Source organism: Lissotriton helveticus, chromosome 5_1, assembly GCF_964261635.1.
Source record: "Lissotriton helveticus chromosome 5_1, aLisHel1.1, whole genome shotgun sequence".
NCBI classification, from domain to species: Eukaryota; Metazoa; Chordata; class Amphibia; order Caudata; family Salamandridae; genus Lissotriton; species Lissotriton helveticus.
The window spans coordinates 96,756,522-96,900,700 of record NC_136065.1 but is presented as its reverse complement, the minus strand read 5'-3'; the positions used below and the strand labels follow the sequence as shown (position 1 = coordinate 96,900,700).

Sequence of the window (144,179 nt, the reverse complement as noted above, 5' to 3'; positions counted from 1 at the left end):
CAAACAGAACCTGTTTTACTGTGGCACAGGATTTGGACCACAACAAAAAACACTTTTAATCGGGATATTATTTAACGATAGTCTTAAGCTAGCGCTTTGCTCTACCATATAATGGTTAAAATATGTGAGAAATTTAATGAATGATCTTGGGCATCCTGAATATCATGATGACCCCAGCACCATGATTACTGTCTCTAGAAAAGATCTTAAAGGAAACTGTATGGCGCTTTAGGACACAATTAGATTTCCCACAGAAATAGTGAAGCCAACGGAATTGGCAAATTAAATGATATTAACCACCTATAGTATCCAGCCGTATCTTAAGAATACTCAACGCAGAAACAACATATTCTTACTGAGCCGATTTAGATTTGGGTTCCTCCACAGATTAACAAGTTTCCCTATTACGAATGACTGGTCCAGAGACATGTGTAGGTGTCCATGTGACGATGTTTCTCAACAATCAACACTACACGTTCTTTTATTCTATAAATTGTATCATGTACAAAGAAAAAGGTGGATCTTACAAATCCTAAAGTTACTCGGCCTCAGACAATGTTGACGCGCATTTTTATCATTGCAATTTCTAGAGAACGAACATTTTACAAGGTCACTATCTGCATTTTTAAAATTGGTTGTCAAATGTAGGAAAACTATTTCATTATGATTTTTTTATAATGTGAAATTTCATCTTATTTACTAATATTAGGTAGCCACAGGGCGGTGTTTTAATTAAAAAAAATTGTATTTTTAAATGATGTTCTTAAAGCTCTCCTGATGTGTGATATCATTTGCTTTTATGATTATCCTGAAAGTAATCAAAGAAAGCTTTATTGAATTGAATTGAATTGAATTGAATTGAATTGATATCTCTACCTGAGTCGTCCTATGTGAACTAGCACAAGGGAAGGGCAGAGCTTTACTCTGCAGAATTCAGTGGAGTTGCCAAAAAACTCAGCCACATTCCGCTGAGTTCTGCACCAAGTATCGCTTGGCCACCCCTAGAGTAGACAGAGGCTTGCTGTTTTACTGGTTTACTCTTAGCCAGGACTATGAAATGTAAATTCTGGACCGAACCATCTGCATCAACCTTGAGGCGACGGTTCGCAAGAGTTCTCTATTAGGCCGAACTTGAAATGAAAAGTGGAGCGAATGAAAATGTGGCCTGTTGGAATCGCTGAGACACCTGGCGGCTGAACTGTGTCCTCTGATTACATCATAAACAGCGAGTAAGGTATAGAGATACCTTACTCTCTTTATGCTTAGCTCCAGTTCTTCAGTACAAGACATTTTCAGCAAAGGGCAGGTTTAGCTTTATCTATCTATAGCCCGGCAGGTTTGGAGCAGATATCTTTGTTTTGAATGAGAAGGGAAAAAAAATCATAATATGTAGCATGTGTGCTGGAAGCAAAGCATATATCTTACACTTATGGCCCTTCTTATGTAGGCTTCACATGAGTTTGTACCGGGGGTATACCTCTAGTGTTTTAGACTGAAAAGACTCCACTTTACACAATGGTGTTAGGGTGCATGCTATGGCTAACATCCATAGGGGAGATTTACAAGCCCCTTGCGCCACCGGTGCGTCACTTTTTGAGTCGTACTGGTGGCGCATTTAACTGCTCCATATTTACAAGGAGAGGAAAAGCCACCCTGCGTGACTTTTCTTGTCCTTGTAAATATGGCCCCTTTGCATGCAGCACTTTGCTTGAAAGGGGTGTTCCATGGGCATTGCTGTGGGTGTTCCCACGCAACACCCATGTAACCGGACACATTTACAGATTCATGAGGAATCGTAAATCTGGAAATGCGTGTGAATGCTGTGCATCCGCAGAGAAGGCGTAGGGAGGCACAAAGAGGAGACATTTATTTATTTCTCCTTGTTTTCTTTTCCTCTTTCACATGAAAAAGGAAATCATCTCTAATGATTGTTTTTGAAACAATGACGTTTTCCAACTTTTATGTGTGTTAATGCAGCACACATAGAAGTTGAAAAACGGCATTTTCCAGATTGTTTTTGTGCAGCAAGGGAACCCTTTCTGGACAAAAACAATCTCCCCACAACGCAGGCATCCTTGCACCATGGTGCAAGTGTGCCTGCGCCGGCGCATGGCAGCAGTTTGTGCGCCAGCGCAGGGGGAAGCACAGCGATGCGACATATTGTGGTAAATGTGTCGCATCCCTGTGCTTTAAAAGTGACTCAACGCGGCGCAGCCAAATGGCTTGCGGAACGCACTGAGTCCCTTTCTTGTAAATCTGCCCCCTCGTTTACTACAAGTGCAGCCGATGGCATCATAGGCAGGTAAATCTATGGTGCTGTGCTGCTTTCTACCATTTTAAAATGCAACAGTTATTTCTCACACTGCACAACGTTGTGCGAACTATAGTAATTTTGGGCACATGTATGCAATTGGGTGAGCTAACAATTCGAGACAGAATTGGTATAGACTCTGCCAGTTTCATTGAAATGATCGCACAATCCGTGGTTAAATATCGCACTTAACACTTCAGGACGGTCTTCTACATTAGTTATGTTACTAGTTTTCCCATGCGAGCGGCACTGCAATTAACACACACCGAACACCCTTTGGTGCACGTTCCACAAAGTCCAGCTCAGAGCATGATATGATGTTTTTCTTCATGTTGATGTCAACTTCCAGCAAAGAAGACTGCTAATTCATACAAAATGGCCGGATATTCCCCTCTTGATACCCCCCCACCCTTCCCTCACCTAAACTACAATCGAATCGATCCGGTACCTGGCTGGCTCAGCCACGCTACTCCTGGAACATGGCAAGGCGACGGGTGCAGCCAGCTGAGACCTCAGCTCTGCTTTCTCTCTGTCTCGTTGTCGGGCCGCTCGGTCTTTCTCCCAGTGACTTTCTTCGGATGTTGTAAAGAGCTCTGATGCCTTCGGGCAATGTCAACGCTTTAAAAATTGCAAAAATAAACCTGCCTTCCTCAGCATCCTTGCTCCACTTCCCTGCTGTCCCTCGACTGGTGTGACTGTGCATCGGACAGCTCTCTCTCCTCCGCCTCTGTTCTCAGAACTGACGTCTGTTCTCAATTTCTGCTGCCAGGGCTTTTGCTCGCCTCTGGGATTAGCCTTTCATGTAGGTTTATGGGCATTTCCAGATAGTCCGGCTTTGACATCTATGGCCAGTAAACAACACGAAGCCACGGTTATAGACTGAGGTGAGTCGCATATGTGCTCACGATGACCATTATATTCTTCCTTGAATGGCGCCTTCACCTGAACGAAAACAGCAGAAGGCAACCAGACCCATATCATATGTTTGAGTGGATCACACCTGTAAACTCCGCTTTGCTGAAGTTGCTGGAATTTTTGCCGAACTCTGGGTTCCAAGCAGAGTGCGGAGTGGCAAAACTCTAACCCTGGGCGTAGTTCGCGGAGCCGCACTCCGCGGAGCTACGCGAAGACGCACTTGCACTCCGCGACCTACGCGTAGCTCCGCGGACATGCGTAGTTGCTTGCTAGACCCGTTCGCGCGCCGTTTTTCGTCTTCGGGAGCGCGGTGCGCGTGTTCGGGGCGCTGCCTGCATGCTCGAGATAGCTAGCGCGCTAAGTTACCCAAGAGGTTTGTCCCGCCCGCTTGCGTTCCCTTATTTCCTGTTCCGGGTCACAAGTAACGTGTTCGCGTTGTGTAAGACATGTTCGGGAACTCATCTTCTCGTTCGCACTACAAAAGTGCGTGATCGCGTCAAATATCGCGCGAACCTACCCAGGCGGTCGCGACGGGCCAAGGTAAGCCATTGCCGCGCACGCGATAATGTTATTCAGCGCGCGAGAACTACGCTACGCACCGGATCGCGGAGTAATCGACAGCTTCGCGTTCTCCGTAGAACGCGGAGTTGCCGAAACTCCGCAAGCTCCGCGAACGGAGCGTAGTTCTTCGCCCAGGGTTACAAAACTCAGTGAACTCAGATGGCGCAGCGGAGTTTACCACCAGCCCTACATACCCAAAACTACTTATGTGAATGGATATCTCCAACAGACTCAGCCTAAGTGAACAGATACCACTACCGATTCACTCTCTATGGGCGGATGCCTCACCACAACACAGCCCCTGTGAACAGATACCGCCACCTGATGCAACCTCGATGACCAGAAACTGCTACCAGACACAGTAAACTGATACTTCTCCATAACTCCTTGTTTGTGACCAGATATCACTACCCAACTCAGGCTCTGTGAACAGATACCTTTCCCCAACTCTGCCTATTTGAACAGATGCCTCTACTGACTCCGCCTGGGTGAACAGACATCTCTACCCGACTCTGGCTCTTTGAACCGATACCTGTACCCGACTCATCATATGTGAATAGATATCTCTACCCGACTCAGTGAATTGATACTCAACTCCCAACTCAGCCTCTGTGAAAAATGATCTCTACCTCAGTCAGCCTTTGTGAACAGATCCATGTACCCGACCCATCCTCTGTGAAGGATATCTTTACCGACCTCATCTTGAGAGAATAGATATCACTACCCAACCCAGGTGCAATGAGCAGATATCTCCACCAGACTACGGCTCCATGAACACATACCTGCACCCAACTTATCCTGTGTGAACAAATATCACTGCCAACTCTGTTTCTGTGATATCTTCTACCCGACTCATCCTGAATAAACAGATAAGTGAAACTGACTCATCCTGCCCGCACAGATATCACTTCCCAACTCTGACTCTCTGAACACATACCCCTATGTGACTCAGATGTTATGTTATGTTATGTTAATCTATACTACTATTATAAAGTAAGAACTGGGAACCTTTGAGGCGGGTAAACTCGGGAACCACAGCGCCAATCCGAACACCCAATACATTATTGGAATTGGCAGTGTCTGCAGAGTGACATAGGCTATATACCCCCAAAAAAATATACGTTGTTTAAATAATATACCTTACAAAAAAAAAGTAGTCCCTTGGAAGTAGCGCCGGCCGTGTGCGCGAACGTGCTGACATCATCAGGAGCTCGAGGAGGATACTACCATTGCTGTTGTTTTGTGTTTCCTCTGGGCGCTGGGCGCTGCTTGCTGACCCCCATCGGCGCTTTACAATGGATGTACTCTCTGACTTGGATCCCCTAACTGGATGGAAAGTTTTACGGTAGGCGTCCACTGTCATATTCGTGTTTCTGTTTACGCGCAACCCCCTTAAAAACGGCGTTTAAGTTCCTGCTCGGACGTGAAACTGAGCGTTTGGTGCCACGGCAAACAGCTCGCCAAATACATCGCCGATGGAAGGAATGCGGGGGTTACATAGCTGCCAAGGTTTCAGATAGCCATGTGTGACATTTTTAAAATGTCAGTGAAATTATGAGTGACATTCTAACGACTATGAGTGACACTTTTCTGAGAGCACAAATCATGCAATGAAGACTAGAGAAACTTTTAAATTCAGAAATTACAGCCATTTGAGCAACAAGAAACTGCAAGAACTTCTTGAAATTGCTTCGGAGCTCCAGAAATGGAAGGACACTAACCTTAGTTGTAACGGACCCCTCTCCCCCCCCCCCCGGCCCCCAATCCCCCCCAAGTGCCGAGAGAACTCAGCGAGAGCCAGCCTGGCTGGTAAAACTGACACGCACTGACCCCCAATCTGTGTAGATAAAAGTTAGTCGGGGCGCCCATGATAAGGATGAGGAGACAGAGCAGCCCTGCGGCCGGGCCTACAGATTTACTGTGATTAAATCAGATCTGCACTTGCAGATAAACCAGGCTTACTCAGAAGGGTGGATAAGACAGAGCTGCTCTGCCTGCAGATTTTAAACAATATTGATTGTATGTGACTGAAATAATTTATTCAGAGATGATCTACTGTGCGTGCTGCGGCGGCAAGCAAGTTCTGTTCCGGACAGGGACTCTGAGGAATGACGCTAACCTACCCCCCCACCCCCCCACACCTCCCCCGCACCGGGCCCCAGTGCAGACGCAGAGAGAACCCTGCCCAGCCTGGTAAAACTGTCACGTACTGAGTCAGGAAGGATGACAGAGCAGCCCTGCCTGCGGATGCTAACTCTGAACATGAGAAGGGACAGGGAGGGGGCCTCTGAGGAATCACGCTACCCCCTCCCCCGCCCTCCAAGTGTCCACGTGGGATATCTGATGAGCTCCATTTCCACCCCCAGATCTTTTATTTAATTTTAGTTCCACAGATGCGAACCACAGGAGGGGCAGGCTGGTTATAGTCACCCCAGGGCCAACCTGGAGGAACGCATGTAAATTAGGGCAGAATGTTCTTTAAGGGCAGCCACACCCTGACCCACAAATAATCACTTACGCCCGCACACACTTTACACCCAGTGCCCAGAGCAGAGAGAGCCCTGCCTGGTAAAACTGTCACGCAGTGACCCGGCCTTTAATATAATACCTTACTACTGCCCTAGAATCAATGATGTGAGTCAGACAGAGCAGCCCTGCGGCCCGCCTGCATTTACTGTGATAAATCACAGTGATCAGACTGCAGATAAACCAGGAGGCTCGCTGACTCAGGAAGGATTATGAGACAGATCAGCCCTGCAGATGCTATTGTGTGTTAAATCATTTTTTTCAGATGACTCATCGTAGTATAATAAAATACTTACTAGACGAGTTCAGATACTCGGGGACCTGCCGCACAGCGCTGCAGCACTGTGACTGCACTGCTGCATGATGCACTCTGCAGCCGCACTTGCAGTCTTCATCTTCTTCTCCCCCCAGACACTGCAGGCTGCTGACTCACTCGTCCCCCGCTTGGCCGCAGTAATTTGCTCTACCCATGATCACCGATGCCTCTTGCACGGCGGGCGGCCATGACGAGAGTCACTCACTGTCCTGTGTCGGCGGTGAGTGAAATGAATTCAATTTTTCACTGGGTCCGGTCGGTCAGTCGCTCTTACACTCGGCGAGGAGGATTCGACTGATTCAGATTGAATCCCCCGCCGTTCTGCCTCACTTCCACTTCCTCAGACGTGAGGGCACTGGGGGTCACATCCGGATTTAATAAACCCGGGCGCCCTGGTAGGCCATAATGACTGACAACCAGTAGCATCGTGGACTGAGAGGGCAGGACCCGCCTCCCTCCCACCCCTGTCGGTAATTGGCAGCAGTGTGAGTCAAAGGAAAGCGGCGACAGCCAGGCGCACGCACAGGTTGGGAAGATTTGTTACTTTATTGCGCTCTCCAGAGCTGAGTGCAGAAGGATCTTTAACTATTTATTTAACGCAGCCCATCAAGCAAGCTGCTGGCAGCATGTCTCTCTGAGCACTAGAGCCGGTGCACAGGTGCCGCTGGTGGCGCGCGCTGGCCAGTGGCAAACTGCGTGACAATGCATTTCAGTGCGGTGATGCGGATCACCGCACTGAAATGCGTGAGTGTCACACCTGTTGCGTGATACTTGGCAGGACTGGGGTTATTATTTACGTCTTCCATGACAGCCCACGGGCTGCAGTCAGGGCTCGGAGCATGATGTTCTGTTGCTCCCTTGAAAACATGTTTGCAAGAAAGAGCAACTTTCCAACCTTCCGAACAGAGGAACTGCTAACACAGAGCAGCCCCGCTGCCTTTGTTACAAGGTGGAAAGTTATAGTTTGTCTCTGAAGTAGCGGTGACCTCGCGCGTCCGTAAATGGCGCTCTGTTGGTTGTGTCAGTACCGTATCATGGCAGGTGTGAGTAGATTACCATTTCTGTTTGTTTCCTGGCTTTCTTATAGTTGTGGTTTTGCATGTCCTAATGTAAAACGGGAACGGGAACTACAACCCCCATAATACAACTTTTAACAAAATTACCGAAATACTCACGTGCGCCAGGTGAAAACATGGGCTCCGTCTGCGTAATAATTTACAGTTTGTGGTATTTTTCATTGTTTGGGACAGTTATGCTGTGCACATTGCTTTCTGTCGATATTTCAAAGGCTGCCATCCAGAGGCGCAACTAGAGCCAAATTTCGGGGTGGGGGGGGCTAAAAAAGAATGCGGGGAGGAAAAGTAACGCGGCGTTCAGCGGGAGGAGCGCGGAAGAGAGCGGCCCCCGAGGAAGACGCGAGGTAAACGACGCCCCTCGTGTAAAAAGGCTATTTTGACCGAGCTACACAAACCCGACAGCAGAGACCATAAATAACTGAGTACACATATTCGAGGGCAGTTTGTCGTGTGTGGTGCACGTTTATTAATACTCCAAGTCGCCGTCTGCTGCAGGCCAGAGTGGAGGATGCAGCCTCATTGGGGATTGAATGCAATGACGTTTAGAGTTGTGCTGTGCGACCCAGGCGCTGATTACTCTTGAGATTGTGTGTTGTCCTGACAGCAGAGACCATAAATAACTGAGTACACATATTCGAGGGCAGTTTGTTGTGTGTGGTGCACGTTTATTAATACTCCAAGTCGCCGTCTGCTGCAGGCCAGAGTGGAGGATGCAGCCTCATTGGGGATTGGTAACTCCTAACGTGGTGTCAGAGAGAGTGAGCAACCAATATTTGGCCTTCCGTTCGTGCCTTCTATGAGCTGACAAGCACAAAGTAGGATGACGCGAGGTTAGGGAGTTCCTGCTACCTGGAAGCCTCATTGCCCCCGGACAACGTCGGGACGGGCTGCTAGTATTCAAAATAAATTTATACAGACTTCAAAAAACATTATAATTTAATACATATTATAGAAAATATAAAGGAACAGTTACGCTCAAGACAGAATGTTGGCATAGAAAAAAACAAAGATATCATAAACCAAACCAAAGAATTTCCAGAAGACAAGCATTTTCCTTTGAGCAAGTCTAGTCACAGAGATTGGTTACAGGCATAAACATTCACAAGTATATAATGGACCAAAATAAATGAGAACGTTATGGTACAGTGTATTCAATACATAAATTGCCAAAGGTTCAGAAAGTGTATACAGAGTATAGAATCATATACACTAAGCATATTCCACAATACAGTATTGGCAATTTCAGACGTGAAGACCATTTCTAACAGTACAATCTCAATAATTCAGATGTAAACACCAAATGTAGCATGCTATAGAGTAGTATATAGACAAAAAATATTTATTTTTGAATCAGCTAGTTATAATAGAGTGGCATTCTTCCATGGAGTTAAGCCCAAGGTTGATGCTATCACAACGAAGCATCCAGCGACATTCGCTTTTGTTTAGAATGTTAGAGATACTACCACCTCGTGCCGAAACTTGTACTGCTTCAATGACCTGCCACCGCATGTCAGCGGGCCGTGATGAAATTCTCGATAATGTGCCACCAAGGGTGCGTTTTCTGTCTGGCAACGAATTCTGCTTTTATGTTGTCCAAGCCGTGTTTTAACGCTCAAGCAAATTCAAGTCCTGATGATGACCGTACATTAATATAGCGGTCGAAACGCCGTCAATGCTTTTTGAGGCCATAATTTGTTTGAAGGGCACACTATTTCTGTTTGTGCTGTTTCTTTCTACATGTAATGTTTTTTGTTAAGCCACTGGTTTGGTTTATGATATCTTTGTTTTTTTGTATGCCAACATTCTGTCTTGAGCGTAACTGTTCCTTTATATTTTCTATAATATGTAATAAATTATAATGTTTTTTTAAATCTGTATAAATTTATTTTGAATATATGACTTTATAGGCTTCTCTCTTTCCCTTTTCCCCTTTCTCTTTTTACTTCCTAAATTTTAACCGAAGTGTTAGCAGGCAGCACCGCATAGCTACACAGCAGGCATCCAGTGCCATGACACACATTCACCATTGCACTCCCAATCATGACACAGCCGAGTTGCACACTACTTCAAACAGACCTCAAGGTCATCTCACTTAATGTAAAGGGTCTCAACCATCCAGTCAAAAGGAAGAAAATACTAGACTACCTAGCCAAAACAAAGGGAGACATTATACTATTGCAAGAGACAAAACTATCCTCAGAAGAAGCAGACAAACTTAGGGATAGATGGATAGGCAAAGTTGCCTGCTCACCAGCTGTAGGGAAAAAAAGAGGAGTCATCACTCTGGTCAGCAGCAAATCCAATATAACCATAGAAACTGTACAACAGGATGAGGAGGGCAGACTACTGATCACACAAATAAAAAGGGGAGAGGAGACAATACTAGTAGCAAACATCTATGCACCCAACACAGACGACACACCATTCTGGGAAAGGGTAACCAAAGACCTGGAAACCAGCGCATCACATGGCATGATGGTAGCAGCGGGAGATTTCAATATGGCAATTGACCAAACACTAGACAGGCAAGCCAAAAACAAGACACGAACGCCGACCTCGCACAAGACGCTATTGTGTAATAAACTAGACCTGGCAGAACCGTGGCGACTGCAACACCCCAACACTAGAGACCACACCTTCTACTCGCACCCACACAACTCCTATAGCAGAATCGACTACATCCTCATATCAGCATCCCACACTCACCTAACTGAACACCTAGACATCGCAGCCAGAACTATATCAGACCACGCCTGCATCAGCCTACACTTAGCAGGAAGACACAATGAACACCTTACACGAAGATGGCGTCTCAACCCCACAACCCTAGCAAAGCAGGAAGACAAAGTCAGGATTCAGAAAGCCATCACAGAATACATCGCAGAAAATGAGATACCAGACACAGACCTGACCATGCTGTGGGAAGCTCTCAAAGCAACCATAAGAGGGGTACTAATAGAAATAAAGGGGAGAAGGGATAAAGAGACAAAAGCGCAGCTAGCTCAGCACAACACATGAGAGACACCACCAACCAAAACGCACTAACGGAACTCACAAAAAAGAAATACGAATTCAATAGAATCTTCAGCGAACGCGCGGGCCTCTGGATAAATAAATACAAAGAGATCAATCTCTGCGAAGCAAACAGGGCTGGTAAATCACTAGCATCATACCTCAAGTGCAAACAAAGACGGCACAACATCACATCGATCACAGACACCACAAGCAAATCACACACTCCTCACGAAGACATTGTATGGACCTTCAGAGAATTCTATGTTGAGCTATACAAAAAAGATGAGGGACTAGATACTGAACGAGCAAAAGCCTACCTAGATAACCTGAAACTACCAAAAATCACAGAAGAGGAAGCAAAGGCGTTAGACCAAGATTTCAAGCCGCTAGAGATCAGGGCAGCCATCAAGTCAAATATAACAAAGCCCCAGGACCAGATGGTTACACAGCAACATTCTATAAATCATCCCAAGAGCAACTAATACCCATTCTAACAAAAACATTCAACTTCTGCGGGGGAACTGGGGAAGTGACCACCACAATGGCACAGGAAAACATTATAGTCATTCCAAAGGAGCATAAAGACCCACAATGGCCAAAGAACTAACGCCTAATATCACCCATTAACATAGACTGCAAACTTTACGCCAAAATATTAGCCACTAGGCTCAGTAGCTTGCTACCACAGCTGATAGGTAATACACAAGTAGGGTACATGAAAGGGCGGATGTCCAGGAACAACACTAGACTCCTCTGCCAAGTCATAGAACACTGCTCACAAACACAAAAGCCAGCTGTCACAATCGCGCTTGATGCAGAAAAAGCCTTCAACAGGGTGTCTTGGCACTTCTTAAAAGAATGTCAATGCAAGCATTCAACCTAGGAGAGACGTTTGCCAGGAGAGTCATGGCCATGTACAAAAGCCCGAAGGCACAGATTGCCATTAACAGCACAACCTCAGTCCCATTTGACCTCCAAAGAGGGACTAGGCAGGGTTGCCCCTTATCCCCACTGTTGTTCCTACTTGTTCTAGAACCCCTGATCAAAGATATTCTCACCAACGAGAGCATAGGAGGCATTTCCATCACCAAAACCACTGCCAAACTAGCGGCCTACGCAGATGACTTACTGATAATAACAGAAGACCCTACAGTATCCATACTCGCACTCATGACCACCATTGACACCTACGCCTCCCACTCCGGATACAAACTAAACCGAGACAAGTCAGAGTGCATCCCATGAACATATACACGACCAGAGATGTACTAGGGAACTCGGGGCTAGTGTGGTAAACACAATGGATCAAATACCTAGGAATCAACTTTGGGAGAGACCTAAAGATCAACCTAGACCTAAACGAAAAGAAGACACTGACAAAGATAAGAGACATGCTGGAAAACTGGTCACCCAAATTTATCACCTGGTGGGGAAGAATAGAAACAGTTAAAATGATGGCTACACCTATAGCTAACTATCTGGCTTGCATGCTCCCCCTAGCATTGACTGACGACTTCCACAAGAAGATAGACAGGCAATAAACAAATTAATCTGGAGAGACAAAAAACCCAGAATAGCCCTACCAAAACTTAGACTGAGGAAAGAACTAGGAGGCCTAAACTTAGAAGATCTAAAGACATTTCAGACAGCCTGCATAGCCAGACAAGGGTTGCACTGGGCTACCCAAAACCAGAAATATACACCACAATGGCTAGCCCTAGAAAAAGCTATCCTATACAACTCAGACTCCCTAACCCTCCTCACATCCTACAAACTGACACAGAAAGGTAACCCGATATTCAAGGCAACTAGATCGGCCCTTCTTAAGCTAGATCAGAAACTAGAAGTAAGCATAAAAAAAACCTCAAAGTGGATAGCACTATGGAATAACCCGAAAATAAGATACAGAGGGAGAACTCTAGAAATAAAAACATGGAGAGCTCTCGGCATCTCACATCCAGCACACCTAGAAGAAGTTGTCAACCCCTTCACTTTCAACACCTTAAAGAGGAGGTTTGAACTCCCAGAAGCGGAACTATACAACTTCCTGACCATTAAAACAGCGATCACAAAGGCGAACCTCAGCAGCCTAACCCCATCAATTTTCAAATTCATAGAAAACCTAAACAAAACAGGGCACCACATATCACATATATATAAACTCCTACGCCCATCGGACTCAAAACTCAACGACAAAAACAAAAAGTACTGGGAAACCCAGATAGGCCGAACCCTCACAGAACAAGAACAAATGACCATGTGGACCTCCCCCACGCATAATATAATTTCACCAGTACTCGCACAAAGCAAATTCTGGTTACTGCACCAAGCACACTGGACCCCAACAAAGCTGGCGAAACTTAACCTCAGAGAAAACAGCCAGTGCTGGAACTGCAACAAGGCAACAGGGGACCTTGCCCTTCTAATCTTCCAGTGTAGCAAGGTCAAGAAATTCTGGGACAAAGTTGTCGACTTCACCAATCAAACACTAGGCTGCAACCTTAAGAGGGAGTTCCACACGCTAACAAAGAGCCCTCCTTAACACCGAGATCACCACACAACAAGACAGGAACCTTCTAGACTTTCTCCTAACTAGTGCCATAAAGGTTATACTGTCCAAATGGAAGAACACCGCCAAAGCGACATTTAAGGGGTGGATAAACTGGGTAATATTCCTGAGAGGGGCAGACAACACAGCACTGAGAAACACTCCATGGAGGAAACCAACCAGACAGATGTGGGCATCACTAGACAAAGCGCTAGACCCTTTCAAACCACATAAGGCAACGTATACGGCAGGGAGGTACCAGGCAGGATGTAGCACGCCGATCACCAACAAACTGCCAACACCTATATGTTACATGTTTTATGTTATATGTCTATGAACAAGCATAGCGTCACCAGAGCCATTCCATGGGTATGTTTACAATGATAACCAGCACAACGGACTTGAACCAGACACCCAAGGATGAAGAACTACGCACAGATCACCCACGTAAAATAAGCTACGCAATTTACCAGCGCAGTGCTCTATGTGCAAGTGAAGCGATATATGTTCATACTTCTGTGTACACTGTGTCCATGTAAAAATCAATACACATGTTATGTTTCAGGGAGGGGAGGGAAGCAGGGGCTCTGCTGAGAGAGTCCCGCCCTCCGGATGCATCGTCTGTATTTATGGATCACATTAACATTAGAGTGTTATCTGATCTTCATGCATAGTGCTCTTTTTCCGCATGGAAACAAGGCTATCATGTACATTATGCATCATCTGCATTGCTGATAGAAATGCAGGCTTTCTGTTTGATTACAAGACACTGTGCTTGCTGCGCCCCCATATGTGCTGATGACACTCATGCCTGCTGGTGAGCCAGCAGGACCTGTGTTCATTCTGAATATTAATGTTCCATAACTATCTGATTGGTGTTATCATTTGACATGTATGTACATCACACATGGGCTCTCCACAGCCCAGTTCCTGCACGACCCGCATTAGTTCTGGACGTTACTGGGTTTGTTTGGCTCTAATGCCGCGTGTTCGAGGCGCTCTATAAACACTGAAGTCACCCTGGCAGTAGGCCAGAATATTCTGTTGGGTTCCAATGTATCACGCAGCCCTCCCGCACCAACGAATGATGCCTGCACGACCTGCATGTAGTCTGTACGCTAATGTTAGATTGCTGCCGGTTCTAATGTAGCACTCGCCCTTCGGCCTCCACAACTGATGCCACGTCGCCTCCACGACCTTCACCTCTTCTTTACATTAATGGTAGAGTTCTGTTCTTTCTAATGTAGCACTCGCCCCTCGGCCTCCACAACTGATGCCACGTCGCCTCCACGACCTTCACCTCTTCTTTACATTAATGGTAGAGTTCTGTTCCTTCTAATGTAGCACTCGCCCCTCGGCCTCCACAACGGATGCCACGTCGCCTCCACGACCTTCACCTATTCTTTACATTAATGGTAGAGTTCTGTTCCTTCTAATGCAGCACTCGCCCTCGGCCTCCACAACTGGTGCCACGTCGCCTCCACGACCTTCACCTATTCTTTACATTAATGGTAGAGTTCTGTTCCTTCTAATGCAGCACTCGCCCCTCGGCCTCCACAACTGGTGCCACGTCGCCTCCACGACCTCCACCTATTCTTTACATTAATGGTAGAGTTCTGTTCCTTCTAATGCAGCACTCGCCCCTCGGCCTCCACAACTGGTGCCACGTCGCCTCCACGACCTTCACCTATTCTTTACATTAATGGTAGAGTTCTGTTCCTTCTAATGTGGCACTCGCCCTTCGGCCTCCACAACTGATGCCGCGTCGCCCCCACGACCTTCACCTTTTCTTTACATTAATGGTAGAGTTCTGTTCCTTCTAATGCCGCTGCTGCCACCGTACTGGCGACACTGCACGAACTGCATATATTCTGGCCATTCATTGTACATTTTTATTTGCCTTTCTAGATCTAATGTAGCTTGCTCTCCTCGCTCTATAAACACTGACGTCACGGCCCCTGCATTGTAAAGGGCGCCGTGCCTGCACACCTGCAGTATGCAGTTAAAACAAAATAAAAATGGAATTATTCCTAAACAGTGCTAATGAGTCTTTCTGTGGATGAGTGTTTTACCTACCTTATGCACATGTCACTTTATGCCAGGATAGAAATACTTTGATGTTTTGTAAAGTTATTGTTTTATTATGTGGTAGAAATTATAATGAAATGGAATATAGAGTTAGAGAATAATAGTACTTTAATGTAGTATCCTGAAACTTATTTTGTAGTGTTGAATTATGTATTTGTCAACTCCAAGAGAACAAGTTAAGCTCTTCAACTATTGGAAATATAGGGGCAGATGTATCAAGATTCCATTTTGCGATTCCTAAATAGCGATTTTTAAGGAATCGCTATTTAGAAATCGCAAAATGGAATGTATGAAAAAAAAATCGCTATTTTTTTGTGATTCCTTAATCTTCCTTATTTGCGAATTCGCATTTTGCGAATTCGCAAATAAGGAATAAATCCCCATGCATTCCTATGGGCCAGGAGGCCCATAGGAATGATTGTGAAGTAATTCTCAAATTGCGAATTCACAATTGGCTAATCGCAATTTGAGAATTATTTCAAGGGTGCAGGGGTGTCTGAAAGACACCCTGCTGCACCCCTGAAATGTACATGTGTGTGCATATGGCGCACATACATGCCCCATGGGCATGTGTGTGCGTCACATGCCACCTTAAAAAATGCAAAATTGTGCATTTGTTAAGGACTTCGCAAATTACCATCAACTACAAGTTGGTGGTAATTTTCGATTCCTTAACCAAAATTCACGAAAGAAAAATGCTACATAGATAGCATTTAAGGAATCGCAAAATCTTTGTGATTTCTTAATTTGCGAATTTTTGATACATACAAAAACATGCAAAAAGACCATTTGCGATTTTCGGCCTTTGCGAGTCGCAAAACGCTTGATACATCTACCCCAGTTACTTGATGACTGCGACTTTGCACGTTTGGTCTCTCCCACATGTTATTTTTTGCACTACGCACTTTAATATGGTGTACTAATTTCTGTTGAATTTTTAAATGATTGTTGTAGTACTGTTTTTAAATATTTATATAACGGTGTTCTCCCTTTTAAGTACTAGAGTCATTATGAGAGTCGGCACGTGGAGTAATTCCCTATAAATTGTTGAGCAAGTGGAGCGTAATGTATTTGTGCCTGTGATGTTTATCTTGTAAATGTATATTGATAATTTTTTATTTCTGTGATTTCTTTTAAACTGTTCAGCTTATATGGTTGTATAAAACAAACCGAGTGAAGCTTTTTGAACTGAACTGAGTGTTTTACCTAATGTTAGCCGAGTACTTGATGTTAGATAGTTGGACGGCTGAATGGATGACTCGTGAAGTGAGTACTTCGAAGGTTGAATGTGTGCGCTAGGGACTGGGGAATGGTCGTGAGATCAGATAGACGGATGGATATTGAGAGATATGGATGAATCAACAGGTCTGTGTATGAATGTGTACGTGTTTACATACATGAGTGGTGCGCATGTCCAGAATGTGTGGTGGGTGCAGCATCCAAATGATGAGTCAATGAGTGGATAGATTCATCACTGAGTATATGGCTGGATGGATAAATGCAGGTGTGCCGCGTCCCTGTCCGAATGAATGAATGAATGGATGACTCGTGAAGTGAGTACTTCGAAGGTTGAGTGTGTGCGCAAGGGACTGGGGAATGGTCGTGAGATTAGATAGACGGATGGATATTGAGAGATATGGATGAATCAACAGGTCTGTGTATGAATGTGTACGCGTTTACATACATGAGTGGTGCGCATGTCCAGAATGTGTGGTGGGTCGCGGCATCCAAATGAGGAGTCAATGCGTGGATAGATTCATCACTGAGTATATGGCTGGATGGATAAATGCAGGTGTGCGTCCCTGTCTGAATGAATGAATGAATGGATGACTCGTGAAGTGAGTACTTCGAAGGTTGAATGTGTGCGCAAGGGACTGGGGAATGGTCGTGAGATCAGATAGACGGATGGATATTGAGAGATATGGATGAATCAACAGGTTTGTGTATGAATGTGTACGTGTTTACATACATGAGTGGTGCGCATGTCCAGAATGTGTGGTGGGCTGCAGCATCCAAATGAGGAGTCAATGAGTGGATAGATTCATCACTGAGTATATGGCTGGATGGATAAATGCAGGTGTGCCGCGTCCCTGTCTGAATGAATGGATGGATGGATGGCTCGTGAAGTGAGTACTTCGGAGGTTGAGTGTGTGCGCAAGGGACTGGGGAATGGTCGTGAGATTAGATGGACGGATGGATATTGAGAGAAATGGATGAATCAACAGGTTTGTGTATGAATGTGTACGTGTTTACATACATGAGTGGTGCGCATGTCCAGAATGTGTGGTGGGTTGCAGCATCCAAGTGAGGAGTCAATGAGTGGATAGATTCATCACTGAGTGTATGGCTGGATGGATAAATGCAGGTGTGCCGCGTCCCTGTCTGAATGAATGAATGACTCGTGAAGTAAGTACTTCGAAGGTTGAATGTGCGCACGGGACTGGGGAATGGTCTTGAGATTGGATAGACGGATGGATATTGAGAGATATGGATGAATCAACAGGTTTGTGTATGAATGTGTACGTGTTTACATACATGAGTGGTGCGCAGGTCCAGAATGTGTGGTGGGTTGCGGCATCCAAATGAAGAGTCAATGAGTGGATAGATTCATCACTGAGTATGTGGGTGGATGGATAAAGGCAGGTGTGCCGCGTCCCTGTCTGAATGAATGAATGGATGGAGGCGCATGAGCGAGTAATTAGTAGAGGGATGAGTGCATTGATGTCTGAGATGAACGATTGAGAGACAGAAGGGGAGACAGAAATCACCATCTCTTCAAGCACATGGTTTTGTTGTTTAACACTAGGGTTGAAGCATCCACAGTGACACTGCACAAATGTAACACAAGGTTACAACTACATTTTATCTGTATTGGTTGAAAAGAATAGCGCCTTTGCGATAACATTTTTAATATTGTTACAACGTCAAGCGTCCACTTCTTATGCTTATGGGTGTGCCAGTTTTTGAGGAAAGGGACTTGGCGAGCCTGCTGACCAAAGCTGTCACTTAATTTTGTTTTAAAACATAATTATTGAACGTATATCTGAACACCGAATTTAACCGCCCTAGAAACATGCACTGATGACATCATATAGAAACAGAACCGGTGCACGTAAAGCAAGGAGTAATTCTGGTCATTAAAGCAGCACGAACTACTGAAACCTCAATATTGACCGGTGTTTTTGATGGTTTCATATTTGTGGAAAATGACTGAATATCACTGGAAGAGCTAAGTTAACAAATGGACTGGTATATGACACTGCCATCTGAGTTGTGCTCCACAGCTTCCGTCAGTATTCATCTACCTACCTTAGTGAGCTGTGGTGGGGTTCTGTTAATGCTTCCTTCATTGGGATTGGATTCTCATTTAACTAATGTCAGCTGCTATGTTAATTTTGTCAACATCTCTGTCACATTACTCCCAATAATGTCACCAAGCATTCGAATTAGCTTTCACTTTTGTGAATTCTGAAATCTTGAGAGCGCTGTACACTAAAGCACACTGTGCCATTCTCACGCAGAGACACATGAGTTAGGGGGCGCAGTGTCTCATCATTAGGTGCCCTGCAGGTATCAGGGATCAACATGTGAAGCGCTACAACGCCTCACCATGGTTCGTAAGCACTACTTAATGACTTTTCAAAATACACTAATATGGCGGAACCAATTGGCATGGCCAATGCTTGTTCTTACATGGTGTAAATCCATTCAGTAGTTGCTGAGAAAATCAAAATAGAAAAGTTTCGATATCTATGGCCGTGGTAGATCTGTGCACTCTGCCGATCACAAGCTGCATTCTAATTGGCTGTCAACACTTCAAACCAGGAAGTGTTGGCAGCCATCTTGTGCCCCGATAGAACCGAGGCACAAGAAAAGAGAAAAAGAAGCGCGCAAAACAAGAAAAGGGAGCAGGGTAGAAACACCCTGACCCCCAAGGCCCATAGCTGCCAAGGTTTCAGATTGCTTATGTGTGACATTTTCATAATTTCAGTGTAATTATGAGTGACATTCAACGCCTATGAGTGACACTTTCTCACAAGCAATATCAAGCAATGAAAACAAAGGTGAGGGAAACATAAATGTCAGAAATGAGACCCATTTGAGCAACGAGAAATACTAAGAATATCTTAAAACTACGCAAAGCGCCAGAAACGGAAGGGCACTAACCTAGAGCCAGGTTTACTTTGGCTCAAGACCATGACGCGCTAAAAGTAAAAGTAAATTAAATAAGGATTTGAGAAGGTACTATTAGCACTTACTAGTCTGTAGTGAGCAGCACCTGACTGGACAGACAATAAACCAATTAATCACTGCAGTGAGTGTTTAATTCTTATGACAAGCATAGGTGGCAAGTTTTCAGACTGCTTATGTGTGACATTCTTGTGCTTTCAGTGTGTGTATAAGTGACTTTCTACTGCCAAACGAGTGATTCTTCCTTGCAAGTAAATTAAAGCAGTAACTAGTATTTGTGCTTGTCTGTGAAGTTTTGATTAATATGCAAGATAAAAACCCAGCTTCAGTAGTTAACCAGTGAAACCAGTCAAGGCCATGCAAATGGAAAACCTTGCAGTACGAGAAACTCCTCAACGTGTCCCAGATGGCAAATTCATGAACATATAACGAAGGCAATCATGTGTTCCAACATTTGCTGCAACTGAATTAGCCTTCTCGTAAAATGCCCCTAGGTTACATAATTTAATCACCAGAAAGACCCAGAAGTTTGTCACACATTAAAGAAAACTAAAGGGTCCGTTCTGCCGACAACAAAATTGTCCACCCAAACTACCAGCTGAGATGCGCCACCGCGGATTTCAACTGGTAATATCAATCAATACAGTGGAGTATCAGCTGAGCCCAGTCCGCCGGGGCGCCACCACCTACAGACTGAGGCTCAGGCTCACGCTGTAAATCATTATTATATGTAAATATAAAACAATAATCACACAGACCTGAGAGAGGCAGGCTGGCCGGTACAGAGTCCTGCAAAACTTCACAGACAAGCACAAAAATACTAGTTACTGCTTTAATTTACTTGCAAGGAAGAATCACTCATAGCTGCCAAGATTTCAGATTGCTTATGTGTGACATTTTCATAATTTCAGTGTAATTATGAGTGACATTCAACGCCTATGAGTGACACACACCCTCTAAAATACAAAATACCATTTTCAAAACAATGGATACACCAATACCAGTTACAACATACCCATTCACTAATTCCAAGATCTACACATACATTCACTCATTCACCAAAAGTCCTAAACAGTCACTCAGAAATGCACTCACTCATCATATGTACTCATACACCTATACATACACTTACACACCGCCTCTCATCTATAGAGTTACTCACACCCATAGTCACACATGCAAAGAAACTATCAAACATCCATTTACTTGCATATACAGTTATACACACAACACTGCACTTACTTCCACAGAAACTAACACATACTTACTCTCTTAAACAATCACTCATAGAAACACATACTCATTCATACAGGTACACTTCCAATCTCTCACTCTCACGTATACTCACTTACATACACCAATACTCACATATACTAGTTTAAAACATATGTAGTTACTCATAGGCACTACTGAGACAGTCATTCACTCACCAACACACCCATACACACACTCATCCACCCATACAGTTTCTTCAACACATACAAACAGTGACTCACTCATTCATGCATCTATGCACAAAGTAATACCCCCAACGAACCACACGGACACTCAGACACTCATACTGATACTCAAAAAACTAACGAATAACCCATATAGACACTCATGTAGCTACTAACCACCCTATGCTGCCACTTAGACACAAAATGAGAGACTGATACAGATATTTACACGTTTAAAGATTACTCACTAACCCATGTATTCACTAAGATACACTTAGTCAGTTATACAACGAATTTTACACCAACAAAATCATCCATTTAGACACTGATATACCCACTTATTTTTCCATCGACCTCGACATATACATATCTAAAACATATTTAAATTTCACAAAAACACACATTCACTGGATGATGTCATCAGTGATGTCATCGGTGATGTCATTTGATATGTCATCAGTGATGTCATGAGTGATGTCACTGACCATGTCATGAGTGATGTAATATGTGACGTCATCCGCAGTGCATTGCGGGGGCGCGAGTTATAGTTAGCTGAACTAACTATAACGGGCAATTTCCATGGTTTTGTATGGATGTATGACATTACAACGCATGCTTTTACATCGCATGCTTTTACAATGCGGTTTTTACAACGCATACCATTACAACGCATAGTGCTTTTAGGCGCTAGATAGTGAATTGTTTAATTTACTATTCCAACTCCAGTCCCCGTGGATAGTAGGGAAGGTGTTGGATAGTACATTAAACCCATTCCCTATCCTAGAGCGCCCCCCAGCGCAATGCGTTGTAATAGTTTGCGTTGTAAAAGTTGCGTTGTAAAGGCACTGCGTGGTAAAAGTTGTGTTGTAAAGGTTGTTTACCGTTTTGTACGAGTGAAATGTCGAACTAACTATAACTTCCCCTAAAACCTGTGGTTGTTTCAGTGAATATATATATATACCATTACTTTCTGTACCTCACAAGTTTAGCTCAAGAAAAAGGGGAAAGTCTGCGTTAAACAATATCTGCATGTCAATCCACGGATATGCTAAGTCAACTGGCCATAGAGTAATTAGCAGAAAGAAATAATGGAAGAAGGAGAGAAACAGAGAGGAAGGTCATAACGGAAGGGAAAACATCAAAAACACAGGACAGAAAGTACAATGTCCTAATGAGTAACGCTCGGTGATTAGAGCCTTGAATTTATAACATGAAGAAAATCGTCTTCGTGTTCATATCAATCTGCTCAGGCAAAACCTCTCATTAAGGCCAAAACGCAACTCCTTCAATGTCCTATTATGAGAGATATGTACACCGTAGTATCAAATCAAATATATATGGTGACAATCAAAATAAGTGCCAGCATCAAAGATGGCGAATTCGAGCAACCGCAATACAAGACAGTACCCAAAATATACACAGAGATACTGCCACAGGCCTATGTGACCCCACCCAGCAAAGGATAGTATATTGACAATCCATTAAGATAATGGCATATGCACATAGTAATCAACGCAATATAAAACAATTCTCACCTGAGATGTTAGATAGGAAGGTACGTCTCCTTATGTAAATCCTGCAATCATTGAATGGCCCAACAGTATCCTAATGTGAAGACGTATGATCACATTAGTCATATATGCATAAAAGGTAAAAAACAAAATCAAAGAGGCAGCGCACATATAGTTCCACAACAAGCTACAAGTCTCATCCAAAAGTTTAAGCAAAAAAACACACACCACCAACGGGTAGATGTTAAAACCGCGATACACCAACTCTTAGGTATCTGAGTAATGGCGCTCACTCACACTATCTGAGTTGATCACATGACACTCACTCACTCCCCCTATCTGAGTTAATCACTTTGCACTCACTCACACTTTCTGAGTTGATCACATGGCACTCACTCACACTATCTGAGTTGATCACATGGCACTCACTCACCCTATCTGAGTTGATCACATGGCACTCACTCACACTATCAGAGTTGATCACATGGCACTCACTCACACTATCAATGAGTTGATCACATGGCACTCACTCACACTTTCAATCAGTTGATCACGTTGCACTCACTCACACTATCTGAGTTGATCACATGGCACTCACTCACACTATCTGAGTTGATCACATGGCACTCACTCACACTATCAATGAGTTGATCACATGGCACTCACTTACACTAACTCAAAAATTCTGCATTCATGAATAAAGTGTAAGCAGTCCCCAAACTGTATATAGAAGGATAACACATTTTTAAATTGGAGTCTAGCATTTCAGCATAGGGCCAGGGGTGACCAATGGCTCAACCATAGAGTAAATGTTATAACAAGAAAAGAGCCCATCCCCATTGAGCCGATTATGTTTAACAACATTGGCTGACAAGTGTTGGATTCGGTGCATACGTAAAAAAAAAACGAATCCGGCGAAGCATTCCACGCCCATGGTTGGCCAAAGGGTGAATGTGACCGAGACCGGGCACATGGAACAGACTTGAATAACCTGCTATGAAAGGAGGAAAGTTCCTAAGCATGCATACGGTATTGATGTCACCGTCCCCGAAAGACGCCACGCTTATTGCCTTGCAGAGGAACGGGTGTCAAAGCCATATCTAATCACAAGTGTGAAAACATCAAAACCACAACCAATGTCTGCAAATGCAGAGAAACCAGGAGAATAACGGGCCTTATGAAGGTGAGGAGGCTGGCTCTGGGTCACCCCCCGCCCCCCCGTGAGCACCTGCCCTTCTTTATCCCCATTTGAAGCACTGAAACTACTCATTGACAGATATAGTGACTCCTCTTTACAGTAAATGTACTCATGCAGGATGATTCCTTGTGTGTGCACCTGACACATTTCACAAAGTTGCCTTTTCATACTTCCCCTTAGTGTGATGCGGATACAAATACTGTGATTTCACATTTCCTCCTGAGGTCTGGGACTGTACACAGGGCCTGAGGGGCTCTGTCTGGAGGTTTGGCTTCAGCTGTGCAGATGTTTACAGCTGCATTTATTTTACCTTCATCCTGGGAATCTGTACAAAGTTTAATGACGTCACTGACATCATGGGATGTGGCTTATGGTGGCAAGACACATTTTTGCCCCCCCCTTCATATGTTCATATTTTAAGTCACTCTGGTGTCACCACCCTTAGCTTGTGGTGCTCTCTCAGACCAGCCAATAGCCTCTTTTACCCACTTCTGAAACCATATAGGGGGCGGAGGGAGGGAGAGAGAGAGCGAGCAAGAGAGAGCGCTTAAAGTTTCTGCAGCCCCTCAGCTGTGCACCCCCCTTAGGGGTGGATACACCCGCTCGTTATACCCCCCCTCCCAAATACTGCTTACCAGTAAAACCATGGTAAGGTGTTTTCCTGCCCACCGCCCAACTCCCTTTAGCATAAAAACACAGACGTGCAGCTTGTTCCTGTAATGCCCACACCGTACCCTATCACTCACCAGCTTTGAAAACAATACCTGCAAATCCAGCAAGCATTTGCAATGCAATCGGTCTCGCCTTTCGGACCTTATACGTATTTAGCTACGCAGCACATTAGCCTGGGTGCTCATACATCTACTGTTCTTGAACATGGAGGGAAAGTAAGCACCAAACTGCTCGACACGCCAGGTATGGGAACACATGGAGAGAAATATTGCTTTTTAGCGGGCAATGGTATAGTCCAAAGCTCTGATTTTAATATAAAAGCAGGGCCTTCAGAGGTTAAATCACTGAAAAAAATACAATATTTCAAAAAAATATTGTCTACGTTTGCTCCTGGAAGACAATTTCTATGGACTGGAATTTAGAGAATGCTAAAATCCCTACATCCACCTCACCTGCCTGGCTTGAGACCTGGCATATGTCCTCCTCAGTCCCGGAACTGTCAAAGCCATCCTACCCTCTTCTGATCTCCCCCGACATACAGGCTATTAGCCCGCCTGTCCTCACTCATTTCCCTGCCCCTCTTTCCAAGCTCTCAGAATCATTCAAAATTAGCAATGACCAACCCCCCCCCCCCTCCTGAATCTTAATTGTTCCACCTTAGACCTCTAGGGATCCCCTCGTGGACTCACCCCTCTACCTGATCCCCCTACACATCCATTAACCCTTACCCTACCTTTACGTCTAGTGGCGCGACTCAATCTAGCTCATCAGTTGCTCCTTCTTACTGCCGAACTTCAGGTCCTGAAGGTCTGGACAGTCGTGCATCTCTCCTCGATTAACTCCGTCCTAAATTTGCCCATAAGCCCCCCTAGCGTGGTATCCGGTCCTCTCCAATATCCTCTCCTCTGCACATTTAACACCTCATCCCTTCCTAACACAGACTCCTGGCCTAGAAGGACGAAGTCTGATCTTGCATATAAAGACATCAAGGGCCTCCTCTCCTTTTACTCCCTTAATCTGGCCACTGACAAGACTCCTCCCGGTCGAATTCAAGCCATTTACCCTAATCCGAACAGAGTACCCCTGCTCAACGTCAGAGTTGTAAATAACGGCAACCTCAAAAGAGTGAACATCACGCAATCGCCTCTCCCCCACTCACAGGGACAACTCAAATGCACACTTCTCAACGGCAGATCATCCAGTGAACACGCCTCAGATCTCTTCGACCTTATTCAATACCAGGAGATAGACATCATCATCCTTACCGAAACTTGGTTGAATTCCGCCTCCTCTCCTATCATAGACCTCCTAGTTCCTCCTTCCCATGACATAATTCGTCTCAACAGAGCGTTAAAGCAGGGCGGTGGCCTAGCTTGTATTGATCGGCGTACTCTCTTGGTCTCTCACTCTGAGACTTCTGCACCCTCCTCCAGTGAATACCTCTGTCTCAATATTTAAAGTAATCACATCCGGATATGCAAATTACACACTTTCTATCACCCCCGGGGGACAATTTCTCCTTCATCAAACAATTACTCGAAATCATTTCCGGTAATATCGATTCCGCAGTTCCCCAAATTTCCCTTGATGATTTCAACCTTCATTGGTCTAACCCCAATGACCAAGCTGCTACATGCCTTAAATCCTTCTTAGATGATCACGAGCTGACTCAATACTGCGAGACAGGCCAACACATAATAAAGGAGAAATCCCGGATCTCATCATCTCCAAAGGAAACACCATATCTCTGGTTAACATCTCCCCTTGCGACTGGTTTGACCATCACATCATCTTCTTTTACATTAACAGGGAGGTGTCTGCGAGGAAGCCTCAATTGAAGAAGCTAAAGGTATGGAAACCGGACCTTAGACATATCAATACAGCTGAGCTAGCAACCCAATGTAAACTTGCCCTTTCCACCCAAGATGTCAAGCCTGAGGTTCACTTACTCACGGACTTTTACAACTCTACTATTTCAAGTATCATGGACTCAGTTGCACCGATCGAACAAAAAAATGCATCAACAAAAATCTCGAAACCATGGTTTAACGACAACTTAAACTCCGAACGAAGTAACCTATGGGCAACTGAACGATCCTGGAAATCCAACCCTTCCTCGAACTACTAAAAGTCCTCCGAATAGTAGGGAGCTCCTATAACAAACAAATCAAGAGCGCCAAGGCTGACTACCTCAGATCTCAACTTAACCAAGCTTCTAATCGTCCCAGGATACTTTTTGAAATTGTTAAACAACAATCGTGTGTCTCCCCTACTCGGTCTGACCCAGGTCACAGCCCCACCCTCTTGTGACACTTTGGCCACTTTTTTCTCTGAGAAATCCAGACTCATCAATATTGAAATGGAATCTAAAAAGGCCTCTCTACCAACCTATTGCCATGCACCCCTCTCATCCCCCACTGAACAACCCGATCCAGTTAGTCTGAGCACCAAAAACAATGCCTCATGGGACACTTTCACCCCTTTTAGCGAAAGTGACATCAACAAAATTCTTCAGAATATCAACCCATCCAATCACTTCAATGACCCGCTACCCCAATCCATCTTCAAAGAAATCAAGGAAGTCCCCCTCCCCCCGTTGGACAAAGATTGTTAAAGCCTCATTGTCTCAAGGTATGATCCCGGACTGCCTAAAAGCAGCTCAGGTTTCCCCTATATTAAAAAAACCTAATGCTGATAGTTCAGACCTTAACAACTTCCGCCCTATCTCCAACATCACTACTCTGGCCAAACTCCTTGAAAAATTTGTCCAATCTCAACTTTGTGCTCACATTGAAAAATTCCTAGCGGACACAGCACTGAATTGGCTCTTATTCATGTTTTTTATGACATTCTAAAAATGCTCGACCACAACGAATCCTGCCTCCTGATCCTCCTTGACCTCTCCTCTGCATTCGACACTGTAAATCACAACAATCTACTATCAGTTCTGGAAAAAGGATGGGCTTCTCTGGTCTGCTGCTGCAATGGTTCTCCTCCTTCCTCCACCACAGATCCCAAAGAATAAAGGCGAACCACTCCCTATCCCAGCCCTCGCCTGTATCCATGCGAGTCCCAGAAGGGTCCGTCTTATCCCCCATACTTTTCAACCTATTCTTGGAACCACTTGCAAATGCACTAAACTCAATGAACATTCTCTTCCATATGTACGCAGATGACACGCAACTTTACATGCAAATCTCCTCACCTGACAATCTCACATCACTCAACACTACCCTCATGAACACCCAAAACTGGCTAACGGGAGAACCACCTCTTACTCAACACTTCCAAACCCGTGTTCTTGCTCATTTCTCCTCTGAATCATGCCCCCAAGGTAGACCTCAGGTTGAACCATCTCACTGCTTTCAACTCCCTCCGTCATCATTGATTCTGCCAAATCGCTTGGAATCACCCTGGACAAACACTTAAATTTGAAGAACCACATTAGTAAGGCTTGAAAGGGAGCGAATCACCAGTTGAGACCACTCAGGAATCTCAAACCTTTCCTCCCACAAGCTGACTTCAAGCAGGTTGTTCAAGCGCTGGTTCTGCCGAGGCTAGATTATGGCAGTGCTACACTATGTGGCCTCCCGAAATATATCTTGGCCCCTCTTAAAGCGGTTTTGAATGCAGCAGCCAGACTGACCACGGGTACTAAAAGATCGGCGCACATCTCCCCAGTCCTAAAATATCTAAACTGGCTGCCTTTTAAAGCAAGAATACAGCTAAAGATCACTTGCTTGACTCACAAAGCTCTCCATCTCAAAACCCCCAAGTACCTATGCCAAAAGCTGGAATTATCTGGAGGTGGTAGACCCTCAAGAAGCGCTAACACCTTCCTTCTGAAACTTCAGATATTTCGAAAAAAAGAGAACTTGTCAAAGGGCTTTTTCCGGCTTATCTCCACGGATCTGGAACTCTCTTCCCCCTGAAATTCGCAGTCTCACCTTCAAAATTCAAGTAAAAAGATTCCTTATGAGCAAGTTCTTACCTTAATGGGCCTCTGATCTTTTGCTGGAAGTTACTGGACTTACTCCCTCATTCATTGTACTTACTGTGATGATGCGTTTGCACCCTTTGTAATTGTTCCCTGTGTTATGTATTTGACGCATGCCTAACCTTGACCAACCGTAATTGTGAAGCACTCTTATATCCCTCGGGATCATGTTTGCGCTATATAAAACGTTATAAATAAAAATAAAGTGATTCTGCTACTTTACTGACGTCTGCTGGTTGTTTTCTATCAAAAAGTCAAATAAAAGCAGTTGAACTAAAAAAAAGCCCCTAGGCGGAAGCAGACAAGTCCTAGAGCTGATCTCCAGAGCCCACAAAGTACATACACATATAAGTATATACTAAAGTATATACAAGAGGTCTGGAATGCTCGACCTTAAAGAGGATACAGAAAATATGTGCATGGAGTTGTCCACCCAGTCCCAGGAAAGATAAAATGAATGAGGGTTGCCCACACTACATATAGGTCGCAGTGGTGCTTGCCTTCAGCAGGCAGGCCAGCCATCAAGTCAATGGATTTGGCCATCAGAGCTAGCTGGGGCTTTGCTGGTGTACATCCAACACTTCCCCTGAAGTCAAATAGAGCAGGAGAACTGCATTTTTGGAAGGCCAGGAGCTCTGCCGCTCCTGCTCTGTCAAACTTTAAATGACGCCAACAGCGCAGGTCACATGCCCTGCAGATTAAATCTAAGGGAAGATAGCATAGACCAAGCACGGGCAAAGTCAATAGGTTTCGCCTATGTGAGATCTTGTGGCACTGTTAAAGTTTTTTTAGACATGTGGCTCAGCAGTGCAGGCTGCTATCCAGCAAGACTTCACATAAAGAAAAATAGTGCTGTGACATGGCTCTACTTTCGAGCCATGCTGCACAGCTGAGACCGCAACCTGTCGACCTTGGAACAGGGGAACTGGGTTGGTGTCCCGGTAGAATGGAGTGAATCAGAGTAGAGTTCAATGGGGCAGAGTGTAGTGACACCGAGTAGATTGTTTTAGAGTGGAGTGGTGCACGGTAGAGTACAGTGGTGGAGAGTAGAGTAGCACAAAGTGCACAGTAGATTAGAGTGGCATAGAGTGCACTTGCATAGAGTAGAGTGGTACAGAGTAGAGTGCATTGGTGCAGTGGCATAGCGTACAGTGTTGCAGGGTAGAGTGGTTTAGAGTGAAGTGGTGCGCAGTGGAGGGGTGTAGAGTGCAGAGGTGCATAGTGGAGTTGTGTTTGTAGAGTTCATTGGCGTGGTGTAGAGTGGAGTGATGCAGAGTATAGTACAGTATTGAGTGGCATGGAGTGGTGAGTGGCAGAGCGTAGAGTGGTGTAGAGTGGAGTGATGCAGAGTATAGTGCAGTATTGAGTGGCATGGAGTGGTGAGTGGCAGAGAGTGGAGTGGTGTAGAGTGGAGTATAGTGGAGTGGGTTAGAGTGAAGTATGCATGGTGTGTTGTGTGTGATGGTAGTACACTACCACATCTTCAATTTAAATGACAATTACATTTGCACAGACATAGTTTGGTCTTAATTATACAGCGAACAATAATGTATGGAAATGTGCTCACCTAGTGTATTGATTTGCTTTGACCGTAATAAAATATTTGTTCCCATCACACATCGGAATAACAAAAAATGAGCTTCAAATATGCTTTTCTAATTCTAATATATGCTGATCTACACAGTTCATATAAAGGCATTTACATTTTGTTGTGTTCTAGAAAAAAATGCCATTGTACAGCCTTCCTCAAGCACTTGGCCAATATCCAGCAGGATTGTCACAAAAACTGTCACTTAGAAGTCAGAGAAAGAAAAATAACACCAAGCTCCCTTGGAAGACAGAGCCTGACATGTGACCTCTGTATTTGAATGCACATCAAATATGACAAGATGAGAACAAGATTTAAAGGTCTCCTTACAGAAAGCAAGCACTGGTGGACGAAAACAGTAAATAGGTTTTGGAGGTGGGATGGAACGAACTCAAGCTGGACAGCCTAAAACAAATCAAGCCAGCAAATAGAGAACACGCAAATGTGAGTGACAAACCACAAATGAACTGGTAAGAAAAGGGTGGAATGCCTTCCCAGGAAAGCTTTCCACATGTCCCCAAGATGTCGTTAGCAAACCAAACAGCTGCGCGTCTGGTGGTCTTCGGACTAAAAAGGAGTACTAATACAGGAGTTTGACAGTCACATGTCACTCACATAAGGCAACCAAGCACTTTGTCATGCTGAAATCACTGTCCAATCACCCTGTACTGTTGGTTTGACCTGGAGCTTTCCACAACGAATACCATCCCATCGACGCACTTGCACACATGGTGCAGAAAAAGAGGTCTGATTTTTCCAGGTTTTTTAAAACACTACTTATTTCATTGATCCTGTCACTCAAAAAGTCCTCAAGAACCTCTTGGCTGTGACCAGTATGATCTCAGGTACAGCCTGTGCCTCCCCTGTTTCAAGGATACCAACAGCTACATTCTTAGGGCTGGCTCAGGGGTCACTGGACTAGAGGGGATCCAGGAGCTATACCTAGGAAGTAGGCTCAATCCCCATCACCAGACCCATGGATTCATTATTTTTTTATTGACATTATTCCTTAAGGGTAAAGTGGACTACTTATGACCATGTAACAGTATTTAATACAGATATTAAAATACTGTTCTAATATGTTTATTTACCGATCGATCGACACTACATCACATACAGAGTCCCACACTCCACACAAGTTAATGGGGAGATTGAAGGTAAGACTTTTCAACACTTTAACACTTTTATCCTGGTTACTAGTAGTTACATATTTGGTGGAACTAGATACTTAGAGGGTATATTACTGTTTCAGATCTCCGATTGGGTTTTTAGAATTTTGTTCAAATCTACTGAATTTTAGCAAACACACCAACGATGCTTATGCAGAACTATGTGAGCTATACCTTCTGGACGGCTAGCATTTGTTTAAGAAGATCACATCTGAACTTGAGACACCTTATGTGCCTGAAGCTGGGGGACTACAACATAGTAAATGCACTATGATACCTAGTGATGATTTTCTCACATCTGTTGACTAACATTACACGACAAGGCTTTTTTTACCTGGCATCATTGTATCTTTATTACCACTTAGAAAGGACAATGCCTAATAAGAAATGGTCAAAGCAGCCATGTTCAAGTACACTCGGTGCCTTGAGGGTCACTGACCCTGGTGATGGGTTCTTAAACACTCCAGAGGCTCCTCCTAAAATAAGAATGTGATTATCTTCAGGTCTATAGCCCTGAGGGTCACTGGCCCTGGTGATGGGTTCTTAAACACTCCAGAGGCTCCTCCTGAAATAAGAATGTGATTATCTTCAGGTCTATAGCCCTGAGGGTCACTGGCCCTGGTGATGGGTTCTTAAACACTCTAGAGGCTCCTCCTGAAATCAGAATGTGATTATCTTCAGGTCTATAGCCCTGAGGGTCACTGACCCTGGTGATGGGTTCTTAAACACTCTAGAGGCTCCTCCTGAAATAAGAAGTGATTATCTTCAGGTCTATAGCCCTGAGGGTCACTGACCCTGGTGATGGTTTCTTAAACACTCTAGAGGCTCCTCCTGAAATATGTGATTATCTTCCGGTCTATAGCCCTTAGGGTCACTGACCCTGGTGATGGGTTCTTAAACACTCACTGACCCTGGTGATGGGTTCTTAAACGCTCACTGACCCTGGTGATGGGTTCTTCAACTCTCACTGACCCTGGTGATGGGTTCTTAAACGCTCACTGACCCTGGTGATGGGTTCTTAAACGCTCACTGACCCTGGTGATGGGTTCTTAAACACTCACTGACCCTGGTGATGGGTTCTTAAACACTCCAGAGGCTCCTCCTGAAATAAGAATGTGATTATCTTCAGGTCTATAGCCCTGACTAAGTCTGCTGTCAGAGTATCAGCAACAGGCGAAACACGTGTTGGCATCATTGAAAGCTAGGGTGAATTGGAGTAATAGACACCCAATAAAGAACTGTCGAAACCACAACCTCAACTCTGGACTTGTGTGTGTCCAGAGAACTCTAAACTGTTGTGCTAGTTTTGGCACTCAGTGGCCACAAAGAACATTTCTGAAAATGTGGACACTGGCACTGCTCATGGCGTCCAAGAAACTATTTTCTAAGAATGATTTTTACTTTTGTATCTCTCAGCAATCTGCATTTTGCTTTCTCAGAAATGCACAGTATTCAGCAACAAAGTTTAAAGTAAAAATCACAGGACTTGCCTGTGCAGTAGTGCGAACAATGGTCGTGTTTGCACAGTGTGGCCACCCGATGGTGGAGACCTCCCAGAGCCAGGGGGGTGATGGAATTAATCAGTACTAGGAATCCCATAGGCTTTCCTGAACCTCTCCAGTGAGGCTGAGTCCCCTGCTGGTTGAAGGGGTACCTTGAGGGAAGCAGTAGAAAGTTAGACCATTTATGGGTAGAGCAGAGCCAGTAGTCTGGCTAGGCCCTAAGACCCAAATACGAGTTGAGCCCCCCAAAAACAAGTACCACAGGAGTGGAGAGATGTGGTGCAGCATCCAGAGCTGCGGACTAGAGAGCGATCCCAGTTAGAGTCTTGGCGTCGCCACATGTTGGGATTCCGGGCAAATCACTTAATCTCTCCAGGAGACAAATTGGGCTATATAAACCTGTTTACAAGGGCACTAGTTATGTTACACAAGAGCACCTTCACTTTTTTTTTTTTTGGCATGCGGAGATTAAGTGATTTACACAGGTTCATGGAATGTTGAGACGACGTGGGTTCTTGAACCTCCTTCCCCAGCATCAAAGTTGGAATCTCTGGACATTAAGCCGCATCCTCTCCATTAGCTTCTGCAGAGCGACAACGAATGAATGAAAACGAAAGTATGTGAATGAAGTAGGAGGTCGAGGTTTGTGTGTACAGTCTGAAGGTCAACCATATCACGCCTTAAAGGTGCAGCTGATAAATAATTTCAAGACTACGGACACAGAGCATGCAGAATTACTGTCCCTGCTCAACAGTCAAAAGAGGCCAAGCACCAGAATTAAATGAAATTCTAAAAGTTTTAGGGGGGTATCTCAGGAAAAACCAAAGGAAATGATGGACGGAGCGTTGACAATACAAGCACTCACCCGAGTCATCTGATTTGGGTTTAATCCATCACCGTTCTTTAGCCCACTCTGCCACCCCAGTTCAGACATGGCCATATGCAAATCAGTCTGATCCTGTGTCTCATGGGAACAGTCCAGCCCGAACTGCAAGGACATGCCTTCCCTGGACCGGAAACAAGCTACCGAGGACCGGTTTCTGGCATTTCAGCCATCTTCAGCCCGGCTTGCTTGAATCCAGTGGCAAAGTGAACAAGGGGCTCACGTCTGAGCATACCCTGCCAACTTATGGCGAACAAAGAAAAACCAAAGGAAATGATGGACGGAGCGTTGACAATACAAGCATTCACCCCAAATCATCTGATCTGGGTTTAATCCATCACCGTTCTTTAGCCCACTCTGCCACCCCAGTTCAGACATGGCCATATGCAAATCAGTTTGACCATGTGCCTCATGGGAACAGTCCAGCCCGAACTGCCAGACCATGACTTCACTGGACCGGAAACAAGCTACCGAGGACCGGTTTCTGGCATTTCAGCCGTCTTCAGCCCGGCTTGCTTGAATCCAGTGGCAGGGTGAACAAGGGACTCACGTCTGAGCATACCCTGCCAACTTATGGCGAACAAAGAAAAACCAAAGGAAATGATGGACGGAGCATTGACAATACAAGCACTCACACCCAGTCAACTGATCTGGGTTTAAGCCATCACCGTTCTTTAGCCCACTCTGCCACCCCAGTTCAGACATGGCCATATGCAAATCAGTCTGACCCTGTGCCTCATGGGGACCGTCCAGCCCGAACTGCCGAACGGGCTGAAGACGGCTGAAATGCCAGAAACCGGTCCTCGGTAGCTTGTTTCCGGTCCAGGGAAGGCATGGCCTGGCAGTTCGGGCTGGACTGTTCCCATGAGGCACACGGTCAGACTGATTTGCATATTGCCATGTCTGAACTGTGTTGGTAGAGTGGGCTAAAGAACGGTGATGGATTAAACCCAGATCAGTTGACTGGGGGTGAGTGCTTGTATTGTCAACGCTCCGTCCATCATTTCCTTTGGTTTTTCTTTGTTCGCCATAGGTTGGCAGGGTATGCTCAGACGTGAGTCCCTTGCTCACTTTGCCACTGGATTCAAGCAAGCTGGGCTGAAGACGGCTGAAATGCCAGAAACCGGTCCTCGGTAGCTTGTTTCCGGTCCAGGGAAGGCATGGCTTGGCAGTTCGGACTGGACTGTTCCCATGAGGCACAGGGTCAGACTAATTTGCATATGGCCATGTCTGAACTGGGGTGGCAGAGTGGGCTAAAGAACGGTGATGGATTAAACCCAGATCAGCTGACTGGGGGTGAGTGCTTGTATTGTCAACGCTCCGTCCATCATTTCCTTTGGTTTTTCTTTGTTCGCCATAAGTTGGCAGGGTATGCTCAGACGTGAGTCCCTTGCTCACTTTGCCACTGGATTCAAGCAAGCCGGGCTGAAGATGGCTGAGATGCCAGAAACTGGTCCTCGGTAGCTTGTTTCCGGTCCAGGGAAGGCATGGCTTGGCAGTTCGGGCTGGACTGTTGCCATGAGGCACAGGGTCAGACTGATTTGCATATGGCCATGTCTGAACTGGGGTGGCATAGTGGGCTAAAGAACGGTGATGGATTAAACCCAGATCAGTTGACTGGGGCGAGTGCTTGTATTGTCAACGCTCCGTCCATCATTTCCTTTGGGTATCTCAGGAAGTCTTAGAAACTTTCTGACAGATTGCAACACGCGCCTTGTGACTTCCTATTGGGATACTTCGCGGTACTACAGACCCCCCCACAACCCCCATTACGAGACATAACCTTACCCATTTACCCAGCTCCAGCAGATCAGCGGGTTGATACCTGGCTCCTCCAACAGAGTTCCGAGCTTGACAATGAAGGCAGGCACAGCAGCTGTCTGCGGGGTGCCGCCGACCTCTGGGTAGACCCCATGGGCTCGGTGTAAGGGCCGGACGCGGGGCTCCTCCCCAGCACTTGTACAGCGTCCTACGCTCACTCCAGTAGGACAGGCCGGTGATGACAATATTAACACTTGTTGCCGAGACGCACCCAGATCTGCGCTCCACACTGCGGCTGCGTGCGCAGACACCGTAGATGGGATCGGAAGACTGCACGGGACACGACCAGCTTTGAATAGTCTTGCGTGTCCTTTGGTGCCCACGAGTAATAGCAAAATAAACGAGGAGGAAATCTAGACTTGGTTGGGGATCTCTGCTAGATGAGCAACTGTACGCTCTCGGGCCAATCAATCGATCGGTGAAAGGTGAATTACACGAATACCCAGATATATAATGTAAAGATTTTCCTGAACACTTTATTAATGCCCCATAACGTTTTTGCCAGTTATTAACCACTTCAGTTGTAATATTAATACCCCGCTGGCTGCCCACGCATCTCCCCAACCCTGTGTCCCTGGTCAACGGCACTTCAACCTCCCATTTCTGCAAGACCGACCTATTGCATTGCAAATGGCAATGCATGCGGGCTACGAGGCTCGAGGGGTGGCGGCGAGAAGGCATCGGACTGCGGGAGGGGGAGGGGGGAGTGGTGAGAAGGCATGGGCTGGGGGAAGCAGGGCAAGAAAGTAGTCTGTGCTGTGAAGGGGCCAGTAGCCATGGAAGGGTACAAAAAACTGACATGGCTTTCATGGGGAGTGACGAACAAGCTTAAAACCAATCGGAAGGCAGCATTTGTAGCCTAAGCCAATGAAGAAGATGGGCTGGAGAGTGGGCGGAGCTTTCACGAAGCTTCCATACTATAGTGTATACTGCATTTTTCGCAAAGCGATGGCACCGCATTCGCGCTGCAAATCTATGCGAGAGCTAAAAACAATATACATTTCTCAAAAGGGACGCATGCGCTCCATCTGAGCAATATAACACGGCATCTTCTTCATTAATATTTACACGTGATGACACGTTTATCCACAAGCTTGTACAAAAACAGCTCTCACTGCTCTATTCCGTTTGGTCTTGCTTTGTCCTTAGCGCTGTGTTCCACATCATCCCATCACACCCTTTTCAGAACAGACTCAGTCCGTACGATGCATGTGCAGCCCCAAAGCTCTTCAGCCTCACCAAGTCCACTTTCATCTTCTTCAGCAAAGGAAGGCCCATTAGTGGCTCAGATCATTTTCTGCTAGATTTATTATGAGTACATCTAGACATCCTCTGCTAATTAATAGTTCCGCCATTAACAGCGGCCGCTGCCCCCACCTCATCCTACTCTTACACCATGAATATATCCCAAGTCTACCACTTGACAGTCCCAAGGAGCGGCCATATGGATGGCAATGAGTGAACTTTGCAGCCACCTGAACCAAGTAATGCCCCACAACCCACACATCACTATTCCTTCTCCCAATGGCCTTGCATACAACGGAGTTGATCTTCAAGCAGCTGCTTTTCGTCCAGGCCGCGACATCTGTCATTCCTTTTTGGAAGCAGAGTCTGGTGTCGTCGGGGTTCTTGGTGAGAGAGAGGATGAGCGGGGTAAAGTCGGCGTAGGATACTATGTTGAGCCTGTGTGTCTGACGACGGTGGCGAAGAGGGCCATGTAGATGTTGAAAAGCGGTGTGCTGAGTGATGATCCTTGGACTCTGCAGTTGATCTCTGTAGGCCCGGAGAGGAACAGGGGGAGTCTGACCCTCTGGGTTCTGCTGGAGAGCAAGGAGCAGATCCAGGAGAGGACGCTTCCTCATATCCCAGCGTCGTGCAGTCTGGCAGCGAGGGTGTGATGAGAGACGGTGTCGAAGGCTGCAGGGAGGTCTAGTAGGATGAGTGCTGCGGTGTGTCCCTGGTCCTAACCTCGTATGTACCTCTCGCAACACCTGGATCGTCATCTCTCAATCCTCTTTATGTCCTCAGTCTGAAGACCTTGCTGCCTCAGATGCAGCATCAGTCTGAAAACAGCACATGCCAAAGCCTTGTGTTCAATCCCAAGTAAACCAATGATTTTCTCAATATTCCCAAAAGATTGGCCGCAGTCACTGTCTCACCGACAGTAGGGTAAACAACCTCATCTCCTAAACACACCTGGAAATTGTAAAATTTGTCAAAAGTCCACCTGCCACTGTGACAAGCCCCGTCTTCAACACAACCCATCTCCTGATCACTCTATGATCAGTTTTGGAACGCTCAGCCTTATTTTCAAAAACATATCTTCCATCCCCACCTCTTGTCGTTTTACACCTGGTCTCTTCCTTGAGCCCAACAATGCAGACACCATAAAAACATCAGGTAAAGACCAAAAGATTTTAACTTCAAAATTGTTATAACAGCAAAACCCCAATACCCAAATTAAACTCGTCAACAAGTGAAATGACAAGTTTACACGCCTCACCAGTTCCTAAGCCCCCGGGTCATATCCCTAAAATAACTTCACATGGATGACAAACCTCCCTGGTTCCCAGCAATGGTAACAGCTAATAAGCTCCTGTCAATCAAAGAAAATCAAAAATGCATGATGTCCTCGTTACTCAGTTCCAGACTTTATTACCCCCTTTTTTCCTACCTCAACCATATTTAAACTCCCACCAAGCCTTTCAGTAGGATCATCTAGTAGTTACTGATACAGAATGTTCGGCAAGATCCAGCATTCTCATGGCCCCAGTGACCAGATGTCCTGTTGCAACTTGGTTGTCATCTCTTCCGTTTCTAGGGCGAAACTTCGAAACCTCTTCCACCGCGAACAAGAAGAAGTATCAGCAACGTCATTGCTCATTCCAGGAATATGATTTGCTCTAAAAGCAATATTGAAATACAGACAACCCTACAACTCTTCCACAAGAGCCGCGAAACGCTCAAGTCCTTGCCTTCTGTTAAACAACTCAACCCCTGATATGTTATCCACGTTGAACGTTACTCTTACGTTCATCAGTTTCACACAACACACGACCAAAGCAACCACCAGTGAAAAAGTCTTTGTTCTGCACACCGCCATCCACCCCAGAACAAGCCACAACCAAGGGCCTCTTGCTCAGACAAAATCTGCACATGTCAATTTGTCTCGTCCTCTGCAAAATCATGCTTACTCTGTTTAAATTCTCAATGACATGCTAGCATACATGCAGATATGACTGAGGAGCAACTGCCATTCACCCTCTATGGTGCAGTAAATCCACCCCTGACATGGCAAAGCCCAACCTTGTAAAAACATTCTGCAAGCCCTGACCACTCTGCATGGAAAATTAAGAGGCACCAACAAGCATTTAACCTTATGGAGCGCCAACTTCCGCTCTTTGCAGACCACTTCTACCAATAAAACAATCTCTTGCACTTTGTCTCCTGGCAATCTCGCCTGCATCTTCTTTGTGACAATTCTGAAAAAAATCAATACAGTACTCAGGCCCTCTGTCTTTCTGGGGCTAAGGGCACCCCAAAAACCTCTGCCAAGTCCTGAAAAATGCCCAACACTTCTCGGTAATTAAATGAACCTCCTTCTCAACAAACAAGAAATCATCAATGAAAATTAGCCGATGACCAGTTCTTCTTGACAAACCACATTATAAGGTGCTGAAAAATTCAAAAAGAGGACAAGAATTTGCGCAACCCCTGGACAAAACTCAGTCTACATATATTGTCCCTTCAAATGACATCCCCAGCAAAGACATCTCCACTATAGGAACTGGCATTATGTAAAATACCGACTTAAGGTAATATTTTTACCTGTTTTGCCCCAAACTACTAGTATCAACTGATGCATCACACTGCTCTGTTGCATCTTCCTGAGTCTTGCATCCATTCACTTAAGCCCCCTCCGGCAACGATAAATGGTGAATTAAACAATATTCCCCTGGGGTTTTCTTTGGAACTACCCCCTAAAGAGACAGCATCAAATCTGGCAATGACCACTTAAACCTGGACCTGCAATCCTTTCTTCTTCCACTTCTTTCCTTGGTTTCTCCTTCATCATTGACTAAAGCTGACCAGCACTGTTGTCGCGGGCCTTGATATCTCAATGTAAAACCACCACTGAAACCCCCTTTGAGTGCGACGGCCACTTCCCTCTCTGGATAACATGACAGTCAAGCCATCATTTAAGGCTCAGACTGCTGCCCCCGGCCAGGGACCACTCCTACTGTTCCCCCACAGTCAACAGTCCAAACATTGTGTAAGCGGGTGTCTCCACACACAGCCACAACATTCATACCAACAGCGGCAAAACTGGTGGAAGCACATTCCACAGTTAAATCCGTAACATGCCACTTTTGGGACCCCGGCTGTGCTCTTCCATAACTTCCCACCCTCCACAAACGTGACAAGCCAGCAAGGGCTGGTATTGAATCGGCATACCACTTGATGTAAGTGCCGCTGGCACCGGTCGTGGTAAAGATGTACAACACCCATCGGCAGCTTTTGTGATGGACTGATCACCTGTTTAGGTGAGGTACTTCATGTCAGGATTCTAATACAGTGGTAGAGCTGCCAGGGCTGGTTTTACAGAGGTCTCTGCAAGTTGAAATTGAGGGGATTGGCCGAGTTATGTGCAGATCCCTAGTTCATAAGGGCAAGAGTGTTACGGGTCAGTTGTGAAGGAAGTTGAGGGATGTGTGTACCTAATATTTTAAAATGATAAGATGCTAGGACAGGGATGCCCCCCCGATAGTCACTGATGGTTTTTTGACTCACTGTCAGCCTCTCGTGCATTGACATGACATAGATCGTTAAGGTCCGAGTGGGGAGGGGGCACCCAAAGTTCAACCCTCCTGGAGAAAACTATCACCATCCTCTCACTCTGCGGCAAGAGACTCGCCCTGGTGGCAGCATCTCTGCTTGTGCCCCTTGTTAAATTTTCATTACTGCAGTAGGGTGGGGGTGGAGTAGAGTTCATACACCAGCCTCAGCTTTGCTGATGTGTCCTTGGGGGGTGTGGAGGGGACAGCTACCCTCATCTGGGGCATTTTAACTGGGCTGCCATGATCCTCAGGCCGGGGCACCTTGGCGCTAGATTACACACCTGTTCTTCCTTAGGGTCTCGCTGGGCAGGTCAGAAGCATGGTGTCCTCTTAATGCAGATCCCAATGGCCCGGGTCACTTCAGTCCATCACAGGCGGTGGGAGCCGGACACCCCTCAGACGAGCAGCTCCTTCATCTGAGCAGACACTCGTCTTGTAGACTGACTGCTGGCAGTCTCTCTGTTTCCCACCACCCACCTTCTTTCTCTATCCCATTCTTTCTCCACTCTCTACCTCCTCCTCCTGTCTCTCTTACACTCCTCGATCTCTCGCTTTCTCTCTCCACGTCCTTCCTATCTCCCCCTTTCTTTCTCTCCACATCAGTGTATCTCACTCCCTTCTCTCTCTCTTTCTTCCTCTCCTTTCACTTCTACCACTTTCTCTCTTCTCTCTTATTCCCCTCCAATAAAACCACTCTCTCGCTCCCTCTCTACCCATCACTTCTGCCACTCTCTCTCTCGCCCCTCACCTGGACTGGAGACATACGTCTAGGCACCAACGGGGATAAGTACTCAAGGTAGGGCAGAGTCAGACTGGCTGCCCCCAGGAGCTCTGTGCGAGCGCGTGCACTATTGGAGTGGCGCCCCCTGACGAGTCCAGTGAGAACATCCTCTAGTGAACTAGAATTAAGGTACAGTGTGAACTGAGACCTTGTAAGAAGGGACCACCAAAGACACTGGCACCATTACAACTCCATAACTGGCACAGCCCATTCCAGAAGGAAAGGGGGGTTAACTACAGACCCAGAGAGAGCGGTGAGAGCCTGAGGACCAAGTCCTATTCATCCTTCTGTCCTATTGTATAACTGTCCCATTGCATACCTGTCCTCATTCACAACTGTCCTACAGCACATTCAATGCGCCAGCACAATACTGTTATATGCCTGGATGAGGCCCATGTAGCGAAGCTGCTCGTTTCTTACATTGTCCTATTTTTCACAAACATTTCTGCCGTGACCTTCTGCACAGATTTACGTGCACAGCAATGTTGGATTAGTTTCTCTGAAACTGCTTTGTTTACACATCTAGCTTCAAACAACATTAACACAATGCCTCGAACTTCATGTACAAGGCCCTTCTACGCACTATGTACAAATTTTGTTCTATCTTCATCCACTGGGGGACAGGACTGTCTACATGAGCGTTCCTATGGAGCACCCCCCAACCTCCAGAGTATCACTAGGTGCATCTGTCTGTCCCCTCTATTTTTGGTGTACAGTCGTTGTCGAGTTGTGTGTTTGTGATTAAAGCACCTTTCATTTTTCGAGTAAAAGCACTGGATGGACAATCATTTAACTGTATTCTGCTTTAGAGAGTTCTTGATTTCTAACCCCGCACCTTCTCCTTGAGTAAGCCTCGGACAGCTCGACTTCACTACTCTGAGAGTAAAGGGGTGAGGGGTTCACTTGGTGCTCAGTCTTGGACCCCACAGTAAGGTGAAGCCCCAAGACACCAATGGTAACAGGCCCTCTTTGTTATAGTTTGATTCCAGTTACCCCAGATTGACACAGAGCTCCTGAAAAAAGTTCAATAATTGAAAGTATTGTAAATTGATCTGTTTAGTATGTTTTTGCAAAATGTTTCGCTGGTAATATGAATTTATCACCAGTAAAACGCTTTTTAATCTGATAACCTTAATATTTGTGCTGAAGTAAATTAAAACTACAATCCCAGAATTCATAATGATCTTAAATGAATGTCTAGGGCTTGGAGGTCCATTTCTCAGTGACGTCAGCTGCAGCCATTGGTAACAGCATGAAGGTTTATATAAATGATACAATAAGTGCAATCATTAGATAGTCAGAGAAGCCCCTGCCAGGAGTCTAACCTGTGACGTCTAGATCATGGGTCCGCAGATGTGCCTCAACCTACTGAGCTACCTCATAAAAGGACGTCATGACACTAACGCTGAAAGAGAACATACTCAGCCCAGGTCTTACTCAAGAGACAAGAATTACATCCAATCTCCATGAAGCAAAGACGAGGATATAAAGAAGCAGAAACCCCGAAAAGGATGAAGAGGTGACGGGTATTACACATCATTCCTGCCGTCCAGGAAGCAGCATTTAAAACTCATAACAAAATAATTTTGCTTTGCTTGACCTGGTGTCAAAATCTCACTCTAAGTGACCCCTCCAACCTCTGACATTTTGTATCAACAGCACTTTGCATTATGGGACTTGTAGTTTGATGCTTTCTATTAAGTACCTTGTTATCTCAGTCCCAGCATGCATGTGAGGTTGGCTTGAAAGGCAGATATGCTTCCGAGGGTCACACATGTAGCTGCTCTTCTTTAAGTTTCATGACAAAAATAGATTCTACTTTTAACCCAGGATGGCCTGTATATACACAATAACATCTGGAAAAAATGTTGCAGACAAGTCAATTCTACCTAATATGTTTGCACGACCTGGAATGTTTGTGGAGTCATGAAAGCCCCGCAGGACGCTATTGTGTTGTATTTGTGCTGGAATATAACATTATTACACATTGTTCACAGAATCTGCATATGTTTGCCACATGCACATTTCATAAATTACAATAGTGGCTTGTGCAGCAGGGCAGATGTTTCACAAGAAAACAACTTATACATGATGGTCTGTAATTGTGATGGAATCTTTGCAGTTTAGGAACTGCAATATTTAATAAAATAGTTATGTATTGTTATATAGCTTCACTGGCCTCGTCATTCTCACGTTACAAAAACACTGTCCTCAGAAAGAAGTTTTAAACCCTGGCGAAGAAATATCAGCTTAATTCACAGGTGATGGATCACAAAAGCATTAACATTTAAGGTAAAAAGGAGAGACAAATAGATACCCATTTAGTAGGTAATTTGTCCAAAGGGAAACTAGAACACCTGGATTAATTGCGGCTTCACAGCGTAACCAAATTTTGTGATCCTAGAAAAATATTTGATTTTACCGATGGTTCATTTTCTTCCTTATCCCATATAAAAGCGCCTTCAAAACGGAGTTTAGAATACCAGCGATACAAAAAACTATTGCGTTTGAATTAATGGATCTAAAAGAATCTGGGCAGAGCCGGCTTTAGAGTTAGAGGCGCCAGGTGTGACAATATTTCTTTGCGCCCCTCCGCCCATGACACCATTTCCAAATATTCCCTCACTCCCACCTTCCAACAGTGGCACTCATCTCTACACAGCTCCTCTCTCACACGCATGTATTTTGTTTTATAGCGCTACTCATGCTAACTCTAGGGTGTCAGAGCACTTTACACCAAACATACATTAACAAAGGCAATGACTCTTACAGGTGTAAATCAGTCTATAGGAAATTTTACACAAACCAATGAGTATTACTGTTCTGTGATCTGCATATACATGTTCTTTGCAGCCGGCATATTAACCCTCTGCGCTACTTAATGATGAGTTGAAACTGTGACCAGACCAAACTTCGATCTCTCTCCAGCAGAAACATTAATCACCTGCGCTATCTTGACATTTTTATTGTTGCCTGAAACCTGCTGGACACACAAGGAAGCAGCAGGTGCTTTTAAAACCCAAAGTTATTTCTGCACACATCACCGCTCCCAGGTTAGCGTAGGTGCGGCTGCACCGGTCGCACTGTCCTAAAGCCGCCCTGAATTTGGGTTACACACAGGGTTCACGTCACAACTGTCTTGCCTCTGAGGTCACTAATATTAGCACTGTTGTTAGGAGGGGCAGGATTGGTTTCTAGGGTCATGTTTAAAAACAATCACTTTCAATAAGTACTTCTCAGCGCAGCGCTATAATGTGCAGATTAATGTCAAAGCTCCACGTGTGAAAGAAATACACTTTATTGTATTTTACAGAGACTTTATCATATGTTACATGATGTCTGGTGCATGATTCACACAGCAAACATTTCCTGCCCTTGTTTTAAAATTGTACAAGGAAAAGAGATATGTAGCAGTCAGTTTCACATGAGGCTTCTGGGCGTCATGGCAACATGTGGGAGGATTGTTGTGAAGAAGATTCTTTGGAATGTTGGTGTTTGAAGATTCTTTGAACTGTAGATGACAGTTGGGGGGGGGGTGTCACTCTCACTCCAGTCTCAGCTCCGCTCCTCCCCTGTAGGAGGGAGGGAGGGAAGGATGAGGGGCTGAAGCTCCCTGCAGCTCTCACACCAGCCTCAGCTCCGCTCCTCCCCTGTAGGGGGTGGGAGGGAAGGATGAGGGTCTGAAGCTCCCTGCAGCTCTCACACCAGCCTCAGCTCCGCTCCTCCCCTGTAGGGGGTGGGAGGGAAGGATGAGGGTCTGAAGCTCCCTGCAGCTCTCACAGCAGCCTCAGCTCCGCTCCTCTCCAGAGACAGAAGTACGGGAAGAGCCTCTGTGTGAAGTGTTCCTGCGGGAAGGAGTAGAGAAGCTCCATGGAGACAGCATTGTACAGGGACAGCCGCCCCCCCTCGTAGTCCAGATACACCCCCAGCTTCAGGGGCTTCTCACAAGGGGACAGAGGGGTCGGAGGGGAGGTGAGAGCCTTGTACTGACCCCCACACCCCTGCACAGCCCAGACTCCCCCCTCAGGTGACCATGTGAAGCCTCTCTTCCTGTCCACAGACTCTGCTGCGACCCCCACATGCCACTGCACCCCCTCCTGCAGCAGCTGCACCTCCCAGTAATGTCTGCCGGAGGTGAACCCCTCGCTCCCCAGTACACAAGGACTAAAGTGGGTGAATCTCTTGGGGGTGTCCGGCAGGGGCTGTGCTTTGACCGTCCATCTCACTCGTCTCCCCCTCTTAGACAGGAGGAGCGCAGGATGAGCCGTGTCAGGATCCAGAGTCACCATCACTGCAGAGAAGAGATTCACAATTAGAGATTTAATGACACAAAGAAAGGCCGTAATTACTGTTTCTGTTTTACATATGATTAATTTACACCACACCTGGAAGGTGCACGCAGCGCTAGAGAGCGCGGCACTAGACTGCTCACTACACTAAAGCATGCAGCACTAGACTGCTCACTACACTACAGCGTGCAGCACTAGACTGCTCACTACACTAAAGCGCTCAGAGCTAGATTGCTCACTACACTACAGCGTGCAGCACTAGATTGCTCACTACACTAAAGCGCGCAGCACTAGACTGGTCACTTCACTAAATCGCGGGGCACTAGACTGCTGACTACACTAAAGCGCACAGCACTAGACTGCTCACTACACTAAAGCACGCAGCACTAGACTGCTCACTACACTAAAGCACGCAGCACTAGACTGCTCACTACACTAAAGCGCGCAGCGCTAGACCGCTCACCACAATAAGGCACGCAGCACTAGACTGCTCACTACACTAAAGTGAGTGGCCCTACACTGCTCAATACACTAAAGCGTGCAGCACTACACTGCTCACTACACTAAATCACACATTCATCTAGAGCACACACTACACTGAACATCACACTGCACTACATAGACAAGGCATTCTACTACACACTCCACTGCACCTCGCAGCACATACTACACCCCACTACCACACAGTAACAGATGCAAGAAGAGTACTGTACTAGTCAGTACTCTATATTACATGGTGCCGAGTGAGAGAGCTACTAGGAGGTATAGAGTACTAGTCAGTACACTGCATTAGATCGCACTTAGTAACAGAGGTACTAAAAGTGTACTGCACAAGGCAGTACACTGCACTGGATGGTACAGAGTGGCAGAGCTACTCCAAGGCATACTGTACTAGTCAGTACTCTATATTACATGGTACAGAGGAAGAGAGCTACTAGAAGGAATACAGTACTAGTCATAACACTATTAGATGGTGCGAGTGAGAGAGCCACTAGGAGGTATAGAGTACTAGTCAGTACACTGGATTAGATGGCCAAGAATGAAATACACACTCCAAGGTCTACAGTACTACCCATTACACTGCCTTCGATGGTAGTATATAATATATGGTACAGAGTGGGAGGGCTACTAGAAGGTATACAGTACTAGTCAGTACAGTACATTTGAGGGTACAAAGTGACAGATCTACTCGACGGTGTACTGTACTAGTCAGCACACTGCATTAGATGGTATTGAGTGACAGAGCTACTGAAAGGTAAACTGTACTAGCCAGTACACGAGATTAGTTGGTACAGAGCAACAGAGCTACTCCAAGGTACACAGTGCTAGTCAGCACACTGGATTAGTTGTGACAGAGCTATTCCAAGACATACTGTACTAGTCAGTGATATATAATATATGGTACAGAGTAGGAGAGCTACTAGAAGGGATACAGTACTAGTCAGTACAGTGCATTAGATGGCAAAGAGTCACAGAGCTACTCCAAAGGTATGGTGCAGAGTAGTAGAGCTACTAGAAGGTATACAATACTAGTCAGTGCACTGTATTAGATGGTAATGAGTGACACGAGTGATATGAAGATGCACCGCAATCCCAGGAACGGATCGGGGAGGCTCTGCTCCTGTGAGCCTCCGGCCCTTGCTACGGTCTGGGTGCATTGCTAGAGCTCAGAGCTTGTACCAGCCTGCGCTGGCATCCCCACAAGAGGAAGTTACCTGTGCGGTCCCAGTGGTCCCTTGGCAAAGAGGTCTCAGCAGAAAGTCTCCAGCAGCAAGACACTGGCGGGGGCAGCAGTGGCGGTAGTGTGGCCCTGCGTGGGACATTTACCACGCTCAGGCTCGCTCCGCTCAGCATCAGCCCCTTTGCAGCTGGGATATTCAGGATAATTCGAGAAGTGTGGCTGGTGAACCGGTGAGGACACAGGGGCAACAAGAAGTAAGTGAAACTGGAAGCAACTAGAGCTGGGGATTATACTTAAGAACCCAGGAGGCAGGTGGTTGAAGGCAGTGGGATAACAAAGGCCAAAGCAGCCTGTGGCGCAGGGGGAACCTGGGCTGCAGGGGGCCCCTCAGCACAGTACTCAGGACTGAGAGCTCCGGATTAAATGCGGAATGTGTCCCTTCCATGTAACTTGCAGGGAGGCACCCTCAACTTTCGTTACGCCACTGGTTGCAGGTATGGCCAGTGCTGCGGTAATCTCCAAGAGGCGCGAGAGCGGCTGGCACAAGGCCGGTGCCGCATGCTCCTTCAGATGTCGGCACCTGTAGGTGACTGTCCAACACGCCAGTGGCCCAGTGAAAAAAAAACCTCCCACTAAGAGCCTTGATGGGCAAAGACTTGTGTCTGACTTTGCGTGTTGAAGTAACCATCTTGTGGTTACGTGGGGTGCGCAGTGTAATCTTTAAGTCCCTGAGAGCGCATAAAGTGGAAAACCCGCGAAGGTAATCACAACATGACGGCTATTATATTTACTGCGTCAATTTAGATTCTCAGCATAGCGAGGTTGATAGGCCCACTATGAGCTCACTATGAGCTCAGGAAGAACAGGCCAATAACTACTCGGCGTAGACAAAAGTGTTCCAATCGGTTGATATTAAAAAAAAATTAAACCCACGCAAGCAGAGGCTACAACAAAACAAGTAGGGGGGTACCTTTTATGGTTCACTTTTGTGAAACCGAATAAAGTTTATTTGATTGATTGATTGATTGATTGAACAAGAAGGGGATTACCTTCAATTATAGCAGAGGTTCAAACTACCAGCAAAATAGTACAGGGGGAAATGGAGACGAAATTTCAGTGACTGCTTTACTTACATATCATCACGAGGCAAGTGGATTACAAGCCTGCTACGTACATTTTAACCTGATTTTTCCGAAATAACACCCAAAACTCTGAAGATATCTTTCAAATCTGTTCCCTCCGCAGAAATGAAAACTAAAAAACTTGCCTTCCAGTGGGAGGACTGGGCGAAAAGGAGCTTCTGAGCCATGGAGAGAAGGCAAAGTCAGGTGTTGAGCTCATTGAAGTCATAATGACCCAGGGATTTTGCAGTCTGAGCTGGATAAAGTTCCCGAGGGACCGGTTCTTAATTCCACTGGCCACTGGCGGATAAATGTGTAATAGAGCCAAACACTGTCCCGACAAAGGGCAAGGTTAGGCAAGTGATAGTTGAGGTGCACCAACCATTTAATTCCAACGATAACAGCTTTAAGCCTCAACTTTCAGGCTTGGACGGCAAGGATCCTGTCCAGGGAACAAAACAGTAAATTACCAATGGTATTTCTCTAATAGGGCTGTTGAATTCCATGTGAGTTCTGGAGGAAGACTCAATTGGATGAGACCTTTCCTCTCACAGGTGGAGCCACAGGCAAAGCCTGTGTTGATACAGGAAGAAGGAATACCTCTGCTGCACCCCCTTATCACTGTCTCCAGACATCTCTGTACAGGCTGAAGTACTGGACCGCCACTCCTCTTGTCGGGGAGGAAACGACAACAATACATGGGATATTTTGCTTAGTTCATTTCAAACTGTCATCGAAGCCTTAACATACCAGTCTAGTAAGTCAGACATCTAGGTGGACTTATTGAATACAATGGCTCTCTACATTCCAGAGGGCACAAATTGACACACATTAAGCTGCAGTTAAAGACCACTTCAAGAACAGTGGACATTACCAAGCCAACCAATTCCGACAATTGTGCTCCAAATAATAAAGTTCCTTGCCAAAAAAACAACACAATTAGTAAATGTTACAGTGGAGCAGAGTGAAGTGATTTCGGAACAGCGGCGTCGTGGAGCCACCGAAAGGTCATTAACTAGTAGGTGCCACAGGAGAACGGAAAGCTGTGGTGTCCCGCTGCTTTGTCCACCTCACAAAACTAGTATAGATCTGGGAGAACCAGTAACCCATATTACCCATACTTTATTACGGTGCAACCCACTTTAAGACATCACACAACCGACTAAAAGACAGCGTAAGAGGCTTAGGAAAGCACATTACAAAAAGTCACATTTTGGGAAAGAGTGGATCGCATGCTAGTCAGTCTGGTCAAGTCTACCCAATTTTAAAAACAAGCATTGGAATAGCCAATAGGTCTCGCCTTTGGGACCTTATAAGTGTTTAGCAAGAGCTATTGCCATTTCTGTTAGCTTATATATAATTAGGATTATATTATGTATAATTGAACACCTGTATTAAAAAAGAAATAACAAAAAATGCTTTAACTCATGTCTAGACGAACCTTGTGGGATGTTTCCAGATTATGTGCACTTGTGTCAGTGCTGTGGGACCTTGAAAGCAAATGGCAGTGATGATATACGCAAGCTTTAAGTCCCTTGCATGTGAATAACAAACCAGCTCCCATTAGGAGAATATACCATGCGCTATCGAGAAACAGATAAGGGCCTTGTGGGACATCATGTCACTGCTGTTATATTATTTATATGAAATACTAATAGAGATATCAAAATAACAAGCATTTGCAATGCAATAGGTCTCGTATTTGCGAGATTTTGAGAGCTACTGGCATTCTAAATGACAATGCCTTCAATTTATGTGTTTTGACAACCTGCAAGCAATGCATAAAACACGCCCTTTCTACTTGTAGTCCTTGTTGACTTAACCCCTTCCACGCTGATGACGAGCTGGGCTCGTCATGAGGTAGCCTCCTGCTACGCTGATGACGAGCCCAGCTCATCACGTAAAATGCGGTTTCGCAAAACTCCGCGTACGAGCGGAATTCCGCCCGCACGCATGCGGTTAATAGCACCAAGAGATTTTGTTTTGGTATTGTTTTTTAATGCTATACGAATGGTCATTTAACAATAATTGCATTAATAAGGGTTATAATTATTAATATGAAGGAGGCTCTTCCTGTACTGAGACTAATGGAAGCTTGCCTGCTACGGTTTGTGCTGTATCCTGGTGTGTGAGAGAAACAAGCAGTGCTGCTGTCAGTGCTGGAATATTCGACGTGAGGGAAGCTTGCACCGCTGCTGCCTGTGTTGTAACTGTTCTCTATGCAGGGGATGGTGTTGGGGAGGGGGGAGTGTGTGTGTGTGTGTGTGTGTGCGCACCCGCCCTGCTGCTGCCTGTGCTGCACCTGTTATGCAAGGGATGCTTGCACTGATGCTGCCTGTGCTATATCTGTGCATGTGTGTGTGTGTGTGTGTGTGTGAGTGTGAGAGAGAAGAAACAAGTAGAACTTCTGTCTGAGCTTTACATGTTTTATGTGTGAGGGAAGCTTGCACTGCTCCTCCCTGTGCTGTACCTGTTCCATGTGAGGGAAGCTTGCACTGCTGCTGCCTGTGCTGTACCTGCTCCGTGTGTGAGGGAAGCTTGTACTGCTCCTCCCTGTGCTGTACCTGTTCTGTGTGTGAGGGAAGCTTGCACTGCTGATGCCTGTGCTGTACCTGCTCTGTGTGTGAGGGAAGCTTGCACTGCTGCTGCCTGTGCTGTACGTGTTCTATGTGTGATGGAAGCTTGCACTGCTGCTGCCTGAGCTGTACCTGCTCCATGTGAGAGAGAAGCATGCACTGCTGCGGCCTGTGCTGTGCCTGCTCCGTGTGTGAGGGAAGCTTGCACTGCTGCTGTCTGTGCTGTACCTGCTCTGTGTGTGAGGGAAGCTTGCACTGCTGCTGCCTGTGCTGTGCCTGCTCTGTGTGTGAGGGAAGCTTGCACTGCTGCCACCTGTGATGTACCTGTTCTGTGTGTGAGGGAAGCTTGCACTGCTGCCGCCTGTGCTGTACCTGCTCTGTGTGTGAGGGAAGCTTGCACTGCTGCCGCCTGTGCTGTACCTGCTCTGTGTGTGAGGGAAGCTTGCACTGCTGCTGCCTGTGCTGTCCCTGCTCCGTGTGTGAGGGAAGCTTGCACTGCTGCTGCCTGTGCTGTACCTGCTCTGTGTGTGAGGGAAGCTTGCACTGCTCCTCCCTGTGCTGTACCTGCTCCGTGTGTGAGGGAAGCTTGCACTGCTGCTGCCTGTGCTGTACCTGCTCCGTGTGTGAGGGAAGCTTGCACTGCTCCTCCCTGTACTGTACCTGCTCCGTGTGTGAGGGAAGCTTGCACTGCTGCTGCCTGTGCTGTACCTGTCCTTTGCGTGAGGGAAGCTTGCATTGCTGCTGCCTGTGCTGTACCTGCTCTATGTTTGAGGGAAGCTTGCACTGCTGCTGTCTGTGCTGTATCTGCTCTGTGTGTGAGGGAAGCTTGCACTGCTGCTGCCTGTGCTGTACCTGTTCTATGTGTGAGGGAAGCTTGCACTGCTGCTGCCTGTGCTGTACCTGTTCTATGTGTGAGGGAAGCTTGCACTGCTGTTCCCTGTGCTGTACCTGTTCTATGTGTGAGGGAAGCTTGCACTGCTGTTCCCTGTGCTGTACCTGCTCCGTATGTGAGGGAAACTTGCACTGCTGTTGCCTATGCTGTACCTGCTCTGTGTGTGAGGGAAGCTTGCACTGCTGCCGCTTGTGCTGTACCTGTTCTATGTGTGAGGGAAGCTTGCATTGCTGCCGCCTGTGCTGTACCTGCTCTATGTTTGAGGGAAGCTTGCACTGCTGCTGTCTGTGCTGTATCTGCTCTGTGTGTGAGGGAAGCTTGCACTGCTGTTGCCTGTGCTGTACCTGTTCTATGTGTGAGGGAAGCTTGCACTGCTGCTGCCTGTGCTGTACCTGTTCTATGTGTGAGGGAAGCCTGCACTGCTGCTGCCTGTGCTGTACCTGTTCTATGTGTGAGGGAAGCTTGCACTGCTGTTCCCTGTGCTGTACCTGTTCTATGGGTGAGGGAAGCTTGCACTGCTGCCGCCTGTGCTGTACCTGTTCTGTGAGGGAAGCTTGCATTGCTGTTGCCTGTGCTGTACCTGCTCCGTGTGTGAGGGAAGCTTGCACTGTTGCTGCCTGTGCTGTACCTGCTCTGTGTGTGAGGGAAACTTGCACTGCTGCTGCCTGTGCTGTACCTACTCTGTGTGTGAGGGAAGCTTGCACTGCTGCCGCCTGTGCTGTACCTGTTCTATGTGTGAGGGAAGCTTGCATTGCTGCCGCCTGTGCTGTACCTGCTCTATGTTTGAGGGAAGCTTGCACTGCTCCTCCCTGTGCTGTACCTGCTCTGTGTGTGAGGGAAGCTTGCACTGCTGTTGCCTGTGCTGTACCTGTTCTATGTGTGAGGGAAGCTTGCACTGCTGCTGCCTGTGCTGTACCTGTTCTATGTGTGAGGGAAGCTTGCACTGCTGTTCCCTGTGCTGTACCTGTTCTTTGTGTGAGGGAAGCTTGCACTGCTGCCGCCTGTGCTGTACCTGTTCTGTGAGGGAAGCTTGCATTGCTGTTGCCTGTGCTGTACCTGCTCCGTGTATGAGGGAAGCTTGCACTGTTGCTGCCTGTGCTGTACCTGCTCTGTGTGTGAGGGAAGCTTGCACTGCTTCTCCCTGTGGGGACACAAGAGGTGCGGGGAGGGAGTGCTTGTTGTGGGGGGGTGGGGGCGTGGGGGAGGGGTCCGGTGAGTTGATTGAAGGAATGATGAATTTGCGACACCATGCAAATTACGTTAGCTATTCCGGCTCCTCTGACTGTCATTGTGTGTCCTGCTGATGTAGTGATTGTGCGGACGGCAGAATATTTGCATTGGTTAAGGCTGGGTATAGCTGAACGCTATGTTCTGGGTCAGTTTCGAATGAATTTATTGATCTTCCTTCTTTTATGAATTACGAGAAAATGGCAGGATCTGGGAGTCTGCATCGATTGGGGTAGATTAAAATTGCATTATGCTCCCTTTCACCTTTCGTCGTGAATTCTTAAATTATTGAATAAATAGCACGCAATGTGTATCTGTCTCACTCAAAAAATGATTCCTTCAAATCCACATAATTCTAAGGCCTTAAATTAAAGTTGTCTGTGTTAGAGCAGTTTCAAGTGACTCACAAACTTTAAATCTGCCTCCAGTGACAGAGTTTGAGAATGCTTAACAAAGAATTAAAGAAAAAGATGGACTACTCATACCCACATTCAGCTCGAGACATGCCTCCGCGCGCATCAGTTAATGTATCGCTATTAGACATTGGCCGCAGCATGGCTTTTGTCCTTCTTGCCTTTCTGGATTTTAGGAACTATGCTTTGTCTTCTTATTGGGACTTGCACTGCGGAGCTTATCGTTGCTATTTTGTATGCGGTGCTGTACCTTACACCTTGTGGTAGCACGAACTGTTTAAAAATTCGAGGGTGACAGTGACTGCTTAGGAACGTGCATATCAACAGATTAATAAAGTTTATTTAAATAAAGAAGCACATTGAACATTTTAAGACGAATAGATTTGATTTATTTTTTTATTTACTTTATGCGTTTTTATATAGCGCGGACTTTATCCGAAGGTGTCAAAGCGCTTCACAATGGGAACAGTAGCGTTACATGAGGAGAAAATTACAAGTGGACGTGTTACAAAAGCAAACGTTACATTGCATGAGGCAAAGATGACAATTGTGCATGTGCCAAAAGCAAACAAAATACAAGAGGTAGCAAGCGATACGTTACAAGAGGAAAAAGTGACATGTGTGCAATTACAAGTAGAGGTAAAAAAAAAGGCAGATAACAAGACCAGGGAGACATGGACGAGAAGGAAGACACTGGAGAAGAGACGGAGCAAGAAAAGTCAAGGCAGGAGCTGTACGAGGTTGTTCTAAAAAAACAAATCTTCTGGTCGTGACGTGCGATCATTGGAGGGGGTGCAAGGGATGAGGGAACACGGCCTGGGGGAAGCTGGCTGGGGAAGGGGAGGAGAAATGCAAGGAAGTTAGGGGAGAGGAAGCCGAGAAGCCGCAGAGCGCACGCTGGGCGAAGCCCTTTGATGTGCTGTGCGGCAAATGGAGGGAGGCTGATGCGCGTTCATGTTTGAACACGTGGTTCACATGAACTGCATGAAAACGCCAGCAAAAAGCTGGTGGTTTCATGAGCATTTTGAGCACTTGAATTCTCGTTCCTCAATGCGCTTGCGCGCATTTAAGGTCACGAGACCTAAAAAAGAATGCTGTTTGGGCATTTCAATTCACGATGGGTAAACCCGCACTACATGCCGTGCTGTCACTGAATTAGTAAATGTCTTTAGGGATCCATCCCAAACTGAATTTGTTTTAGCATCGACCACAAAGGGGTTCATTTTTGCACAAATATTTCGATCAATAATGATCGAATAAAAACAAAGCTGCTCTTGTTATGTAGCTGTATATTCATTCATTCATCTTACAGGGAACATTCAATACAAGCATTGGAAATGCAATAGGTCTCGCGTTTGTTTGAGGTAGAGCTATTGGCATTGTAAATGGCAATGTGCTTCACCTGTGTAAAACACATTTTATGTGTGTGTATGCATGTGTTGTGTAGTGGAATTATGTGGGTTGGATTGTAATTTTTAGTTGCGGAATTATGTTGAGTGGATTAGTGTAGTGGAATTATGTGGCATGGCGTGCAGTGGAATTATGCGGATAGTAATTATGTGGTATTGAGTGCAGTGGAACTATGTGGAGTGAGATTGTGTGTTATGAGTGTAATTATGTGGAATGGTATTTTGTGTTGAATGATGGGATATTTAGTTTTATTTTAATATCTTTTCTTTCAAACACAAATACAGTGATGAACAGTAAAATCTGTACCTCAACAGAAAATGTTCCCTTCAGTGTTGTTAAACATGGGGCAGTAGTATGAAAACACGATCTGTAGCAAGTCTTAGGCTGACTAGAAAATGCCCTGTTTAATCTCTTATTCAAGATCAGTGTTTAAGGCAGCATGGAAAACAATCAAAACAATGTATTGCTGCAGTCAACAATAAAGCCTTATCAAAAAAGTCTGTTTTGCACTCGTCAATAAAAGTCACTCATAACCAATATCTTGACTGATTAAAGATAATGCTTGATGTCTTTGAAACTCCACCAATACACATAATCAGACATTAAAATTAGCGAGAAGGTTGCACTACCACAACATGTAGATGTCCCTGCAATGGTAACTCAATTAAACAGCAATATTCCCATTGTCAGCAAACGTGATTTTAGTGATATCATCAAAAGTGTCACTAGTGATGTAATATCACACTTAAGATCATCTGTGACCATGTGCGAGGCCTTGAGTAGTGCCCTGGGCCCAGGGTCAAAGCTCAGTAGATCTCTCTTTCAAGTGACCGACTCCACGCATTTTCTTGTGCAAGAGATCCGGGTAACAAGTCTCCTGATGGGTGCTGTACATGATTCGGAAGGTTGCTCCCTGAGAGAGGACTAGACTTTGATGTATGGTAGGGATACACGCAAAACGACGACCAGCTCCGGGAATCGGCCAAGACAACGACTAGTAGCAGCTGATCAGGGCTCGAGTCGGGGTACCACGCGGGTGGACGGACCCCCCCACTTATTATACAGGGTGGGCGCCGTCCCCCCTGTAAACAGCTGGACTTCACCTTTTTGGTCTCTCTGGGACGAGATCGGAGCCACCTTTCGTGACGCCACTTCCTGTCATGACGTCACTTCCGGTGACAGCGTCCCCCCACTTTATTTTTAGGATTGTGCCCTGCAGCTGATCAAACCATGCAGAGAACGATTGCCAGCTTTTCCTGTGTAAATCTATGTCGTTTATCATGGCTAGCCAAACTAGTACCAAATGTATGTGTGAGTAGATCTTAATTAAATGATGGGAGGAGCACACCCACGTTGGGAGGAGTCCTGTATTTATTCAGACCCTACAGTTATCAGCAGGGTTTACTAGTAGTCAGAACTGATCTCCTTCCTTTTCCTACCCGTTTCCTCTACTGCTCTCCTATCTCTCATTCTCCCTCCCTCCAGAAACCAATGGACAGCCAAGTGTATGCATCTTGTGTGAAATCACCTATACTTCGAAGGAGCAGGAAGGCTGGAGTACACCTTCGTTTGACTAAGCCACTTCCTGAAGAATGAAGAATTGTGGACAGAGGCATGATCAGAGTTACACACCCACACAAAGAGATGGGTTGCATGTCAATTTCCTGCATTATGTACTGCATGAACAAAGGAACCAAGTTCCTTGAAAGAGTAGTCTGTGTTTTTTTTTGTCCTTTCACCATGTTCGTGTTCTTAATTATCACAGCTGGAGAGTGCCACATCACTGTTTCCCTTGACATGATGCTGAATTAGCATGGAGGACCATGAGCCGTGTCACTATTCACCATGCCTTGGAGTCAGTTTAGTCATATGCATCCCCTAATGTGATGTCATTAAGGTCAAAGGATGTGTGATGTCACTTCCGCTACACCTGCCATTTTGGTCTGTTGATGTCTATGATTCAGCCATAGCCGAATCTGTGAACAGCAACAGGTCAGTAAGAGCTTGCATAACTTGCAAAAGGTGCCACTGCCTGGTAGTCAAATTGTTGCAATCAAAGCTATTGATCAACAGAATGGACAGCAGGCATTCAAACCTTTACCCCTTTTGAACAAGTCTTTCATTATGATCCCTAAACCAACATTCGCAGGCACTCAGGGGTGACGTATGTGGTCAAATGAATCAGTCTATCTTGGCAACTAATAAAGCTGTGGAAATTGCTGCATAGTGTCTTCTGCACTTAAGGGAGTACCACGTCATCTGTCCATTCAGAACAACCATCTTGTCAAGAAGCTCCCGACTTTGATGCTAAAGTGTCCCAGAAACGGAGACCATAAACAAGCAGCTGTGCATCACCTACAGCGACTCTTTGTCTTGACCTCGGTCTGGTACATAGACGTAATAACTGTTTAATACCTTTCGCCGTGACACAAACAAAAAGAAAATCACATATATAAATATTGCCTGAAGTCCACAGCACTACCGCTGCATATGCCAATCAGTCACAATTAGAGAATCCTAATCAAGTTAATGGACATCTCGTATCTTGGTCGCTGTGTCTGCGGGGTATGTGGAACGCGTATATTGTATTCAACTTGAAAATGCCTCCCTGACCACGCCCACACAGGGAACGGGGGCAGCAATAATGGAGCCAGCAACGGGAGGGGCTGCATAGCAGATCCGCTACGGCCACAGGAGAGGGCAAGGTATGCTAATGGCAGAAGGGATGAACAACATAAGAGGAGCTACGGGCAGTCTCATGGCGGAGCAAAAAGCAGGGGCGGTAATTAGACGAAGGGACACGTAGCACAAGAGGAGGGAGGAAAGGTGCAGAGCGGCATGCACAAAAAGTGGGCGGGCGCACAGTAGTGGTTGTGAAAAGTGACTTTACGATAAACAGTTGCCCTTGTGAAAAGCGCTCTTAAATAAATTCCAAAATAGTCCCAAACTCTGCCAAAGTAGTACAACGTCATTGTATACTTGGTCAAGGTGCTGTGGGACAGCACCGCTACTCTTCGGATGCTCACACACAACACAATCAAGGGTGCAAATGTTTCACCTGGGAGTGCAGGCGGTGTACTCGGTTGCCCAGCAACACGCCGTCAGAGGCTGGAGGTGATCTGGTATGCCGCCTCATGTTTCCAAGCTGCTCTCCGCTTGCTCACGCTGCCTTGTGGCAAATCTATATACACACTTCTCTCTGCTTATAGAAAGAGCAACTAACAGAACAAGCCCGGGAGTGGTGCGTGCGTGCTCGCGAGGTCTTCACTTTTCAAGCACTGCACTTGTACTTGTGTCACGCCGCTGCTCGATCCTGCAAGGTGGATGACGCCACAAGCACGAGTGCAGCTCTTGAAAAGTGAAGACCGATGGCTAAAGACCCTTCTAGGGCAGCGCATGCGCACTGCCTAGGCGAGACCTAAAAAATAACCGCTAACAGAACAGAATCAGTTAACACGCTGGGAGAGGAGCTGGACCGAATGCAAGTGGCAGATACTCTCAGTGATCAAAAAGGACACCAGTCGAATAAATAGTGACATGATAAGCAAATCCTTATTACAATTAGATCCAACCTTACTACTGGAAGTTTCCCCACTACTGGAAAATAAGAGTCTTAAAGCAGCAAAGTTAGAGCAGAAGCAAGAACTAGGAGGAGAGAAAAGGCTTACAAGAGGTGAAGCTGCTTCTCAAAAATAAACCAGGTTTCGACAGCTGTCCTTCAGGTAGAAAAGGATGAAAAATCTTGGGGCAAATGTTCTGCAAACTGGGGTGCATCTCAGAGGTGCTAGAAGGTGATCTGTACTAGTCAGTACACTCTATTAGAAGTCCCAGAGTGACAACGCTACTTCAAATACTTCAAAGGTATACAGTAGTAATCAGTACACCGCAATGGATGCTGCAGGGAAGGAAAGCTACTAGAGGTATACAGTACTAGTCAGTACACTGTGTTAGATGGTACAGAGTAAGAGTTATTAGAAGGTATACAGTACTAGTCAGTACACTGTGTTACATGGTACAGTGAGAGAGTTATTAGAAGGTATACAGTACTAGTCAGTACACTGCATTACATGGTACAGAGTTATTAGAAGGTATACAGTACTAGTCAGTACACTGCGTTAGATGGTACAGAGTGAGAGAGTTATTAGAAGGTATACAGTACTAGTCAGTACACTGCATTCCATGGTACAGAGTTATTAGAAGGTATACAGTACTAGTCAGTACACTGCATTGGATGGCACAGAGTAAGATAGCTACTAGTAGGTATACTGTACTAGTCAGAACACTGCATTAGATGGTGAAGAGTCACAGAGCTACTCGAAAGGCACACAGTAGAAGCCAGTAATCCGCATTAGATGGCAAACTACTCCAAGGTATACAGTACAACTCAGTACACTGCATTAGACGTTACAGAGTGAGAGAGCCACTCCAAGGAGTACAGTACTAGTCAGTACACTGCATTAGATGGTACAGAGCTACAGAGCTACTCCAAGCTATAATGTAATAGCCAGTACAATGCATTAGATTGTACAGCAAACAGAATTGATCCAAGACATACTGTACTAGTTAGTACTCTATATTAGAGGATACAGAGCAAGAGAACTACTCGAAGGTATACAGTACTAGTCAGTACACTGCATTTGATGGTACAAAATGACAGATCTACTCCAATGTATAGAGTGGCAGTCATATACTACACTGCATTGTAGATGGATGCACTATGTCAGTGTAGATATATGTGCTAGGCTAGTGTAGGTGCATGCGCTAGGCCAGCATGGGTGCATGCGCTAGGCCAGCATGGGTGAATGTGCTAGGTCAGTGTAGGTTCATACACTATGTCACTATAGGTGCAGACGTTAGATCAGAGTAGAAGTATGCGCTAGGTCAGTGTAGGTGCATGGGGTAGCTCAGGGTAAGTGCATGAACTACGACAGTGTAGGTATATGAGCTAGGTCAGTGTAGGTGCCACACCATCCCATCCCATTCCAAACCACACCAACCCATCATACCATATTACACCATGATACCAACCCATAGCACACCACACCATCCCATCCAATCATAACGTTCCAAACCATACAATACCATACCATACACACTATCCCATCCCTTCCTATCCCATACCATACGAACATAACATTTCATACCATACCACACAAAACCATACCATACCACATCATTTTCATGAACAGTAACATACAGAGCTAATCGTCACAATGATATTTACCTTTATAACTCTTCACCACCATCTCTGGGCTCTGAATCTTCACATTATTACACCTGTAATAACACACACATCATCTTTGTATTAAAGAGCAATGACAGCTACAGGAACAAAGGATGAACATCACATAAGACCTGTATTTGAAATTAGATTCAGTATTAAAGAGCAGCGGCTGCGGACTAGAGCTCAGTGTGAGTTACTGTTCATACACAACAATCAAAGCTCTGACGATATCCAAAAGTACCTTTGACATCTTATGACAGGATGTGGGTGTTCTATGGCAGATAGCTCAGTGAGACCAGTGTGCTTCATGTGAGTCCACGGAGTGCCTCAGATTGGGTTGTCTATGAGCTGTGGTCAGCTCAGTGAGAGGGGGGCTGACTAACAGGTTACATCTGCTTCTGGTGGAGTCTTGTGTATATAAAGTACGCACAGCCGGAGATTGGCCCCAATAATGCACGCATGGCTGGAGGGGTTAAATGTGCTCCTAACACACTACAAATTCAGATGCGCCATTAGTTAGGAACATATAGCCAATCAGGTAATGAACAAGTGGTCCGTGACTGCTTTAGAGAAGAGTAATTTATAATTTATCATGTGTGTGTTGCTTAATTAAGTCAAACACTGGTAAGACATACCAACAATGACCATAACAACATACCCTGCTATCTAAGATAGCATTTTTCAAAACGTACAGTTAATGTAAAACACGAGAGCGTCAAAGAATTGTTTAAGCCCAGTATATTTATTTGTATATACTTGAAACAGATCAAAAGTTAATTTAGACAAAAGGAAGGTACAAAGGTTGCTCGGAGGATGGGAGAAGAATGGGTGTGCTCGTGATGGGTAGGAAAAGGTGAATAGTCACTAATATTCAGGATTTATACATTTCTAATGCTTAGGGAATGGATTAGTAAAGAGACCAGTACAGAAAGGCCTGTCCCAAACAAATTATTTATAAAAATGTTTACAGTTTTTTGTAAATGCATAAATGCAACATCAAGCGAAGGGGATGGGATGAGATTCAGGCCGTTGATGGTTGGGGTGCGTCGACGTTTCGACTCGGCTTGTGCATAGAGGGTGACTTATACCTCCGCTGCGAGACTTCTTCTGGACAAAAGGGGGGGCAACCTAGGGGTGAAAGATCAACTCTGCGTTAATTGGCACCTACTACCCAATTCGCGAGTGAACTGAGTGACGGTGTAGTACTGACCTAATCCTGGTGCCACACAGGCATCTGAGGTAAACCACTGGAGGTTGAGTAGTTAATGGCTCAGTCAGGGTTTTCTGTGGAAAACCAATACTAAAATTAGTATTGGTTGACTGATCGTGGCTATCCTGTCAGGCTCCTCAAGTAGGCACGTAAGAGGGCCTGGTTTAGCCACAGGGGGTATCTTCTGGAACCTTAAAACAATAATTCCCAGACACAGGGTTGATTAACTTGTGTCACGACCTATTACACCAAGAGCAATGACATTTGGAAAACTGTTAACAAACATTGCCTCCTGGTTGCGGACGATCTGGGTATACCAAACCCCACCATGCATGCCTTTAGAAAAGGGAAAAGTATCAGGGACTTTTTGGTGAAATATTTACTTCCACCTAAACCCAACAGTGTCCAGTTACCATTATGGAACATTCCCCCACATCATGGCCCATTTTAAGTCTCTACACGTACACAATGAGGGATCACACCAATTGTAACTCTTCAGGGGTCATATATGCCATCTCATGCCCCTGTAAGTTTTTATATATCAGGCAAACAACGCAGAAAATCAAAAACTGTGTCTTACAACACTGTAGTAGAATACGGTGTGGGGTACAAGGTGCCCCACTAGTAGAACACTTTATCACCTTTGGGCACTCGGCCGAAAACCTAAAAGGGTGGGTGATCGAAAAAGTCCAAAGGAACCCAAGGGGTGGGAATTTCTCCAACGCCCTGAACTATTGTGAGTGTAAATGGATTTACACATTTGACACAGCACTTAGGGGGTTGAACAAATCCGAGGAGATAGCCAGACAGACAGCAACTTTGAGTATTGGCTAAACACCCCCATCCAGAACCTTGGTCCTTAGACCTGCACATTCTGACACTGCATATATAGCTAGTAGGATGTATATAGGCAGGCTATATTGCTACCCAGCACCGACTCTATAGTTTGTAAGTAGGCAGAATACATTAGATTCCTTATCACTCTATGTATATACACCGCTTGTAAATATGATTAGTAATATGTATGCACTCCATGTATATACACCGCTTGTGAATATGAATTGTAATATATGTATACACCTCCCATCTATGGCATCATGTACATACACCTAATTGTTGTTGATCCGTACCTTCACATGTGACCTTTATACATGCATAAATATGTATCCCCACGGTTTGTTGAACTACTATGTTTTCTTCTCTTGCATATAAACCCCTTAAGCTTCTCCTATGTTCCCTACGCAAATAGGTATCCTCACATGAATAATTACCACGATTGCGAATACCACATTAGTTTTCTCCCACAATGCGTACTCCCATTATGTATTAGTACACTGCATATAATGGCACCCTATCGCTCTCACTGTACTGTAGGGAGTGAGTACACATACGTGTTATGTAATTCCTACACATATCTCCGATTAGGCATGCTTGGATGCACATGTTATCCTCCAATTGATATTGGAACTCAGTTTCTTGTCAGTACCTTCTCATTTAAGAGTTATCACTGTATATAATTGCACCTTTTAAAATTGCCGGCATGGTTTTAAGGATATTACAGTATTGCACTCTCTGGCATCCAACCTGGGCCTTTGAACTTAACCTGCGGGCTCCGTGGATTACGAGCTCTGAGCTCCTTGAATGACGTGCGAGGGCTGAACGTGTGACATGCATGTTTCCCCGGCTCACACTGCTTTCTGCATATAAACGGAAGCCTTCTGCCAGTTCATCCTGGCTTCTGAACTTGGCAGAAGGGATTCTACGAGGCGTGCGACGCTTAGCTTTTCATTTAAGGTAAATTTCTGAAACCACTGCCAAAACTACAAGCGTTACTTTGGCAGCTTTTAACCCTTATTTAACTTCGTTCCATCCCCTTAACTTGCAGGTCTTGACAGATTAATTCAAATGTCTGATGACCATGTTCTAATTAATTGACGGTTTTAAATACCGGTGAGCAGTTCACAAGGTGGGCCTTCATGAGTGGATTTCAGCTCACTACTAATGAGTGAGTGCAGAATCAGAGTAACATCATACCTTGTGCCACATTGCAGAATTGTATGCATACTAAGTTTAGTATTGGTTTTCCACAGAAAGCCCTGACAGAGTCATTAACTACTCAACCTCCAGTGGTTTACCTGAGATGCCTGTGTGGCACCAGGATTAGGTCAGTACTATAACGTCACTCAATTCTCTCGCGGATTGGGTAATAGGTGCCAATTAACCGACAGTTGATCTTTCACCCCTAGGTTGCCCCCTGCCCCCCCTTCCGTCATTGAAGAAGACTCACAGCGGAGGTATAAGTCACCCTCTATGCACAAGCCGAGTCGAAACGTCGACGCACCCCACCCATCAACGGCCTGTATCTCATCCCATCCCCTTCGCTTGATGTTGCATTTATGCATTTGCATAAAAACAGTAAAAAATGTTATAAATAATCTGCTTGGTTCAGACCTTTCTGTACTGGTCTCTTTACCAGTCCATTACCTAATCTCTAAAAATGTATAAACTCTGAATACTAGTGACTATTCACTTTTCCCGACCCATCACTAGCACACCCATCCGTCTCCCGTCACTTGAGCAATCTTTGTACCTTCCTTTTGTCTAAATTACCTTTTGTTCTGTTTCAAGTATATGAAATTAAATATACTAGACTTAAACAATTCTTTGGCGCTTTTGTGTTTTATATTGACTGTACGTTTTGAAAAAATGCTATCTTAGATAGCAGGGTATGTTGTGTTCATTGTTGGTATGTCTTACCAGTGTTTGACTTAATTAAGCAACACACACATGATAAGCTATAAATTACTCTTCTCTAAAGCAGTCACGGACCACTTGTTCATTACCTCATTGTACCAAGAAATTCTGGCAATTATTGGGTTACCCCATTATTTTGTAATGGGCATATAGCCAATCAGAACACAGCAATCGGGCGCTCCCCATGCCAGACATCTGGACACGTTACCCACTGGCCGCATTGTGTCCATTCAAGGTCGAGGCCCACCTGGATTATCCATTAAAAATAATTTATGACTCCAGAGGCAGCAACTTATATTCCTCACCATACAAGGATCGCTAGAATCATTTTCCTGCCAATAATGAACTTTATATAAGACTGCTACAGAGTGATTAAAATTTGACCCTGTGCCTGTAACTGTTCTCCCGGCTGCTTTGTTTAATCAAATTAACGGTTCCTGTTTTGCCAAACGCCTCTTGTCTCTTGTTTTTCAAAGATCTTTTATGTTGAAGCAACACCTTTATAGAGATGATCTCCTTTAAAGGTGGGAAAATCTGCCCCTTGGTATCTATGGGAGGGTGAACATCATTAAGAAGTTGGCTCTTCCAAAGGTGATCGTCTTGTTTAACAGTAAACCACTGCCTTTCCCCAAAACGCTTTTGCAGAAATTGCAAGGGAGAGTCGGGAGCTGTATCCTGGGGAGCCGGGATCTCATGAAAAAAGCTCTGGAGGAGACTGTTTTGCTTTCCAGTTCAAGAATTCCTGGCTCTTGGCTGGAGAGCTAGATAATTCTTACATGAGTCAATTGTATGAAGTTATGTTGAAGCATTTAGGCCTCAATACGTTTTTTGTTTAAGTTTGGGGACCCAATGTTTTTAAACAAGTTAAGTTGAAGGTACTCTGAACAGCAAAGAGGGTGTGGGTCTTCTTTAGGAAAATTCTCGGGATAGATTACAAAGCGGAACCGGCACCAATTCGATTTAGGGCTCTCCTGGAACCACCAAGTAGCTTAAAGATGAACTTAGTTATCTTCCCCAGCATGGCAACTTTTCCACCTGGGGAGATTTCAGGGAGGGTGATGCCCTCATCACATAACAACAGATATCTGACATGATGGGGCGGGGGGCGCTTTCCAAGTTTAATTACCTGCAGCTATGTTGCTGTCGGTCATCCCTAAAGTTGTCGGAGTTGAGTGGTTCGGTGCAGGATTTTTTCGAGTGGGTGAGAGCTTAGCAACAACCTAAGAAAGAGGTTTCCCAGTGGTTTTGGATATTTATTTCTACAGCAGATGATATAATGGGAGTTCCATCTCTGCACTGGGAAAAGGAACTTCCAGAGCTGGCTACAGAGCAATTATGGCGAGTATCTTTAAATCGGTTATACACTCTGGTAAAACCAGCACCACTTAAAAAGAATCATTTGTTGACTCTCCATAGAGCTTATTGGTCACCAGCGAAGTTAGCTAAGAAAGACCATGTTGGAACCATCAAAATATAAGAAGTACAGTGACACAGGAGGGGACAATATACGAATGGCATGTTTGTGGATTGCCTTTATGGGCCTTCTTCCGGGGGTATGTAACTCAGGTGTTTCAAGAATTTATTGGCTGAAAAACTTAAGGGAAGCCCCTACCTTATCCTATTTGAAATGGACTTTTGCTTTACTGGGACGAGTTAAACTTGGATATTTATAAATACATGTATATTTTTCTGATATTTCTAGCAAGAAATGAAATCTGTAAGAAATGGATTACTCCCGACCCGCCAAAGGTATAAGAAAAGCTAAGATCTGTAAGAGATGTCAGTAGACTGGACTTGGACCGCAAGTTGGCCTTAGAAGAGATAAGATGGCGTCCCTTTGTGATAAGGCAAAGTAAATCGTAACATCCTACGATTACACCTCTATCTTGCTGAGAAATGGGCAGTTCTCCTTCCTACAAAAGGGCAAAACTATAAGAAATATTCAGCATGCACGTACACTGGACGCTCCGGAAGGACGCATCTTGGCTCACAGCTTACTTAGCTGGATGGTGATATGAGGACAAGAATATATAAGCCATTCCTCTACTACCTTGGCAGGATTAGCACGCACCCTCTGTTATTGCAAAGTCCATCATCACTGATCTAGAACTTTAGAGCACAAACCCCTCTAAAAATATATCCTCAAGTTTACTAGATGGCTCAGTGAGGTAAGTGCTCACTGCTGGAATCTGTCTGACCTGTAAGATACATCTGTGATTCCCGCAAGGCACACTTATCCTTTCATCCTCAGGTTGTTACGCTGCACACAGTGGGTAATGGAACTTTTGTTATCAGCAATGATGAATGCTCAAAAGCTGCAGTACTTTGGGAGATCTCTGCCCAGAGATCTCTGCCCACAGTTCTCTGCCCACATACCCTCACTACAGAGGGAGACAGGCACATAATCCCTGCAAGTGTAACCACTATCATCACTGCTCTACAACCTTGGTGGGGTTAGCAGGCAATACCTACAACTTTAAACCCCTTCATCGCTACTCTAGAACCTTGGATCAATAAACACACAATCCCTGCAACTGTAAACCCCGTCTTCCATGTTGTAGAACTTTTATTGGGATTAGCGCAGCATACTATCTCTGTAGAGAGGAGAGTTTGTGTCACTATACGCTGTGACCTCGAGGCACTGTTACTTCTTAGGATTCTTCCTTTTATCTTTGGCTGAACTTGTCTGTGGCATCCATAGGATCTATCTGTGATTTATCCTATGGGGGATCCATAGGGTCAGCATGGGCATTCATTTTATTATTGATATATAATATTACCGTCTTGACTCCTTCTTTGTGTATACAGCTGTGTAGAACGAGATGTGTTACATAAGAACCCACTGTGCACTGGAAGCCCCCACGTGCACAAGGATGTGCATACAAATCCCTTTATTCAATCCCAGTCTGATGTTATTTACACCTAAAACGCATCCATCAGATTACCTTTAATGGGTCAAATGTGGGATGCAATGAATGCTGCAGTCAAAGCCTCCCAACTCTGACTGATTCTACCTTAAAAACATATTGGCGTTGGTTTACACCCTTCCAGACACTGAGCAAAGGATGTGAGAGGGAAGGGCCTTCCTGAAAGAATGACTGGGGAGAAGCTGGACACCACCCTAATTACACTTCTAAAGATTCACACAAGGAAACTGACATCAGGCCTGGTCTTGCCTTTGTCACCCCGGACAGTTTAGAGACAAGACCAGGGGATGGGGAAGAACGGACCAGAACCAGTTTTGTGGTTGGTTGGGGAATTTCCCCACAAAAAGCTGACACCAGTATGAAATGGGACCATCAGAACACTCCATCAGAACACCCCTGGACATGTGGAAGATTCAGAAGAAGGACTGCCCTGCTGCTGGATGGACTGCCCCGCTGCTGGAAGGACTGCCCCGCTGCTGGAAGGACTGCCCCGCTGGATGGACTGCCCCGCTGCTGGAAGGACTGCCCTACTGCTGGAAGGACTGCCCTACTGCTGGAAGAACTGCCCTGCTGCTGAAAGGACTGCCCCGCGGGATGGACTGCCCCGCTGCTGGAAGGACTGCCCCGCTGCTGGAAGGACTGCCCTACTGCTGGAAGGACTGCCCTACTGCTGGATGGACTGCCCTGCTGCTGAAAGGACTGCCACGATACTTGAAGAAGTGCCCTGCTCCTCAAAGGACTTCCCTGCTGCTGGAGGGACTGCCCTGCTGCTGGAGGGACTGCCCTGCTGCGGGAAGGACTGCCCTGCACCTGGAAGGACTGCCCTGCTGCTGGAAGGACTGCCCTGCTGCTGATAGGACTGCCCTGCTGCTGAAAGGACTGCCCTGCTGCTGAAAGGACTGCCCTGCTGCTGAAAGGACTGCCCTGCTGCTGGAAGGACTGCCCTGCTGCTGGAAGGACTGCCCTGCTGCTGAAAGGACTGCCCTGCTGCTGAAAGGACTGCCCTGCTGCTGAAAGGACTGCCCTGCTGCTGAAAGGACTGCCCTGCTGCTGGAAGGACTGCCCTGCTGCTGAAAGGACTGCCCTGCTGCTGGAAGGACTGCCCTGCTGCTGAAAGGACTGCCCTGCTGCTGGAAGGACTGCTCCGCTGCTGGAAGGACTGCTCCGCTGCTGGAAGGACTGCTCTGCTGCTGGAAGGACTGCCCTGCTGCTGGAAAGACTGCCCTGCTGCTGGAAGGACTGCCCCTCTGCTGGAAGGACTGCCCCGCTGCTGGAAGGACGGCCCTGCTGCTGGAAGGACTGATCCGCTGCTGGAAGGACTGCCCTGCTGCTGGAAGGACTGCCCTGCTGCTGGAAGGACTGCCCTGCTGCTGAAAGGACTGCCCTGCTGCTGAAAGGACTGCCCTGCTGCTGAAAGGACTGCCCTGCTGCTGGAAGGACTGCCCCGCTGCTGGAAGGACTGCCCCGCTGCTGGAAGGACTGCCCTGCTGCTGGAAGGACTGCCCTGCTGCTGGAAGGACTGCCCTGCTGCTGGAAGGACTGCCCTGCTGCTGGAAGGACTGCCCTGCTGCTGAAAGGACTGCCCTGCTGCTGAAAGGACTGCCCTGCTGCTGGAAGGACTGCCCTGCTGCTGGAAGGACTGCCCCGCTGCTGGAAGGACTGCCCCTCTGCTGGAAGGACTGCCCCGCTGCTGGAAGGACGGCCCTGCTGCTGGAAGGACTGATCCGCTGCTGGAAGGACTGCCCTGCTGCTGGAAGGACTGCCCTGCTGCTGGAAGGACTGCCCTGCTGCTGAAAGGACTGCCCCGCTGCTGGAAGGACTGCACCGCTGCTGCAAGGACTGCCCCTCTGCTGGAAGGACTGCTCCGCTGCTGGAAGGACTGCCCTGCTGCTGAAAGGACTGCCCCTCTGCTGGAAGGACTGCCCTGCTGCTGGAAGGACTGCCCTGCTGCTGAAAGGACTGCCCCTCTGCTGGAAGGACTGCCCTGCTGCTGGAAGGACTGCCCTGCTGCTGGAAGGACTGCCCTGCTGCTGGAAGGACTGCCCTGCTGCTGGAAGGAGTACTCCGCTGCTGCAAGGACTGCCCTGCTGCTGGAAGGACTGCCCTGCTGCTGGAAGGACTGCCCTGCTGCTGGAAGGACTGCCCCGCTGCTGGAAGGACTGCCCTGCTGCTGGAAGGACTGTCCTGCTGCTGCAAGGACTGCATTGCTGTCTGAAGAGGAAGGGTTGGACCTGCTTGCCTAGGTCACAGGCTACCCAGAGTGACTCTAAGGGTTAGTCGACTGACCTCCTGTGTAAGCGACACTGACACCACAAGCTTCTAGAGACCTCCCTGCAATTGCCCAGCTGACCAGTACCAACTTGACCTGCCTGGACCTGCCCGAGCCTGCTGTTGGCCTGTAGGCATTATAGACTCTTGTGATACAACGCAGCGATCCTGATACGGTAAAGCCTCACAGAGTGTAGACTCTTGTAATATAACACCTAGTTACTGACATGGTGTAGCCTGACAGAGTGTAGACTGACATGGTGTAGGCTTACAGAGTATAGACTCTTGTAATATGACGCCTAGCTGATGACATGATGTATCCTTACAAAGTATAGTATCCTGTAATATGACACCTGGCTCCTGACATGGTGTAACCTTACAGAGTGTACACCCCTGTAATACGATGCATAGATGCTTACATGGTACAGGCGTACACAGTGTAGACCCTTGTAATAGGATGCCTGGTTTCTGACAAGTTACAGGCTTACAGATTGTAGACTCCTGTACTACAACGCCTGGACCACGACATGGTATAGGCATACGGAGTGCAGGCCCCTATAATACGATGCTGATTACTGACATGGCACAGGCTGTAGACTCTTGTAATATGTCGCCTGGCTCCTGACATGGGATAGGTGGACAAAGTGCAGACCAGTAATACAATGCCTGGATCCTGACATTTTAGAGGCTTACAGAGTGTAGACTCATGTAATAAGATGCCTGGCTCCTGAGATGGTATAGCGTTACAATGGAGACTCTTGTAATACGAAGCCTGGCTCCTGACATGGTATAGGTGTACAGAGTGTAGACCCCTCTAGCACGAGGCCTGGATCCTGACATGGTTCAGGCTTACAGAGTGTAGACTCTTTTTTTTATCACATCTTTTTATTGAATATGTCACGACAGGAAAATCCAATCAATATCATCAGGCTTTATAGATATACATAAATAGAGACAGGATCCCCCACTTCACACAAGTTGGAACTCGACGTTACCATAAGTCTACATCACTACATACATTTGTGACTACATTCCCGCCCATGGCCACTGCAGAGGACCACATTCCTGAAGCAGAGCAGAAGTTCATTCCAGTGACCCCAACTCTTTTCCCACTTACGGGGGCAACCGCGACCCCCATAGATCACCTTCTCCGCCACCATCATCAGTCCATATTACACCGCCACTCCTTGAGCTATGGTGGTGATTCTTCTCCCCACAATCTTGCTATCTTCCTTTTGGGGACCATGAGGCCTAAAGTGACTCATATTTGCTCCATGCGGCCCAGATCCGTGGCCTCTCACACATTCTGGAGGCAGCACTTCACCGAGAGAGACGAGCCCCCGCCTCTGACACTATTTATAAAAGCCACCACTGAGGCCCAATAAATCTGTATTGCTGAACAGTGCCAGAGTATATGGTAAGAGGTGCCTTCTCCCCACACCCCCGCACGCAAGCTGAATCAGTCTCCTATCCATTTTGACCAATGTATTGCAAAAGACATCGGCCCTGTGTGGTATCTTGAGTTGCACCAAACGAAATTGTGATCTGATCGCCATCTCTTTGGGAGAGGCTAGGGCTACCAGCCAGTCCTCATCCTCTATGTCTCCTATGTCAGTACACAACGTTGCCGGAGCTACTGTTAATATGTTTTTGATATGTTAAGGAGATTGCTTTGCATACCATTTAGTCATCTAATATTTTGTTTTCTAACAGGGATGATTCAGGGAGGACCTCCCCTTTAGGGACCGCTGCCATTAAAGTTTATGGTAAAAAAGAACGGTCGAGAGATCCTGAATCTGGATATGAATCCATAGAGTTATAGAGGAATTTTGCTCAAAGCCCTGGACCTTTCCAGCCTCAAAAGGACAAGTAGAGAAAGGGTTGTGAGTGTCAGCTCTCATCAGCCAGGCTAGCTTGAATTCAGTGGCAAAGTGAGCAAGGGTATGCCCAGACGTGGGTCCCTTGCTCACCAGAAACCGGTCCCAGGATGCTGGATTCCGGTTCAGGGAAAACCTTGCTTGGCCATTCGGGCTGGACTGTTCCCATCAGGCACTGGGTGAAGACCGATTTACATATAGCTAGGTCTGAACTGAGGTGGCGAAGTGAGCTAAAGAATGATGATGGATTCAGCCCAGATCTGTGACTGGGGGTGAGTATCTGAAATGTTTCAGCGCTCCGTCCATCATCTCCTTGTGTTTGCTCCATTTAGCAATGCCATATATATAGGCCAAATGGGGGAGCGGTCAGATATCCCCCTCGCCAAATGGTGCATCTCTTGGAATCACGAGACGTGGTGGGCCAAAGTGAGTAGGAGGGAAATACGGGAGAGACGCAAAATGAGCCTCCGAGGGAAATGTACAATTCTGAGTATTGGGATTGTATGTTTGCCATACATATTCCAAACCCATTGCTGTAAAGAAGTCCATCAAATGTGTGTGGAAAGTGGTCACGTGGCGTGGGGGTCGACAGTCAAGTGAATCATGCATGGTCACATTAAATCCCCCCCCTAACAGGAGTTCCCCCAAGTCCAGAAGAGTGATGCTGTGTAAGCCCAGTGTAATATACACTGATAGGATATTTATTGGTTCCCCCTCCCATATCCCAGAGAAGGCTGAGCATCTATGTAGGGGGTTGTAGGGGATTGCTTCACTGTCATTTGCAATTATTTTGTAATAAAATGCCTACTGCTCTAAAGCTTGTTGTGAAACCTGCATGTATCACCAACTTGTGACCCCTGCCGTCTAGGGCTTTGCAAGTGTTACCCATCAGATGCATCTCCTGTAGTAGGACCACCATCAGGTGAATGCCGTTTAACATATTGAAGCACTACCCACGCTTGATTCTGTCTCCCAATCCTTTCACATTCCAGGATAGGATGCAGATATCAGAGACTGCTTGCATCGTCATTCCAAGGGCCTAGTGTTGTCGGTAGCCATGCAGGGCCGGGCCTGTCCGTATATACATAAAGTGTAGTCTCTACATTACAATATGCGTGGAGCACATTGTCAAGAGAAATAACATTAGATTCCAAACAACCCATTCCCTTCCCTCCCTCCCTCCCAAATGGTGAAACCCTCCATCCCTCCTCCCTGCACAGCAAACTTAAAACTGCCTGCCACCAAACTCGTCAGAGTGCCCATCGCCCCACCCCAAATGAAACAAGTACAGGAACCGTGGACTACCCAACGAACTGCACCTGCCGGCCTCTCCCATAACTGGTACCAAAGAGCACAACTAAACCCCACAGTAGTGCAAAACATTTAAATAGAATTTTCGTCTATCATCTCATTGCATCTATATATTTCAGCCATCTTCATAGGTTCCCTGCCTCCCATATCACAGTAGTCTGGGGTCTGTGCTTCAATCCTGGCCAGTGCCATACACAGTTCCAGGTTGCCATGTGAGATGTCTGATAGTGCGAAAATAGCTCAAAACAGCTCTTTGCGTTCTGTTCATGGATCGTGTTCAGGAGGTTCCCTTGTTTCCTCCTGATGTGTTTTCTCGGGTCTGTTGTCCTGATGAATCTCCTGAACGGCATCATCGTCATCCAAGCCGCTTCGTAGCCCCCTGCTTGCTGACAGTTCTCCAACCATCTAACCACTCCCAGGCCTCTTCTGGGGATGTGAAAAACCATGGTGTTCCCTCTGCTTCCACTCGTAATTTAGCAGGAAAGAGCAGTGCACACTTAATTGCGTTGTCCCTCACTGCTTTTTGGACTTCGAGAAAGCTGGGGCGTTGTCTCTGAACTTTGAGCGTAAAGTCCTGAAAACATTTCATCTGTACATTATCACAAGTCACTGGGGGTGCTCTGCGGGTAGTTTGCCACAAGTCTTCAGCTGATCCACTTTGCCTCCACTGCTGAGCTGGACAATCTTCTCCAGGAAAGCAACAGCCTGTTTCATGGCCTTGGGTGTTTGAAAGGAAAGACTGTACATCTGCATATCGATCAATCTATTGACATCACTGAGTGGCGATTCATCTTCAGGCAAAAGTGGAAGAGAAGCTATGAAGGCTGGAAGAGGCTGACATCACGGGAGAGATTATGGGCCACTCCCTGGGTTTCCACAACTGTTGTCACCCGGAAACCCAAACAGCTAGGAGAGGTGTGGCTGTGTGAGGCCATGCACCTCCTAAATCAGGCATGCCAAAGACAACAACATATCACGCCTACCAAGGATGGACTAATAAATGAGATCAAAGGAGCTAGCTTGTTCTCCAAAACAGATCTTAAGCCAGGGTATCACCTGCTGATGCTCGACCCCACTTTTTAGGTCTCGCCTATCCCATTCCGCAAGGAATGGATAGGGGAGAATTTTAGTGGGCAAAATCGTTCTCAAACCAACGGCGGATTTCAAACAGTGTATGTCCTCGTGAACGCGCTTCTCCCCGTGCCGCCTGCCTCCGAGAGCTTCACTTCAAAGGCTCCGCCCACAGCGTGCGCTCGGCATCAGGCATTTCTCCTCCCACGGCCATGGCCGGCCGTACTTTCACTTTCATGGCTGCCAGGCCGTGTCTCACATTTCTCCTCCCCCCTCCCAGTGTACCCACAACATATCCATGGAGCATTTCACATGCTTTACTCAATCTTTTTAACCCAGCAGTCCGCGTGGCCACTGAGGGCTTCAGACACGCTACAATTCTTAGCTCATTATCGCCCAACCCCCTACCCTGTCCTTGCATGAATATGGCAGCTGCCCACTTTTGTTTGGTTCTGCATATTAAAGCGGCATGTCGCGTTTTGACGCTGCATGCATCAGTGTCTTATTCTTGCTCTGCTGACCCGCTTGGAGTGCGTTAAAGTAACCATGTTATTGATGCTTACTTTTCGGGTGCTTTACTTTCGTTCTGTTATTTAATCAACTACAAATGCACACATATGTATGCGTGCGACCCACTGTAGTGCCGAAGTGTACCTGGGTGCATGTCTTTAGGGTGAGGAGTAAGTGCACCAAGGCACTCGGTGAGGAACGCACCTTTTAACAACACTCGAGCAGCACTCGCGCTCAGCTGCCATTTGCTCCTTTTCTCGGCTGCCACTTCCTTCCCCACTTCTTGTTATTTGGAGCCTGCACGCATTTTAACAACAGGTAGTCCACAGCTTATTAAAAAAAAACAGGGAATGCCATATCTACCCGTGTGGTGCCCTCCCTTTACCACCAGTCCGTTACATGTCATCATTTATTGCGAAATGGCCAGGCTTGAGTACGCTAAGGTAACCATGTGGTTCCTGCTTACATTTCACATATTTTACTTAATCTTTTTAACACAATTCTTAGCTCATTATCGCCCAACCCCCTACCCGGTCCTTGCTTGAATATGGCAGCTGCCCACTTTTGTTTGGTTCTGCATATTAAAGCGGCATGCCATGTTTTATGTTTACATGTATCAGCATTGGATTCTTGCTCTGCTGTACCGGTCGGAGAGTATGAAGGTAACCATGTTGTTCCTGCTTGCATTTCACACGCTTTACTTAAGCAGTCCATGCGGCCCCTGAGGGCTCTGGACTCACTACAATGCTGGCCTTATTATTGCCCCACCTCCACCCCGTCCTTGCAAGAATATGGTGGCTGCCAACTTTTGTTTGGTTCTGCATATTAACGTGGCATGCCGCGTTTTGTCTTTGCATATGTCAGTGTCTTATTCTTGCTCTGATCGCCCGGTTGGAGTGCATTAAAGTAACTATGTTATTCCTGCTTACAGTTCAGGTGCTTCACTTTCGTTCTGTTATTTAATGAATCCACTACAAATACACACATATGTATGCGTGCGATCCACCGTAGTGCCGAAGTCTGCCTGGGTGCATGTCTTTAGGGTGAGTAGTAAGTGCATGCCCATCCCCCCTTGCCCAGGGCCTTTAAACCCAACAAGCTGAGCGTTCTTAATTCATACCCCTCCCCCCCCACCCCCAAACGAATTCCACAGAGGCGGAGCCCCAGGCTGGGAGAGTCCAGTAGTGGGGCCGGAACATGTGGGCTGGGAGGAGAACTTTTGTGCCAGCAGCGAACACCAGGCAGTGTCACGTATTTTGTTAGAAAGGGTACAAATGCTATAGGTGTCACATTTGCTAAAGTTAAAACTATTGGAATTGTAAATGACAAAGCTATTAATTTAGCTATTTTCAAAACCAACACATAAATACAAAATTTGTCATTTACAATAACAATAGCTCAAACTTTCCTAATGCGAGACCTATTGCATTGCAAATGCTTGTTGATATATCACGACCTTCTCCACACACCTGGGTCTGAGACTATACAAAGGATCAAACTTCAGAATCTCCAGTGTCGTTGATGTTTTTGAGAACACCATCCAAGAAGTTCTATACGGATTGACTGGAATATTTAACATCTGTGATGACATCTTGGTGTAGGCACACAATGTCAGTCATTATTGCCCCCCGAAAAGTCCTGCAGTGCCTTCAAGCGGCCTCAGGTTAAACCCTGCAAGTGTGACTTTCTAAAGAAACACATCAGTTTCTTCGAACAGAGCTTTTCAGTGGAAATGGTGACTCCGAATCCCAACAAAGTCAAAGACAAGAAATCTGTACTCACACCAGCTTTCATGACAGGAGTAAGACGTTTCCTAGGCATGATGACATACTGTGGTAAGTTCACAAAGAACTTGACAGCCTTTACGGATCTAACCCAGGCACTTACAAAGACTGATGTCAAGCAATCGTCATAGAGGGTAGATAGAGTTTCAACAGACCAAGGATGGGACACCGCAGTATCTGCCGCTCCCTCACCTGCTTCTCCAGGCCCGGGACTCCTGCCTCACGACTCTCCCTGCTCCACTCTGGAGTCAGAGCCAGCGCCGCCATCAGCCTCAGGGAACTAAAGTTCCCAGCAGCCTCCGGGAGGTGGGCCAGGCCTGTTTTCGCATCTCCGGCAGCATATTAATTCCTTCTGCGGCTCCTGCCTCGCGGGAGCAGTGCGGGCGGTGCCCGGGCAAAGCCTAGGCAAAGGGTGAGCTCGTCCAATGCCGTCAGAAACAGGAGGAGGCTGGGCCACCCCTCTTACGCCCACAGTTTCAGTTACAGTGCTCTGTGGCCTTGTGCCCCATGACATCGTGCCCAGCGCTCTCCTCTCAGCCCAACCTGCACCAGACTCCCAGTAGTTACTGTCCAGCCGCGCCCCTCTTGACCCTGGTAGCCTGGGCCAGCTGCACTTGACCTTGCAGTCTAGCTTCTTCGTCTTCCCTCTGTCCCTGCCTGCCCGACCTATGCCTTGCCCCCGGCTCTGCACTGCCTGGAGGCCTGCCGCTCCCTACGCCTCGCCTCCTGCGTCGCTCCCTGTTGTGCCTGCTGTCTCCCCCTATGGGCACCATTGGCACCCTCTTTCCAGTAACCCAGTCCTCTGGCATGGAGACCACAGCACACCAATGCAGCCGACGCGCACAGTGGGTATGCCGTGCATGGACCTCGCTCTGCACTAGGTCTCCACCCACCACGGACCCCCTGAGCTTCACAGCAGACGAACTTTGGGGCAGATGTATCAAGCATTTTTGCATTCACTAACGGGCAGATTCGCCGTTTGCGAACACAAAAACTGCTTTTCAGATGCAGTAAACCAAATTTTGCGATTCGGTAACCTGTTACTGAATCGCAAAATGGGTTTGCGATTCGGTATTAGGAAGGGGTGTGTTTAGGTTGTCCCTTCCTAATACCTAATCGCATAGGTATGTATGAATGATTTGTGACAGCATTTGCGGTGGCAAAACATTTGCATGTTACCACCTACTTCAAGCAGGTGGTAACCCATTCGCAAATGGGAAGGGGTCCCCAAGGGATCCCTTCCCCTTTGTGAATGTTTGTAAAACCATTCTTAAGAAGCTAATCTTTAAAAATGAAAATAAATCTTTTCATTTTTCCTTTTGTAAAGCATCTTGTTTTCCTTTAAGGAAAACGCGCTGCTTTACAAAAAAAAGATTGCTTTATTTAAAAGCAAACACGGACATGGTGATCTCAGCAGGCTATCAACCCCGTGATTTTTGCGATTCCTAGGGGGTCGCAAATTGCGACCTACCTCATTAATATTCATGAGGTAGGTCATTTGCGACCCCCTATGAATCGCAAAAGGTGTACTATACACCTTCATACATGGCATTTTCCGATTCCCTAATTGCGAATCCTTGTGATTCGCAATTAGGGAATCGCAAATAACTATATTGATACATCTGGCCCTCAGAGCCCTGGACCCCAGATGCCAGAACAACTCCTACGCCCAGCCCTCCCCCATGACCACCAACGGCCCTTTCTCCTGCCGGAACTGCCGATTTACCTGTACCAGAAGAGAAATAACTGACACCACGTTCATCAGCCGCAACAAGTCACTTACACTCAACAGCAGGGCCGTGGCCAACCCATTCAGAGAGATCAACTGCCTGCTGAACAACGCATGCTCTCTTGGAAATGATGCCACAGAAATCTGGAAAATCATCACCACCCCAGGCACCGTCTTCATCACAGAGACCTTGCTGAACTCCGCATCAACACCCAGTATTGCCACAGCCATACCAGATGGATGTAAGATCACGTACAGAAAGCAGACCAATAGAAACGGCAGCGGCACTGCCATAATCCACGAAGAGACTCTCAAATGTGCAATCATCACAGACAACACCACCCCCTTCATGGAGCACCTCAACTTCCAACTCCAAAAGAACAGCAAAACCACATTCGGAGACACCCTCGCCTACAGACCTCCGGGACTCCGCCCTCCCTTCTGCAACCCCATTTCCGACTTCATCGCTCATATAACCATTGAGGTGAAACCATCTTCTTAGGGCACCTCAACTTTCACCTTGAAAACACTGATGATACCAACACGGCTGACATCCTAGAAAGTATGGCCAACCTCAAACTCGAGCAATTAGTCACCGACCCCACTCACATCGCAGGAGACATGCTTGACACTATCTTTACAGCCAGCAACAGACTAAACTACACCCACACTGAAGAGCTCACCTGGACTAACTACCACTGCGCCCACTTCCTCGTCTCAGAGCCCCTCAACACCTCCACCTCCACGGCCAACAAAACATTTCACAGCTAGTCCAAAGCATCAGAACATCGCTGGATCAACACCCTCAACTTCCACCTACCCACCTCCACCTGGACACGGAATAAGCAGTGGACAACTTCACTAACTGGATCACAGCAAGCGCTGATGGAAGTCGCCCTGAGGAATCCTACCAACCCCAAGAAACAAACACAACACCCACCAGTAGATGAACTAGTACAAATGTTATGGAGCTGCCCCCGAATAGGAGTGTACTGGAAAACGATAACCAGGATATTACACACATGCATAGGTCGAGCACTACCTTTTTAATGGTCCGTAAACCTTGTGCATCAAAGTAGTGTCTAGGTTCCTAGACTTGGGGATAATAGTAGCTAAAAGGCTCCTAACTAGATGGTGGAATGTGGTGGACCCACCACATGTACGGGCATGGCGTCACTCATTGTTAGCATGGGCCAAGGCAGAAAGCATCTCCATCAAGCATTAACCTCTTCGACGCGACCGCGTTTCCCCCTCCGGTGCTGGGCCCTAATAAAAACGGGCGTGGTCATGACGCAACGGTTCCGTCATGAGCACAGCTCAACCGTAGCTCATGACGGAACCGTTCCGTCATGAGCATCGAAGGGGTTAAGAAACGTTAGGACTGTGTCGAGAACCGACAGCAGCATGTTGGGACAACCTCTTAAATGAGATGCAACAGATAGAGTGCGGTGACCCTGAGGATTCGCCTGGTCGAGACGTGGGCAAATAGATGTAGCGAACCATACTTTCCGCTAACGGGCGTTTCCATGATATTCCATGGGTGTACGCAGACCACTTAATGTGAATAAGCTTGGACACTACGCAAAGGGGACGTTGAGTAACATAGCAGCAAGGAAACACTACGCAAACATGCACGAAGATGGAGAGATAAGTTACTACGGGCAGGTCATTGTTTTGGTTGTTCTTGTTTATTCTGGATTCATCTGTTCATAAACCCAATGTGTCAGAACTGGAAGGACTCTTACAGAGCACTGCATTTGTTTAATTTGGATGTATGACATTACAACGCATGCTTTTACCACGCATGCCTTTACAACGCGGTTTTTACAATGCATGCCTTTACAACGGATAGTGCTTTGGGGCGCTGGATAGTGAATTGTTTAATTTACTATTCCAACTCCAGTCCCCGTGGATAGTAGGGAAGGTGTTGGATAGTAAATTAAACCTATTCCCTATCCTAGAGCGCCCCTCCAGCGTAATACATTGTAATGGTTTGTGTTGTAAAAGTTGCGTCGTAAAGGCACTGCGTGATAAAAGTTGCGTTGTAAAGGATGTTTCCCATTTAATTTATACCTCACTATACGTTATTGTAGCTCTAAATAACAGTCCAACTCATGAGGAAACTCCAGACGATCAAGAACACATCGGCCAGGCTCATCCTCGACCTCGCCAGATGGACGCACATAACCCCTCACCTCAGAAACTCCACTGGCTACCAGTCATGAAGAGATACCAGTATAATACAAGTCATACAAGGCATCACAAAATGAAGAGCCTGCGTTCCTAAACCAACGCATGACCTTTCACCAGCCCACCAGGAAACTCAGATCTGGATCCCTCGCTGCCACCAGTCACATCTGCTGGACTAACAGGGGCGTCCGCTCGTTCTCCCATTTGGCAGCCAAGACCTGAAATGACCTCCCCCTGCACCTCCGAGCCAGTTTATTTGTCACACGCCGCTTGAACTTCCTTACCTTGCACCTTTTTGGGCCACAACAGACAAACTGCCAAGGCCGCATATCCCTCGTGAAACTGACCGGAACCTCAGTGTTGGAAACATGTGCAAATATTTTATGTGGTCCACCAACATCTTTATTTATTTTGTTAAGTGATCCAAAGGGTGTGTATCCGTGCAGGCTTTGAGGAGATTATATTGTTAGCTACACAACAGAATACATTACAGAGAAGTATGATGTCTCATCATGCCCTGTGAATAATGAGTTAATAAGACCAGCCAGTAAACAAGCAGCACATATGTGTGTGTCACCGCATTTTGAAATTCTGGAAACTTATTTACAGGTTTAAGGATTGAAATGAGGCCCGTGGAAGGACCCCTCGGGAATGGAGACACTCCACAGGAAATCAAGATGTGGGGGCAGTCTCTGCAGGTGAGGGAAGGTGGCTGAGAGGGCTGGAGTCAGCCCCTCCCCACATTGTCCACAGGAACAGAGACGTGTGTGGAGTGACACCCTCGCCAATAGTGTGACCACGTTGCCATAGTTGTAAACAAATGTCGCTTTATCATATTTCAGAAATGAAAAATGCCAATGATCTGATGCTCCAGGACCACACCCCATGTTTTCAATGAAGTACGACAAGATGCTGAGCCGCTGTTTATTGTTTGAATCTGTATTGCTACAAAAAATGACACATGAAGACCTTAAAAGAAAAGGATGAGGGGGACAACGCGGAAAGACTTACCTGATGGAGGCTGCCGGTAACTCGTCTTGCTACACACGCCTGGGGCCCTGACGCTGTTGGTCTCCCCTGCCGCCACCACAAGTTCCACCGCGGGGCCGCAGAGAGGGGAGACTACAGCTCCCAGACTCCTCAGGACGCAACGCCCACTTCCGCCAGACAGCGCGCCCAGAGGCGCATTAAGTTCACGAGCTCCCTCTGCGTCGCGGACGCACGCGGGCGGCGCCGGGCTAAGCCCGGGCAAAGGGCGGACCGTCTGTGGCCGTCCGGGGCAGGACGAGGCTGGGCTGGGCCACACCCCTTGACTGCTGCTACACTGTTCAGCCAGTAAGCTAAGTGACTTCGCAATTTACTTCCATTTGAGGATATTTTAAACTTTTAAACTTGGCCTTCCCGCATTGACTAATCCATTATTGTTCGTGATACCAGTGTGTTTGCTTATGAGTGGAGATCAAGGGGTCAGCTATCAGCATCTATAATATTCATTATGTCCAAACAAACATCTACCATGGATAACTACCTCGTAAAAGTAGAAAATAAAATTAACAATGAACGGAGAAAATCGTTGGGTCGGGGGGGGGGGGGTCCACCGGATTTACCCCTTACATCGCCCATTGCTAATATTACACTGCCCCCGAACACTAATTGTGACCCTGAAGTTACACTGGTGGAAGTTCAAGTAACGCCAGAAGTCACCCAGGATTCACCGGATGCACTCCATGATACACCAACACGGCGTACCCCGGCAAAGAGAGCAGTGAGGGCGTGTAGGAAAGCACAACTTAAGCGTGGGGGGAACTATAACAAGAAAAGAACTGAAAATACACCGAGAAGTACTGTTAGTAACTCGGAGACCCTGACCCAGACTGAGACCAGTGCTGTTACTCTGAATACTGAGCAATTTGATTTTTTAGTCAGTATCATTAAGGTTAAGCTTGAAACTATTGTTAAACCCCTAGTGGATAAAATCGATGTAATGGCAGCTGAAGTATCTAGGCTAGGTAGTCTCTTGGATGCCCATATTTGCAAGGTTAGTGAGGTTATAAGTCCTAAGCCGAAAGAGAGGGGTGTACCAGTTAGTAACGCTGTACCAAAGCCGTACGTTGGAAAGACAGGCCCAAATCAAGTAGCTCTACCTGATCCCCCGTTACAGGCCAGTCAGGAAAAACAGGCAACTGCGGCACTTGAAAGTACGAAGGGAGTGTTAGCACCAATGAAAAGCGGTTCTATCAATCTTCCACCTGACTGTGCCCCTTATGCAGTTGTTCTCTCCAATGTACCGCATGTGGTTTCTAATCTGTCCCAACCGTATCAGGAAACACACAATTCACTTAAAAATAAAACTGTCTCATTGCTGCACAGACAATGCGGGTTTCCTACCAATTACTCTGACCAAATATTAACTACATGTAGAGTAAATTGGATAGGTAACTCAAGAAAAACCTGCAGGGGCGATTGTGTCATTGTTAACTTCAAACACCCTCAGCATGTCGCAACTGTTTTGCTTAGAGCAGCCTCTTTAACCCCATACCAGAATAGTGTGCGTGTTCACTACCTGGGTTATTTTATAACCATCTTATTAAGGCACCCCAGGTTACCAATAGAGGTAGACCTTTTTCTCCCTCCATCCCCAACCATTACCCGACCTTTGAGGTTCCAACACAGAACAGATACCCTTATGTTCTTTGGACATGAACGATTGACATCTAAAGGGCAGCAGGCAGAACCTGAGTTTAACTCGGCATGTTAGAGGTAACAATTTGAATGGGACTGGTATAGGCCCAGAGTCAACTCTGAATGGTGTCCCTGTAGTGACCATTGATAAAAGTCCTGAACATGTTTCTGTTATTGAGAGGATGGTAGAAGATCAGATATCTATATGTATTGAGAATATAAATGTTGGTTCAGCTGAGGGTGGTGGCAAAAGTTTTGAACTTGTTCATGTTGTTGAGAGAATGGCAGAAGATCAGCTATCTACATGTATTGAGAATATAAATGTTAGTTCAGCTGAGGATGGACCCTGTGTGGAGGCTGTTACTTGTATTAATGCCCAAGGCCAATCCAAAAGTAGTCTAACAGGGGGAATCTCTATAGTTTCCTGGAATATAGCTGGTTGGGCATCCAAAGGAAAGATACTGGCATGGGAGGATCTGATTAGGTCATACGCCATTCTATGTTTCCAGGAAACATGGTGCACCGCTAAACCTAGCCTCAATGGTTTTGTTTGCTATAGTCTAGAAGCTTCAGTGTCTAGGCATGGTAGAGCAAAAGGTGGTTTGCTTTTTTTGTTATCCGTGGATTTATTGCTGACAGTTGTTAAATATATAACAGTCGGAACCCATTCACAAATTCTATGGGTACAACAAAACGAAGGCCCAGAGGTGCTTTTAATAAACTTTTATAATAATATCTTCGATAACACACGGCACATAGTTATCGAGGAATTAGAAAGTGCCCTTGAGAAGCTTGTAGCAGAAGCAAAATGTACTGTTAACTACATTTGGTTAGGTGATTTTAATTCCCCGATTTGTCCATTGTCGCTTTCTAGGGCTTGTGGGGTGCAAAACAATAGCGGTGACAACACATCACATTTTCCCCACAATGCCTATGGCGAGGCAATAAACAATATTATGTCCAATTACGATTTAGAGCTACTGCAGCCTGCTAAAGATGTTGGTGGCCAAACTATCCCCACCTATATTGGGAGGCAAACTAATTCTATTATTGACCATGTTATGGTTTCATCAAACACTGTCTTAAGTTGCTTGAATTCTGTAATCGAGGATTCAACTCTAAGTGACCATAACCGCATTGTAATAAGAACAGAGTTCTGGAATTGCGATAGGCAGCGGGTGTCCAGAACCTTATGTAAAATTGAGCCTTGTAGGCCAAATGGGACCAGGTTAAGGTGGAGGGGGGAAAAATCAGCAACAGTAATGACGACCATCATATCAAAATCTTTGGCGGATATTGATGGCTTACTGACAGTAGACAGTGCATCGGTTTCCACTGTGAATTATTTTATTAATATTAATAAAACAATCAATGCCATATTTACTGGAAGAAGGAATGGCAAGCCTGCCCGGGAAAAGGGTTGGTTTGACCACGCCTGTACAGCTCTCCTTTCCCAACTGAAACAGGTTCTAGCACTTAGACCTAGGGATAAGAATCAAGTCATACACTTGAGACATGAATATAAAATGGCACAATCCAGAAGGAAGCGGGAGCTTCAGCAAGAAGCATGGGATAACTTGTCGCAGGAGGCCGAGACTTCTGATAGCTGCTTGTTTTGGTCCACGGTCAACTCCCCATTCCTTAAGGATGATAAAGTCCCACAACTTGCATCTAATGTTAGTAGCGAGGCCTGGGTCTATCATTTTTCAGCTATATTCCAAGCTGCAGGCCCCTCTGATGCAGAACAAAGATGTTGGCCTATTATCCCTTTAGATATCTCTTTGGGTGAGGTCGAGCATAGTATTACGAACAGTAAGGGGGGTAAGGCCCAAGGACCTGACGGAGTACCCATTGATGTATATAAGACCGTCCCACTGCTGTGGGGACCTATACTTACCCTGGTATTAAATGCTGCAGTTTCAACCCTGATTCCACCTACATGGGGGGATTCCATCGTTGTCCCTATCTATAAAAAGGGGGACAAGTCAGCAGCATGTAATTACCGTCCAATTAGCCTGCTCGACTAATCAGTGAAAATCATGAGTAGAGTGCTGCTGTATAGGTTGGACGAGTGGGCGGATGAGTGTGGGATTCTTGCGAGCTCTCAATATGGCTTTAGGAAGGGCCGAGGAACACTAGATCAATGCCTGAATTTAGAACTACTAATCGGCAAGTATACCAAGGCTAAGCCTGGTATTTTATATCTTTGCTTTGCCGATTTAAGCAGCGCATTCGATCTGGTAGTCAACTCGATTCTTTGGCCAGTCCTGCTGGAACTTGGCGCACCAGAGGCTATTATTTTTTTTTCTTAGCCAGACTTTATGATAAGATGCAAACATGTGTGCGCTTTGGGGCAAGTGGGAAATGCACCCCAAATTTCAGCGTTAAGCGCGGAATAAGACAGGGCTGTGTCCTTGCCCCTTTGTTGTTTACCCTTTTTATTAATGCTGTTGATTCAGTTTTTTTAAAAACAGTCAAAGCCGATGCACCACAGGTTAATGGGTCAGGTGTGCCAGTTCTGCTTTATGCAGAAGATGCTGTGCTTCTGTCTCGGACGCCCATAGGTCTTCAGCGCCTGATGAATCGGTTTTCTGACTTTATTAATGAAAGGAAGCTGGTAATTAATAAGAGTAAAACCCACACAATGTTCTGTGGTGCCAGTACCAACAAAAGCCATGCCTTTTTTATCGATGGGGTGAAAGTACAGCAGGTGGAAAAAATTTGTTATTTGGGTGTTATCTTTTCGTACGATGGTAGTTGGTCTCAGGAACTAGTAAATGTTATGTCCAAGATGGTAAAAAGTGCCTATGGTATATTTAAATTCGCCTCTATGATCGGCGACAGACGAATCAGGGATATGATGCAAATTTATAAGGCAAGGAGTGTTTCTATTGCATTATATGGGGCGGGGCTGTGGGGCTACACCAACGTAGGATCCCTACAGGGAGAAGAAAATACCTTCATTAAAAAACTTCTATGCCTACCTACTTCAGCCTCAACTGATTTGACCCATAGGGAAGTGGGGAGTGCCCACTTAAGTGACCTCATTTTATTAAGGCCTTTAATGATCTGGTGTGCAATTTGGCACAAGGAAGAGACAGCCTTTAATCAGCACGTTATTAGGGATTGTCTCAACCTGGACAATTATACTAAGATACCCTGGCTTAAATATATTGTCGACAGTTTCCAGGTTATCTATGGACTTAATATATTGGTCGACCCATGTTCCGCTGGAAATTTTCCCAAGCAGGACATGAAAAATATCTTTATGACGTACAGAGCCCAAAAACGTCTAGTTGTTAATGGTCGCCTTACTTCAGTTAATCTTTACAACAAATATATCGAAAGCGAAGGCTTCCAGTTGTATTTGAGCCTTGTAACAAGACCAGCTCATAGGTTTGTTTTAACCAGACTTAGATTTGGAATGGCTCACGTTTTGGTGGCTTTCCCTCAACCAAAGAAGCACCCAGCTGGACCCTGCCCATGTGATGGCTATTCGAAACAGAGCACACTGCACTTTATGTTAATATGCAATCTATCTGAACGTTAGGGTTGCCTATTTGAAACCAATGTTTATAAAGTACAGTATTTATAATGGATGATGCCATGAAGTTGATTTTTAATATGAATTCTCCAGACATATGTTTTTATACCGCTACGTTTTTAAGTAAATCAATTCAGCTTAGGAAAAGTATGATATTATAAATATTCACCTGTTTTATACCTGTATTTATAACTGTATAACATTTTGCTGTGCTTTTATGGTCATTGTATATCATGTACCGAATAAAGCTTCATGAAATGAAATGAAAAGGATGATTGAAATGAGGCTTCGGAAGACACACAAGGAAGTCTCTGAGGACTTGAAGAAGGATGTGGTGCCTGGAATGAGTGGTCAGTGACCTGGTCAGAGGTTTGAGGGTTGAAATGAGGCTTCTAAAGAGGATGCTACGGACTAGAGGGAGGTCACTGAAGACCGGACAGAGGTTTCTTAGAACTCGGAGCAGAGGATTACAGTGAAGTTTATGAGACCTGGATGAGACCTCTTCTGATTGGAGGGAATTTACTAAGGAATGAGGCCTAAACATGGCTTTAATTACATTTCAATGCTGTTTGGAAGCAGAGAAGGGATGTTTTGAAGACTGGCATCGTAGTTAGGAAACTTTGAATGAGTGTTTCCACAACTCCTATATGAAGAAACCGGAGGGGAAGTTTCCTGAATGTGCCTTCATTTTCTGTCTGTTCAGGGAACTCTTCTGAGGACTTTAGTTAAGTTTTATAGATACAAATATGTTTTGTGAGGACAGCAGCTCATTCTGTAGCAATTATTTCAAGACTCAAAGGTGTTTTCTGAGGACTCACAGGGATTTAGGAAAATTTAAGAGCATTTCCTGATGACACAAGGTAGTTTTCAGAGGACTTAAGTTTTCAGAGGAATCAAACGTATTTTCTGAGGACTTAAGGTTCTTTTTGAGGAAACAAAGTGATTTTATGAGGATCTGAAAGCTTCCTAGCACTTTGTGTGAGCTCAGTAGTGGCATTTACACACTGCAGCAGTGAGACCTGCTCCTTACACACTGAGAGGAGAATAATAAAGCAGCCTTACCTGCTTAGGGTGCTTCTGACATTCTGCAAAACAGAGAAACACACACAGAGAAATCAGTTACCAGAGAAGATGTTAAAGTTATGGCAGTATTTTTAGAAGTGAAACACTTCGATCTATCTACAATTAGAAAACAGTGGCTGGGGTCACATGACACAACACATACTGAGGCATTGCATGACCAAGCACAGAGTGTGACATTCTGAATGACGTCAAATGACATAGCAGAAACTGATATTCTGAATGGTAATGACACAGCACAGAGTCATTCTGAATGGAGTCACAAAACACAGCAAATTCTGATATGTGGAATGGGTTCACTTGACACATTGTATCATGTTCTCAACAGGGCCACATGCATGGGCATTCTTTAGGGCTTGACAGGGGTCGCAGCTGCGACTCCTGGATTGCCCCTTGTGACCCCTGGCACTGCATGTGCAACCCCTAGCTTCAGAGGGAGTAAAATCAGTGCCAAGGAGACAGAGGCAGCTCACCCCTATGAGAGTTGTGCTCCACCTTCGTTTTCTGCCAATTTTTTATTACATTAACAGTGAATAATCTGCCAGAAGTCCTCGTTGTAGATCCCGGTACACCATGTTGTATTATACTAACTAGCAGCCCGTCCCGACGTTGTCCGAGTATAAATTGCTGCCGGCCAGTAGTATATTGTTTTGTAGGATTTCGTTTTGATAGCATTTCTTATCTGTGACAGGCCTGTAAAACGCTCCGATTCACAGTGCACTGCTGATGCACTTATGAGTGCGCGTTCAGTAGTGTGTGAACTCGAGTTTCCCTACTTTATTTTTCATTGCAATATTATATAGCGCGAACTCAACAACATGGCATGAGCACAATTTACATTACAGAAGAACACATTCATTTGTGATAGGCACGGGGAGACAAAGCGATTTGCCTGGAATCACAGGATGTTGAGCTGATGCCGAGATTCGAACGTAGCTCCCCAGCTCTTAAGTTCGCAATTCTAGAACTTGTGGCGGGAGGTGTGTCTAAAAGTGTATGTCGGTGCTGGCTATCAATGAGAGACCTGTGCATTTTTTAAATCGGTAGTGAAAAAATATGAGTATGTTGCTGGAGATATGGGCCGCCGTGCCACCTATGTACTTACCGGGGGAGGGTAAACACCCATTATTCCGCAACTTTCTTTCCGCATACCATTGCTCCGCATACTTTCATTACGAAAGTACCATGACTCCGCAATGCCATTATAACGCATGGCATTACATTTTATATGCTTTTACCACGCATACATTTACAACAAAATTCGTTGTAAATGCATGAATGGTAAAAGCATGGTTTTTTTAAATGTGTGGATAAGGTAAGCATGGATATAGGGGTATATGTTTTGGGGTACTGAGGTATATGTTTTGGGGTGTTTGTGTATTTTAAGGGTTCAGATATAGTTTTGGGTTATGGGGTACAGGGGTCGTTTTAGGGATAGGTATGGGTTTTGGGGTACAGGGGTATTTTTAGGCATCAGGGCTAGGTTTGGGTTTTGGGGTATAGGAGTATTTTTAGGGTTCAGGGGTAGGTTTGGGTTTTGGGGTACAGTGGTATTTTAAGGGTTCAGGGCTAGGTTTGGGGGTACAGGGGTATTTTTAGGGTTCAGGGCTAGGTTTGGGTTATAGGGGTATTTTAGGGTTCAGGGGTAGGTTTGGGTTTTGGGGTCCAGGGGTATTTTTAGGGTTCAGGGCTAGGTTTGGGTTTTGGGGTACAGGGATATTTTTAGGGTTCAGGGGTAGGCTTGGGTTTTGAGGTACAGGGGCATTTATAGGGTTCAGGGCTACGTTTGGGTTTTGGGGTACAGGGATATTTTTAGGGTTCAGGGGTAGGCTTGGGTTTTGAGGTACAGGGGTATTTTTAGGGTTCAGGGCTAGGTTTGGGTTTTGGGGTATAGGGGTATTTTAGGGTTCAGGGGTAGGTTTGGGTTTTGGGGTCCAGGGGTATTTTTAGGGTTCAGGGCTAGGTTTGGGTTTTGGGGTACAGGGATATTTTTAGGGTTCAGGGGTAGGCTTGGGTTTTGAGGTACAGGGGCATTTATAGGGTTCAGGGCTACGTTTGGGTTTTGGGGTACAGGGGTATTTTTAGGGTTTAGGGATAGGTTTGGCTTTTGGGGTACAGGGTATATTTATAGGGTTAAGATGGGTTAGTGTTTAAGGGTGTTGGGGTATTTTAAGGAGTAAGGGTGGGTTATGATTATGGGGTGCAGGGGTATTTAAAGGGAGCAGGGTAGACACCCGGAGTTGGAATGTACAGAACCTGGGAAGAAAAAACAATGAAATATTGGGCACAACGCTCGCTTTTTTTCCTCCGTAATCCCGCGCCCGCACACGCCCACGCCCCCAGCACACGCCCATGATATGAGACATGGCATGAAGAGCGGAACGTACCACACGCCCCCAGCGTTTGTCACGCCCCCCAGCACACGCCCACAGCACAACGCAGACACGCCCACAAGGGACTACTTTGCTGGCACGGTTCTTTTACCTTTTAAATGTATATGGTGGGCGTCTGCATAGCCTATGTCCTTCTGCTGCAACTGCCCTTTCCAAGGCTGTATTGGGTGTTGTGATTGGTGCTGTGGTTCCTGAGATTACCCGCTTCAAAGGTTTGGGCTCTCTCTTTATTATATTAGTACTAGCAGCCCGCCCCAGCGTTGCCCGGGGCAGAAGGGGGCTGGGGGCAGCATTTCAGGCTTGCGTGCACTCCCGCCCCGGCCCCCGCCCGCCACGACATTTCCACTCCTCCCCGCACTTCACTCACCCGCACACGTTCCACCTCCTCCCAGCACTTCACTGAGCCGCACATGTTCCGCCTCCTCCCAGCGCTCCCGCGCTTTACCTACCTCAGCCCGACTTCACCGCTCCTCGTTCCGCCTCCTCCCATCAGCCCGACTTCACCGCTGCTCGTTCCGCCTCCTCCCATCAGCCCAACTTCACCGCTCCTCGTTCCGCCTCCTCCCATCGCTTCTCTGAGCCGCACACGTTCCGCTCCTCCCCGCGCTTCATGTATGTCAGCCCGACTTCACCGCTGCTGTCCGCCGCTCCTCCCCGCGCTAGATGATGTCAGCACGCACGTCCACGTTGTTAGCGCACGCGGCCGGCGCTACTTCTTAGGGACTACTTTTTTTTATTGTTTATTTTTTAAATAACGTTTATTTTTATTTTTTATATAACCTATGTCCATCTACAGGACCCCCCCTTTCCAACGCTGTATTGGGTGTTGCGATTGGTGGTGTACTTTTCGAGTTTACCTGGCTCAAAGGACACAGTTCTCTCTTTATAATAGTAGTATAGATAGATAGCATTACAGGTAACAGGCGTTGCAGGAGGAAGTATGAACAGCAGGGATACTAGAGGGTGTTCTTCAGAAGAGTAAGGAACGAACAGAAGCATTACTAAAAGAGTGCCATGAAGGAGTAGTTAAGAGCCGAAGGGGTAGAAGAGTGCCCCGCAGGAGGAGGTACAGCCAGAAGGGGGGGGGGGCTAGAAGGTGCCCTGCAGGGGAGGAGGTATGGGCAAAAGGGATACTAGAGGAGTGCTTGTAAGTGGACGCTGTCTAGGAAACGAGATCACAGCTGCCCAGGAAGAACAAAGACCTGTGATCGCCTCTTGTGCAGTTATGGATTTTTGAAGGATCTGCTTGTGTGAAGCTCCCGCCAGTTACTGGATTAATTCATCCCAGAATGAGGTGAGCTGTTGGAGTAAAGAGGCTGAGATGAGAGACCCTCTATTAACGTTTAAAGAAGAACCAGGCAAGAGTAAAGGATTTGTAATATTGGACTTTTTATGACAAGTTGTCTATGACCCACATGCGGCGTGGCTAAGTTCATGTCAGTATAAGGACTCAAACGCACTGTTTAGAGGGTGACGCCAGGTTCACAGCTGGCGAATGGAAAGTGTCCTCATCAGAAATACAGAATAACTCTAAGAGAGAATATAAATGTAACGGGGAGGACCCGGATCCGCCTAGCTTACCTGTCTCCCCTCTTTTTAAACAGCACACAGGGGCCTGGAGAGACACAGAAGACCTCGGCGACACAGACCGGGAAGAGACGGGTGAGCCCTGTTTCTTTAATTGGGCGGAGTTGGAACAGGACAGCGTCACTTGGCACACCCCCTCATCACAGGTAAAAGCCGCACAGGAAAGAACACAGGTGTGTGTTACACCCGGAGGAGACGGAGTTGAGAGCGACGGAAGGCGAGGTGAAGAGGAGGAAGAGAGCAGAGTCGAGTGGAGGCTGGAGACTGAGGCAGAGGAGTGGCGGGAGCTGAGAAGAGACGAAAGCGGAGCGGAGCAGAGTCAGGAGGCGGAGAGGAGACCGGAGGAGAGAGAACATCAGAGGATGGAGGCGGAGAGGAGACCGGAGGAGAGAGAACATCAGAGGACGGAGGCGGAGAGGAGACCGGAGGAGAGAGAACATTAGAGGACGGAGGCGGAGAGGAGACCGGAGGAGAGAGAACATCGGACGACGGAGGCAGAGAGGAGCGCTGAAAGCGGAAGGTCCAGAGGAGCAGAACCCAGCAAGCCAGGAGGCCAACCGGAAGGCGCTTCGCCCAGCCACACTTCAAGGGAAGTGTGGCTACCAGAGGTACGATCAAGACTTTCGGGCTGGGCGGGATTTATGTGGGTTAAACACCCATAACGGCTACTCGTTCGTATCCTGTGCACTATCCCTCCCTCACTACCTCGGCACCGGGGATCGTAGGAGACTAGCTGTGCACGTGTGTTCCCTCACCCCCTTCCCCGTGCTGATAAGCAAAACAGATACCTAATTGTGACGCGGGGGACCCGGACTCGGGCCCCCCTGGCCTGCCTATTCATGTATTGCCTATGTTGTTTCAGCACACGGACTCGTGGAAATCATCGGACGTTGCCAGCTGTCTACCGGTGTTGGAAAGTGAGGGCCCCTGCACCTTTAAGTGGGCGACAACGGAGCCTGGACCCTCCCACATCAGCTCAGTAAAACCCTGCCCAGAACTGAGACAGGTGTGTGTTACACCTGGAGGAGTAGAGTGGAGACTGGAGTGCGAGGACGGAGTGGAGAGGCGTTGGAACGAGGACGGAGTGGAGAGGCGTGGAAGCGAGGACGGAGAGGAGTGGTGGAGGATCAAGGACGGAGAGGAGCTGAGGACGAGCCAGGACGGAGAGGAGTGGAGGAAAACCGAGGACAGAGCGGAGGAAGGCAAAAACAACAGCCACAGCGGGAATAGGCGAGACCAGGACGGACCGGGAGAGGAGAGCAGTGGAGTCATCCCCACGGAGACGCGAGACAGCAGCGACACGCCAGGAGGCCACCGAGAAGGCGCATCGCCCAGCCACGCTTCCCGGGAAGTGTGGCTCGGACAGGTACGGTCTCGTTTCCTGGGCTGGGTGGGACGTAGTTTGGGCAAACCACCTTGACCCTTACGCGGCACCGTTATCTTTAATCCCCGACGTTCCCCTGCACCATCCCTCACATATAGCGGGGTAGATAACTTGCACGCGTGTCTCCTCACTACCCACCACTCACCGCTGTTCGGCTAGAACAGCCGAGTAACCCTGGTTCTCTTTTGTTTTCTGCACTCTGGCAACCTTCCCCGGACTCCACGCGACCACGGCGGAAGCCCGGACTACGAATCCCAGCAGACACCGGGAAACGAGGAGGCGGAGCGGAGTACGGGAGGCCGCTGAAGAGGCTGCTAACCCTCTTCCCTTCTACCGGGTCCCGGTTGCAAAGCGTAGACTGTACAAAACAATAAAACCTGCACTACCCACAACCCCTTTGTCAGTGGATTTGTTTGACTCCCCGGCAGAAACCCCACAAGTGGTGGAGAATGCGGGCATAGCCGAGGAGCCCATCCGGGACACGACGATGGAAGAGATCTTACAAGCCCTAGTGAAAGGCCAAGAGCAGTTGGGATGGGCGGTCGAACAGCAACTGGCCGCCGCCCAGCTGGACAGGTAAACCTTCAGAACGACGGTGGTGAGCCAACTAGAGGGGATGCGCCCCACCGTAGACCCAGCCAGCAATGTGGGGAGGGAGAGTCGTCCCCCACCCACCCCAGCAGGCATCTCCTTGCAGAAGTACGTCTCGGGGGAGGACCCCGACGCGTTCCTCACAAACTTCGAGAGGGTGGCCTTGGCTTGCGGATGGCCCCTGGATAAATGGCCCTTCTTTCTCGCCCCCCTTCTCACCGGCGAGGCGCAGGCGGCCTACCAAGTCGCCAATGGGAATGGACAGACAGCATACGGACAGATCAAGGTGATCATACTGGACCATTTGGGTCTGGACGCCGAGGCGTATAGGGTGCGCTTCCGCAAGGAGAGAGGGCAACCCGGGGATAACCCAAAAACGTTGTTCTTTCGCCTTAAGGCAGCAGCCGACAAGTGGCTACTCCCAGCTTCATGCACCAAGGAAGAAATCATGGACAAGATCTACGTGGAACAATACCTTGAGGCCCTACCCTTTGGGACCCAGAGGTGGCTACGACAGCACTCCGGGCTATCCACTACCCAAGCAATGGAGATGGCGGCTACCTACGCGCGTGCCCAACCCCGCCTGCATGTGTCAGAACCCGAGAAAACGCCACGACCTGTTCCCCGACCCGAACGTCGAGTGCGGGCTCCCCCTGGGCTACCGCCTCCCAGACCCGTACAAACGGAGACCCCTTTCCGGGGCCCGCAGTGTTTCGACTGTGGGATGTGGGGACACATCGCCCGGCTGTGCCCACAAAAACGCTCCCAAGAAGAACCTATGGACGTCAGCTTCCTGCCCAAGGCGGTCATGTATTCAGCGGAGCTCGGCGGAGCCTATCACGTGAGTGTGGCAGTCAACGGTAAGGTGGTCAAGGCTCTCCTTGACTCGGGATGTAAGCAGTCAGTGATGCAGGGTTGTTTCGTGAGGCCCCTCCAGGTAATGCCAGAAGCCGTGGTATACATCAAATGTGTACATGGGGACGTAAAGGGGTATCCGGTGGCGTATGTCCCCATTGAGGTAGAGGGGAAGGACACAATGGTGGTGAAGGTGGGAGTAATGAACGCTCTACCCGAGAATCTCATATTAGGGACCGACAATCCCCACTTCCTAGAGCTCTTTCAAGACCGCCTGCAACAGAAGACAGAGACCGAGGCCATAGCCATCCCGGCTCCAACATCGCCTGAGCCGTGGGAGGGCGATAGGAGTTTCCGCTTTGCCCAGGCCAATGATGCCAGTCTCCTCAACGCCTGGGAACAGGCCCACCAAGACCTGAACAATCCCCACCCGCGCTATCCCAGATTCCTGATCAAGGAGGACCTCCTCTATAGACAGGCCAAACAAGAAGACCCCATGCAACTGCTAGTCCCTATTTGCTTTCGGGAGCAGGTAATGTTCTACGCTCACACCCATTTGCTTGCGGGCCACATCGGGAGTGAGAAGACCACCCAAAACGTTCTGCGAAGTTTCTATTGGCCGGGCATCTACCATGACATCAAAAAGCACTGCCAGACCTGCGACCTGTGTCAAAGGAAGAACACCCAGAGGCCAGCCGCGGTGCCCCTCCAACCGCTACCCATAATCGGAACCCCATTCAAGAGGGTTGGCATGGACCTCATCGGTCCCTTACCCCCGACCCGAAAAGGATACAAATACGCCCTCGTAATCGTGGATTATGCCACCCGTTTCCCTGAGGCGTTCCCGCTGAAGACTCCCACTTCCAGGAACATCGCGGACAAGTTTATGGAACTATTTTCACGGGTGGGATTCCCCAAGGAGATCCTGACGGACCAGGGGACTCCGTTCATGTCCCGTGTGATGAAGGAAGTATGCCATCTCCTGGGGCTCCACCAGATAAAAACATCGGTATATCATCCCCAGACGGATGGCCTGGTGGAGCGGTACAATGGGACCCTTAAGACCGTACTCAAGAAAATGCTTACGGTGAACGAGAGTGATTGGGACCTGCTCCTTCCGTTAGCCCTGTACGTTATCCGGGGCCAGAAACAGAGCAGTTTAAGCTGTTCAGCATTTGAGATGTTGTACGGACGCCAGCCCCGGAGCCTCCTGGATATGACTAAGGAAGTGTGGGAAGCCGAGCCAACGGGAGAGACCAGAACCCTCCTTGAGTACAGCCAGAATCTAAAGAACAAGCTCGGGAAGATTCGAGAACTAGCATTCGCCCACCTGGAGGGCAGTCAAAGAAAGCAACAAGTGCATTACGACAAAGGGAAGAAGTGGAGACAACTGCAAAGAGGCGATTGGGCCCTGGTACTGCTGCCATCCACCGCCAAGAAATTCCAGAACGAGTGGCAAGGACCCTACGAAGTCATCGAGACCATAGGAAAAACCACGTACCGGCTACGCCTGACGGGGAGGAAGACACAGATATTCCACATCAATCTCCTAAAAAAATGGCTGGGGACGACCCCGGTGGCCTCCCATCTGGCAGACACGGTCAGCAACAACAAAGAGACCACGCTGGGAGAACTGGTGATCAACGAGGAATTGTACAAAAACGAGCAAGAGGGATTACAAGCCATCCTACACTCTTTTGAACACATTTTCTCCGACCTACCGGGCCTAACCCAACTGGCGGAACACAGGATAGAGACCCCCGTCGGTGTTACAGTCCAACAACGCCCCTATCGGATACCAGCAGCAAAAAGGGAAGCCATCAGGAGAGAAGTCGACGAAATGATACGGTTGGGAGTGGTTCGGCCGTCCCGAAGCAAATGGTCCTCGCCCATCGTGATGGTGCCAAAACCCGACGGCAGTAGCCGCTTTTGTATGGACTTCCGGGCGTTAAACGCGGTATCCTCATTTGACGCATATCCAATCCCCCGTATTGACGAGCTCGTTGAAAAGCTTGGTGACTCCAAATACATCAGTACCCTAGACCTTACCAAGGGTTATTGGCAAGTTCCGCTGCGTGAACAGGACCGGAAGAAAACGGCTTTTGCAACCAGATGGGCTGTTTGAATTTAACGTCCTCCCGTTCGGATTGCATGGCGCCCCGGCCACCTTCCAGAGGCTAATGAACGAAGTGCTGCAGGGGACATCAGAAATACAGCTCGGCGTATCTCGACAACATCATTATCTTCAGTCCTTCATGGGAGGACCACCTACTGCATATCCAAACCATACTCCGACAGTTGAGAGACGCAGGACTCCACGTCAACGCCAAGAAATCCAGGGTTGGGTTTCAGAAAGTGAAATACCTGGGCTATCTGTTGGGACATGGAGCGATAGAACCACAGATAGAAAAAGTGAGAGCCATCGCCGAGACGCCCTTCCCCAAAAACACCAAAGACATGAGAGCCTTCTTGGGGTTAGTAGGCTACTACCGAAGGTTCATTCCCTCTTTTTCGGACATAGCGGCCCCTTTGACTGATACCTTGCAAAAACAGCAGAAGGGGTGCGACTTCCACAACCTTACCCCGGCTATGTGGAAGGCCTTCCAAACACTGAAGAGAGCCATCACAACGAGCCCTGTGTTGACATCACCAGATTTCACTAAGCCGTTTATCCTTCAAACGGACGCCTCGGACTTTGGTATCGGGCCGTGTTGTCCCAGGACTCAGGGGAGGGGGGGAGAGAGGCCCATACTGTATATCAGCCGGAAATTGTTCCCTAGAGAGGTGAAATACCCCACCATCGAGAAAGAGTGTCTCGCCATACGTTGGGCGATCGACAAACTGCGTTATTACCTGGAGGGGCACCCGTTCATATTGTACACTGACCACGCTCCCCTGTTATGGATGAGCAGGAACATCTCTAATAACCCGAGGGTCATGAGGTGGTTCCTTGCACTACAACCCTTCAGGTTCCAGGTCCGCCACAAGAAGGGATGTGACAATGCCAACGCGGATTTCCTGTCCAGGTTTCCTCTCCCCGATCGGGAGAATCCTAGGGGGGAGGTGTGTGACGCGGGGGACCCGGACTCGGGCCCCCCTGGCCTGCCTATTCATGTATTGCCTATGTTGTTTCAGCACACGGACTCGTGGAAATCATCGGACGTTGCCAGCTGTCTACCGGTGTTGGAAAGTGAGGGCCCCTGCACCTTTAAGTGGGCGACAACGGAGCCTGGACCCTCCCACATCAGCTCAGTAAAACCCTGCCCAGAACTGAGACAGGTGTGTGTTACACCTGGAGGAGTAGAGTGGAGACTGGAGTGCGAGGACGGAGTGGAGAGGCGTCGGAACGAGGACGGAGTGGAGAGGCGTGGAAGCGAGGACGGAGAGGAGTGGTGGAGGATCAAGGACGGAGAGGAGCTGAGGACGAGCCAGGACGGAGAGGAGTGGAGGAAAACCGAGGACAGAGCGGAGGAAGGCAAAAACAACAGCCACAGCGGGAATAGGCGAGACCAGGACGGACCGGGAGAGGAGAGCAGTGGAGTCATCCCCACGGAGACGCGAGACAGCAGCGACACGCCAGGAGGCCACCGAGAAGGCGCATCGCCCAGCCACGCTTCCCGGGAAGTGTGGCTCGGACAGGTACGGTCTCGTTTACTGGGCTGGGCGGGACGTAGTTTGGGCAAACCACCTTGACCCTTACGCGGCACCGTTATCTTTAATCCCCGACGTTCCCCTGCACCATCCCTCACATATAGCGGGGTAGATAACTTGCACGCGTGTCTCCTCACTACCCACCCCTCACCGCTGTTCGGCTAGAACAGCCGAGTAACCCTGGTTCTCTTTTGTTTTCTGCACTCTGGCAACCTTCCCCGGACTCCACGCGACCACGGCGGAAGCCCGGACTACGAATCCCAGCAGACACCGGGAAACGAGGAGGCGGAGCGGAGTACGGGAGGCCGCTGAAGAGGCTACTAACCCTCTTCCCTTCTACCGGGTCCCGTTTGCAAAGCGTAGACTGTACAAAACAATAAAACCTGCACTACCCACAACCCCTTTGTCAGTGGATTTGTTTGACTCCCCGGCAGAAACCCCACACTAATACACCGCTGTCTTTCTTCCCTGCACGGACGAGACGCCCCGACATCGTGGAGGAAGAGGACCGGACCACCAGTCCCAGAAGACACCGGGACGAGCGGCGGAAAGCAACAGAGAAACGCCAGCAAAGACACGCTGAGGATTCAGAAAGCCCCCTGCCATACTACCGGAAAACCATACACCGAAAAAGGACATTTAAGTCAATAAAACCTGCGTTACCCAAACTACCAGTGTCAGTGAGTCTATTCGAGGGGGAGGCGACCCCGCCTACACCGGCACCAATCAGTAAGAGCGAACCTGAAGCGCCACAATAAACTATTAAAGAAATAATTTTGAAGCACTTTCAGATCAATATTTACAACTGTGAAATCTGTGTGCGTTGTAGTGGTTTATTGATTCACAGCAAATGACTACACCTTGATGACCACTCTCAGAGGACCAGCATTTGTGATATAATACTCTGTGACATCAGAGCTTTTAGGAAGAGCTGAACATAAGACTACTATAGTAATTCATGACCATCAATGATGTAAATGGTGTTTTACGTTCAATATGATTCAGAATTTGTCAAAGAAAACATCTTTCTAGTAAACATTGAATTTCTTATATATAACAAGAATATATTGTTTCTATTTACAGGTTTCTCTGAAATTCTATCATCTTTGAAGGTCCTGCTCCCCACATCTGTGTATTGTCCATTTCTGGGGTCTTCAACCTTTTCTGTAATAAGAGCCACTTAAGATCAAAGAAAAGCTCCCGAGATACTATTATTTGTGTTGTAATAGTGACCATGTCAGACAAGATTACAGCAGTGGTTGTCCCGTGCACGATTACCAGCAATTTGAAATGCCTCCGCATGAGTAATACATGACGGCCATAGGTGCAATGCCCCCCGGACCGTGGTAATAATATTAATAATACGTCTCGGGGCGTGGCTTGAACGCCGATGTCGCCTGAGCGCTCGGCTCCGCGATCGAGCCATCTCTTATCCTGCTTTCCGGGCACCACGGGCGCCCCGACCCCCATATCGGTGACCGCTGTGGGTCCTGACCCAGGAGGCGACGCTGGGGACCTGTAAAGGAGCCCGCTCGAGGAGAATGAGTACCCGCGAGGCGCACAGAGCGGAGCTCAAGATGGCGCCCGCTTCGTCCCCGAGGTCCTGAAGCAGCCCGTAGACCTGGAGAGGCCGGCACCTCTGACGTCACTGTCTTTCTCCTTTCCCCCAGGGGGGGTGAAGCCAACGCCGACTGCCTGAGGGACCGAGGACACCAGGAAACTCAACAGGCGATGCCCTCCGGGACCGCCGCTCTCCGCCACGGAGCCTCGTGGAGGAGGGGGGGGCGGAGGCTCACATCGCGCTGCTCCAACTCACACGGACTTCCACCGTTTAGGTCCCCGGCTTCAGCAGCGAGCGGACCCAAGTCCACCACACTGGGAGGAAATCGAGCCCCGTCCGGGATCGGGGAGACAGCGTGAGCGGTGGCACGGAGCTCGGGCTGGCTACCGGACAGCCGGCGGGGCATACAACTGGTGACGGAGGCGACGGTGCCTCGGGGAACTGACGACCCCAGCGGTATATTCCTGCCTAGCAGTGACCACTACCCCCTCCCTCCCCCCTCACCTCCGAGAAACGGGCTGCTGGCTCCCGCCCGACCTATTGCCTCTGCGAACTGTGGGAAGAGGGGACGCACTGGGTCCCACGCCACGTGGCGCCAGCGGAAGGCGCCATTGTATTCTGGCCCCGGTGCCCTCACCGAGCCTGCGAAGCCTCACAGATACTCTCCTTGGTTTTCTGGACTTTCGACGGATGGTCAGGCCTCCTTGGGCGACTACCCGTCATTGCGCAGCTGGAGTCCGGATGGCTGGGGTATAAATTAAAACTGTACCGCTTCAACACGGATCCATCGACAACGACCAGGAGCACACCGCTTACCCTTACCCCGACTGAGGGCCCGCCAAGGCCTCCGTTGGAGACTACGACCACTATGGGGAAGCCGAGGGGTGCTAAGGGAGGCACTCAGACTGCCTCAGATGTGGAGGCGCCTGATAACGACGAACGTTTAAATCCGGAGAGGCCAGGGAGTCCGCACCTTCAACAGCAGCTCTACAGGATCTTGGTGGCGATCACTGATACACAGTCGGCCCTTCAATAGGACATTGCCCAAGTCGCGACGAGCCTGGGCTTGCTCAGGGCGGACCACGGCAAGCTCTCGGACAGAGTCAAAGAGGTGGAGAGCTCGGTGGGACTCTTGGAACCCGCACAAAAAACTTTGGACGCTACCATGAAGGGCGCCCTGACCCGCATAGATGCACTGGAGAGACGGTCGGAAGATGCGGAAGGGCGTAATAGCAGGAATAACATTCGTGTAGTAGGCCTGCCAGAAAAAATAGAAGGTGAGGACATGGTGGCGTATCTGGAGGATTGGCTAAGGACTGTGGTGGCGCCAGAGGGGCTTTCCTCCTTCTATACTTTGGAACGGGCACACAGGGTGCCAGCCAGACCGCCGCAGCAGGGCCGGCCCCCACGTCCGGTGGTGGCGCGACTACTTCATTTCCGCGACAGGGATTTCCTTCTCAATGCCGCCAGACGAAATGGGCCATACCAGGTGGCAAACAGTCGAGTGAACATTTTTCCAGATTACACATACGAGACTCAGCGGAGACGGACCTCCTTTCTGGCGATCAAACGGGAACTGCGGAGTGAGAGCATCCAATATTCCTTACTGTTCCCAGCACGGCTCCGTATCATCCTGGACGGTACAACCAAGTTCTTTGATACCCCGGAGGACGCATGAAGCTGGCTTGAGTTGTACAGGGCTGGCAAAGATGGCTTTGGGGCCTCCTCCCAGCCCACTTCGGAGATCAACCTACAACGGAAGTCTAAAAGGTTCCGGAACCGCAGAGGCAGATCTGCTCGACCCTCGACGGTGGAGGCTGAGGCGGAGCGACGAGGGGCACTGGAGATGGTCTCCAATATATCTGGCTCCCAAGGCGGACCCATACTTGAAATTTCGGAGCCTGGCGAAAGTGGTGACCGCTCGGACACGGAGGGCTCGGAATTTGACAGCGTGAAACTCCCTGTGATCACTCCAGAAACGGCGGAGGGCCTGCTTGATGGACAATGATGATTTCGGGTGAGCCGGCTCTGGTTGGGGGGGGGGGGGGGGGGGGGGGAGGCGATGGGGAGGAGGGGGGGTCTTGCTGTGGGAACTGTTGGGTAACTGATTGTATGGTGGGTTGCGGTTGCACCCTCTTTCGGCCCTCGTAACTTAGGGCTCGATCGCACTTAGGTAGCATTGAGGTGCGGAGACCCCCTATCGACGTTCGGCCCCCACTTTGCCTTTAAGGCGCACCTGCGGTGGCTACCGTCAGGTTAGATTGGGGGGATTTTTCTGTGGGTATAGTTTGGATGGGAACTGGATGGTATTATTTGGACCTGTTCTGGGGGGGGAGGAGGGGGGTGAATGTTTCGGGGATGTTATGTTATGTTGTTGTTGGGGGGTGGACTCGCCATCGGTGCGGAACTAACTAGGTGCTTACCTGTGTTTGAGCAGTGTTGGGGGAGGCTGGAGGAGATACTAATGGGAAAATGGCTGATCTATCCACCTTGAAATGCATCACTTGGAATGTGCGGGGCCTGCACTCCATGTCCAGACGCCACAAAGTCCACGCTTACCTGGTACGCAGGGGCGTACAGATTGCACTGTTGCAGGAGACACGCCTCACCAAATCAGAGGGACTGGTGTTACAGCGTAGGTGGAGAGGGCAGGTATACAACACCACATACTCAGCTTATGCTAGAGGCGCGCTGATCTGGGTACGGGCCGGGGTTCCCTTGCAGGTGAATAGATGTATCGTGGACCCGGAGGGGAGATACGTGGCAATTGCTGGCAGGCTGGGGGGAAGGGACCTGAACATTTGCTGCATTTATGCGCCTAACACGGACCAACTCGCCTTTCTGACCGCTCTGCCGGGCTCCCTGGCCCTCTACCTGTCGGGACCTCTTTTGATAGGGGGGGACTTCAACTCGGTGGTGGACATCGACCTTGACAGATCTCATCCTCCCCTCCCGGACTCACCAACCCACCGAGTGGCCAGGGGTAGGATGGATTGGCAGACTAAGTGGGGACTGACGGACATCTGGCGAGCCCAGCACCCCCGCACCCGAGTTTACTCCCACTTCTCCGGCATGCACGAGTTGCATATGCGGTTGGACGGATTACTGGGGTCGGCAGAACTGGTTTCCTCGGCCGTGAGGTCTGAGTACCTGGCGAGGACCGTCTCTGACCACAATCCTCTATTAGCTGCTTTTCGGTGGCTTCCGAGCACCCCTTGTGTGCCGACTTGGAGGCTGCGCCCCGAGTTATTGGAAGATCTGGTGTTCTAGAGTGACCTAGAGGACAGGATCACTGAGTACTTTGCGGAGAACGAGGGCACAGCTGGGGCGAGAACCACGGAATGGGACGCATTTAAAGTGGTGGTTAGGGGCTATTGCATAACGCAGAAGGTGGGAGTGCGACGGGTCCTCCTAGAAGACCTGGCCAGGGCTGATCAGAAACTCCGTGAGATGGAGCTCCTCCGCCCCGGCCGCCCGGAGCTCCAGCAACAGACCTCGGCGGCGAGGGAGGCGGTAGCTGTGGAAGTCGAACGGCAGCGAAGCTTTGACCACAAGGCTTACCTGACTAGGTCTCTAGCTGAGGGTGATGAATCGGGGGCGCTTCTAGCTTGGCTGGCCAACCCTACGAGGCATACTTCGCCCACGGTGGCCATGCGAACTGCGGAGGGCGTGGGGGTTTATACCCAACCAGAGATCCTTGGTTGCTTTCGGCGCTACTATGAGGTATTATACCGCAGTAGACTGCCACTAGACACCACCCCTATTGACGAATTCCTACAGGATTTGCCGATCCCCACCCTGGAGCCTGAATAGGCGAAGGACTTAGGGAGAGATGTGCAGCTGGGGGAGATCCGCAGCGCCATAAAAAAGATGGCGCGAAACAAGACGCCAGGCCTAGATGGACTCCCGGTGGAGTTTTACTCCACCTACATAGACCTCCTGGCCCCACGTCTTTTGGGGGTTTACAAGGAGGCGAGGCACCTGGGGCACCTGCCTTGCTCGATGCGTGAGGCCCTTGTGGTCCCCCTGCTCAAACCCGATAGGGAGGGCGGTGAGCCGGCGGCTTACAGGCCGCTATCGATGCTTACAGTGAATTATAAGATTTTGAGCAGCATTTTAGCCTCAAGACTGCTGGGTCACATGGGCTCCTTGGTGCATGGCGACCAGGCGGGTTTCATCCCCAAGCGTAATACTACGATGAATATCCGCCGCTTGTTTCGCCTGCTGGAAGGGGACCACGCTGAGGCCCTTTGTCCCATGATCCTCTCGATTGATCTGGAAAAGGCCTTTGACAGCTTAGAATGGGACTACCTCCGCAGAGTGCTTGGCCGCTTTGGCCTGGGGGAGGGGTTCCTGCGTTGGACCACAGTGTTATACGCCTCGGCGGTGGCTAGAGTTCGGTCGGGCCCGCTGATTTCCCAACAATACCCAGAGGAAAGGGGCACGAGACAGGGATGCTCGCTGTCCCCGCTGCTATTTGCCCTTGCGGTGGAACCTTTGGCGCTATCGGTTCGCACCGGGGCCTATTACAGGGGGTTGTGGGCCTTGTCGGGACAACAATACATTTCCCTCTATGCTGACGACCTACTGCTTTTCCTTGAGGATGCTGGTGCAGCCTTGGCCGGGGCCGATGCAGTACTCACTGCTTTCGGCAAGATATCGGGCCTCAGAGTGAATTGGGCGAAGACTTGCCTGTTCCCGGTCCGCAGAGGTGAGCCCCAACCGGCCACTCCCAGAGCGATCAGATGGGAGCCTAGCTGCTTTAAATATCTAGGGTTGTACGTTTATCATAGCCCTGCTGACATCCTTGAGGGCAACATTTCCAGATGCGTCCGGGCGTTGAAGGGAAATATGTCCTTTTGGGCCACCCTGCCGCTGACGGTGGCGGGACGAATTGCACCGTTGAAGATGGTGGCGCTTCCTCGGCTATTATATTACTTTAGGACACTTCCGGTCTGGATCCCACCGACTGTCTTTTTGAACCTGGATTCCTTGATTGTAGCATTTCTTTGGGGATCGGGCCGCCGCAGAGTGGCACTCAAGACCCTGATGAGACCAAAAGCGGAGGGGGGGCTGGCCCTACCTGACTTTGAAACGTAGTACATGGCTGCCCAACTGCAGACTTACACTCAGGAGATAGCACGGGAGTTTCGAGGCCCGGAGGAGACACGGGGGCGTGGCATGCCCAGACACGTTCTATCCTATATCGCGCTGCAACAAAGACTAGCTTTGAGGGACCTCACTCAAGAAGAACGCACTATACGATCGTGCTGGAACCGGATACACCGCAGGTTGGGAGTGACACGGCCTTATGCCCCAGAGATCCCGCTAGGGATGCTCACTGCACTACCGCATGGCGGCGACTGGTCGCAGCTGCGGGTTTGGGAAGACGCGGGCATACAGCTCATGGGCGACCTTTATGAGGATGGAGTGCTACTGCCTTTTCAGGTGCTTTTGGACCGCTTTGACATCCCCCGGGGCGACTTTTTACTTCACGCGGCGGTCACGAGGGCTCTCCAAGCTCACTGGAAGAATGGTCCTGAGGAACCGCAGTTGTCAGCGGAGTGTCAATACGTCATGATGACGGCGGGGACGGTCAAAGCAGTAACGTGTTTGTATTCCAGGATGGTCAACGAGAGGCTATCCCCCCTGGACACGCTCAGGACCCGATGGGAGGTGGACATAGGGGAGGACATCCCGGAGACCACATGGGCCCAGCTACTACGCCGGGCCTGGAAGAGCACGTGTAATGCTCGATTCCAATTGGTCCACTTTTATATACTGCATCGGGCCTACTTGACCCCGGAGAAAATACAGAAATACTTCGCCTCGGACACGGCAGCCTGCCCTAGATGCCGGACGCTCGGGGCTGACCTCATTCATATGTTATGGTCCTGCTCCGCGTTGACCTTATATTGGACGTTCGTAGGGGACACGCTTAACAGGGTGACTGAACGGTCCCTGCAGTTTGACGCCGCGGTGGGGATTCTACACTGGTTCCCGCATACCCCCAAAAATAAACTTTCTAGTGAGTTTATCGATTTGGGGCTGCTCCTGGCGAAGCGGGAAATAACCAGACAATGGAAAGCACGGGTTGGTCCAACAGGCACTAAATGGCGCAATGAACTTCTTAAATGGGCAGGGGGCGAGAGCACCTTGCGATATCAGCTGGCGAGGCGGCAACAGAACGAACAGGCGCTAGAGGCGGCTCAGGCGTGGGAGGCATTGGTGCAGGCCCTGCGCGATCACGACACACACACTGACACTGACAGTGTTGATGGTGACTAGCCTCCATCCCCGTAGAGTAACGCAGATGTGGTGTTCCCGTCAGAAAGGATATTGTCTCTTACCACACGCTCTTCAAACGTATACTAGATCACCGATGGCGAGTTGGGAGGGGGGAGGGGGATAGAGGAAGGGGGAGCGTCATCTGCTCCCGTCAACAGTGGAGATTTATGGCACGGAAGATTTGGAACTTAGTCCTCTGGGGGGGGGGGGGGTTTGTTTATTGGGGAGGGGAAGGGAGTTTTTTCAGGTTGTTTAGAAAAGCAGAAGAGTACCTTTCATTTTCACCTGTTCAACATTGACAGACCGTTGGGCCCTAATGCAACGATTAGATGTAAACGCCGCCCGACCTCCGGGTTGTGGGCTGAATGGCCGTGTATGAGTGCTGTTACACTGTCGGTGCTTACATTACGGATCACTATACGGGTGACCAACTTGTAACTGTAACTGATTCCTGCAATAAAAATATATTTCAAAAATATATATATATTAATAATACGTCTCTCCAAAGCTGCATGAGTAATACATGACGGCCATAGGTGCAGTGCCCCAGGACCATGGTAATAATATTAATAATACGTCTCTCCAAAGCTGCATGAGTAATACATGACAGCCATAGGTGCAATGCCCCAGGACCATGGTAATAATACGTCTCTCCAAAGCTGCATGTGTAATACATGACGACCATAGGTGCAATGCTCCTGGATCATGGTAATAATATTAATAATATGTCTCTCCAAAGCTGCATGTGTAATACATGAGAGCCGTAGATGCAATGCTCCTGGATCATGGTAATAATATTAATAATGCGTCTCTCCAAAGTTGCATGAGTAATACATGACACCAGAGGTACAATGCCCCCGGCCCTGGGTAATAATAATATTAATAATAATAATAATAATAATAATAATAATACGTCTCTCCAAAGCTGCAGGATTGATCACTCAAATAACAGTTTTAAATATATTTTAGAAATCAATTTTTCCTCAAAAGTTCAGTTCATGAGTTCTGAAACTCAATACATATTCATCTCAAATACAGGCTTCAGAATTGTAGTACACATTTATTAATTCAACCAAGCAAAAACGTCTAATTTTGAAGCCTGGGCTACACACAAGAGCAACTTGCAGGTATCTGGAGAGATACCAGTAGCTCACAAGCTCCTCGTTGGAGAAGCCTGATCTATTGCAATCAGAAGTCAGTAGAGTGACTGCCTTAGTGGGTGGTAGCAAGCAGGGGACCACTATCATCAGATAACCCAAACGCATAGGACCCTTTGAAGGTCATCAACAGATCATGGGCCATCGTCCTTGATGACAAAAAAGGTTTATCAACAGGTCAGGAGTCACTTTCCTGTAAATACAAGAGAGGTTACTCCATGAGGTCACGGGAGAGCATCCTAAAATGAGTCGCGAGGTCATATCAACGGGTCCGGGTCCATCATTCTAGCAGGAGGCAAGAGTGGTCCTATCTTGTAAGATTGATGAGCCTCCCCTGGACTGTGGGTCTAACTGGTCCCATTTCATTTCTCAACACTGGCGCAAAACTATGGGCCAAACTTTATCTATATTGGTGGTGGTGGGCTCGATTCCCAAATGGGTCAACAGGGGAAGCATAGGTTAATTATCTATTATTTTCTTAGAAGCAGAAATGGCATTTGAGCATGTGTTTAGACTAACTGGTGAATTACATGTGTGTACGAACCAGAGAGGGGTGCTCTCTATCAGTCTTGGAGGGATGCTCTCTGTCAGCCACTGAGCGATGCTCTCTGTCAGCCACCGAGGGATGATCTGTCACGCTCCGAGGGATGCTCTCTGTCGCCCTCCGAGGGATGCTCTCTGTCGCCCTCCGAGGGGTGCTCTCTGTCGCCCTCCGAGGGGTGCTCTCTGTCGCCCTCCGAGGGGTGCTCTCTGTCGCCCTCCGAGGGGTGCTCTCTGTCGCCCTCCGAGGGGTGCTCTCTGTCACCCTCTGAGGGATGCTCTCTGTCACCATAAAAGAGATGCTCTCTGTCGCCCTCCGAGGGATGCTCTCGGTCAACCTTGGAGGTATGTCCTGGATAATCTCTGTCACCATCATCTAGTGCCCTTTACATGGAGCTACTTCTCTGGAAGCTTCTTGGCTGTAAACTAATCAAACTATCTGAGCAGAGCATCACTGTTAAAGTGACAGCGTATGACCACAATAAGGAAATTTATACCTCTAAGCCCACCCTAAGCCATATTGTTGAGGAATTTGGTTGCTGTTCAGGGTGTCAAGATAATACAGTCATAAATCAAATTTCTTTTGCTGGCGGGCAGCAAGTTGCGGATTCATTTTGCACACTCTGTAATATAACCAAGGGTTACCCGTCATATTAAATTGTCACTATTTTTCAAACTAAAGAGTTTTCTGTGGCAATCTCTATCTTTACCTGGGGTGACAAAAAAAACCAGTGAGTTGCCATTACCTATTCCAGATTCCCAGTTATATAGCTGTTCACCCTAACAATCGGTTTGGTGACCACCTACATCAGGAGAAAAGTAACCGCATTAGAACAGAAATGTTTTCAAATTTCTTGGAAAACGAGAAATTTGGTTTCTTTCCCATTCTCTCAAGTGTTGTCTCTCATTAAGCTTTCCATTTCTTTCGAACTTTTAACACATTTTTCTCCTTGGTCTTCATATATTATTTACTGTCACTGGAATTGCTTGGTGTTTTGCATTCTCCCTCATAGATAAAATACATAAATAATTTGTATATAGATGTGTTATTAACTTGTATATCACACCGTAAACCGTGACTGTACATTTCACAGTTTGTATATTGAGTTGGGCTCACAGCATCAAGGGGGACAATGTAAATTATCCATGTCTGTATATTGTGTGCGGCTCTCAGAGTGTGTGGGGTCACTGTGCATTGACCCCGATAGGAGGACATACGTGTTCCACTCATACATTTAATAATGCACACAAAATATGAATATTTCACTTCCTTCTTCTGTTTTATTTCCCAAACAGTATCTCACCTTCAGGAGTTCCCACGCTGGCGCCTCAGACTTCTTTTCTATCTCCGTTATCAGGGCCTTGAGAGCGGTGATTTGATTGGACAGTTTGATGATATTTGCATTTTCTATCATAGTCATTTTCTTCTCCATCTCCTCCAGTCTTCTGTGAAGTGTTTGCTCATTTTCTTTCAGAAGCTGCCGCAGCTTTTCAAACTCAGATTCAATTTTATTCTTCTCAGTTCTTAGCTTGTTCTGTCAGAAGCAAAAAAAAGTTGTTTAGATATTAAAAAGATTTCTACAAACCGTCCTTAGAGTCGGAGTCCAGGAGGAGGGTAGAGGGGTTGATAGTTCCTTCAAAAATCAGACCACTAATGTGCTTTTCCTAATTTCGGAACTGCAATCTCTTAATACCTTCCCTTCTATCGTCTTCCATCCTTCTCACACTCCTGCCCTCCCCCTTCCCTCAGACACCTCATGAACTGTAGAGAGGTCAGAATTTGTGCAGCTGCAGACAAGCCTGATCCATGGAGAGAGTGCAAGGAAGAAAACCCACCGCAGGCAGAGACACTCGATTCATGGAGCAAGTGCAAGGATGAGAACCCACTGCAGGCTGGGATGCTCGGTCCACGGAGCGAGTGCAAGGAAGAGAACCCACCACAGGCAGAGACGCTCGATCCATGGAGCGAGTGCAAGGAAGAGAACCCACTGCAGGCAGAGACACTCGATCCATGGAGCGAGTGCAAGGAAGAGAACCCACTGCAGGCAGGTACGTTCGATTAATGGAGCGAGTGCAAGGAAGAGAACCCACTGCAGGCAGAGTCGCTCGATCCATGCAGCAAGTGCAAGGAAGAGAATCCACTGCAGGCAGAGACGCTCGATCCATGGAGCAAGTGCAAGGAAGAGAACCTACTGGGGGCAGGAACGCTCAATCCATGGAGTGAGTGCACGGAAGAGAACCCACTGCAGGCAGAGTCGCTCGATCCATGCAGCGAGTTCAAGGAAGAGAACCCACTGCAGGCAGATACAGTCAAACACCCAGAGACAGGCTGAAGTCAAAAGATGATGTAAAAGAAGTGGTGCCATGAAGTTTTAGCCCTTAGGGATGGAAGACAAGATTTGGGGAGTGCGGACTGCCCCTGTCCTGCCAGCACAATGGATGTGTTTTCCCGTTCAAAATCATAACTAATGTATGTGCATTCCGTTACAAAATGGAGAATTACCAGATAAATCAATGTTTCTGAAGTTAATTCAGCGATTTCTGTAGAAGATGAATGAGGAGACTGGTTAGACATCTTGTCCTATTCTAAGATAAGAGGCTGTGAGTTATCAGGTGAGGTATGTCACACTGTGGCTTAGAGCAGGAGCCTGTGTGTTATCAAGCGAGGCACGCCTCACCCCAGTAGGAATAGGAGGGTTTCAGCAGTGGAGAGAGTTGTGTTTCTCTTGCATCATCAAAAATGACTAGAGTCAGACATTTTGTGGAGTCAGGTATGTCTCCACAGCTGGTAGGGTGTTGTGCTACTGTACGTGTCACTAGTATACAGGTAGAAGGTTTGGCTCCTGTGATGTGACACCAGTCCTGGTAGTGTTGTGCTCTTGTATTATGTTACTGGTACTGGCAGAGGGTTGCACTACTTAGCTCTCTCCTTGGTAGAGGGTTGTGTCCTTGTATCACCAGTGTTAATAAGGAATGTGTTCCTGTGTTGTGCAAAACTGTAATGTTATAGCTCCCTGCAGAACAGTACCTGTTTGGTGACCTGGAAAGGCGTGCCAAGCATGCCCTCATAACCGAGATGACACTACTTCTCTTGTCCTTGGTTAGCCACCTAAAGTGGTGGTGGCAGCGTATTAAGTTTATTGGCTCATTAGTTATGACCAGACCTCTTTCCTGTGTCGGATGAAAGTACCGTCTACTGTACTGCTTCGGTGTGAGCCCAAGGCCCTTGCACTAACCTTCAGTGTGCATGCCCAGTACATGTACGTACTGTGGATGTGCAGCACATGTGTGGTAATAGGAATCTCCAAGCCCAAATCATGAGGTCGCACACTGCGGCGCACACACTGCAGGCATAACCAAAACCTCATGTCGCTAAGTACGCATACAAACCCGATCATGATCAGATCTGCACACAAGATAGATAATCGTCAAAGATGAATGGTAAATTACGGACAGTTGTTTTTGTTAATGTTAACAATGCTCATGGTGATATATTTGCACAATTAATATGATCTTGAGTTCCCGATGGGACATTGACAACAAACCACAATTCTATAGTATGTGTAATGCTGTTATTATATCCTTGTACCCCATCAGTGTTCTATGAATACCTGTATGGAAGATATTATGTACACTCACTATTGTCAAGGATCTATGTACAAACCTCTGAAAAATCAATAAATAATATTAAAAAAATAAAAAATGTGCACTAGTTATCCTGGGACATTCCAGTCAGCTATGCATATGTCCTGAAGAAGGGACTGTACATGTCCAGAAACGAGTTAAGATTAGAGGGCATTTGGTTAGGATGAACTATTCTTGGGCTAAAACTCATCTACACAATGTTGGAGCTTCCATGCTCGCTTTATCACTTAGATGAACTCTGTTGGATGTTTAGTGGTTTGATGATGTATATACAATACTGTAGCAGGATTACAACGCTAAAACCTTGGTTTAGGAAGGGCCTTACACCAGGCTTGCTCAGTCTGATGGATGGATAGGTAACTCCAGATCCATACACACACACACCCACAGAGGTACACACTCATACAGATGCACACATTAATTTGCAGACTCACAGATAAACCTTGTACTAACTCACGGATGGATACGTTCAGTCCATGCATGCACAGACTCAGAGACACACATTCAAACATATATACTCACACACAGATGCATATAAAATCTCATGGATGTATAACTCCAGACTCATGCATACACGTCACAAACTCACAGATGCACACATGTATTGGCACACTCACAAATGCCACCAGACCTTGTGATATACAAGCCCACAGGCAGGCATTCACTTATGTAGGTACAAACTTACAGCCAATAAATCCAGACTAAAGCATACACAACCCTCAAACATGCATGCATAAAGATAAGGACATGTATTTGTATACTCTGTGGCTCAAAATGTATATATGAATAAGGAGACACACACAAGCAGTAATCCATGCCCAAAAAACAGACAGATGTAGGGACGCGCAGACATGCATGTACTCCCAAAGATAACTCCAGGTCCATCCATATATGAACACATACTTAGACACGTATCCCTAAGCGTGAACATGCACACACACACATATGTACACACACATGCTGGTAGGTACTCCCAGCCAGATATTGCCACACTACTGCACACATACTCTAACACACACCATGCACATGTGTGTATGCACATACTACCTTAAGGTCAGAAGAGTAATCCTTGATTTTATGGTTTTTTAGGACAAGCCCTTGTCCGATTTCAGCCCCAATATCCAGGTGCAATGACTCCGGTCAGTATATTTATCTGGTGAGGAACATAACCCAGTCTGCAGTGTGACTCATCAGCGCCTGTGTCTTGAACTTTAAGAGGCCACACAAAGACATGGGCACAGATATATACAGAGACAAAGAGTCACAGCACTCACTGCAGCCACTCACCCTCATGGTTTTATATTGTTCCCCTTCCTTGAGTTTAGACTCCAGAAAATATCCCTCCTGTTTCTTAAGGACAAGCAGCCACTCTTGAAGTTTCACCTGTAGGGATGAGAGTGCAAGAAATGAGTGTAGATCTGTAGAGTGTGGTCTTAATTACAAAAAAAGAGTCACTCCTTTACCTGTCACGCATGCCCAGACTGTACGTACCAGTCATACATTAGTATTGCTAGCACCAGCCACACATATCAGGATTGTAAGCACCAGCCCCAAGTATCACAGACAATGATGTCCCTTTTTTGTACCGGTTCTTGCCATGAAGGATCAGAATCCCTAGTCCATGGAAACAAGCTTCACCACTGGCACCTACTGCGACTTGACATTGTGCACACTTTGGGCCCGATTCACAGAATGAACTTAAGACTAAATCCTAAACTTACTACTATTTGGTATTCACAGAATGCACTTACTACTTTCGGGATTCACAGAGTGAACTTACTACTTTAGGGATTCACAGAATGAACTTACTACTTTCGGCATTCACAGAATAGATTTAAGACTACTAACTTTACGTCCGCACTCGGGCCGTAAATTCCGGCCCGGAGGCGGAGTTTCCGGCTTAAGAGCGGAGCTTGCGGCCCAGAGGTGGAGATTTCAGCCATGGCTAAATCCCCACTTCTGAGCCGGAAGCTCCGCCTCCAAGCCGCAAGCTCCGCCTCCGGGCCGCAATGTCTGCCCCCAAGCCGGAAGCTCCGCCTCCGGGCCGGAATTTCCGGCCTGAGTGCGGCCGTGAAGTTAGTAGTTTTAAATCTATTCTGTGAATACCGAAAGTAGTAAGTTCATTCTGTGAATCCCGAAAGTAGTAAGTGCATTCTGTGAATACCAAATAGTAGTAAGTTTAGGATTTAGTCTTAAGTTCCTTCTGTGAATCGGGCCCTTTACGCCTAAAGCATGGAAACATTTAGACTTGACACTAAAGAAGAAAGGTTGTCCTAGAGACATTATCAAACATTCCAAAACAACACAGAACCAAGTGAAAATATCTAAGCAAACACGTTTTCTAAGTGCAATAACTGTGAATGGAGCCCTGACACAGCCACACTCCAAGTAGTCGACAACAGCCTCCTCATCGACAAGAACGGACCCTGACCTCCTGGTCCTGGACCTCTCTGCAGCCTTCGACACAGGCGACCAGCTGGCCCTGATCAACGCACAAAAAACATGATGGGATTCTAAGACACTGTCTTGAAATGGATCACATCCTACCTCACAAACTGGCACCAGTTCATGCAAATAGGTTTCACAAGATCACAGAAATGCCCCGTCTCCAGCAGAGTATCCCCGGGCTCCTTCCTTTCTCTCTTCATCTTTAACCTCTCCATGGGATCTCTCGGATCCATCCTTACAGACAGCAGCATCAAGATCCATCAATATGCAGATGATGCCCAACTCTACCTAAAATATCCTCACCCAATGACATCCTCACATCTGCCCTGATCTCAGCCAGTCTTGGATGTCAACTAATGTATTAAAGTTAAACCCCACGAAGACTGAACTCTTCCTTTATGCCACCAACTCAGAACAGCCACAGATTTAAGCCTGGGTCTCCAACGTAAACCCATCGGTCTTTACCCCCCCCCTCGACACAGACCTGTCATTCAAGCAACACACTGAAAGAATGACAAAGAAACCCAAGAACGCTTGATTCCAATGTCCTCTCTTGAAGAGGTTGTTTCTCCTGGAAGATGACCTTAGAACAAACGTACAAGGCTTCTCCCATGGGGGTGGGGACAAGGCCCTGGACAATGGTCTCACCAACACCACCCTGCACTCCTGAACGGCAGCAATCATGAAGCGGGACCAGAGAGTTGATCCAGCAAGCAGGTAAAGTGCAGGGTGCAGAATATATTGATTTTCAAAAGATTTAAGGAGATCACACAATTAAAAGGAGCTTAAAAGCGTTTCCACAGGCTGCCCAGAAAAGTCCACTCTGTATTGGTATCAAAAAGGCTAAAACAAGCGGCGCAGGGCTTACTTCCCGCGTCCGGTGGACTGCCTGTGAGGAGGGTGGGGGTCAGATGGGGGGGGGCTTGTCCTGAGCCCAGTTCAGTGGTCAGCACCGTGAGGTGAGGAGGTTGAAGACTCTGAGCTCCCCCAGACCAGGAGCCTGTGATCGCATCCCGGCCCGACGGTCATTCATCCTGTGCGGGGTCCCCGAAGCCAGCGAGCTTCAAGCAGCTGAAGCTACAGGAGATCTTCACCCTGTGCCCAATGATGATGGAAGTCTAGCGCCTGGACCTGCACTTCACTTTGTGTCTGTTGAACCCTGCACCGCTGGGGAGTCATCTGAACCACTGCCCTGGTGAGCCTGTGCGCGTCACAATGGATTGCTGTAGCTCTTCTGCTGTGTATATGTCTATGTGAGCCGGTGCGCCACACCCTGCATTGTCGCGTTAAGTCTTCTGACACCGACAACTCAGTTCAGTTCAGTAATCTTTATTCGATGAATAAAAAAACATAATAAAAGCACATATCTACAATTAAAAACAAATTAAATACAATCTCTGAACTCCATGTAAAAAAGTCAGTACAGATAAAAGGTAGAAACAGGCTTATATTTAACATTGATTAGCTCAACCCTCTAGTGTTTCTCAGCCTAACTGATACCTTAACAAAATTCATTATACAAAATAAGGTGTATGCGTCATTAGCTCTTTGTAAAAACAGTAGGGCATCTTTGGCATGACGAAACTTCGCCTGTTTTAAAATATCTACCAAGAATTTCCGTCAGGGGGGGCCTATAATAAGAACATAAAAGTACAAAATGAAGAGTGTCCTGCGGAGACCTATTGTCGCAGCCACCCTTCTGCTCAATGGTTACAGTAAAACCTGGTGGATCAGGTAATAAATTGAGCCTAAAACGAACCATTAAAAAACGATCCTGGGCGTTATGCATCAGATACAAATAGGGTTCCATGCCAGCACTATTCTTAATGAGACAGTGGGATCTGACTGTGCGTTTCGAGGCTTCCACTTGTGCCCTACGTGTATCAAACTGATCAAGTAACAATTTTTTAATCTTCAATTTTTCCAGGTTCGATACTGCTCTAGGGTTATTGAAAAGATCCAGCTCATCTAGATCTTCTAGAGTATCCTTAACATATTTAAGCCACGGGATCTGCTGGCTCCTATCCATGTTCAGACAGTCTCTCATAATTTGTCTGTTCAGGTCAGCTTCTGGGTTTCCTCAGATTCTTAGTCATGCCATAATTGGCCTGAGCTTGACCTGATCCTCCATAAATGGTCTGCCTAATTCTCTGTGCGCTATTATTGCCGGGGAACTTGCTGGGATTTTTAAAACACTTCTTAAATACTTATCTTCCTCCAGTTGCAACTGATTGATGTCCACAAAACCTTACACTTCTGCACCATACGTGGCTTTGGTACTGCTTATGGCTCCATATAGGTTCATAAATTGTTCTGGAGAGCAAAGGCCAAGCCTACGGGCAAAATTTGTTATGGCGCCATTGGCAGATATTAGACCGCTTGTCTACTAGAGGTTTAAATTTGAGTGCCCCGTCATAAAGCAGGCCAAGATAAGAGAAAGACTGCACCTTCTCTAGGGTGTGGGACCCTATCTTATATACAAATTTCTTGCAGGGATTCATGCCTGCCAGCATCACGAAGGACTTACTCAGATTCACTGATAAATCTAAGGTGTCCATGAAGTTGGTGAATCCGTCAATCAGACACTGCAGACCCCTCAGGGTGCGGGCAAGCAGGACCGCGTCATCCGCGTACAAAAGCACCGGTATATGGCGCGAGCCTACTTGCGGGCAGTCTGTGTTTAGGGCAATTAGGGACCTCTCTAAATTGTTAATGTAGCGCGAGAAAAGGAAAGGGGCAAGAATGCACCCTTGTCCCACTCCACTGGTGCACCGGAAAGGTTCAGTATTCCCCCCATCCATATTATAGCGCACTTTTGCGGTAGTGTCCCGATGTAACTCCCTAAGAATACTGATCAAACCTGGGTCAATGCCCATCTCACTCATCATGGCCCCCAACTTGCTCCTGTTCACATGGTCAAATGTCGCCGCTAAATCCATAAACCCTATATACATGGCTTCATTGCTGGCTTTGGTGTATTTGGCCACCAGCATGTACAGATTTAAATAATGGTCGCTGGTGGACCTTCCTGCTCTAAAGCCATACCGGGTATCTACGATAATGCTATGTTCTTCAGTCCAGTCAATTAACCGTTCAAGGATGACCCGACCCAGGATTTTGGCAGAGACATCGATCAGTGAGATGGGTCTGTAACATTGAGGGTTGTCCCTATTACCCTTCTTGAAGATAGGGACAATTATTGCGGTGGACCAAGTGCGAGGTAGTTCAGACTTGACTGCCGCATTTTAAACCCTTGTTAGAATGGGGGCCCATAAGTCAACATTGCTTAGGTATAGGTCGGGTGGTGTACCATCAGGGCCTGGGGCTTTATTACGGGACAGGCCCTTGATCCCCCTGGTAATTACTTCCAGAGAGAATTCAACGTCCGTACACCGCATTCCATTTGCTATCGATTTTAGCCCACCTCAGTCGTCTACCCTGGTCCGTAGCTCTCAGTTCGATATCCGGGTCTACCTCTATCTATAAGTACAACAACCAAGGGATTATGGTCACTGATTATGCTCCAATCTATCCTAACCGAGCTAATACAGTTTCTGAAAAGTCTGAAAACCACAATATAATCTATATAGGAGAAGCAATCTCTACCTTTAAAGGTAGGGGTCAAAGATCCATCTTCCTCCAAGCTAACCATGTCTATCGTGTGTTCCAGCGCGTGAGATTTTAGAAGCTTACTAAGGGCTGTTCCCTCTACAGTATGTTCGAAGTGTGAGCCCTTCTTGATTGTACAAGATGACCAATCACCAGTCAATGGGAACAAGTTTGGGCATAAATGGCAATTTAAATCACCCATCACTAAAACAGAAGGTTCTACAACCCCTTTTTTGCAAGCTAGCTCCTGAGTGAGTCTGTGGTCTAATTCCTGAATCGGGGAATTATTTCCTATTGCAAGCCCCGTGTTATAAATGTTGAATAAAATCAACCTCCAGCCGCCCCCAGTAAATCCAGCCCCTTGAAGGGTAAGTGAGGACCAGAGGGGCAGTGTCCAAACTCCTTCTAGGTTTAGGTCAACATATAGCGCTAACCCTCCAATTGCCCTTCCTGATCTAGCTTTTTGAGCAGGCACAAAAAAACATTTGTAGCCTGCTATATGATAGAGGGTGCTATCCACCGCCCATGTCTCCTGCAGAGCTAGAACCTGGAACCCACTGATATATTGTCGCCATTCTTTGTTGTCAAACTTCCCCGCCAAACCCGCTACATTCCATGACAGTATTTTCGGTCGCCCCTCTAGTGAGTATTCATTTATCCTATCTGTTGATCCCGAGGGTGCTTTTGTTAACCCATCCTCCCACCTTGCCATCACAGACTGTTCCCCCTGGGCTAACGTGGGTTGTTGTGCTGAAACCACCCTTTGCCCCTTTACACTAATGGGGCCTTCCTGAATGATATGTTGGTTCTCGTACTCCTGAATATTACCCCTTTTATGCTGTACATGCAAATTAGTCAGATTCATATCAGGGGATTGTAGTGGGACAATAACATCAATCAACCCTGTCGTGGATTCTGTCATTTCCTGTATCCTAATGGTTTCTAACTCCGCCCCAATTAAATCAGTGGTATAGTGAGCTGATCTAGACAGTCAATCGTTCGCGTCCAGGGACATAAGGGGGCTAAATCTATTTGTCCATTCTGCTGCACCCTGTTCATTCCACATAAGGCCCTCCCAGGTGTAATTGGTAGCATTGTGTGCTCATGAAACCAGCCCTGGTCTACCCAACAAGTGCCTTGCATTAAGCATAGCACCATGCACAGGATAAAAGTAACCCAATGGTAGCGGTATTATCGAACTTATCGGGCTTATGTAGCCGCTGTACAGTATATGTTCCACTAGACTTGTGTCCCCGAAGTTCACGATTATGCAATTACCTGTTGTGTCTTTAATTCTTGTGCCTAGCCAGTTCACTCTTCTCACATGGAGGATCTCCCCACTTTTATTCTCTGGCAAGAGCCTGTTCAGATTTAACCAGTTTGTTATTTTATTTTTTAATTCATTGTGTGTTTCTTTCTGTTCTGGCCTGAGTTCCAGGACCCCCACCAGTACAACCACGTAGGGGCAGGCTTCAGGTGGTAAGTTAATGGTAGGCACGGAGGTCAGACTTCTTCCGGTTCTCTCCTGCCTTATATGAGGTGCCTCTACTGGTTTAGGGGTAGGGAGCTTGTTATTACATGACTGCAATGGCAATTGACCTGTTCCCCTGTCTGCACCCTTTGGCTCTATCCCCATGGTGTTACCCACACCCAATTGTATGGTAGTGTTAGAGGAACTTTGTACCTGGCTGACAGGCTGATTCTTGTTACTTTGTTTAGTGATTTCTGTCAATAATTGAGGCTCCGTACTATTGACCCTAGTAACCGTATTGGTTGATGTTTTAGTGATCATAGCGGTATCCTGTGTCCTGCCCCGTTTATTTAGTTCGTTTAAGATTCTATCTAGCCTGCTAGCTAGTGGTTTAATCTGGCTTGCAATAAACATTTTTTTTTGTTTTTTTTGTTTAAAAGGCTTTATTGATATAATAAAGATGAGCAAATGGCATAAGGAAGTAGGATACAAATACATGAGAAGCAAACATATGAACTCCTAATGTCAAAAAATTAAAGCGATCGAAAGCCAGTTTATGAATTTTAGAGGGAAGAAAGGGGGGAGGAAAGAAGGAAAGAGGGGAGAAAGTGAATGGGGAAAGAAGGAGAAATAACACACCTAGGCAATAAGGGAGGTAAAAGCAGTAAAGGCAATCTGGAAGAAAAACAAAAAAGATTGAATACACAGCTCGATAAACATCTCAATAAAACAGTGGAGGAAACCTAAAACTGATAAACATCATCTGAAGATACACATAATAAAATATGAATACAATAGAGAGCAAATCCATTTAAGGGGGCATAAAATTCTCATAAGTGATAGGGAGCGGTTTCTTTGGTTTTGCTGAAATATCTAGATAAACAGTAAGGGGAAGCCAGTAACGGGCAACATCACGAGACGGTTTGCAAGAGGAGGCGAAGGACACATCAAGTCTGTGAAAGTGACAAATGGAATTCCACCAATGCTGTTTGGAGACTTTTGCAAGGGTTTTCCAATTGGAGGAAATGTGCTGAAAAACGAGTGCAAGCATGAGATCAAAGAGACCAGAAGAATGCGATGGTAGAGTGAATGCATCAGACAGACTACCTAGGAAAAGAAAAGAAGGTGAGAAAGGAACAGAAAGTGAGAAAATCTGAGGAAATGCACTGCCAAACCTGTTTCCAAAGAATAGAGACTGTGGGACAATGGAATAACAAGTGTAGAAGATCAGCATCTGGTGAATTGCAAGTCCAACAGGCAGAGTTAGAAGAAGAGGAGAAGAGAGAGAGGGAGATAGGAGAAAGATAGAGTCTGTGATATAGAAAGAAGAGAGATTGCGTAAGAGAGGCAGAGCGAGAAACTTTCAAGGATTTGAGCCAGAGTTTATCCCAGAGGTAAGTGGGCCAGACACAGCCCAGATCCGCCTCCCAAGAGAGTTCAACTTTGGATTTAGGACGGTCTGGGTTAGGGGAGGAGAAAAATTTGTAGACAAGGGACGCTTTAGGAAGAGTAGAAAGCAAAACCGAGAGAGGGGAAGGAGGATCAAGCGGTAACATAGAAGGCAAAGAATAGTAGCGCTCGAGAATCACCCCCATGAGAATAGTATATTTATGCAAAAAAGAAGGCGGGCAAGAAAATTTAAGTCGGAAAAGTGGAAACGAACAGGGAGCAGTACCGTCAAAGATTTGATGAGTCCATATAATGCCTTTACGTCTCCAAGAAGACCAGCAAATAGGCCTGTTATTAACAAGAATAAGCGAATTATACCAAATGGGTTGACGTAAAAAGGAATCACGGGAAACAGATGAAGGGGAGAAGTTGTCAATGGTCAACTTTCTGCCTCCTTCAATCTTCATAGAGGCGTTCGTCAGGGTTGCCCTCTATCCCCACTCCTTTTTGTGTTGGCCCTTGAACCTTCTTTGTCCTCTATTAGTCAGAACTCTTCTATCTCTGGTTTCCCATTTGGCGACCAACAGTTAAAACTCTCCGCCTACGCTGACGATATCCTCTTGTTCATTTCGGACCCGGAGTCCTCCGTTCCTCCTTTACTGGCTGAATTCCATGAGTTCTCCCTTGTATCTGGTTATAAAATTAATTCGGATAAGACCGAAATTCTCCCTTTGACGAAGTTCTGTCTTCCTCACCTTTTCTCCTCTACAGGCTTCGCCTGGAATACTGCCAAGATTAAATACCTTGGGATTTGGTTCTCTAACTCTATTGCTTCTTCGGTCAAATTAAATATGTCCTCTGTCCTTTCGCGTATTGACCAATTGTTCTCCTCATGGAATCCACTCTTCCTTTCATGGTGGGGTAAGCTAGATTCTGTTAAAATGATGGTTGCTCCGATTCTTATTTATACACTCTCTATGCTTCCTGTTCATATCCCTGCTGTCTATTTCAAACGTCTTGATTCTTCCATCTCCAAATTTCTTTGGAAGGGCAAAAAGTCCAGAATCTCTCTCTCCTCTCTTCGTCGTTCTAAGTCTAATGGTAGCATTAATTTCCCTGATTTTCATCTATACCACAAATCCTTCTCCTTTCGCCAGGCTTCAAGGTGGCTTTCGGGTGAGGATTCTCCTTTTTCACCTCTCTGGCTCTCGATTGAACGCGTCTTTTTGTCCCCTTCCTCTTTTGATGAGCTTATTCGTTTCTCCTCAAAATCCCCTTATGACTCTCTCCCGTTATTCAAGCATACTTCTTCCCTTCTGCAATAAACATTTCTAAATGGTTTTGTATGCCCGTAATTATTTGGGCCATCCACCTCGGCGGGACAGGGTCCTCTGTTACTTGGGTTTCCCTATCCTCTAAATCTATGTACTCTGATGGCAATGTGACAGCCTTCCTTTTTATTTTTTTGGCACCTGACTTCTTTGGGTATACTCTTATTTTTTTGCAGCTAGATTCTTCCTTATCGGGTACATTTGTCAGCATTTCTGCCACAACGGGCATCTGGGCACAAGGGATATCATATGCGGCTGACGCCAAAGTAGCCTGGGGGTAAACCACCACTATCTCGCTGTCAGTAATATTCTGAGGAGGAAGTGGGTCAGTCGTTGGGGTTAAGGAGAGGCGTCTCTCTGTGAGCACGATCTCGCTAGAAACTGCCCCAATAACTTTCCGCAACATGATGTCAATCGCGGTGGGCTGTGCGTTTCGTGGGAGCGATAAGTTAGGCTCCGGATGTGTGGCTTGAGTAGTGGGGGTATTGTGCGATTTAACTTTTGATGAGTGGGTTTTCACACAGCTAGCCATGCTATAAATAGGGTGGGTGATGTTAATACTGATGTAAGAGGACTACCCCGTTTTTCCTCGATACACACTACCCTAGCAAATCCAAACACCCAAGCAATAACCTTAGACAATACCACATAAGATGTTATTAATTACCCGGGCTCAGTCCAAGATGACTAATAGACTTAATGTCTTACTTTGTATAATGTTTCTCAGTCCAACAGGCAACAAGGGTCTTGCACTCTTCTACATCCAAGGGGGGGGGGGGGGGGGGGGGTGGCCCTGCCCGGCCTCTTCCGTCCTTAGACGACCCGCCCTTTGCCCGGGCTTAGCCCGGCTTGGCCCGCGCGCGGTCCCGGGACACGGGGGTGTCCATGATTTTATGCGCCTTCTGGCGCGGATGTTGGCGGCTTCCGGCCGCAAAGGCACCTGGGCGTTGTAGTCCCCCTCGGTCCCCTCCCCGCCCCCCCCCGACTGCGGCCGCGCTCTGGTGGTAAGGAGCCGTGGTGGCTGGGGGAGACCGTGTGCTGCAATGCGGGCTCGGCGGGGATGAGAGCTGGCTTCAGGCTATGCCCCCGCAATGTTCAGACCTCCGCTGCCCTCCTGGATCCACTCTCCTCTGCCGCCGGCACTCTGGCCCCTTCCCTCTGCACGGCGCAACTCACACCGCAGTGCTACACGGAGTCCTTTGAGTATAGTGTAAGGTCCTAAAACACCCACACACATCCCTTCTGATCCTCTGCGGCCGCCTCTCTGGCTCACAGTATACGGCCCATGATCACAGCGCTCGGACAGACACACTGTGTGCTCTTTTGCAGGTTCTTATAAAGCCCTCATGGAGTGGATTCACTTACAATCCCTAAACACCAACAAACACACCTTGTAATTTTCAGCAGCCTTCTCTAGGGACAGACAACACCCCTAAATATACATTGTACACTCTTAAAGACTTAACAAATGTATTCAACTGTGAATCGTGATCGTCCAAAGACGCGCGTTGTGCTCATCTGCAGCTCCTTCCTAGGACGTACAGAACGTCTTATCTTGTGAATCTTGAATAATCACATACACTCCTTGCACAGACCTCTCTTTGGGCCCCACGGGTGCGTTATGATGATCCAAAAACATCCACAGACACACCTTGTTCTCCTCTGCAGCCTCCTCAATGGCATACACAGGTAGGGGGAGAAGATGCCCCAGGCCACCGGGACAAACATTCCAATTTCTGTACTTTTGATTTAACATATCAGTGCATTCTGGGAGTTGTAGTCTTGGTTCATTGTACTGGACCCTACTGCTTCAACACACCAGATGAAAATGATATATAAAAAGCAAAATCCAGGAGTGGAGATGTGTTGTCACAGTGACATGGCGCCTTTTGGCACCTTATAGAAATGGTGACTTGTGATCTCTGAACACTCTCACTCACACACAGTTTATAATCTTCGACTGCCCCTTGGCGTGGCTCAACAAGTGACTTGTGATCCCTGAACACCAGGCGCGCAACACCCATTGGACTCAAAGGGCTTCAGCCCCCCCCCGTCCCCGTCCCCCCCCCCCCCCCCGTCGTGTGTGGCACACACAGCCGCACCGAGCATTTCACAGGTCTTTTAAAGACCATTTGCATGTTAATGACGCCCTGCTGTTGTTTCACCCTTTTAAGAGCCCCTGCAGCTGCATTCTGCATGTTGCTCAAAGATTCAGCCCCCCCACCCCCGAAATCTGGTTCTAGTTGCGCCTCTGCTGATCACCCACAGACGTACCTTGTGCTCCTCTGCAGCCTCCTCTATAGGACTTGCTGAGTGAGTTTTATGCTCCTTGGACTCCCGGCAGACCCAGCATATCATCCTCTGATCCTCTGCACAGAACAGCCTCAGCTTCTCTTCATGTTTCTCGCACAGATTCTCCTCCGGGGGCTTCACTGGGGGCAGATGAAGCTGTTTTAACATTTCCACCATGTTCCCCAGTTGTCTGTTGGGTCTGAGGCTTTTCCCTGAAGATATTGCCCTGCACTGTGGACAGGGGAAGTTTTCATCTCTTCCCTCCCAGCTCTGGGTGATGCAGGAGCGGCAGAAGTTGTGTCCACACTCAATAATCATCACCGGATCCTTAAAATATTCCAGACAGATGGAACAAGTGGCCTCTTCCTGGAGGTTCCCGAGCTGAGCTGCCGCCGCCATGATGGAGAAATGCAGGAAGTGAAGGGAAGTTTCAGTTTCTCTCTTTCTGAAGTGGGTGTGTCTGTGCGTCTGCCTCTCTCTGTGTGCAGTGGGTGTGTCTGTGCGTCTGCCCCTCTCTGGCTGCGCTGGGACTTCCGGGTTCATGTTACAATCTCAGAGCAGAGAACTGACCCCTCTGCTGCCTGTGCTCTGACTCGAAGTTTCCCTTCTTTTTCAGTTAAAATACCAGCATTTTTGTTTTGTTCTCAGATTCTGTAAGTGCCAGGAGCGGTCTCCTAAATATGGATTTCTATAAAATCCTCTGTGTGGTTTTGAACGTGGCAATAATTTCTGTATCTGTTTATAATATTTGTTTTAGAACTGTACTGTACCTTCCGCTTTTCGCACTCCATAACGCAAGGCTGCGACCATGGTCTGCAAGGCTGCAACCATTGTCTGCTAGGCTGCGACCATGGTCTGCAAGGCTGCGACCATGGTCTGCAAGGCTGCGACCATGGTCTGCAAGGCTGCAACCATGGTCTGCAAGGCTGCCACCATGGTCTGCAAGGCTGCCACCATGGTCTGCAAGGCTGCCACCATGGTCTGCAAGGCTGCGACCATGGTCTGCAAGGCTGCGACCATCGTCTGCAAGGCTGCGACCATGGTCTGCAAGGCTGCGACCATGGTCTGCAAGGCAGCGACCATGGTCTGCAAGGCTGCGACCATGGTCTGCAAGGCTGCGACCATCGTCTGCAAGGCTGCGACCATGGTCTGCAAGGCTGCGACCATGGTCTGCAAGGCAGCGACCATGGTCTGCAAGGCTGCGACCATGGTCTGCAAGGCTGCGACCATGGTCTGCAAGGCTGCGACCATGGTCTGCAAGGCTGCCACCATGGTCTGCAAGGCTGCGACCATGGTCTGCAAGGCTCTGACCATGGTCTGCAAGGCAGCGACCATGGTCTGCAAGGCTGCGACCATGGTCTGCAAGGCTGCGACCATGGTCTGCAAGGCAGCAACCATGGTCTGCAAGTCTGCGACCATGGTCTGCAAGGCTGGTTGTAGACGGGCTCAGGCCTTGTTAAGTCGCTGCAGGCTGTAGCAATCAAGTTTGCCGCCGGCCCCAGCCTGCCTACAGTGATAGTCCTCCAGGCCATCCTGACTCCTGCGGAGCCGTCTTGTGACAGACTGACTTCTCTAAGCTTCCATTGTGGTAAGATAGAGAACAAGCATTGGCATAGCCAATAGGTCTCGCCTTTGGGACCTTATAAGTGTTTAACCATGCAACACTTGATGTTTTTGCACCAAGGTTATTGTGCTGGATTACTAAACACTTATAAGATCCCAAAGGCGAGACCTATTGGCTATGCCAATGCTTGTTTCACTTAAGCTTTACATATCCTATCTTTTAAACTCTTGTTTTCTTATTGTTCCATCTTGAGCCAAGTTTTCTAATTTCTCCATTTTAATTTCACACTCTCGATAGCAGAATTAGGTTTACTGCATTTTCTCTGGTCAATACGAGCAATTGGCAAAGTTCTGAATAGTGACAGATGTTGCCAAGTTGGTGGACCTTTGTGTTTCAGTCACGGAGCCTTGAGTCAAATGACTAAGCACTTCTCCGAGCATTGCATTATGACAATCCACAAACAACTTTTGAGTTGGGTTGCCTAACCTTCACATCTCTTGCCCAGAGCGACAGAGGCACCACAGACCTGTCAAGAGCTGTGTGACAGAAGTTGTTGACAAATTCAAAGTGACTGATCCCTTACAAAGCACCAGTGTCACTGCAGAGGGGCCCCCTCAGGGAATTGCAAACATACTCCCCAAGACCAGTCTTGCATGTCCAAAGAGTGCTGGTGCATGTATCAGACATTGAACATTCAGAGTGTCACAAACAGCACTGGACACGTCATCATGTTTGGTTTGAGGTTAAAAATAACGGAAGACTGTATCAGGATTCATTTGATAATATGTATGTTAAGACAAAATAGGCTGAGTATAAATCAAAGCCAATGTAAGAGAAACTCATTTCACAATATTAAGAGAGCACAGCAGGGAACCTCTGTTGCAAGGATGACAGAACGGGTGTATCAAACCTGTCTATATCTCTGGCGCTTCATTCTGGGAAGCCTGCCCATCAAGTGCTGATGGTGATATTCCAGATTTGAGTAGACTCTTCCACTCTGAAAGCTCCACGCTATTGGTGAGAGTGCAGCGAGGTGTAAATAAAGTCTGTTACAGCCATCTTGAACCAGACACTGATGACAATAGGTAGCCAGAGTGGAGGTGATAATAAGCTCCTAACAGAAGATTCACCTCAGCACCCAGGCTAGGCGTTGTGCACTAGCAGGGGCGGCTCTAGGCTCATGGCGGCCCTGGGCAGGGAGCGTAGGTAGGGGGCCCCGGAAGAGGGGGTTCGGGCGGGGCAGAGCGCGGAGGCCAGTGAAGAGGGGGGGTCAGGGTGTTTGGAAGTGGAACAGAGCCGGAGGCCGCCACATCCCTGCCAGGGACCGCCACGCAGATATGTGTCCATCCTCAGAGGATTATTATATTAAGGATATATATTGGCGTGGTGGCCCCTGGGGTTTGGTGGCCTTGTGCGGGTGCACAGCTGGCACATGCCTAAGGCCGCCCCTGCCGAGATGTGCTGGGATGCTCCAAAGTACCACCTTTAGGTCAGAGGATTATTATATTAAGGATATATATTGGCGTGGCGGCCCCCGGGGTTTGGCGGCCCTGTGCAGGTGCACAGCTTGTGCCTAAGGTCGCCCCTGCCGAGACGTGCTGGGATGCTCCAAAGTACCACCTTTAGGTCAGAGGATTATTATATTAAGGATATATATTGGCGTGGTGGCCCCTGGGCTTTGGTGGCCCTGTGCAGGTGCATAGCTTGCACATGCCTAAAGCCGCCCCTGGCACTAGCGTCTCTGTCAGGGAGCAAGGTACACTGGCATGTAGTGTATTCACACTTAAGGTAGCACTGGCACACTGGCACAGACCTTTGACTTCAGCATGTACCCCCCACCCCACAGATCTCACCCCGCTAGGAGCCTGGGTATAAACGTTCCCTGCTCTGGTGGCAACAAGCCCTCGAATGCACGTACTCCGGCTGTGCTCAAGGAGAGCACGGAGAGGCTGGGTCACAACAATGCACTGTGCACAAGTGACGCCGCTGTGCTGCCCAGCCTCTTGTTCCCTCTGTCATCCTGTGCCAAACAAGCACGTGTTGCCACTTTCTTCCTGTCTTGACCCCTGTTCTTTCTTCGCAGCCACAATGAGCATTCACTTATGCTACACAACCTGCAATTGACTTGAATATATTTCATGTGTATTTGACATACTTATCTCAAAATATTTAAGCAATCTCTATAGCGATGTGATGGGCGGCATATCATTGTATGCACCACTTATTACTTCTCTGCCTTGTTCAATCTCTTACAGTTGCTACAAATGCCGCTATTAAGGTAGAAATAAATGCTTTAAAAGTTCAAAAGGATGGAGGGGTCCAGGAGGCTGCGCCCAGTGTCATTGTAAGAATGTGAAGGGCCCTGGACAAGGCTGTAATGGACAGCTTTCAGTAATGGTTACTCAAAAAGAGTTGAATACTGTCTTGCTTGGGACCAGTGGCGTCACTAGGGGGGTGCGGGGGGTGCGGACCGCACCGGGTGACACCAAACACATGGGGTGACACCAATCTGCACTGCAGCCTCGCCTCTGCTCTCACCTTTACTGTCGCTCCGTGTGCAAGCTTGTTCCTCATGCTGTTCACACTCGCCAGCGTCTCGCAGGAGATCTGCAATGCTTGACTGCAATGCGGGAGATCTGCAATGCTTGACTGCAATGCGGGAGATCTGCAATGCTTGACTGCAATTTTCTTTGCTCACAAGGCAACTCTATATCAGCCTAGCTCATCTGAGGGTGCATGGTATTTGTTTTTTCACACCAATCCTGTTGAGCATTTTTCCAGGTTTTTAACTACTTAAACATTCTGGAATTTGGTCTTTAAATGGGCGCCATTATAAGCTGTGCAGCAACACAGATGGACGAGCTAAAGCGAAATAAACCAAACTATAGCACTGCAAAGAGCTGATGTTGAGTAAACCTACCCACTAATGCGGGGATTTCTTATAGGCCAGGCGGCGCTTGTGCTTGTTCTGCTCTGAACTTTTTTTTTTCAGTACCTTGCACAGTCTTCAGTTTTCCAGTGAACCAGTTCCAAATTTCAGCTTGCTCTTCACTACAGTGCCCCCTGTTTCTCGCACTCTTGTTTATACAAATCCGGGGAAGACAGATGGAGTAAGAGAGAGAGGGAGAAAGAGGGATCTTGAGGGAGTAATACAGAGAGAGAGAGGGAGACAGAGGGAGTAAGACAGAGAGAGAGAGGGAGACAGGGAGCTAGAGGGAGTAAGACAGAGAGAGAGGAAGCTAGAGGGAGCTAGACAGAGAGAGGGAGAGCTAGAGGGAGCAAGACAGAGAGAGAGGGGGCTAGAGGGAGTAAGAGAGAGAGGGAGCTAGAGGGAGTAAGAGAGAGGGAGCTAGAGGGAGTAAGAGAGAGAGAGAGGAAGCTAGAGGGAGTAAAACAGAGAGAGGGAGCTAAAGGGAGCAAGACAGAGAGAATGGGAGCTAGAGGGAGTAAGAGAGAGAGAAGGAGCTAGAGTGAGTAAGAGAGAGAGCGGGAGCTAGAGGGAGTAAGAGAGAGAGAGCAGGAGCTAGAGGGAGTAAGAGAGAGAGCGGGAGCTAGAGGGAGTAAGAGAGAGAGAGAAGGAGCTAGAGTGAGTAAGAGAGAGAGCGGGAGCTAGAGGGAGTAAGAGAGAGAGAGAAGGAGCTAGAGTGAGTAAGAGAGAGAGCGGGAGCTAGAGGGAGTAAGAGAGAGAGAGCAGGAGCTAGAGGGAGTAAGACAGAGAGAGGGAGCTAGAGGGAGTAAGACTGAGAGAGAGGGAGCTAGAGGGAGTAAGACAGAGAGAGAGAGGGAGACAGAGGGAGCTAGAGGGAGTAAGAGAGAGGGGCTAGAGGGAGTAAGACAGAGAGAGAGGAAGCTAGAGGGAGCTAGACAGAGAGAGGGAGCTAGAGGGAGTAAGAGAGAGAGAGGGAGCTAGAGGGAGCAAGACAGAGAGAGAGAGAGAGCTAGAGGGAGCCAGACAGAGAGAGAGAGAGAGCTAGAGGGAGCCAGACAGAGAGAGAGGGGGCTAGAGGGAGTAAGAGAGAGAGGGAGCTAGAGGGAGTAAGAGAGAGGGAGCTAGAGGGAGTAAGACAGAGAGAGAGGAAGCTAGAGGGAGTAAAACAGAGAGAGGGAGCTAAAGGGAGCAAGACAGAGAGAATGGGAGCTAGAGGGAGTAAGAGAGAGAGAAGGAGCTAGAGTGAGTAAGAGAGAGAGCGGGAGCTAGAGGGAGTAAGAGAGAGAGAGCAGGAGCTAGAGGGAGTAAGACTGAGAGAGAGGGAGCTAGAGGGAGTAAGACAGAGAGAGAGGGAGCTAGAAGCAGTAAGAGAGGGAGAGACGGAGCAAGAGGGAGCAAGACAGAGAGAGGGAGCTAGAGGGAGTAAGACAGAGGGAGCTAGAGGGAGTAAGACAGAGAGAGAAGGAGCTAGAGGGAGTAAGACAGAGAGAGAGGGAGACAGAGGGAGCTAGAGGGAGTAAAACAGAGAGAGGGAGCTAGCGGGAGCTAGACAGAGAGAGGGAGCTAGAGGGAGTAAGACAGTACCTAGCGCCATACATTTCCGGCAGAGGTGGTCCATGCGGTAAGTCGTGAGGGGGTGACACCATGAGTTACCCGCACCGGGTGACACCAACCCCAGTGACGCCACTGCTTGGGACTCACACACCCTTATGATAACAATAGGCAGAGAGACAGAGGTAGAGGGAGGCCGAGAAGGAAAAGAGAAGTTGAGATAGGGGACTAGGTGGAATAGAGAGAGCGTGCACCTTTGTAGGGGGCGCCTTACAGGCTGGCGCCCTGGGCAACCGCCCACTTGGCCCGCGCCTTAAAACGTCTCTGCCTGCGCACCTGTAGTACTGGCGGAGATCCGCAGAGCTGGAGCCGCTCGGCGCTGCCGATCCGTGCCGGCTTTGGAGAGTTCATTTTAATAGCAAACAAGACACTGTCCCTTCCAGTGTTATGCCACAGCCAGGAACAGCCCTTCTTCCGGGCCTGGGAGCCACCGTGCGATCCCTGCTCTTGGAAGGATTGTCCTTACTACAAGGCAAATACAAGAGTTCAGGGTAATAATGAATACACTGCGGAGACCTCTGTTGACCCTGCGGGTCGCACACTGAAATTCAAAAAGTCTCATCGTACTGAGTGCATTTGGGTTGGCACTGATGCGAGGAGTTGTGCAAGGCTAATCCTCGCCTAGAGGTGCCCTGTTCACCACAAGCGGCGGGGCAGTGTGGCTGCGAGGGGCTGGAGTCCCACTGCAATTGAAAGGCTGCTTGTACCCTGCCTCTTGCCGTCAAGGACTCAGGGGGTGTCCCTTTTCATGTTAGCTGAGCAGTGGAGTCACTGTGGCCCCCTCCTTAAGTATGCAGAAGGCGCATCTTTCAAGCTGTCCACGTGAGGGAGTCGCCCACCTTTTAACCTCATATTGGTTTATGGGGCTTTTGGCATGAGAATCTAACTTTAGCTGAGCACATCAAGATTCTGGCAATGGTATAGTTGTTAGTGGGTTTCAATCAATCAATCAATCAATCAAGACATTTCTAGAGCGCACTACTCACCCGTAGGGTCTCAAGGCGCTAGGAGGGGGGGTGCCGTTACTGCTCGAACAGCCAGGTCTTGAGCTTCTTCCTGAAGGAGAGGTGGTCTTGGGTCAGGCGCAGGTCAGTCGGGAGGGAGTTCCAGGTCTTGGCGGCCAGGTAGGAGAAGGACCTTCCTCCTGTTGTCGCTCTTCGGATGCGGGGGACGGCGGCGAGGGCGTGGCTGGTTGATCTGAGGTGGCGCTTGGGAGCGTAGAAGTTGATTCGGTTGTTGAGGTAGCTCGGGCCTTGGTCGTGTAGGGCTTTGTGTGCGTGGGTGAGGAGACGGAAGGTGATTCTTTTCTTGACGGGGAGCCAGTGCAGGTATCTCAGATGTCCGGAGATGTGGCTGTTTCGTGGGAGGTCGAGGATGAGTCTGGCTGAGGCGTTCTGGATCCGCTGGAGTCTCTTCTGGAGCTTGGCGGTGGTTCCGGCGTAGAGAGCGTTGCCATAGTCCAGTCGGCTGGTGACGAGGGCCTGGGTGACGGTCTTCCTGGTCTCGGTGGGGATCCACCAGAAGACGGTTTTTCAGTTGTATGCTTAAGATAGTACAAAAACCATATGAGCTGCAAATAAACAAACTGGACTTTCACGGTGGGGGTAATGCCTTTTGTTATTTTAACAAATCCTGTTATTATCAATCTTTATCAAAGCATTTTATGCATGAAGTTGTAGTACTCCATCTATTCGTAATCAGCCCCAGCGCTCATTCCATTCTCTTTGGGAGAATGAGAGGCTGAATTGGTAATGCCAGGATCTGAACCTGTGACCTGGTGATCACGCACACATCTCAGTAGTGAGTGCTTAACACACGACTGATTTGAAGCGTATGATTATGGTTTTTTCTTTGAATATATCATATGTTAACTCTTATATGCTGTTTTATAGTCCCATTCCCATTAGAGTCAGGGGGACAGTGTGGCTAGATTTTTATTTGCCGTCATACTGTTATTCATTCCTCATCTCATGTGAATGATCAAACTTTTCTAGAGCTATGCAGAGGAATGAGGCAAAATGTACCACACCATATGCATGCTATTTGCACGCGTCCTTAAAAATGAGGGCAGCATCTGGAGTGTGCGGTGGTATGCGCCAGCTGTATGAATAGGGAGTTGCAAAAACTGGTTGCAATTGGCCTCGTGAACCACTGCCTATACCTCAGCAAACGTAATTTTTTATTTTTTTAATTCACATAGGGGAAGGGGCTTTAGGTGGATTCCTTCCCTTTTGTGACTGGGTTACCTCCTTATTGGAGGTATAGGTAACTTTTTAATGTTTTGCAGCTGGATATCGGTCGCAAAATATTGATTCATAGCATACTAAATCTGAATTTGCAACAGTATCCTACAACGGGCCACTTCAGATAACGAAACGAATCAGTATCACTTTGTAATCGCATTGTGTTGTCGGAAAACGTTTTCTTGCTCCTAAAATGGAATTAGTACATCTGAGAAAAAGCATTTTTACGGCCGCAAGTGCCTAATCTGTGTTAATCACTCGAAAAATGCTCCCTCTGTACACGACCCTAAGTGTTTTATTCGATGCAGAGGTCTCATTGTTTCTAAACACTGATGTTTTGTAAGAATAGGTAGTGGGTTAGGGACTCGTTTAATGTGGTAGTAGTAAAAAAATCCTCACCCCCTTTTTTTAATCACTTTTAGTGCAAGCATTACTGTGTATTATTCCCACTACCGCTCGAACATCTTCAGTTATTTTAGTTTTTAGTGCAGAACCACTTTTTTTGCGCAAAAACAACAAAACCAACATCTTGCAACAAAATTGTAATAATGTCTTCAGTCGTTGTTTTACCAGCGTCAAAAACAAGCATTTGCAATGCAATAGGTCTCGCATTAGGAAATTTTGAGCTATTGGTATTGTAAATGGCAACTTTTTTTATTTCTGTGTTGGTTTTGAAAATAGCTAAATTAATAGCTTAGTCATTTACAATTCCAATAGTTTTAACTTTGGCAAATGTGACACCCATAGCATTTGTAATGCAATATGTGTTGTATTTACGTGACTTAGATTTATTGCTTTACAAATAACAATGGCTTTTAATTTTTTTAAATAATTAATACTTAAATAAAAGTTATTGTAATTTATAATAGAAATAGCTTAAACTTTTGTAAATAACGTTTGTGAAGATTGTGTTCAGTGTATTTTATTGTGACGAAAATCCAAGAACAGAAGTGAAATTTTAACATCTTTCTGTGACATTTGTAATAAAGCTTAAAACATTGAGAGAACATATTTGAACCAGTTGTTGTTGAATGGTTGAACAGATCGATGCTGTGATGGTGCAAAGTGATGTTGTGGTGGCGACGAGTGAGGCTGTGGCGTTCAGTGATGCTGTGGTAGCGCATAGTGATGTTGTGGGCCCCTGAGTGATGCTGTGGTGGTGCGGAGTGATGCTGTGGTGGTGCGGAGTGATGCTGTGGTGGTGCGGAGTGATGCTGTGGTGGTGCGGAGTGATGCTGTGGTGGTGCGGAGTGATGCTGTGGTGGTGCGGAGTGACGCTGTGGTGGTGCGGAGTGACGCTGTGGTGGTGCGGAGTGACGCTGTGGTGGTGCGGAGTGACGCTGTGATGGTGCTGAGTGACGCTGTGGTGGTGCTGAGTGACGCTGTGGTGGTGCTGAGTGACGCTGTGGTGGTGCTGAGTGACGCTGTGGTGGTGCTGAGTGACAATGTTTGTACGGAGCAACAATTATAAGGTAGTGAGAGAGACAAGAAAAATACTAGCTATTTACAGTGAAAGGTACAGACCTAGTAGATTAATAAGCAGAGTAAGCAGGAGGTACTACAGCACATGTCTGTGAGCGATGAGCAGCGGCGTACACCAAGAAATTTTAAATCGCGCTTACAAGTATTTTTTAAACATACTATAGTGTATTATTTATGACATCTTTGTTATCACCGAAAATGTCCCTTACCTGAGTCACCAGCAATGAACAGTCGCTTTTGTAAAACCAACCTCCTCCAACGGTAAAAAAAGGAAATATTTTGCTTTAGTAGTATGCAGGTTTAAAGAGGAACCGGATTCGAAAATTCCCAAAAGAGTAAACACAAAGTCGGCAATAAAATAGAGTCACTAGCAATGAACTGGCGCTTTTGTAAATCCTACGGTTAGAACAAGACTCAGAGATTGAGTTGTTTTTTTGATGGAGTGGGATGAAGCCAATCCAAAGTCAATGGATAAAATTGGAAGGAAGAGTCATCAGGACCCAGGAGAAGGATCTCAATTTGAAGCAGGGCCTTGGAATAGGACCTCTTTCTTTGGACCACTGAACCAGGGCTAATGAAGCAGTATCCATCTTCTAGCTTAGGTGTGGTATTGTGCAATCTACTAGTTGCCTCCTGTACCAGGGCTTTGTCTCTGGAACCCTCCCTAAAAGGTTTAGAGCCCGAGGCAGATTGACCCAAGACTGGTTAAGAATATGACAAACATGAGGCTGAAGAATGGCTCAAGCGAAATTCATTGGTACTGTTGGGGTACTGAAGAGGATGATTGTTGTGAGAAATAAAATTAATTTGCTGCATATTTTGGGAGGGATCGCTAGTGTCAGAGATGCAGGACTGGAGTGTAAGCATACAGCAACTGCAGTGGGTGAGGTAATTTGTGTTTTTACACCATCCAAACTGCTTTATTAACAAAATTGCCACTGAGATCGTTCTGTAAGTTGCAATTTTTAATGACCTATTTTTGAGAGTATTGGACAATTTGACCTTCACTATCATTAAATGAACAATGTGGGCAATGCTGCGTGTGTACCATTTTATATTTGGTCTAGGAGATGCAAAGGTGTGCACTTGGGATGTGGTGAAATTTAAGGCTGGAGATGTTTTGCATGAGAGCATCAGCATTGATGGTATTCTTGGCCCACAGTGAGGCGGGCCTCACAGAGTTAGGGTTGGCCTCATTGCAGCGTGCAGCATGAATGTTGAAAACGAGGACATGGCCAGACCTTGCGAAGAGCTGCCAGTCCCAGAGGCGAAGATTGGGTATCTTTAATTCTGAGATGTCGGGGCCCTTCCACTTCACTGGTGAACGTATTGACCACTTGAGTAAAACTAAAGGTGCTGTCATATCTTAATGCCCGAGATGGCTCAGTTTAGGCCGATCTCTGGCTCACTCAGGTGAGAGTTTACGTGACTTGCCTTGTGGGCTTGATGACTCAGAGCCCGCTCGCGCCTCCCAGATGGGGTTTGAAATGCCCAGACCCAGAACTCGGGGTTTATTTCTAAGCGCAATGAACATTTTTAAAATCAAAGCAAGTTCCCCAAAGTCAACCTTTTAACAGAGGAGAACATGTTACACACCAGGCAACTGTGCAACGAGGGTCTGTAGTGTTCAGCCATTAGCACCGCCCTCAGGGCAGCACTGACGGGAAGTGCAGGAGTAAAACACTTCACACCTGCAGGGGCTGACTGTTCACACCGCCCCTTTAACACCCCAAGGGCCGCAATGCAAGGAGGGACAGGGTCGACAAACCTGTACATGCAGACCAGTGCACGGAGGGGTAGGAACACGACTGTCACCTCCATACACAACACCTAGGACAGCAGTGCACAGAGAGTATGAATACAACTGTGCATGCAGAGCAGCAGTGCACAGAGAGGTACGAAGAAGATAGTGCATACGGGACAGGACAGTACCCAAATGGGTTCTGCCTACTGTGATCACAGGACAGCCGTGCATAGTGGAACAGGCACACTGTGCATAATGGAATGCTACAGCGATGTACAGACTTTGCACAATGAGAGTAGTGTAGAGTAGGGCCCCCTGCCAACAGGTGTACGCGGGAGCCACCCAGCCACAAATGTGAGGGGAGTATGCAGCTCTTTTTTTTCTCTCCCCAACATGAAGTATTTATTGGCTTAATTGATAGAATGCAGCTGGGAGACACGTGAGGCTGAAACCAGGCGGGGTGGTCATCACTGTAATTACAATGACAAAGTACTGGGGTGCTAGACAGCACCGGTGCGAAGAGATTGCTCTCTGTAATGTCTTGCATCATAGCTTTATTTAACAGCATTTGCTTGTAATATCTACTTCCTTATAGAATGTAGAATACTCTCTTGTCTTGACAGAGAGAATGTAGAATGTTAAGAGGAGTCAGTTGGTTTCCTGGCTGTTCGTGGATGAGGCGAATAAATAGATCCTGGATCTACAATCAACTGTTTATCTACATTTATTTCAACCTTTTAACTATTTTTCACTGGCGACGATCCTACCTCTCTCTTCCTCAACACGCAGCCGTCCCTGACACCTCTCCAGCGGCGGTAAACACATTGAAGGAAGCGTGGTCTTCCCAGCGGCTGTTCGAGCGATTCTTCACTGTCTGTGAGAAACACTTAAACGGTGAGGAGATCAGCGGGAGGTTGTTTGTAAACAAGGGACTTTTAAAATAAGCGAAGGAAAAGAAGGGAAAATAGCGAATAAGACACACGCGCCATTGCCCGTTGGAGACTTGCGGTTTTGCTCGCGCTGATTAGATAGTGGCTCGCGCGGCAATATGGCGGTGCGTTTCAATGACGCTTAGCCTCGTTTTAAAAAAAAAAGCTCAGCCTCGTTTTGGAAAGAGATTTGACGCTAGCAGGAAAGGAAATGCGCGTCAAAGGAACAATGAGCTTTATGATGTATGCTGAATTCTAATTGAGTAAACACTGCTGTGGAGGCTGAAAGAAAGCATTGTGAAGTATAAGGAACCTTTGCAAAGTTAAAATTCTTACCAAACAAGTTTGGAGAGTGCAACTTGATAACTTTTCTATTGTGACATCAATAATTATTTGTTATTCTTTAAATAGTACTTAAATAGTACTCATATTTTTCATGATAACACTAACATAAAATTACAAGGAACACATATATATAAATAAAAAAAATTAAAAAATGCAGAATGTAACACAACCTGCATTCTTTTTAACAAGTCCAGGTGAACCAAATGTAAAATGGCAAAAATGGAAGAAAATTTTTGCAAATTATGCAAGAGTATGTGGCACGAACTTAAGTGCAGAAAGAAAGCATTCGTTACTACTACACTGTCTGGGAGGAGAAGGACAATATGTACTAGAACATTTACCCGAACTTACTGCTTCTGAACAAAGGAATTTGAACGAATACGAAGTAGCAATTGAGCAACTAGATCGACACTATCTTCCCAGGTTAAGCACGATAATGGAAAGGTATCACTTTGGCTTAAGGGGACAAAAGAAGGATGAGTCAGTTGAAGAATATGTCTCTGCACTAAGGAAGTTGGCCTCGTCGTGCAAATTTGGACAAACCTTGGATGAGAGAATAAGGGATCAGTTTGTGTTGAGATGTGCTCATGATAGTATTCGCAAGGAACTATGGCTAAAAGATGAACCGCCATTGGATGAAGTCCTTGTTATAGCAAAGCAAGTTGAACACATGACAAAGTGCGTAGATGAGTTAAAAGTGGAAAAAGCGAAGATGAATGAACCTGAAAAGAAAGATGAACCTAAAGTTGAGGAAGTTGTTTGTCAAGTAAAGAAAGAAGAAAAATCTACCAGTGATAAAAATGAAAATGGAACAAATAATTTTAATCCAAATTTTAATGTATCTGGTAAATTTTCTTGTTTTAGATGCGGAAATAATGGACATTTAGCCAACTCGCTGAGTTGTCCTGCTCTGAAATCTATCTGTAACAACTGTGGTAGGAAAGGTCATTTCTCAAAGTGTTGCAGGACTAGAGGTAGTAAGAGAGATAATGTATATAAAAGATGGACTCAACCTCAGGTAAAGACTGTGACTTTCCAAGTCAATAGTGGTTCGTTGGAACATCCCTCACACTTAGTAAAAGTGGATAATGTCATGATTGAATTTAAATTTGATTCATGTTCTCAAATCACCATGATAGATGAAGAGTTATTGCGGAAGACTTTTGGAGAGAAGGTTAAGCTCTTCAAAAGCGACATATTACCTTTGAGTTACGGGAAAAAGCCCATCAAAATACTAGGTTATTTCATAACTACTCTTGAGTTGGGAAGTCGCATCATACCTGGTAAAATTTATGTAACTAATTTTGGAGATGCTTTGATTAGTTGGAGGGATCAGCGGGATTTAGGTGTAAAACTTGATCCTAATGCTTCACCTCAGGTGCAGATACAAGAAGTAGAAAATTTAGCTGAAATGTTTGCAGGAAAATTTCCAGAGGTATTCAGAGAACAGTTAGGATGTTTAAAGGGTTACAAACACTGTATAAAATTAAAAAAGAATGCCGTACCAGTTGTAGCAAAAGTAAGAAGGATTCCTTTAGCAGAACAAGGTAAAGTACAGAAGGAAATTGAAAAATTGATTAATAATAATATTATAGAACCGGTAGAAGCTACCGAATGGTTGGCCCCAATAGTTATAGCTAAGAAACCTACAGGGGAAATCCGTCTCTGTATTGATTTAAGAGCGTTAAATAAGGAAGTAATTGTTGACAGATTTCCTCTACCCAACACTGATGAGATTGTGGGGACGCTAGAAGGGGCAAGGTATTTTACCACTTTAGATCTAGCTTCTGCGTACCATCAAGTGGAACTAGATACTACATGCCAAGATCTGACTGCTTTTATCACCCCTATGGGTACCTTTAAGTTTAAAAGGATGCCTTTCGGTTTAATCTCAGCAGCCTCAGTATTTCAACGAATCATGACTCTTATTTTGAAAGGCCTTCTAGGAGTAAAATGCTATCAGGATGATTTACTAATCTATGGTGCCAACACACGAGAACACAATGAACGGGTGTGTGAGGTTTTGAGAAGGTTGTCTGAGGCTGGTTTATCCCTTAAGAAAGAAAAGTGCAAGTTTGGGTTGGAGGAAGTGAATTACCTTGGTCACTGCATTAGGAGTGAAGGTGTCTTTCCCAAGTTAGAGCTTGTCACATCGATTGATAATATGGTTGAACCAGTAAACAGAGATGAATTATTGTCATTCCTTGGCATGGTTGAGTTCTATGGAAAGTTTATTTTACATTTTGCAGACAAAATGAGGAATATGAGGAGACTCACTGCAAAGAATGTGACATTTGAGTGGTCAGATGACTGTAAAAAAGAATTTGATGAGATTAAAAAAGAGTTGAGAGAAGCTCCCTCTCTTCAAGCATTTGTTCCTGGTTTACCGACGTTTATATATACTGATGCTAGTGACAAAGGTCTGGGTGCTGTTTTGGTACAAAATAAAGCTGGTAATGATTTTCTCATTGCCTGCGCTTCAAGATGTCTTCGTGGTCCGGAGCTTAATTATTCAGTAATTGAAAAAGAGTTGTTAGCTATTTTTTGGGCTCTGAAGAAATTTAAGAATTTGGTCTGGGGTACAAAATTTATTGTAAAATCTGATCACAAACCTTTGAAAGAAGTTTTTTGTAAAAAAGGGTTGGATTCAATTTCCTCAAGGATTAGGAGATGGATAATAGCATTGCAGGAATATGATTTTGAGGTTCAATATTTACCTGGTGGTTCAAATAAGGCAGCAGATTGCTTTTCTAGGCTGGTTAAAAGAAGTGATCTTCACAGTGATGAAATAATGCTAGATGAAGAAGAGTTTCTTGATGTTTGTGAAGTTACTGAGGGTGTTGTTGGGAAGGATGAATGGAAAGAGGAGCTACTAAAAGATGAGGAGCTAAAAAACGTGATGTCTTCACTAAAGGATCATAAACGCTTAGGTAAACCATGGTCTCTGGTTTCACAAGAATTATCAATAACTGATGATCTGCTTACACGAGGTGTGAGGCTTATTCCTCCTTATACTTTGAGGAAAAGGTTGTTGTTACATGCACATTCTGGACATCAGGGTATAGTAAAAACTAAAGAAATGTTACGCACTCAGTTTTGGTGGCCTGGGATGGACCTGGAGATAGAACGAATGGTCAGAGATTGTGTAGAGTGTTGTGCGAGTGACAAAATCCTGAAAACCAGACAGATGCCCATGGTTTGCAGAGCATTACCCAATCATCCTTGGGATGAGTTGGCGATTGATATTTTAGGGCCTCTTACTGGTGTTTCTGACACCCCTTATTTGATAGTTTTAATAGACCTTTATTCTCGTTGGATTGAGGCGAGTGCTGTTAGTGAGATTACCTCTGAGTCCATCATAAAAATTCTTGTCTGAGATATTCATGAGAGAAAGTTTTCCAAACAGTATTTTATCAGACAATGGCCCGCAGTTTTGCTCAGCGCTGTTTGATGCCTATCTTACTAAATGTGGCATATTACACAAACGGTCCTCTTTGTATCATCCAGAAACTAATGGTGCAGTTGAGAGGGTTAACAAAACGTTAAAAGAATGCATCCAGCTTGCCAGGGTCAATGGCTTAAATTGGAAAGTAGCACTTAAAGAAAGAATTGAGGCTTACAGGTGTTCTCCTCACTCCACCACTGGTAAATCTCCTTTTGAGTTATTTAAAAGAAGAATACCCAACACTATGTTGTGTCCTGGTTGGATGAATCTTAACAAGGGATTTGTTGATAATCAAATTGGTGGTTGGAGGGAAAGGGAGTTGGAAAAACAGATTTGTAGAAAAGCTTATTTTGATTAAAAAAAATGTGTTCGTTTTCAGGAAATCAAAGTTGGTGATTTGGTTAAAATAAAAGCACCTGTTGGGAGGAGTTCCTGTTCAAAATACACAAATGTCAGACCTGGTATTAAGGTGTTTAGTAATGCCATTAAAACACAGGATGGAAGGATCTGGAATAAAAGTAGGGTAGTTGTGATCAGATCAAGGAATGTTTCTCAACATGCATCTGATACTGTTCATGATTTCTCACACACATCTAAGCTACCTGTGTCCAGTTCTAACAATTCTTATTTACCTCATGTGAGAAGTCAGAGATTACGTAGAGCACCTGCTTATATGAAGGATTATGTTTGATCTTTCTTTTTCACCTGCTTATATGTAGGATAATGTTTGATCTTTCTTTTTCTTCTTTGTAAAGAATAATTCATTTTCATGTTTTATACCCTGCTCATTTTTCATTTCTTTCATTGTAGTTATTGTTATTGTATAGGAGGGAGATGTGTAATGTCTTGCATCATTGCTTTATTTAACAGCATTTGCTTGTAATATCTACTTCCTTATAGAATGTAGAATACTCTCTTGTCTTGACAGAGAGAATGTAGAATGTTAAGTGGAGTCAGTTGGTTTCCTGGCTGTTCGTGGATGAGGCGAATAAATAGATCCTGGATCTACAATCAACTGTTTATCTACATTTATTTCAACCTTTTAACTATTTTTCACTCTCATTACAAAGCCACGTGTGGGTTGGACCCAGAGCCTGCCCCATGTCACGGGCTCTTGCGTCATAAGTACACACAAGCAGTTCAGCAGGATGCACATAGAAACTGGTGCACGGGTGTCAGCCCTGCACACGCCTGTGATGTGTGTGTGTATATCCGAATAGGATAGAAACGGACTAGGAGCTGAACCATGCTGTGTGACATCACAGCAAACCCACTGGCTTCTGGGAACTTTAATAATTGGTGAGTGATGTCCCAGCATAACAGAAGACTTAAAACACCCTTGATATTACACTATAATTCAGACTTTTTGGAGCTTTGGCATTGTATATGCGATTTAACAATAGCATACAGGGCTTCGTAGCGCTATAATGGTGCATGTAATATGAAACAGTTTACAGGTTTCAAGGAGCTTTAACACTGCTATGTGTATGGTGATATCACTCTACAAGGCTTCTAGAAGTTTGGTCACTCTGTCGTCATAGCTGGCACTGCAACAAGATACAGGGCTTCTGGGAGCTTTACACCTTTTCTTTCCGAGCCTCATGTCTTGCAGAGAGGATCTGCAGTTTGTGAATTCGTTAAATTGGTGGAAGACTGGAAAGAAACAAGTGCTGAAAGTCTTGAAAAAAGCAGTAAGGGACAAAAACATCTCACCTTAAAACACCAACATTAAATCCTAATTGACTATCAATAAACGTTGATGTAACTGCGTCATTTATGAAGTCACTACTACCTCGACGCCGAAGGGTCCTCGCTCCATTGGTTTTTTCTCCACTGTGAACAGGATGCTCCTTTGAATGTTTTAAATGACTCCCTGGGACTGCTTTAAGCTAACTAACACATCACTGGATTTTAAGCCCAGCTCTAATGACAAAAGTAAACATGGCTGAGACGAGCAGACGACGGCCGGGGGCTGTGTGCGAGGGCGCTGGGCAGTTTATATCTCAGGGGGAATTGATGGGGGTGCGTGTGTGTGGGGTCCGCTGCTGGGTGTGTCAGGAGGTGCGTGTGAGGATCAGCTGCACGGACGGGGGTCTTACCTGCAGGACACTGTGATCCCGATCTTAGTGGCCGTCACGTTGGTGGTCACCGGGTCAAAGTGCTCTATGGATGCCATGCTGTCCCTGCCTGGGCTCCGGGCGCGGGGCTCTCCGGTGCAGGCTGGTCCACGGGCGGGGCGGGGGTCCCATTATTGTGCATTTTGGTGTCACCCGGTCTGCGCACGTTGTGACGAGAGGTGTTTCCAGTTGCGCGCATGCGCCCAGAGCCACACACGTCATCCGGCCTCCCATTGGTGGATATCGCAGAGCGAGCTCAGTCCTGCCAAGCGTCACGCAACAGGTGACACTCACGCATTTCAGTGCGGTGATCCGCCTCACCGCACTGAAATGCAATGTCACGCATTTTGCACCTGCTGCCAGGCGAGCCACCAGCGGCGCCTCTGTCACTGTGCCTGTGGCTCTCTGTTGCTCGGAGGTGCGCCTACTTCTGTGTGTCCCTACAGTTAACCAGACTGCACTGCAGCGCTCAGCTCTGAGAGCTGAGCGCTACAAATCTATTGACTGCACTGTCTCTGTATGCCAGGAGCTGCCCGTTGCCCTGGAAACAGAATGCGGCAATTGGGTGGCTGCGGCGCCAGAATGGTCATGACACAGCAGGGGACCAGGCTGCCTGCCCTCTCAGTCCGTATTAGCCAGCCAATCACTCACCGACCGTGTCACCAGGGGGGCCGGGATTTTAATCCGGATGTGCGGCGGTAGAGTGCCGTCACGTCCGGCCCAGGAACAGGACATTAGTAAAGTGGCGGGGGATCTGAAAGTGCAGGCTGCCTGCCTGCTGCTCACAGCCTCTCTCATGATGGCAGGCCGGCCGCCGCAGGGGGTCCAGCCAAATGATCGATTCCCTTTTGCAGCAGCGCCGGCTTGCCTTCAAGAAGTAAGTGTCTGAAAAAGATAGAGCCAGCATTAATCTGTTTTAAAGTATACTTCTGCTACATCTGTTATTGAAAGACTAGCATATGTGATGCAACTAAACTGAGGTAGCGAGCGGGTGGACAGTTGAAGCACGGGGCTCTCGGGCGCTAAGCTGCTATAATTAATGTTTTTTTTATTTTGATTCCTTGAGTTGTCAAAGAGTGTGTATTTGAAATACCACAGCCAGTCGGGCTGTGACCTAGACTGTCAGCTGCCTATAATTACGATGGGTGACGCAGCTGAAATCAGTGTAGGGGCCTCCTCCATCCTTCAAGACTGAACCTGGGTCCCAGGTGGGTCAGAGAGTGCGGCCTGCATTCCCTCGATTGATTGCCAGAAAAACAAGCCTGGGCCCAATGCGCGTACTAAGGCTTGTGAAAGCTTGCAGGTCGTTTCTGCCTGTGTTCAGTTATTTTGAGCTCCCCTTCTATTTGTGCCCTTATAATACCGGCCCATCCACCAACAGGTGACCGAGGCCCTGGCAGTATGACCCTGGATCAGTTTCCTACCTGCCCGGCCGGGCCCCCTGCGATTGTTGCTGTCGCCTTGCAACACTAGTACTTTGGAGCAGGTGGTGCTTATCTTCAAATACCAGGGCAAGCAGGCCTCTTTCCAAACAGCGTACAGTGCAGCCTCTAGTACAGAATGACCCCCTCTCAGTCCAGTGTGCCTTCTGATTCGAGACAGACTGACTTCAACAGCAGCTGAGAGACTGCATGCCGCCCGCCGAGCCAGTGAATGTGTGACAGTCACTTTCGCACCAACTTTTGATTATGGCCTAACACCACATGGGCTATTAGGACTGCAGTGCGCACTACTTGAATGAAAAAAATTCTTAAATATTCAAACCATTTCTCCAATTAACCAATAATATACAATGTCATAACATTTATTTAAATCATCTTTAGATCATGAACATAAACATTATTCATACAATGACTTCAAATTTCAATCCTATACATTATTATTTGCAAATTTGTCTGAACCACCACCCAATGCATTTCGGGACTTCTTTGTCCCTTCGTCAGGGGTTCCAGTAGTCAACTGCAAAAGCAACAAGGAAACAATATAAAACGATGCCATATCGCATATTATGAGATCAATCATCAAAATACATCAACATGAAATGTATACTAAAACGTTCACATAGATGTTTCTTAACCAACACTACAACATTTTCCACTGGTGCAATCTAAAACACTGCATGTATAATCATATGTGAATAAACGTGAAAGTGCTCATGCTAAAAATTGCCCAACCACCAAAGATGAAAACATGACAAAAACGTACCTCGCAAATATGTAAAATACTTTCGCACCAACGACATCGACAGCTGCCTTATTTTTTATGTTTCCCTTGACCTCGCTATATACCTAATACAACAAGAATGAAAACTGCATCATTTAGACCAAGTTTGTAAAATTACCTTGGCACCCACATTTTTTCACTGGCACACAATTATTTTGCCACCCGATTAAGAACTGCGCATGAACAGAAGAAAAATCACCTGGGTAAATGGCAACTGTGCCCCCCCCCCTTTTTAATATATTACCCTGTGCACACAAATCCGCACGTTCCTTTTAGAAAAGGTACACCTGATAGTAAGCGGCCGAGAACCGGCTGCTTTTTACATCTAATGAACCACTTACTCAAGGGCTTCAGTACCCCAGTTAATGCAAAAATTGACGAGCCATTGGTATCAAGAGGCTAAAAATAGGATGCTCTGATGGTATAAAATATGCACACATATGGGCATATCATTTATTGCTTATATAACAACAATATGACGTTCTCTCTTGCGATGTCTGATTGCGCTTTACATTGTTAACATATACTAAATGTTTTTCAACTTGCCCCTATGTCATGAGGATTTCTTTTAGTAACTCCTCGGGTGGACCAAGGAAACTTTTGCATTGGTGTAAAAAAACACAGCACAAATCCTTATGA

At 47.0% G+C, this 144,179-nt stretch overlaps 1 protein-coding gene across 3 annotated transcripts; it reads right to left on the bottom strand.

The window, feature by feature from the left end:
* Positions 1-41,986: 41,986 nt before the first annotated feature.
* On the bottom strand, positions 41,987-123,390 carry LOC144754209 (E3 ubiquitin-protein ligase TRIM39-like). 3 transcript variants are annotated; one of them, XR_013594683.1, is made up of 8 exons: positions 122,891-123,390; positions 111,656-111,751; positions 108,028-108,258; positions 86,699-86,721; positions 59,780-59,832; positions 44,650-45,237; positions 44,311-44,493; positions 41,987-43,823 (listed from the first exon to the last, which is right to left on the bottom strand). XR_013594683.1 is itself a non-coding variant. In XM_078641794.1 (7 exons), exons 1-7 carry the CDS (start codon positions 123,305-123,307, stop codon positions 44,367-44,369), a joined length of 1,458 nt encoding a protein of 485 aa, XP_078497920.1. In that variant the 5' UTR covers positions 123,308-123,390; the 3' UTR covers positions 44,227-44,366. The 3 variants fall into 3 exon arrangements, 2 of the variants coding, with proteins under 2 accessions (XP_078497920.1, XP_078497921.1); XM_078641794.1 differs by lacking the exon at positions 41,987-43,823 and having other exon boundaries at positions 44,227-44,493; positions 44,727-45,237; XM_078641795.1 differs by lacking the exons at positions 41,987-43,823; positions 44,311-44,493 and having other exon boundaries at positions 44,598-45,237; positions 122,891-123,389.
* Positions 123,391-144,179: the final 20,789 nt, after the last annotated feature.

What these genes read in the sequence shown, in the direction of transcription:
- LOC144754209 (XM_078641794.1), bottom strand. Translation starts at nt 123,307, where the DNA reads ATGGCGGCGGCAGCTCAGCTCGGGAACCTCCAGGAAGAGGCCACTTGT. An exon ending in AACAATATAAAACCATGAGG is followed by an intron (nt 108,259 to 111,655) that starts GTGAGTGGCTGC and finishes TGCTTCTGACAG; the next exon opens with AACAAGCTAAGAACTGAGAA. An exon ending in GGTGGTGAAGAGTTATAAAG is followed by an intron (nt 45,238 to 59,779) that starts GTAAATATCATT and finishes TCTTCTCTGCAG; the next exon opens with TGATGGTGACTCTGGATCCT.